This window comes from Ovis aries, chromosome 12 (assembly GCF_016772045.2).
Source record: "Ovis aries strain OAR_USU_Benz2616 breed Rambouillet chromosome 12, ARS-UI_Ramb_v3.0, whole genome shotgun sequence".
Taxonomy (NCBI): Eukaryota; Metazoa; Chordata; class Mammalia; order Artiodactyla; family Bovidae; genus Ovis; species Ovis aries.
Window position 1 is genome coordinate 58,730,643 of NC_056065.1, and position 144,179 is coordinate 58,874,821.

Genomic DNA, 144,179 nt, shown 5'->3' on the forward strand with positions numbered 1-144,179 from the left:
TCCATCCAGGCAGCACTTGGAGCAAGGCAACTTAGAAATGGGCTTTCCTTTCTAGAAGCATTTAGATGATTCTCCTGACACACACAGCTCCTTTGGCCTGGCTCCCGTCCCCACCTCCCCCCTTCTGCCCCTCCTCCCAACTCCATGCTGTATTTGCATGCAAGAATGCAAAAACAAGCCCCCGGGTCAGGATGTTGCCACGTCTAGAGAATGTGTTTCCTAGCAGTGCCAAGAGTAGGGGTGGGGTCTTAGAACTGCAAATGTAGCGTTAAGGTAAAGCCCTTAGTATAAAATTTGACCTAATTAAGACACTAGCAGAGCAAAGCATTCCAACAGCAATTACACAGGTTGTAAAGGGGGTGAAGTGCCTTCTAAAACCAAAAAATGCTTCTGCCAGAAATAAGCACCCCTGAGGGTCAAATGAGGAGCTGTCACTGCAGAATACCACTCGCCTTGACCTCAAGCAGGTACCTCCCTTCCATCAGCTGCCATGAAGGCTGTCTACTGGGAATCTCTGCAAGGAGCCTGGGCTCCCCCTCCCAGCGATTTCTATCACCTCTTCCATGGACAGTTTCCCAAAAGTTGTGATACTTCTGATTTGCACCCCTTGCCTCCCTTACTAAGCTATCACTTATTTATGGATTTTTTTTTAGTGTTTCCTATGTACTGAGACCTGTCTCAACTCCTAAAGATCCAGTGAGTGTTAGTTGCTCAGTCGTGTCCAGCTCTTTGGACCCTACGGACTGTAGCCTGCCAGGCTCCTCTTTTTGTGGGATTCTCCAGGAAAGAGCACTGGTGTGGGTAGCCTTTCTCTTCTCCAGGGGATCTTCCTGGAGATGGATCAAATTCTAACAATAGGATGATTCTTCATGGCAACCTCTAGGCCAGAAATAATTTGTAAATAATTTCTTACAGTTTTCAAGTACTCATAATGAGGAAATATTCATTCAGGTCTACTTTGAATACTGAACCCTTATTAGACATAGGCACTGTGAAAGGTTCTGGAAATATAAAGGTAAGTTGTATTAGCCCTGTCCCTGTGAAGTCACAAGTCTAAGGGAAAAAACAGACATATGCCTAAACACTTAAGATCATGAGTAGTGTTCCTCAGTTACAGATGGAAAACAGAGGAACAGAGATTCACCCTAGATGAGACAGAAGTGTCAGACTGGGGATAACGTTCAGTCGTCCTGCTCAAGTTTGCAGGACAGTCAATCACTTTAAACTAAGTGAACAGAAGGTAAGGGTCTAGGCTCTGGGGCCAGACTGCATAGGTTCAAATCCCAGCTCCCCACCTCAAAATACTGTGTGATCTTGGCAAAGATACCTAAACTCTCTGTGCCTGCATTTTCTCAATTGTGACGTGAGGCTGAATAAAGCCACCTGCTTTGAGTTATCTTAATGATTAAATAAGACAACATACACGAAGCACCCAGCACCTAGCTTTCCGAGCTCCATCGTTAGCTGTGCTGTGCTGTCCAAGTTATTTGAACTCCATGTTTAATTTCTTCCAAATACCTGCTTCATTTATGTTAGGAAAATTTAATGAATGTAAACATGTAAACTCAAGTAACAACACCTAGCACAAAATCTTAGTTATTATTATCGACGTTTTTATTACTACAGACACACTCTCGATGTACTAATAAAACAGCTTTATATTTTAAATTATGTTCTCATAGTCAAAGGAAAAGACCATCAGCCTGGAAATCAAAACTTTAATTAAGGGCTTCCCAGGTGGTGCTAGCAGTAAAGCATCCGCCTGCCAACACAGGTGATGCGAGTTCAATCACTGGAGGAGAAAGTGGCAACCCCACTCCAGCACTCTTGCCTGGAAAATTCCATGGACGGAGGAGCATGATGGGCCACAGTCCATGGGGTCGCAAAGAGTCGAGCATGACCGAGTGACTGAACACTACACACAGGAAAATTGACTAACCTCTCCCATCCACGGTCTTTTCATCAATAGTTACTCCCTCGAGAACCTTCCAGTCTCCTCCTTCCCTGGCAGGCAGTATCAGGGCCCTCTGCAGCACATTGCTAGCTCCTGGAGCAATCGCTATCTTGAAATATACTTGTTTACTTGGTTTCCCATCCCGTCCGTGAGCTCTTTGAGCTAGTCCTTTTTTTCACCTATCCATTTCATAAGTGTAAGTAAGTAAGTGTTAGTCACCCAGTCATGCCCAACTCTTTGCAACCTGAAGGACTGCAGCCCACCGGGCTCTTCTGTCCATGAGATTTTCCAGGCAAGGATACTGGAGTGGGTTGCCATTTCCTTCTCCAGGGGACCTTCTAGGGATCCCAACCCAGGGATCAAACCCGGGTCTCCTGCACTACAGGCAGATTATTTACCGACTGAGCTACAAGGGAAGCCCATCCATTCCATGAGAGGTCCTAATTTATTTGTTGAATAACCAAATCCAAGTCTTTAGCTGAGAAGTTTGAGGACACTGAGAGATTCAATTAATTTACTTAAAATCACCAGTTTAGCTAGTGGGAGATATGAGCCTAGAACTGGAAGTCTTCTCTTACTGTGGTATCTTCCCCCAAGTCCACAAAGTCAGCCTCTATAAACTGAGTGATTCATTTGAAGTGAACATTTTCTTTGCAAACCATTTTTTTATTTTAGGGTTTTAACATCAATTACCTTCAAATAGCAAGCCACTCCAGTACATTTAAAAACTAATTTGATTTAGCAAACATCAATGTATCTACAGCTTGTTGTTCAAGTACCTGGTGCACAAAGCAAGTAAGCGTAGCTGGATCCCGACTTGAGATATTAACTGAGGTGCATTATCAGGATGACTAACACCATCTGTGAGGTTGGGGCTGGTATGTTGTTGTCTTCAAGGAGAAGCAGCTGAAAAATTACATAAAGAAGTCACGAGTGTAAGGCTGTGATTTGTCCTCAATTCATGAGTATTCATCCAAATATTCAGAGAAGTATTGGAAATAAATTCTTATGGCCCCCAACTCAGATTATGTCTACTCCAGAACAATGAGATCTTGTGATCTCAAATCATGATTGTAGAAAACAAGGACAGTGAAAAATAAACCGTGATCATCATCCTCTATCTTCCAAAATGGACTTTTAGAACTCAGAGACAAGTTTTTTAAAAGTCCAGATTTCTAAGAAGCCAGACTGGGGGAACATAACATCCTAGCTACAGTTTTCTAGCCCTAAGTCTGGATTTATTGACCTAGGATCTGTCATACCCTATTCTGGTAAATAGGACTCCATGAATAGCTACATACTATCAGCCACTTGGAAGATGCTTAAAGGAGGGGCTATCTTCCAGATAGGCAGCAACTATGACAAGGAAATAAAAGTCTAGAAAAAAAGGTAAAAAGAGACACACACACAAATCACATGCACTCCTCACCTTGGACCCTTCCCTGAGAGAGTTCCAATGCAATAGTCAGTCTGTTTCAGCCTCAAGATCCTGGAAAAGGCAGGAAGAAGTAAGCAGGTATTCTGTGATGGCAGTCTGGCACATCTAAACCAGGCCATCCTCCTTTCCGATGCCACTGGTCCCTGCCCTTGTCATCACAGTGCACCACGACCCTTGTTCCTTCAGGCTTCATGCTCGCCCCCTGCAGCTTAATGCCGCTTTACACTTGAGCCCAGAAGTTTGAATTTGCTATTCTACCTACTAGCAATAAACTTCACCCTGATCTTAACCAACAATAGATGGTACCATTTGAACAGTTACATATTATATTAGCTCTTAAATTATATAAATAGATGAAACTCCTTATTATTAAAGATATCAAGGTAATTAAGTACTTTGAATATATTTTTAAGCACAACTGTTCTGACATTAAGCAGTAATTTCTGTGTTCATGTGTCTGTCTCCCTCACTAGACTGAGTATTTTTAGAGAAAAGATCTTCTTGATGGAAAAGCAGCGCAATGTCTGACACATCATTCAATTAATATTTGATGAAAAAGTGAACAAATAAATGTACATATGTCCAGGGACAATGTAGCTCAAAGCCCAGATTCTGAGGCCAGACTGCTACTGCTGCTGCTAAGTTGCTTCAGTCGTGTCTGACTCTGTGCGACCCCATAGACGGCAGCCCACCAGGCTCCTCCTTCCCTGAGATTCTCCAGGCAAGAACACTGGAGTGGGTTGCCATTTCCTTCTCCAATGCATGAAAGTGAAAAGTGGAAGTGAAGTTGCTCAGTCGTGCCTGACTCCTAGCGACCCCATGGACTGTAGCCTACCAGGGATTTTCCAGGCAAGAGTACTAGAGTGGGTTGCCATTGCCTTCTCTGCTGAGGCCAGACTACCTGGAGTCTAATCCCAGCTCCATCCTTACAAGCCAAGTGACCTTGGACAAATTCCTTTAACTCTCTCTTGAGCTTTCAGATTCCCCGTTAATAAAGTGTTGCAGTACTAGTATACAGGGCATGACTAAGCACATACTTACACACACACAGAGTATATGGCATAGTGTCTGACACAAAGTGTTATCAAATGCAAGTAACTGTGCCCAACCCACAGTGAGGCCAAACAATATCAAAATGTTAGGGTTTGAGGTCCAGGCCCTAGCTACAAGGAGAGGTCCCTGCATGGGCCGGTTATCCACCCAGGAGAGTTCATCCAGCCCCAGTCTTGGTTCTCCCACCAGTGCCCAGGCCTGGCTGAAGAAGAGTGGTGAACTGGCAGCACCCTCAGGGCCAGGTCCCCAGACCCTGCCCAGCCGCCATCACTGCAGGAGCCAGATGCCCAGGGCCCAGCTGGCACCTCAGGCTTTTCATCTGAACTGGAGAGAATCCTTTGTTAGAACCAATAGGAATACACATTGTAGCAAATACCACTCAGGTTAATCCCCAGCTCACAACAATGGCCCCTCTTTGAGAACAGCCCCAACCACAGAGATACTCTGAAGTACAATGTCCTTGCAACTTAACCCTGACCTCTGGCCACTTCCTAGGTGACAACTGATCTAAGCTGGACCAACTTTTGAAACTTGGAGAGAAACTGGTTAAAGCTGTTACCTTTAAGGCCGTGTCCGTACACTCCAGTTGCTGAGGCCTCCATGGACTGTGGGTTTGCAGGAAAGGTTCGCTGCTGCTTCCAGGCCTGTGCCCGGCCATGGTGAGGACTCTGGAGCTCTTCAGGACCCAGCCCTCAGCCTGTCCTCAGGCTGCCCAGCTCATCCACCGGCCCAGAGGCTGGAAGGCCTAGAAGGCCCCGGGGAGAAGGCCTTAATCTGCACTCTCTGCCGCAAGGACCACTGGGAGGCTGACTGTTGGCCACACTCAAGGTCTCCTGATAACAATTACAGACTAACGGCTGCATGTTCGTGCCACTCCTGTTACATAAGTACTCAATAAACACATATCTATTGTTATTGCAATGCAGAATGTCTGGTCATCATAGCTACCAAAAGATTCCAAACATTTAGCTGATTTAATCCCCAACTCTGGTCAAGAAAACCCCTTTTTGTAAGCCTTCATTTCACAAGCTGAGACATGATTTAATGGGCTTCCAAAACATGGAAGACTTCCAAGCACAGGTGGTGGTGAGCAGCTGTTTTCCATCTCGCTGAGGACCAGCTGAGAGTCTTAAAGAGCCACATGAGCAATTTGGGTATAAAGTACTAGGAATACCTTCCTAATGTTTGAGAGTGTGAAACTCTACACTGAAACCTCAAGAGAAGCCATGGAATCCTCCTCTCTAGAGATTCTTTAAAAATGGGACACTGAATCGGCTCTAAGTTGGATAAAGACCAGAAAGGCATCTCACATTCAAATAACAAGCAGTTTGCATGGGTCAGTCAAGTTTGAGTTACACTGCTATTGACCTAGTTCCCTTGAAGTACCATTACCTAGAGATATATATAAAAAAGAAAGAGTACGGCAAGCAGATTCGTCTACTAAGTGAGACTGCAATGAAAACTGTTGAACATGCTCTAAATCCTCATCCAAAATAATTTTAAATCTCATTAAGAAATCATTTCTGAAGGATCTGAATGAATGGTACCTGGTATAAGTACTTCATGAGAGAAGGCAGTGTTGGGGGTCTTGTTTGAGGCAAACTCAGGAAAGTACCTAACATCCTATTATATTCAGGCCATACCATATGCAATTTCCAGCTTAAGATGGCAAAAACAAGAGGGGAAAAGGCACTTCCATTTCACTCTCTTGGCTGAGAAAGTGACAGAAAAACCCCTGTGAGTGGAGAGACCCAAATTACACACCTATTATTCTTTCCAAGATCAGGAGTGTTTTACATATTTCCTCTTGGGAAGAAAATATTCTGATTTTAGTGAAGAGGTGGAGGCAGTCTTGCTATTCTTGGTGGCTCAGAGGAAGAAACCAAAAAGAAAGGTGATTTCTAGGGTAAAAAAAAAAAAAAAAGCTAGCAGAGGCTTTGATCCTGAGCAACCTGAAGCTTGAGTTAGGACCGAAAGAGGAGGCTGTATAGGTGACTGAGGAAGCAAGGCTTGTTTGCAGTTTTATAGCCACATAAGTGGATTAGACAGAAGGCAGGAATGGTGATATGTGATAAAGACACTTAAATGGAATTTAACGGTTTATTCTCTTCCAAATTACTGAACATTAGGTTTAAATGTTTCCATATAAATATTAAATTATATGTATATAGCAGGATTACAAATTTGCACATTACCACTCTGTTTTTTAAGGAAAATGTAGCTTCTTTATTTCCTATAACTATTCTTCCTGTAAGTTCACACCCTATTGAGGAGTGTGGGGCAAAAACAAACTTGCCAATTAACAATATCTCAGTCTCTTCCCTTTTAAAGAGTGTCTTTGGGTAAGTCTCTTTTTAAAGAGAGAAAGATCTGTTTATTTCTTCTCTCCAAAATGAGAAAGAAGGTCTGTGGCTGACACAGCCAGCCCCTCTCCTTGCAGGTGGCTGGTCTGATTCAGTCCTGACTTGGCATCTGCTGGGGCACAACAGGTCCCTTGTGACCTTTGGTGCACAATCATTGCCTGCCAGAGTCCCATGTGCACCAGGTTGCAGGGACCCAGAGGCTCTGCCTCAGACCATGGTCATCCCCAAGGCCAGGATGCTACAGCTCCCAAGCCAAAGCCAGCTTCTCCTGGGCCTGCAGAGGCCTGCAGCCCCCCAGGAGCTGTAGATGAGGAAACAGGCCACAAGCCCCAGTGTTCTCAGGCTCCCTGTTCCTGGCAGCATATTTCTAGCACAGCCTGTTCTATATCCCCAAGCTTTTACCTATATAGGAGGGAAAAAATATCTTGTTCTTACAGCTGCATTTGCTTTGTTTCACCAAAACTGGTTTTAACCACTAGAGCTCTAAAACAATCATGACCTTTAGCAACCTCACCACCATCACCACCACTAATAAAAGCTGATAAACGACTATGACCTCCGAGTGACCCCAGTTCATCAGACCCTTACTGCACTCAACTGAGGGTTCCTTCCTGACCAATGAACAGCAGGACTTGTTTTAACCAACCACACACCAATGAATGGATGCATTCTGACTTCGCTGGAGTACAAGCTTCCAAACATGAAGCAGCATAAGTGCCGCAGCCTTTCCACTGCATAAAACCCTCTGATCTTCCCCTCAGAAAACGTGTCCGCTGCTCCACGCACTACTTCCTTTGCCTGGAAAGTAACCAAGCTCAAGGCCTACTTTGTTGACACTGTAGTCACTGGTTTTCCATGAATAATCCCAACAGGAGGCGGAAGTGAGAAAACACAGGCATCTTTACCTTCCTCTTAGGTCCTCACTCTCTTCCTCTAAAGTGCTTCTTTTTATGAGATAGGACTTCCCCTATGTCATTGTTCCTGAGGGCACTAAGCCACATGGCCTAACACTGGTGGCAGCTGGGATGCATGGAGAGAAACCAGCTTAGTCATAAGATCACTTATCGAAAAGTAATTTTAATTTATTCTTTCCATTACATACCTGCATCAAGAAGGAAAAATCTCATACAGATGGCACATGAAAAGATTCTCAACATCACTAATTATCAAAGAAATGCAAATCAAAACTACAGTGAGGTATCATCCTCGTATAGGTCACCCATTATGAGGGTGACCACCATTACACGTCACCATACAGGTCACAGCCACGATTAAAAATCCTACAAACAACCAAAACTAGAGAGGGTGTGGAGAAAAGGGAAGCAACCTATACTGTTATGGGAATGTAAGCTGATGCAACCACTACGGAAAACAGTATAGAGGTTCCTCAAAAAACTAAAAATAGAGTTGCCATGTGATCCTGCAATCCTGGGCATATATCCAAAGAAGACCATAATTCAAAAAGATTCCTACACCCCAGTGTTCACTATTTACAATAGCCAAGACATAGAAACACGTACATGAATGAATAAGGAAGACGTGGTACATATATACAATGGAATATGCTTCAGCCATAAAAAGGAACAAAATAATGCCACTTGGAACAACACAGATGGACCTAGAGATTATCATACTAAGTGAAGTAAATCAGAAAAAGAAATACCATAGGATATCACTTATACGTGGAATTTAAAATATAACACAAATGAACTTATCTGTGAAAGAGAAACAGACTCACAAACATAGAGGACAGACTCGTGATTGCCAAGGGGGACGTGGGTAGGGGAGAAATGGATTCAAAGTTTGGGATTAGCAGATGCAAGCTATTATACAGAGAATGGGTAAACAACACAGGGAATTCAATATCCTGTGATAAACTATACAGAAAAGAATATGAAAAAGAATGAGTGTGTGTAAACACACACACATATATATAACTGAATCACTCTGCTGTACACTAGAAATTAACACAACATTGTAAATCAACTATTCAGTTCAGTTCAGTCGCTCAGTCGTGTCCAACTCTTTGCGACCCCATGAATTGCAGCACGCCAGGCCTCCCTGTCCATCACCATCTCCCGGAGTTCACTCAGACTCACGTCCATCGAGTCTGTGATGCCATCCAGCCATCTCATCCTCTGTCGTCCCCTTCTCCTCCTGCCCCCAATCCCTCCCAGCATCAGAGTCTTTTCCAATGCGTCAACTCTTCGCATCAGGTGGCCAAAGTACTGGAGTTTCAGCTTTAGCATCCTTCCTTCCAAAGAAATCCCAGGGTTGATCTCCTTCAGAATGGACTGGTTGGATCTCCTTGCAGTCCAAGGGACTCTAAAGAGTCTTCTCCAACACCACAGTTCAAAAGCATCAGTTCTTCAGTGCTCAGCCTTCTTCACAGTCCAACTCTCACATCCATACATGACTACTGGAAAAACCATAGCCTTGACTAGACGGACCTTAGTTGGCAAAGTAATGTCTCTGCTTTTGAATATACTATCTAGGTTGGTCATAAGTTTTCTTTCAAGGAGTAAGCGTCTTTTAATTTCATGGCTCAGTGGCCACAGGACTGGAAAAGGTCAGTTTTCATTACAGTTCCAAAGAAAGGCAATGCCAAAGAATGCTCAAACTACCGCACAATTGCACTCATCTCACATGCTAGTAAAGTAATGCTCAAAATTCTCCAAGCCAGACTTCAGCGATACATGAACCATGAACTCCCTGATGTTCAAGCTGGTTTTAGAGAAGGCAGAGGAACCAGAGATCAAATTGCCAACATCCACTGGATCATGGAAAAAGCAAGAGAGTTTCAGAAAAACATCTATTTCTGCTTTATTGACTATGCCAAAGCCTTTGACTGTATGGATCACAATAAACTGTGGAAAATTCTGAAAGAGATGGGAATACCAGACCACCTAACCTGCCTCTTGAGAAATCTGTATGCAGGTCAGGAAGCAACAGTTAGAACTGGACATGGAACAACAGACTGGTTCCAAATAGGAAAAGGAGTACGTCAAGGCTGTATATTGTCACCCTGCTTATTTAACTTCTATGCAGAGTACATCATGAGGAACGCTGGACTGGAAGAAGCACAAGCTGGAATCAAGATTGCTTGGAGAAATATCAATAACCTCAGATACACAGATGACACCACCCTTATGGCAGAAAGTGAAGAGGAGCTAAAAAGTCTCTTAATGAAAGTGAAAGAGGAGAGCAAAAAAGTTGGCTTAAAGCTCAACATTCAGAAAATGAAGATCATGGCATCTGGTCCCATCACTTCATGGGAAATAGATGGGGAAACACTAGAAACAGTGTCAGACTTTATTTTTGGGGGCTTCAAAATCACTGCAGATGGTGACTGCAGCCATGAAATCAACTATACCTCAATAAAATTTTTAAGTGAATAAAAATCCAGTTAAGTCTGGTAGGCAACAAGATTAACGCGATTTTACTTATCAGATTGCACACTAATAATTGTTTAGAAATACACATATAAAATGTGTAGCATGTACTAGGTACTTTTTCAAGAGTACTCAATCCTCGCACTGCCATATGTGATGCCTCTTGTGCTGAGTCATGTCCAGCTCTTTGCGACCCCATGGACTGCAGCTTCTCAGGCTCCTCTCCTGGAGCCTGGAGTCCATGGAGATTCTCCAAGCAAGAATACTGGAGTGGGTTGCCATGCCCTCCTCCAGGGTCCTATGTGGTAGTACTATTATAATTACTATTGTAATTATAATAATTGCAATAGTCATTATTATCCTCATTTTATAGAAGAGGGAATTGAAGACAAGAACAATTAGATAACCCTGTCCAAGATTACAAGGTGAACTGCGGGTGAGCCAGGATTCAAGTCTAAACAATTTGGTACCTCTGAAACTCACACTCCTGACACTGTGCCGCCACTGGGTGTCAGCACACCAAACTGAAGGGGCTGCAGTCTTCAGGAAGACGAGGAACAGCACTCACCGAGGGCCTTCTAGATGCAAAACACTTACACGTACATTTCCTAATTTAATCTGAGAGATGAATAAACTTCTTAGAGGACAGAATGTGCAACATTTAGTTAATGGAGTAACTAATTTTCATGAGAGGCAGGTTTGTTCTTTTTTTTTTTTTTTTTAATTGTAAAAATAACGGTAGACAAGTTAAGAGGATCAGTCCCTAGATTCTTCATTAATTAAGGGCTTTTTCCAGCTGTCTGCACCTTATCACCCAATGAAACCATTATTAGAAAGACCTCAGGGAAGAGACTGAGTACGCAGTCTCAGTACGCAGTGTGTACTCTCTCTCTGCAAAAATCAGCCATAGACAAGCATCTGCTATAAAATTATTTGCTTTAATCGCTATCAACATCAGAACTACAGTACATTAAAGTACAAAACCTGTATGTACAATTACACATACAAAGAAATGTTCTTTGTGAGGAGCAATTTTCAACAAATCTGACAAACAGCAAGAGTCATTCCTACTGGGGGTTTGAAAGGAGAAATGGAAATTTCCGAGATGGCCCCCTCCTCCCTTGGGCTCCTCTGACCCTCTGAACATCAATTTGCAAAGGCCTGAGGGAGGAAGGGAAGTATTAACAATCTCAGACACTCAATTCTCCTCTTATGGAAGGGGTGAATTTTTAGGGAACATTTTCCGTCCTTTATTACACTGATGTTTCATCCATTTGCATCATTAGGTTCAGTAGTTACCATGACAATATGATGCCTACAGCAATCTAACTTGATAGCCAGATGCCAGAATGTGAAAAAATAGGACCAGCTAAGAAAGTGAGAGAAATATAATTAATCTGAACCACATTAAAAAAAAAATGTGCACAAACCAAAACCAAGAAGGAAACTGCCGAAATGTCACCCAAGAGAATGATGACAGGAAACAACGATCGAGTTTCCAAGATTCAAAAATCCTTCGCTAACGAGAGCCATGAATTGGTCTGTAACTAAGGCTGTGGAAGGAGTCAAGTTAATCTAGAATATTGCTCTGAGTGCCTCTCCCCCAGTAACTGCTGCTGCGGAGTCCAGTGCTGTTATCTTTGATTCCCGCAGAGGAATTCTTAAGCCCTGATTTTTCCAAGGATCTAGAGCCGCATCCTTAATGCTGCCATCATGGTATTCCACTCCCCTCCAGACTGATGATATACCCAGCTTTTCCACCTGAAGAAGTCATTTCCACCATCACTGTGAAGCTAATCTTAAGAGATTGAACTGAGCTGTGTCCTGGGAGACCCTGTCCCCTTGCTTTCTCCATACCCAGTGGAAGCAACTGGCTAGCACAACCCTCTTTGGGGCCCAAATATGGCAGAGGGGCTGGGAAATTAAGAAACAAGAGCAACATAACAGTTGTGCTTCAGGGAGACCAGCCTGGGATGGGTGGTCCTTCTCATCATGACTGGGTTGGATAGCGGCGCTGAGCTAGGCGATTTGCCCGGTTCAGGCTGGTAACCGTGGAGAGCTGGAAAAAGACAAGCACAGCACGAGGTTATAACCCCAAGCATGACTCCGCCGAGGGCTGACTGGCTGTATTGAGCTTATGCATCCTCAAAGTCTAGAATGCTTCAGGAGCATTCGGCTTCCCATGTGGTATTCTCATTATTCTCTTTCACACAGCACCTTTACCTCTTAAATAAGGAGAAAGAAACTTGATTTTATAAAGAAGAGAAGTCAATAACACATCCAAGCAAGCAGTCTGCCTCAGATCATGCAGAAGCAGGGAGTTTAGTTTCAACCAAAGTTTGCATTGAACCCCTCACCCTCAGGACACTGCTCTGGTGCAGCCACACAATTAACACCAACACAAATTGTCTCTCTTGAGTCTTGAGGCTTATGAAAGCTCAAGAGCAATATTAATAATAGTGACACTGACTGAGCATTTTCAGGCTGCCTGATTTAATCCTCACAACTATCCGGTAAGGTAGTTACTACTAACCCCATTTTACAGATGCAGAAACTGAGGCTTACAGAGGTTAGTCATTGCTGAAGAACTCGGGCATAGTAAGTTGTTATCAGTAAGTTATAAACCAGGGTCTCCTTCACTCAGAACGCATGCTCCGAACCCCTCTCCCTCAGGACCTCCTTACCTGGGGAACCTGAGATGGGTTGTAGAGAGGAACACTCCCTTTCACAGGGGGTGGGGGAGGCAGAACACCAGCGTTGAAGTAGAGCTCAGTGGAAACACCCTGTGATGGAAAATAATAGAAAATCCTCTTAGTCACCGCTTCCTGGATTCTAGACTGTAAGGGGCTTCCCTGAGAATCAACTTTGGTCAAGCGACGCAGTCCCTGGTGATGCAGTGGATGGGAACCCGCCTGCCAATGCAGGGGACGCAGATTCCATCCCTGCTCCAGGGAGATGTCACATGCAACTAAGCCTGGGCGCCACATCGACTGAGCCTACATGCCTAGAGCGTGTGCTCTGTGAGAAGAGAAGCCACTGCAACCAGAGAAGGGACCCACTCACTGCAACCAGAGAAAGCCCACATAGTAGCAAAGACCCAGCGGAAATAAACAAAATAATAAATAAAGTTTAAAATTTTTAAAGAAAGATGCAAATGTGATAGAGCTCAGGGAATCCTGAGCAAACAAACAGTTCCAGTGGGCACAGCCACCCCAGGGGCCTGGGGGAGCTTTGCAGAGGCTCAGGTGCTGCTGTGAGAAGAAAACGCCACAAAAAATGTACTAATAGCATCATAAAAAGTAACCTCATATTCCTTGAAAAGCCTAAAATACTACAAGAGTGCCATAACCAGGCCCCAAGAAATAAAATTGTTTTCCTAGCAATTGGCATGAAATCCATACTGGACAATTTGTTAAGGCTTTATCACAATCCTTGCAAGGGATACTGGTGAACTCTAGTTCCTACTGGGGACAGAGAAAGAGGACATTCCCTTTTTTCATTTCTTTTCTTTTTTTTTTTTTTTTTTTTTTGGCTGTGCCTTGTGACATGTGGGACCTGGGTTCCTCAACCAGGGATTGAACCTATGCCCCTACACTGGAAGCACAGAGTCTTAACCACTGGACTCCCAGGGAAGTCCCAAGGCCACTCTCTAGACATCACGTAAGGAAGCAGTGGTGGGCTAACTCATGTTCCTGCCCCAGACTTCTTGTCTTGAAGTCCTAACCCAGAGACTCAGAATGTATTCAGAGACAGGGTCTTTAAAGAGGTGATTAACTACTGCACAGCTCAGGGAACTGTATTTGGTGCTCCATGGTGACCTAAATGGGAAGGAAATCCAAAAAAAGAGCAGATATATGTATACTTATGGCTGATTCACACTGCTGTACAGCAGAAACCAGCACAACACTATAAAGCTATCCAGGCAAGAATAATGGAATGGCTGGCCATTCCCTTCTCCAGGGGATCTTCCTGACCCAGGGACCAAACCCTCATTTCCTGCATTACAGGCAGATTCTTTACAATCTGAGCCATGAGAGAAGCCCCATACTCAATAAAATTAATTCTTTTAAAGTGATTAGAGTGGGCCCTAACCCATTATGACCGGTGTTCTTGTAAGAAGGGGAAATTTGGACATAGACACACACCAGGGAAAGATCCCATAAAGACGCAGGGAGAACATGGCCATCTACAAGCCTGGGAGAAACCTCCTCTGCAGACACCTCCATCTCAGCTCTCCAGCCTCCAGAACTGCGAGGAGATACTCTGGTGTTTAAACGGCACAGTCTATGACACCCTGTTCTGGCAGCCCTAGCAAACTACTACAGAGGCTTTCTCCATACTCTCAGGCCCTCGAGGGGCAGCACCTCCAGCCCCCACGAAAGTTCAGTTCACACACAGGTGGGCTGCTCACCTCAGGTCCCGACAAGCCTCCACTCCCCGGGCCCTCAGCTGTCCCCGCACCAGACGCTGACCCTCGGCCTTCATCTCCACCTAGGAAGCAATGCATCGGGGGTGTTCCAGCTTCCCAGGACAGAGGACGCCCCACTCCCAGAAGGCTCCCCCATCCCCCCTGGAACATGTGGAGAAGACCACAGGGGGCCCAGAGGACAGGAGGCTGGCATACCTGTGTCCCTGGAGAAGGCACTGGCACCCAGCAGAGACTGGGGATCTGGGGGAGGTGTCAGTGAGAGGCTTGGGCTGGGCTGAGGTGGAGACGCTGCCCTGGGCATCTCCTGCTTAGTGGAGAAAGGAGGGTGGCGCTGATGGTCCACACGTCCGTGCCACCTGCTTGCATTCCTGCAGCACCCACATGGTGGCCTCCACCCTCAACCAGGGCTGGCCTCCTCTCCAGCACACTCCACTCTCTTCATACCACTGCTCTGCTCAATGAGCCAAGTCACTGCCGGCTCTCGAAAGTTAAAATTCTACATCCTAACTTTTAAGGCCTTTCGTCATCTGCCTCTCCCCTCACTGGACCAATCTGTCTCCCACAACCTCCCATCACAAGACCAGTTTCATCCAGACCAGGGTGGAGAGGCCACCTCCAGGCCCTCCTGGAGCTGAGGAAACTTCCTCAGAAGGGGCCACAGGAGAGGGAGCTTCCCTGCCCAGCCCCCCGCAACCTTCCACCCAAGGTTACCTCAGAATCCGAGCTGTCGGACAAGTCTTCGTCTCCAGAGGGGGATACGTTGTGGGTGGGCTTCGTGCGGAACCAGCTGAACCAGCCAAACCTTGAGCTCTGGAAGAGAGATGGGGAGTTCTGTGGTCTGCAGGGTGGAGATTAACCCCCCCTCACTGTGACGGTGGTGAGACAGGAGAGGAGGGAACCTCACAAGAGCCCAGCTCCCCAGCTCTGCACCACCATCCGGGAAGAAAAACATCCCTCCACCTTTGCGTTCTCCTTCATGTTTCCAAGCTTTTCTCTCTGGACGGTATTTTGGGAAGATTTTTTATCTGCCTCCTGGGAGGACTCCTCCCCATCCTCCTTGACTGATACAGTGGGACTCTCGGAAATACTTCGAGCTCTGGGAATCAGTGGCACCTGGAATTAGAGAAAAGAGAAGTAACATCTTTATAGCACTTGACAGGTTACAAAGGCACATTTACATGAATTCCCTCACCTGACCTTGCTCGATAGATCAGCGGGATAGCCTTACAGGATCTAACATGACTGATGGGGAACCACGATTTAGCCACAAGGAATAACTTGCTGAAGGCCTCAGGACAAGGGCAGAGCCCAGTCTCAATCTTCAGATCATCCTTAATCCTACAGGGTTTTGGCCACTGTGCTACCAGTCCCCAGGAGCATCAGGTTTCCAGAGCTATGCCAAGGCCTGGAGCAGGGGTATGGAATGCTTCCACTGGAGATGAAGAGAGCCAGGAAACACCCTTCAGGGAACCCCTAAATGCAAAGATCAGGGAAGGTTGACAACCACCGAATCGAACTCATCCCAGACCTTACTTCCTAGCTGACTTGCTCAAGATGACCTGTGAGCAGCTGTACTGGGGGAAGTAAAATACACCCACATCCCTGTGTATTAATTTTTTGTGTGTGGTAGAATATATCGGGTTGCCCAAAAAGTTCGCTCAGGTTTGTCTGTAACACCTTACGGAAAAATCCAAATAAACTTTTTGGCCAACCCAATACATTTCCTACAGTTTACCCATTTAACCACTTAAAGTATACAGTTCAGTGTATTAGAATATTCGTGATGTTGCATAACCATCACCGCTTTCCATTTTCAGAAATTTTCATTAACCTCAACAGAAACTCTGTTCCCATTAAAACTAACTCCCCATTTTTCCTTCTTCCCTCTGGCCCCTGAGAACCTCTACGCTTTCTGTCTCTATGAGTTTGCCTATTCTAGACGGCTTGTATAAGTGGAACCATACAGTATTTGTCCTTTTGTGCTGTATTTACAATTTGTACTCTCAGAAAAAGATAATTGGTATAACCTTTAGAAAAAACACTTTTGCAAATACAGAAAAAGTTTCATTTTTTATTCTAATGAGTATAGAACTTACTGTGTACCAAGTAGTATTCTGAGCATTTTATATACAGTGAGTCATCTAATCCTTACAACTATCCTGTTAGGTAGGTACTGTTATTATCATCCCATTTAACATACGAGAAAACTAACACACAGAAAAGCAACCTGTATAAGGTCACACAGCTAGTTAAGGGCAGAGCAAGGATTCAAACCCAAGCTGTCTGACTTTCCTTCTAGGAATTTCTCTCCTAATTGAGTAATTCAAGAAATACACAAGGGCTTATATATTAGAATGTCCATCACTTGCGTTTTACATATGAAGGGAAGGGAAGGGAGGAGTAAGGAGAAAGAGTAGAAAAGAAAAGGAAGAGAGAGACACTTGAAGTGCTTAACAAAGTAGTAAAGACGAATTAAAATCCGAGCTCCTTCCAGGGCCTACCAGGCCCTCTATGATCCTGCCTTTCTCTGTCTCTCTAGTCTGGCTTCTTAGCCCTCTCCTCAATTTTTTCTTTTTTTTTGTTTTTACTTTTTTGACCACACTGAACAGCTTGCAGGATCTTAGTTCCTCAACCAGGGACTGACCCCAAGCCCTCAGTAATGAAAGCACAAGCAAAAGTCCTAACCACTGGACCATCACAGAGTTCCCTTGTCCCCTCTCTCTAGATACAGCCCATACTCTCCCTCAGTTGTGCCAGGTCATCTTATTACAGGGTCTTTGCTCTTGCTATGCCCTCTGCCTCGAACACTTGTTCCCTGAATACTCACCTGGCTCATGTCCACCCTCCATGCTGAGCACTGCCTCCCACACCATCTAAAGGAACATCCCTCAAGTGTACAGTGGTTTATTTGCAGTCGCCTCTACTGAACAGAAGCCCCATCAAGGTAGGCTTTGTCTAGTTCCCTATGTATCCCCAGCCTCGATAAGAGGACCAGGGACACTGCAGGATCTCTGTATTTGTGAATGAATAAACACATGAGCAATGATGTTTCCATACAGTGAATTTATCACACCAATACTAAAAATCATATTTAAGAATGACATGGAAAATATCATTTTATAGTGTTAAAAACAGAAAATAAAGCTTCATCTACGTATGTTTTCAACCATTTAAAAACACATGTATAACAGGCTTCCCTGGTGGCTCAGATGGTAAAGTGTCTGCCTGCAATGTGGGAGACCTGGGTTCGATTCCTGAGTCAGGAAGATACCCTGGAGAAGGAAATGGCAATCCACTCCAGCACTCTTGCCTGGAAAATCCCATGGATGGAGGAGCCTGATAGGCTATAGTCCATGGGGTCGGAAAGACATGTATGTGTATATATATACACATTTATGCATGTGGGCTAAGTCGTTTCAGTCATGTCTGAATTTTTGCAACCCTATGGACTGTAGCCTGCCAGGCTCCTCTGTCCACTGAATTTTCCAGGCAAGAATACTGGAGTGGGTTGCCGTGCCCTCCTCCAGGCATTTTCCCAACCCGGGAATCTTCCCAAGCCAGTGATCAAACACGCATTGCTTAAGTCTCCTGCATTGGCAGGCGCGTTCTTTAGCACAAGCACCACTGGGAAGCCCATACACACATCTATATATATACCCATATGGACGGCCTCCTTCACTCTTTGAAAGTTTGTATCATACAACTTTGCTTTTACCAAAGACTGACATTAGTACCTATTTTCACTAACAAACAAACAAACAAAAACCCAAAGAGGACTTTCACTTTTACCAAAAAAGTCAGAAAGCAAAAAAAGCATTCAGCGTTTGTTTTGTAGAAGCCATTTTAGAGGCAGCTCGTACTGCAATCAGTGAGACTGGCCCCACTAAGCTCCTTTATCGGAAACTGCACTCAGCATCTCACGTGGGTTTGGACCGTATCTGTGAGCATCTGTGCTTCATCTCGATTCATTTTGTGCATTGTGAGCAAGATGTGTACTGAGGTAATTGCTTCTTCCCTTCACTTCATTTAGACTTACAAAAGGTTTCATAGGAAGGCTCTGCTTTCAGATAGCATGAGAAATGTGTACATAGAAAAAATTTAAGAAGAAAATAAACTATTTGGCTATGAGATTCTGAGTGATGGCTGTTTGACACTTTATATGACATTCTCTGTTTTTCAGATTTTGTATAACAATAAAGCACTAGTTTAGGGGGAAAAACATGTTTTAAGGTCTGTAGCTTAGTTACTACTCAAGATAGTTCTATGACATCACTTCCAACCAGGCAAAGCTAGAGAGTATCTTAAATTTGGACCAGCAATGCCTGTTACTAGTGGAGGGATTCTTTCACTCAACAGCTGAATAGACGATTAACTAGACATGGTTACCTCCAAGACCTGAAGAGAAGAGACACAGCTGCCATAGGTCCTTCTCAGAAATAGAGCAAGGTAAAAATGTTAAAGATAGAAATATCAAGAGTCTTCCCTGATGGCGCAGAGCACAGCAAGTGTTCAGTGCATCAGTAAGATGAGGGCATAGGAGGGGGCTGATGTGCGAGACCAGAGGCAAACCCAGTCCTGCCCCCACGGACACAGGTTGGCAGGAGTGAAATGAACAAGAACAAGCCTCCTCTCCACCTCTTGCGAGCCGGTGTAGAAAGAAGCAAGGGGCAGTGTGGAAGGAAGGGCTGGTGCAGGGCACAGGAAGGTGCCTGCATGTGGCTCAGCAACTGGGGCAGCTGGAGGGAATCCACAGCTCAGAGTGGGTGCTGTCTTCTGGGGACTCTGTCCTCTCACCTGGGGTCTAGAAACAGCCTTCTGCCCACCAGGATGCTGGAGGGTTTCTGGAGACACTGTGTTCTCTCCTATGGCATAAAACACAACAGAAATCAGGATGCGAAGTTGGGTCTTTCCCTTCTCTCCTGAAGAAGGGTAATGGGAACACAGCCAGCTTTCCTAATTGCCAAGTGGCCGGAGCTCTGGGCACATAGCCCCCAGTGGATCAGAATAAATATGAGGTCCATTTGCACAAGCCTCTCAATTCTGGCCACCCCAGAACATGCCACTCACCCAACCTCCACCCCAAACCAAGGTCATTCCATGGGAACCCTGAAATGAGAGCCAAGTCAGGCTGGGTCACAGGGATCCTCCCAGGCTTCCCCTCCATGTGAGCCTCCCATCTTGGATGGGCCCTTGTCTTGGAACATCTAAGATCTGGCCCTTCCACTTGGCTTCCTGCACTTCCCTGGCATCACTCGGCACTGCTCACCCACACTCGGCACCTGTTGTCCAAGACCTGATGGGACGAGACAGAAGCATGCGCCTCTGCCTGCAGCCCCTGACACGGATGACGTCAGAAAGAGGCCTTGGCCTAAACTGCAGCTGGAGGCACAAGTGGCCCTGTCTTGCCTTCTACGCCTCTCTCCTGGAAACTACGGAATCCAAAAGGAGGGCCGGAGCGGCTGCTGGAGGCTGTGCTGTGTTTGTCCCAGCAGAGAGCGGGGCTGGAATGGGAGAGAGCCGTCTCCCTCGGATGAACGCGAAGCTACCAGCCCAGGTCTGACACCCAGAAGCCCTCAATCACGTGCACATCCACCACCCAGGGCTTCACAAGCTCCCACCGCACATCCCACACTGGCCCCCTGCACCGCCCTCCTCTGCTTGCTCCCCTCCACACCTCCCCACCCAAGGCTCGCTGCCTTGCTGGCAGCTCTTACCAGGGGCCAGGTGTATCTGCTGGGCTTCCTCCCAGGCTGTTCCTCCGGGAGCCCCTGTCACTGCCACGCTGCCAACGGGCCCCAGCAGATGGGTCTCAGGAACCGAGGAGAGAGGCACTGGGACCCCCACCTGCCCAGAACCGCCACCTGTTGGGTAGGAGCCGGGCTGCTGTGGGCTGAGCTGGGCCGGGCCCGACTGCTCCGGAGTTGGCCACAGAGCTGAGTGGTCACCATAGGCTTCTGAGTTGCCTTGAGGTCCAGAAAGATCCTGATAGAAAGTGTTCTCTAAGGACACAGGACAAAGAAGAAGAGGTGAGACCTGTAATGTGGCCTTTGTGTGGACTAGCCAGGATATAAGCCTGCTCTTTGGAAAGCAGTGACGAGGACAGGCCAGTTGACGTGGCCACCATCAATGGGACAAGTATAACACAGCAGCGATTATAACACCTTCCACCGCTTATGACTTAAGAGTTTTCAAAACCATCTTCCTCACAGCCTGTATGATCTCTGAGCCTTTTAAACCAGGGGGTTGGGATGGCAGAAATGACCATTTAGTCTAACTCCACACTTTTTAGCTTTTGGATAAACTTTTTTTTATGGATTTACTAATGGACTGGGGTACTTGACATTTAGAAAGTTTCAATGTAAAACCCAAATCAGACTACAGAAATGATGGCTTTGTTTTGAAAGATAAGAGCTTTGGCCCAGGAAGGGTACTCGGTGACATTCTTTCTGGCTCCGGCTGTGTTGCTGACAAGACAGACCAAGGCGTGGACTGTGGACGTGGACAATGGTTGGCCCAAATTATGGGAACAATGAGGTCGGCTGACCTACCCGCTTGATAGGGCAGCAGGAGACATGGCTGTTTCCCAGGGGAAGTGACCACTCAGGAGCACCCAGCCTGCTTTCCTACATCCCTCTCCCCTCACCGATTCCGGGGCACAGCAGCAAAGTTGGGATGCAGAGACCAAGGCCTGCCCATCCTTGCTATCCCCTTAATCATCCCTAAAGGAGGTACAAAAGGCTGGGAACCAGCCAGAAGCAAAGCTGTGAGACCCCTGTCCTCACCCCACCAGTGAGTGCTATTTGGGGAAACAGCATGGAGTTAACTGGGATAATAATGTCTGCCCAGCGCAACAACTGAAGCATCCTAAGGGAAAAGGAGGGATCTGCTGAAAACACTTTGAAGCCTATTTCACGTATGCGGCAACTGATGCTCAAACAGCATAGGCACTTCCGATGTACCCCCCCCCGCTAACGTGAAATACAGGTGATCCACCACTTCGGGCACCAAGAAATGCATCCACCCGGGAGCTGGTACTGACACAAGCGAGGCAACTATGTAACGACTCAGCAACAACAAGATTAAAGCCTGAGTGTGAAACAAAACCTCTAGCAATGCAGAAACAGAAGTGCCAGGGAAGGTTGTGGCCGGCGGGGCTGTGTAGAGAGAAGCCTGGACCACAGGTCAGACTGACACAGGCGAGGAAGGCACTCCAGGCAAGGACGGGGGAAAGTTTTTTGTTAGGTTATCTCCTATAATCAGATCCCAAGAGTCGATTATTTACACACTCAGTTCATTAGTTTAGGTACCTGGAGTTTTTCCGGCTTCTGAAATAACCACTTGAGCAGACTGAGGACCCCCAACATCTCCTGCTTCCTTTTGCTATTAAGATAAAGTAAAATCCTCTTAGGTGACACAAAGGAAAACAAAAATAGGAAACATGATTTGAAATGAAGTCAAGACACTTCGGCAGTGACGAGGTAAGGGAGCCTCAGGTGAATGTGGGGGCTGTGAGGGGTTGGGGGTGGGGGGCCCACGGGTCTTCCTACCTCCCAGCTCTGCTCGGAGACAGCAGGCAGAGGCCAGGGCATCCTCCTCTCCCAGAGGAAGGGGCAAGAAGAGGGAACTAAACCACGGGGCCCCAGGGCCCAAAGCACACGGGGGAAGCAAGGGCCACGTGTGTCTAAAAAAAAAAATCCACCTGCCCCTTTCTCAGAGACAGAGGAAGAAAGGAGATGGAGGAGGCCTTGTTCCAATTACTGTGACAATTACTACCAGCCGCTTTTGCAATTGTCAGAACAAAAAAAAAAAAAAAGGAAAGGTCCGGAAGTCTTTTAAGCATTTGCTCTACATTACATGAAAGTGGCACCAGGCCACCGTGAGCCACTGTTCCTCACAGAGAGAGACGGAAGCTTTGATGGTCATTCAGAGAAGGGTGGCTGGGTGACTCGGGAGAGGGTCCCACTGTCTCACAGGGGAACACAGGAAAATGTCTCCCCCCGGGGGGGGAGAGCGTTAGCGGAAGCTGAGTGCTACGCCTTCCCCCACCAGGCTGTGCTGCCTTGGGGACAGAGGACACCACAGCCCTCCATGGTTTGGGGGACTTGCTGAGGTCAGTGCCTGCCTACGCTGTGTCTAGAGGACCATCCCCCCCTCACCTGCAGCTCCCTGTGGTGCCCCCGAAGGTGCACCAGCCAGTCCGGCTCCAGGTCCCTGTCTCCTCGGTGGCGGTGGCGTTCTAAAACCAGAGGATCTGACAGCTTCAGTCTCTCTGCCAGCTGTGCCCGGTTTCCAGATGGTAAGAGAGAGAAAAGGAGGGAGAGAAGTAGGAGAAATGGCAGTAAGAAAAAAGGAAGCCTTTGCTCACTTGTAAATCAGATTACAAAGAACTGCCAAATAGCAAATTCAGCAGATACCTTCCTCAAATCGCAACATAAACAGTTAAACCATCCTGGTGTTAGATACTAAATAAAATATGAGGAGAAACTGCTACTCTGCTCTACGTCTCTGCAAAGCTGTTCTCAGGAGCAGTGCTTCTCAAACTTCAGAGCTGGTAGGAACCACCCAGGATTTTGTTAAAATGCTAATTCCGATCCCAGAAGTCTGTGGGGCCTGAGATCAGGCATTGCTAACAAGCCCCCCACGAGGTGATGCCCATGTTGCCGGTCAAAGGACTGCTTATGTTGCAAGATTATTCAGTCATTGCTTTTCTGGTGGCTCAGCAGTAAAGAATCTGCCTGCCAATGCAGGAGGCACAGGTTTGATCCCTGGGTCAGGAAGATCCCCTGGAGGGGAGAATGGCAACCCACTCCAGTATCCTTGCCTGGGAAATCGCATGGACAGAGGAGCCTTGATGGGGTCACAAAGAGTAGGACACAACTCAGTGACTAAAAACAACAATAACATCCCATCGTAAAGTCCCCAAACTTTGTGACTCCTCCCTTCTGTCTCCTGAGCTGCCTACAACCATCATCCTGTTGGCAGGAATTTGCCATTAAGGGCACTCAGTAGCACAGATTTTACTGGCTACAGAATCCAACACTTGGGCCTCATTTAAAGCAAAGCAAAAAGTGATGGTAGGCTGCCTTTTTACTCTCAGCTAATGGATTTTTCTTCAATTAATTGGAACAACTATTTGCCTGATTGTTTTCTTTCCCAGGAACTAAAAGTTGATGTTTTTGTTTTCTCTTTTTTGAATGTATCTCACACGTGATAAAATATTCCATGCATTTAAAAGCATTTTAATAAGGATCATTTCCCATTTTAATCACTAAAATATATTTTCTTAGCCCAGCTTTTATAATTAGAATGGTTTGCCATAACATGCATTTTTACTGTACCAAAAAAGCAGATGCAAGAATGACTTCCTTGCACAGCACACGCCTGGTTTCCAGTCCCCCTATTTCAAACCGACGCCCGCCCCCCGCCCCTCCCACCCATAGCATCCTTCTTTATGCAGTGTCAGGCCTCTGCTTATCACATTTGGGCATGCATATGTGGTCAAAGACAGCCAGGGGCTCCAATTTTATAGCATGTTCAAAGAAGATGAAATGGGGCTCTGAGCCGCTTTACAATAGCTTTCTCTGAACACTGAAGATAACACACCTGCAGAGAACCCTTTGAGAAGCTCACCTTGATGAGTTCCACTAATAGCACAGGGTGGCTGCTCTCTCCGTGGCTCAGGAGGGCTGTGCCAATGGCTTCGCAGTAATGCAAGGCCTGGGACGTGAGGCCATAATCTGCCAGACGGGAAGCATAAAGGAGCTTATACACCTGCGAAGAGGAGCAGGGCCAGAAAGAGAGAAGTGGAGATAAGACTTCTTGGAAGTCAGTGGACTGCCAACTTCTCTAACTCTGGGTCCAAATATTAAAGAGGGCCTTGCAACATTTAGGGCATTCTATCTATGGATAGGCACAGTTCCAAACCCAGCCTGCAGTTCCATCATTGCAGAGAATGGGGTGGAAGGCACATCCGCTGAGTCTCCCTAGGCGCTGGTCACCATGGAAATGCACCAGCCTCTCCACTTCTTATCAGGCAGCCTGTATCTCTGGGAAGCCTGGTGTCTGGCAGAGGACCAGGCGCCAGGGGCACAGGTAAAAGAAGAAAAAAAATGCCTCTGGTGGAAGGGGCTTCAAGCCTAAGAGGGAGAGTACAGGCAGATACAGGTAAGGGTTCAGAGACACATGAGGGACAGAGCCAGATGGAGAACAGAGGGGCTGAGAATCAGACAGACCCAAGTTCAAACCCCAGCTCTATGCTGATATGGAGCATGAAACAGTTCACCCACCTCCTCTCTGCACCTTGGTTTCCTTGCTCTAATATGGGGATGATACTACGATCTCCTCCTTGGTGGTTTCAAAGATTCAATGAGATAATCCATGTAAAGTCCCTAGAGCAAATGGTACCCAGGAGATGTGAGCCAATAGCATGTAACTCCTTGGAACTTCTTTTATGAAAAGAGGATAATCATGCCTGCCTCACAGAATTAGAGATCACTCAGTTAGAGGATCATAGCACAGTGCCAGGTGTGCAAAACTCATTCCCTAAAAACAGCGAATCTCACTGCTATCAGCCCAAAGACAGCTGAGAGGTGGGATGAGTACAGAAGAGACAGACTGAAGACCTGCGCGGACACAGAGGAGCCCGCTGGGCAGGGCTGCGCTGGGAAAGGCGGGCCTCCGGTCAGACCCTCACAGAAGATACCGACCAGGTCACGGCCCTATGCACAGTAATCCACTCATCTCCAGGCTTTGCTTTGTGTTTGGTGGTGGGGTGTGTGTGTGTGTGTGTGTGTGTGTGTGTGTGTGAAAACCTTACAGAAGATACTAACTGGGTCATGGCCCTATAGACAGTAATCCATTCATCTCCAAGGCTTTGTTTTGTGTTTGGTGGTGGTCTGCATGTCTGTGTGTGTGTGTTGCCACCGGATACACTCTCACTACAATCACTGAAGAAGTCTCTGGGGATCAAAGGGGACCAGGGCATCCAGTAGAGAGGCTGACAGGTTAGAACCTGGACATGGATGCTGCCCACACACGTGCAGCCCTGAGAGGAAAAAGGAAGGACAGGGGCCAAAGGACAGAGCAGGGAGGCATTCCAGAGTTAAAGATGGAGGCATCCGAGAGAGATGGGAGCAGCAGGTCAGAGGAGAGTAGGAACGTGAACAGCCGGGGGCCGCTCCGGGCAGGATGGCCGAGGAGCCAAGGAGAAGACGGAGCCATCTGGAGACAGAATAGCGGAAGGAGCTGCAGACAAGAGCGGGGCCCAGGGGCGCCTGCCTGATTCCCCTTTGTCAGGAGGGAGGCAGGAGCCCTCCGCACAGAGGCTGCTGCCATGTTTTGCTTTCCTGTCTTAAAACGCAGACCTTGAGGGGACCTAGAAAGAAATCCTAACCCTTCCCACACTCCAGCTCATGAGGAAAAGTCCAGTGGATGACTTAGCCCAGCCACCGCCTGCCAGAGAGCAAGGCTGAGAATCCAGCCGCCCACAGCCATCAGATGCTGATAGGGCCTCGTGAGCATTCAGTTACCTGGAAAGAAGGGATGAAGGATCGGGGACGGCCCAGCATCTGACAGTACTCGAAGATTTCTGTCCTCTGGATAGCCTCAGTTGTTGCAAATTTCAAAAACTCTTGACTAAAACCAGGGAATAACAATAAAAGAGTTTGAGGTTGGGGCGGATGGGGGACGGATTTCACTCATAGATAGCCAAACACCAGCTGCATCCATTCAAGGCAGAGTTTCTGTCCTGGGCTGATCCCTGGGGCAACTCCAAGAGAAGAAGGAGAATCTGTGCCCCCAAAGGCTCTGGGGGAAGGCGGGGCCAAGCGGGGGGGTTGGTGGGGGCTTCAGGGAGTGGGGGTGGTTCCTGCCATCTTTCCTGAGGGTCACTTAAGGCAAGATGCTCTCATGCTCAGCTCAGGGGGCACTGCATCCCCCCTGTAAGCATGCTGAGCACCAGCCTGAGTGCCCTGAGAGCCCAGAGGGGGTGTCTGGGAAAGGTCACCCCAGCCTGAGCAGAAGAGCAGGAAAGAGGGAGCCGTGTGATGTTCCGAGAGCACTGAAGACAAAGGCCCTGCAGAGAGAGGGTAGCACCGCAAAGCCCAAAGTCAAATGACGGACCCTACGTTGCACGCTCATTCCAGTGAGAAAGCAGATTGAGTGAACGTGATCTGGGGTCCCTCAGAGTCCCCACGGGCCCCAAAACAGCTGCCGTGGGGGCTGAAACCATAATCACCAGGGCTTCCCCTGGGGTCAGGGCTGGATCTCCAGAAACATCCTCATACAGTACACAGGAGGGGGACACCTTAACCCAGGGGTCTCCAACCTCCAGGATCTAATGATCTGAGGTGGAGCTGATGCAATAATAACAGAAATAAAGTACACAATAAATGTAATGCACTTAAATCAAACCGAAACCATACGAGGATTTTTTCCCCCCACCAATCCAAATCCGTGGAAAAACTGTCTTCCACAAAACCAATCCCTGGTGCCAAAAGGGTTGGGGACACTACATAACCCATTTCACTTATTTGTCACATCTGGCCGAGACAGGCTTCTTTGACAACTTAACTATGTGCTATCGGAGACCATGACCTTGACAGACAGGTCATGAGACAATGCATTTCTACGAAGAAAAGCCTGACAGTCTGGATTCCAAGTCCAACCTGACTGCACTTTAGCTGTACAATCTTAGACCTGTTACTCCACCTCTCTGTGCCTCAGTTTCCCTCCTCTACAAAGCGAAGCTTAAAAATACACTTTCTTCACAGGGTCCATGTGTAATGATTAAAGGAAACGGTGCAAATGAAACACGTGGTACAATGTAAGAGCTTAGGAAATCTTAACTATCAACAGAGAGAGAGAAAGAAAGATCCAGAATGTGGAGGGTGGCTAAGGAGCAACCTGGTCTTTTCATCCATTTATCCACTGTCTAGGGGCTTATCAAGGTCCTTCTCTGTGAGAAGTCTCATGTTATGCCCAGCGGGGAACAAGTGACAGGCCTAACTTTTGAGTAGCTTGTGTGTCAAGTCAGTGTAAGCTGTGGGGGCGAAACACAAACTTCTTCTTCCACTTGCAGGCTTTGCCCAAGGCCAGTTCTGAGAATAGGTCCAGGGCTGCCTAACGCAGAGCCTCAAGCCACCGCGCTATTAGCATTTTCTGAGTCAATCTCTGGTCATGGAGCCAGGGCGCCACCGAGTGGCCAGAGGGGCACACTACAACCCACGGGCACCAGCTCGCAGCTTCCGGGAGCAAGGCCTGGGCCTGAGGACCCCTGGCGGTGTGATGGGGCACGCTTCCCGGCGGCTCTCAGCCCAGAGCCCACCTGTGCTGAAAAACCGTCAGCAGCAGCTGAACATTCACAAACGACAATGGAAAAATGAAGCCACGCCACCCAGCTGGGGCTAACCCAATCCCCTGGAAGACGTCCTCCCCACTCTCTGCCCCCCAGAAGACTGGCATACCTGTGGCTGCTGCCCAGCAAGGCCAAGTAGTCTGTCTTCACGGTGTAGTAGCCGAAGGGCACGTGAGCCATGAGGTAGCAGAAGTGAGCAGCCTCCACCAGCCCCTTCCCAGCTGTAGGCGGAGAACAAGCCTGGGTCAGGGAACACGCCCGCCAAGGGAGGGACCCACCATCCTGGCGGGAGGGGAGAGGGTTAGAGAGCGGCTCTGAGGTCAGAGCAGACAGCTTCACGGGATAAAACAACAAGCTCTCCAAGACACGAGCTACAGACTCCACACCTTACTCCCTCTCCCACCCCATTTTTGCCCTCTGACACTACACTTCACTTCTCTTCAGCCAGAAGAAGGCACTATTTCACATTCCCCTCAATGGACTTTTGATGAGGACGTTTCTACGCATTTTAGTCCTTCTGGAAGGGGAGAAATCGGTAAGAAATGCCTACACCTGAGCAGAGAAGCAGACTGTTGGAAGCAGCGGTTTTTAAACTCGGCTTCTTGGGGCATTCATGCCTCCCCCGCCAAAATCAAACAATAGACTTTTCCCAGTGCTCATAAAAATCACATTCATTACCAAATTGTTCCCAGTTTTTAAATGTTCTCCCATACCTTTTTCATTACTTCAACACTGAGTTAATTCAGGTAGGCAAAGTAATTAGCTTGGCACCCAAGAAGTTTCAACAAAAGTTAGTTCTTTCTACTCAGGTGCTGAATAACTTGTCATTTGACTGGGCACTTTACCTGCAGCTATTTTAAGTTTAGCAGAGCAGTATTTCACGAAGTGCCACAAAGCAATGATTTTCTAAATATTCTGTCCCTTGACCCAGTCTGAGAACCACTGATCCGCAACATCCAACAGCCCCTAAGTGTTTAAAAGGCCACATTCACAAAGAGATGATAGCAATAAAGACTACACAGTTCCCCAGGGTAGCTCAGGCGAAAATAGAATTTCCTATCTGGTCGGGCTGGGTCACTGGGGGACTAACAACAACAATAGGGGAGATGCTCCAGGTGTTAACTCCATCCGCCAGGGACTCTGACCCGGCACAGGAATCAACCACTCAGGGCAGCCTCCTGCAGCGGCGGGACCCCGGAGTCTCAGGGGCCTGGCCTGCACTCGCTCGCAGCAGAAATCTGGGAAACGGAAAGGCAAGAAGGACACTCCTCTCTCTGGATTTTCTGTCCCCAAAACACTGAGGCTCCTGGGTCAAAGGAATGCCTGAGGCATAGACTCAGGCCCAACACGGAGCCTAAGTCTAAGCACAGGGTGTTTAAAGCCGGCCTGGGGACAGAGGCGAGGAGGGGACGGAGCTGGTCTCTGCTTACCCAGGGTGTCCCCCATGGTGACAATCGTGCGCTGGTACAGCTCCGGGTCCCCACCCTGATTCGATAGAATCACTGCCAAGTGTGGCCTCCAGTCTCCCCACTGCTTGTCCCCACAACACTGAAAAGCAGCAGAAACATGGAACATTGGCTGAGTAATACAGCCCCAGCCAGAACATAGGTTAAGGAAGGCTGTTGTCTATTTTCTGATTTGCCAGGAATCCCTATTTGGCTGCCTGCAGTGCGGCCACTCACTGATTCTGAGTTTTCTCTTTTTAAAAAGCAAAACTCTTAGAAGGATGGGTAGGCAGACACATTACATACACACATACACAGGAATATTGGGAGGTGGCCGTTGGTGGTTGAGTCACTAAGTCATGTCTGACTCTTGCGACCCATGGACTGCAGCCCACCAGGCTCCTCTGTCCCTGGGATTCTCCTGGCAAGAATACTGGAGTGGGTTGCCATTTCCTTCTCCAATGCATGAAAGTGAAAAGTGAAAGTGAAGTTGCTCAGTCGTGTCCAACTCAGCGACCCCATGGACTGCAGCCCACCAGTCTCCTCCGTCCATGAGATTCTCCTGACAAGAATACTGGAGTGGGGTGCCATTTCCTTCTCCAATATTGGGAGGCAGATAAAAATAAAATCACACTACTAGTCACTAATTTTCAAATTTCATCCTGGTGCCCCTAATCGCGATAGCTGGGGACAAATTTTTTTTTTTTAATTGATATTTCCATGGAAGAAGGAGGATCACAAAACCTTGGTTCATGAGAAGAGTCCATATTAACCTGTAAGAAAACAGGGGAACACTGGGCTCCTTAGTATTTTACCAAATGGCTAATGTCTTCTGTTTTTACAGAGTCATCTTCTACACATGACCTTCTTTAATCTTCGCACAACTCTGTGAAATCTAATTCCTACCGCCTCCTGAGGAGTGAGAAAACAGGCCCAAGGCGCCCAGGCAGCACTAGTCGCTAGTGAGACGCAGGGGCAGCAGAGCTCCACGAGGGGGCGGTAGAGGGTAGTCAGAGAAGTGGACGCGGGTGGAAGCCCCATGGGACCGGATAGGCGGTCCTTCTCCTGAAGGACGGGGAATTTCAGGGCAGAGGAAATAGCAATAAACAAACCAATGTCACAGGCTCTGGATTCAACAGGGGCCCTGCCTCTGGAGCAAGTTTCTTAATGCCTTTGAAGCTTTGTTTCTTCATTTCTTAAATCGAGATCATAATGTCTACCTGACTGGATTACTGTTGATGATAAAACAAGATTGGTAAAGCCCATAGCATAGTGCCTTGCACGTGGTTTGCACTTTAGAAATTACATGTAGGTGTAAATACACACACACATGGAAGCACAGCAGAGGAAAGGAGGTGATTTGCAGACCAGTCTGTCCTCCAATTTGTTACACAGAATGGACAGAACAGGAGATTGACGGTAATAGCTAAGATCTGGAGGTCAAAACAATTCACAATTATTTGGTATTGTATTTGTAATTATCCCTCAGAACAAAAGATGCTTTATCCAGCTCCATTTTAAAGATACTCTTTGTTTATCTGGGCAAAGCAGTGTGAATGAGAGGAATGATGATAATAAATCACAAAAATAATAGCAGTTCTCACTTATTGCACTCTGACCCTGGGCCATAGCCTGTGCTAAGCATTTCTCCTATGAACAATCACATGCATTAAGTACTATTATTATCCCCATTTTAACGTGTGAGCCAGGCTCTTTCTGGCTGGAACTAAGGGAACCAGCAACAGAAAAGCTCTTGCTAAAAGAACAAAAACTTAGAAGCAATTCTTCTGTCTCCTCCCCAGGTGATTTGGGGGTGGAGGGCGGAAATCTCTGTAAAGCAGGTCTATGGAGGTGGGGAGAGAAAGAACACTTATTAACTAACTTCAATGGGCCAAGTATGGTCATTAATACATTCAGATATTCTCTCTCCTTTAATTTTTACAATAACTCTGTTAGGCATCAAATGCCCACAAAGATGAAAAGCTGAGACTCTGAGACTAAGTAACAAGACCCATTCACACAGCTAGACTCTGAGGAGCAGAGACTAGGTTAAGCCTGTGACAGAAGCCCACATCTCTGTTTTCCAATCACCATGCTTCATCCACTACACCTCTTATTCTAAGTACCAAAGTCTAGCCTTTTACTGGCTTCTATGATGCTAGGAAACTCTCCAACACGGGTGTCAAATACCACATTGCCATATCACTTCTGGCTCCTTGGTTTTCTCACCCAGAAGCAGGGATCATTTAGCAAACTCTATCAGTGCAATGAGACCCAATGGACCATATGTTGATTACATCACTCCCTGCATTTAGCATTTTTGTGACATGGTAGGATTTCACTGCAGGGCATAGGCATTCGGCAGAACTGTGAGGTGCATCCCATGTTCTAATATAGCCAGCTCCTTTGACAAAGGGGCATGAAAGTCAGCATTTCTCTTTTCTTTTCTTTTCTTGAAATTGTCCACAAGCAATAAGAAGGACAAAAAAGCAAAAGTGTGAGTGTGTTTTCATTAAAACTAAATGTCAACAAAAACCCAAGCCTCTAAATACAAGAAAAGGCTTCCAAAAGAGATTAAGCAGAGGTGGGTTCGGGAGGCAGAGAGAGGAGATCCCACAGCCATCTCCACTGGCTGGGGAGAAGCAAAGATGCTCACAGAAAATACCAGGTTGTGTGGAAATGCCAGCTGGCCTGGAACATGGCCCTGGCATCTCCCCAGCTCAAACCTCCTATAAATAACTGGTCCAAGGAAAGCTTGAAGCCTGTGAAGGAACAAATACAGAATTTGTACAAATATACCATCAAGATAAAAGGAGGGAAGAAGGTAGAGAGAACATTCACCAAAAAAAAAAAAATGATACCACAAAACAAAAATGGTCACCAAATATTTCATCATGAATGTAAGTAAAATAATGAAACAATTTCTTTTATGAAGCAAGGGCCTAGAGCTAAGTTATAGGAGCAGAGGAAAGAGATGGTGGAGAACAGGAGGAGGCAAATGTGACCACAAAGCTCAGGAGAGAAGTGGCAGGAAAATCAAAGAAATAAAGACAAAAATGGAGGGGACTTCCCTGGTGGTCCAGTGGTTAAGAATCTGCCTTCCAATGCAGGGAATGTGGGTTCTATACCTGGTCAGGGAACCAAGACCCCACATGCTATGGGGCAAATAAGCCCGGACACCGCAATTACTGAGCCTACGTGCTCTGGAGCCCACACTCCCACAGCAAAGAACCCAAGCACCACAACTAAGGCCAGAAATAGTCGAATAAATAAATAATTTTTTTTTCATGACAAAATTTCAAAGAGCACAGCAAGAAAAAGACAGTGATGAAAACATAGTAAGGGACACACAGGAGGGACACAGCAAAAAAGAAGAAAAGAAAGAATTAATCATATATGTATATACTATTATATTTTGTATATGGAGGGAGTTCCTGAAAAGAAAACCAATATAAGAGAACAAAACAAATCCTGAAGGATATAATTCAAGAATTTTTTCCTGAACTGTAAGAGATGGATGCACATATTAAAAGAGCTTGCTCTATCCCCCCCCAAAATCGACACAGACAGTCAACAACAAGATATATCTTACTAAAATTACTGGACTTCGAGGATAAGGAAGGAATACCTTGGGACAGAAAGATCAAGTCTCTTATAATGGGAAAACTAACAAGATGGCCTCAGGGTTCTCTTGAACCACATCTCACACTGATGACCTGTAGAATCTAAAGTGAGATGTTATGGGGAGGGAGGTGGGAGGGGGGTTCATGTTTGGGAACGCATGTAAGAATTAAAGATATAAAAAATAAAATAAAATAAAATAGAAAAATAAATAAATAAATAAATAAAGTGTCCCTCTTTGAAGGGTCCCATGCAGTGGTGGGAAAGAAAGGAAGCCTGGTGTGGTAAGCGGGGAGAGCAGCCTCAGCTTCACTTGCTAGTCTTCACTCAGCAGGTAGCTGTGGATTTGTAGAAAGAGCAAGATCTTTGGAATCAGACAGACCTGGACCGATCTTGACTCCTCTGCCCCTAGCTCTGTGATCTTGGGTCATTTTAAACTTTTGCATCTCAGATTTCATGACTGAAAAACCGAGATAATAATTCCCACCTCCACGTACTAAATGAAATAATATACATCACATTACTTAGCATAGGGCCAGGCACATGGGAGGTGATTAAGGGGCAGTTGTTATTTTATTTGTCTTCTCTAAAGCCATCACTTCGTCCCTGAGCAGTCCCCACCCACTCAACCCTTCGGATGCTGGGCTCCTGTTATGAAGGGTACCGTGGCTGCCTGTGGGGTCCTCCCCGACATGAGCTGGAAGAGAGTCTGCAGTGGATCGTTGAGCGCCAGCGTGCTGGTGAAGCTGCAGAGAGAGGGACCAACCATCAGTGGGGGCCCAATCAAGAGCACCTTTAACCCATTGCCTTGTGATGGCTTCTGTTGAAACTTGAGTTTCTCTCTGCCTTTCGGTTATGGCTCAGCTCCATCCCACTTTCGGACACCTATCCCACACACCCCAAACAGACTTTACCACCCGGGGAGACCTGCACTTCAGCACTGACACCCTAACTCTTGAGCAAACCATTTTTATAGACTTTCGTCTATCACGGAGATGAGCCACGCATAAGTCAATGAACCCTGAGAGCCCAACGGTAAACCTGAACCTCTTCTTTCCAGACCCCTCCTCCCCAGCCACCCTCGAGACCCACTGTCCCGAGGCAGTCCTCCTCCAGGCCAGGCCTACAGTTCTCAGTGCTGTTTTTTGGGGGCTTCTCGCTAACCTGGTCTCTTGTGCCTTTGCTCACAAGTACTAAATAGTCATTTTCAGTAACTGAAGAGGCGTAGAGCAGGGACCAGAAATGATCCTGCTGATGACAAACCGTGGGATCTGCTTAACAAGGATATAATAAGCTCTATGGCTGATTTGAGATTTAAGCATACTCAGTAAGAGAGATATTTCACGATTCACTGGGCCCCATCAAACATCAATGGCCCAAGGCGGAAATCTGTAGCAGAGATGTACGCTACAGCTCAGGGTTGTGGGATGCTCGCTTCCAAAACCTAAAGGAAGTTTATCCCTCAGAATGCTGTCTTTAAAAGCATCCTTCCTCCAGAGCTGGGAGTGCTTCTCCTCATAGAAGTCCAGTGCTCCTCACTATTCTGGCCCAGGAACATAATGAAGAACATGGTGGTCACTATTTACTGGGAAGACTGGGGGTCGGAGTAATAAAGAGACTCAGCAGGGGCCATGGTGAAGAATAGACTCCCAGGCACTGGGACAGATGTGAGCCCCACAGACCCAACTTAAAGTGGGGGTGTCCATCTTCTTATCCAACTCTGCCCAGCAGGATTTACGGCCAATTTAAATATAAGATGGCTTCCCTGGTGGCTCAGATGGTAAAGAGTCAACCTGCAGTTCAGGGGACCCAGGTTCAATCCCTGGGTTGGGAAGATCCCCTGGAGAAGGAAATGGCAACAAACTCCAGTATTCTTGCCTGAAAAATCCCATGGATAGAGGAGCCTGGTAGGTTACGATCCATGGGGTCACAAAGCGTTGGACACAACTGAGCAACTTCACTTCACTTAAATATAAGATAAAGCTTCCCTGATGGCTCAGCAGTAAAGAATCTGCCTGCCAAATGCAAGAGACTCAGGTTCAATCCCTGTGTCGGAAGACCCCCTGGAGAAGGAAATGGCAACCCACCCCAGTATTCTTGCCTGAGAATACCATGGACAGAGGAGTCTGGGGGGCTACAGTCCACAGGGTTGCAAAGAGTCAGACATGACTGAGCGACTAAAACAACGAGCTGAGAAGGTAGCTTCAAGGCTTTAACCAACACAAGAAGATAAATTTTGAGTTAACATCCTTCTCACTGTCTGACCCAAGCCTGCTCCTTATGGGAGGTGCCCCCCCGACCCCACACCACCCCACCTCACCCCACACCAATCCTGCCACACATCTGTCCCCAACCACCCGCGGATGCTAACTGCAGCCTGAAGGGCTGACCCCAGCACCCGCTACACCCACCACCTCCATTTGATCCTGAGTCTCCTCAACTGTTTCATTGCCCCTGTTCTAAACTCCTGGCTAGGTACTCACACCTCCATTCCTATCCCACTCTGGTTTGAGCCTTCTTCCCAGTGCCCCCTGGCACCCAGGTTCTGGTATGCCAGTGCAAACTATGACCGAGGGCATCCCTTCAGTCTTGACATCTCCCATTAGAGGAAGTCTTCCATATCTAATCTCCAGCCCGATAAACCCCTTTCTCCCACAGCTCACAGTCCTGCTACTCTGGATCCCTCCCTACTTCTCAGCACCCACAGCCCGCTGCAGGACTAAGCAGTGAGTTACTACCTCTCAGTCCTAACGCTCTGTCAGCCACCTTTAAGTGATCCACCCCTCACTGATGGAACTCTCTAGAGTTCTAGGAACTTCTCTCTTCCAATGAGAGAAGGCTACTGCAATGCAGAATCCTGTTTAATCTTTGGAAGCTCTGACCCTGAGAAAATGTCACTAAAATGTTTTGTTCAACTCAGCAGCTAAAAAGAATGTATCTGCACCTAGGTTATAAGGATCTGGAGAAGAGAAATACTACGCCCGACTTAGAATTGGAAAGACGCTTGGAGGGTTGGGCTCTTCCTTGCGTCTTGTATTTCTCCCTACCCTCATCCCCACGTTTGGAGGGGAGGTCCCTCCGCTCCATTGGGCTCTTCCTGTGCAAGTCCCCGACTCACCCACTCATGACCCAGCTGTGGGTCCTTGGGTCCATCTTGCTGGAGAGGAATAAAGCATGGCCCCACAAATGGTTCTTCATGGCCCACTCCAAGGCTTCCTGAAATACAGACATCACCTTCAGTACCTCTGCTCACCTTCCTCCAACACAACCAGCAACTGCGCTTGGGCGCCGCTGCCCCCTGAGCAGGTAGAGGCCAGGCTTCCAGGAAGACTCGCAGAGCCTCCCATGTGAATCTGAGAAAGAAAGAGTAGGGAACCAGCTTCAGCTGGCAGGTATTTCTCTCTCCAGTGTCCCTTTCTCGAACCTTCATGTTATCAGAACCTATTACATGATTTCATTAGCTCCCCACCAACATGGTTACCAGTTACCTTTATCTCCTGAGAAAATGTCATGAGCCTAAGCACCAAGAATGAGAGAGGCATTTCACACCAAGGACTGAGTCTCTAAAGATGAGTTGTAAGATGGTGCTCACAGGGCACAGTAGAGGAACTGTTCATTAACAACTGTGGCAGAGACACCTAGTTCCTCACCCAAATCCATGCTCTCCTTCCTGGGCCAAGAGCTTGACCATATTTCCCACCTCCCTAGCACTGAGATGTGGCTGAGTTCTAGGGTATCAGATGGAAATGGAAGCAATGCTTGCAGCCTCTGGGTCTGGCCCATAGGACTCCCCATGCTCAATCCTCCATGGCCTTTTCCCCATCTGGCTGGAATGCAGATGACACCCAGGAGCCTTAGAGACTCTGTGTTGAAGATGGTAGAGCCTCACACAGCTGAGTCCTTGGGTTGCTTATGGAGGAGGGCTGCCCCATCTTCTCTTCACCTGCCCAGTACTGTCACATGAAGAGAAAAAGGCTGCTATTATGTTTAAGCCAGTATACATAGCCATTATCCTACCCCACCTAACACTATAACTAACTGCTTACTAAATATTAAGTGCTTATTAGTTAACTAGTCAGCTTCATATGTCAAAGTAATCACACCCATTAATTTGGTGACATGGATCAAAAGCTGCAAATTTTAAAACATACACATACATATATTTATCTCTTCATTTAATTTTTAAAACTATTCAGTAAGAGTTTAATTTATATGTGAGGTTGAATAGTAAAGAAGCCACCTGCCAATGCAGGAGACCCAGGAGACGCAGGTTTGATCCCTGAGTCAGGAAGATCCCCTGGAGGACGAAATGGCAAACCACTCTAGTATTCTTGCCTGGAAAAATCCCATGGACAGGGGGAGCCTGGTGGGCTACTATAGTCCATGGGGTCACAAAAGAGTCAGACACAACTTTGTAACTGACCACGCAATTTCCTTACTGTCCCCAAAATAATTTGATTTTTGGACAGGAGATTACTAATGAGGTATTTCCACCTCCAAATGAAAATGTATTTGATTATCCCAACATCTCCCACATTATCATATTTGAAGAGAGAATAAATTTAAACAATCACAGGAAATTCAGCCTCATAGTCAGTAGAAGTAAAAATGACATTAAGATTGCTCCTTTTGAAACAAGTTCCTACTGGATAGCACCAGGAACTATATTCAAAATCCTGTAATATAATAGAAAACAATATTTAGAAAAAGTATATCTATAACTGCATCACTCTGCTGTACAACAAAAATTAACACAACATTATATATCAACTATACTTCCATTTAAAAGAAAAGAAACCCAGGTGAAATCTTAAAAAAAAAAAAAAAGAAAGAAATGTTCTTTTTAGGGAAAAGAAGATTGATATTTTTGTACATTAAACTATTTCATAGTAGTATTTTTTAGAAGGATTTACTGAAGACTGGTAAGCTTTCTTATCTCTCCTTGATATTCTTTGGAAGTCTGTATTTAGTTGGGTGTATCTTTCCCTTTCTCCTTTGCCTTTTGCTTCTCTACTTTTCTAAGCTCTTTGTAAGGCCTCCTCCGACAACCACTGTGATTGGTGGGAAATTACTACTTTAGTCAAAAATCTGCATCCCCAAAAATATAATTTAAGAATAAGTGATGAATTGAGAAATCATATAGAGGATATCAAGCTTGCACAATGCCAGAATTAAGACCCTAGTCAAGTGTTACTATAAGATTTTAAAAGTATTGTGGAGTCCAGCTCCGCACAGATCACCCTGAACTCCCACAGGGCTCTATCTGCCCTTGCTACCTTTGGGTCGTAGTATGACAGATGATGTGGTGGGTGGTTACAAGCCCAAGATCAGGTACCACCAGGCTTCCTAAATCTAACTCTTGCTTTATTACTAACTTTCCTCATTTATAAATACATAGAATAAGAATAGAACCTAAACTAGAGGGTTTCTATGAAGATAAATGAGATCATGCATATAAGCTGATAGGTGAGTATCTGGTACATAGAAAGTATTTTTCAAATATTTTCCTTTATTATTGTTGTTGTTATGGTCATTACTTATTCTTAAGAAAGAGATTATCACCGATTTATCTCTGTATCCCCCTGCTGGGTTTGATACCTTAGAAGTGGCTGCTACATAAATGTTTATTGAGTAAGTGAATCACTGGTGAAATAGCACTCCCTACTATATAGTGAATATATATATTAAATATATAATGACTATATACACACACATATATGCTACAAGTTGATCCCATTTTCACTAAGTATCATGTCTATCTCTCGTTTAAAAGATAACATCACATACAAAGACACACACACAATTAAAGATTTAAGGGTAAAGGTGAAGTCACAAAAGTATTTCAACTTTATTTTCATAAATTAATTTTGAAGCGGAAAAGCCTTTCTATATATCACCCCAAAAAAGTGATTTCAGACAGAAAATCCTAAAAAAGTAAAGAGCTCCTACAAATCAATATGTGGGTATCAAAACTCCACAGAAAAATGTGGAAAATCCATGACAAAAATATTCACAGATTAAAGGATATCCAGCGTCATTTATAATAAGAAAAGTGCAAATAACTACTATACATTTTTTTCACCTCTCACATTGGCACATATCAAAAAGAAACACACTGGGTTGGTGAGAGTAGGGGGAAGCAAGCACTCTCGTATATTGGTAAAGTAATCAGTACAACCTCTAAAAAGTCAGTTTGTAAATATCTATCAAAATTACAAACCATATACCCTTTGATCCAAAGCTTCCACTTCTACAAACTTTCCTTCCGTATATTCTCTCCAGAGGGCAAAATGACAATGTTATTCATTGAAGCATTATTTGTAATTGCGAAAGACTAGAAATGACCTAAGTGTCAATCTACAGAAGTTCAATTGAATTGATTATAATTAACTTATAGAAACCTATGTAGCTGTAAGTAATAATGAGGAAGGTATTTGTATATAATAAGAAACAAGGGTCACCAAAATGTGGCCCGAAGACCCAGTTCAACCCACTGCCTGTTTTGGTACAGCCTACAAGCTACAAAGTTTTTACACTTTTAAATGATTGAAAAGAGATTAAAAAAAAAAGAATAATGCTTCATTACACATGAAAGTGATATATTCATATTTCTATGTCCATAAATAAAGTTTTATTGAAACACAGCCACACCCATTTATTAACAGATTATCCATGGCTGTTTTCACACAATAACAGCAGAACTAAGTAGAGCAAAGCCTGCAAAGCCTAAAATATTTACTATCTGTTCCTTTATGGAAAAAAATTTACCAATGCTAATATTGAGTGTTTCCTATAAGATCTTGTTAAATGACAAAAGGAAGGTGAAGACATGATATGTAATACACTATAAGGGCAAAGAGGGAGGAAATAATTATATATGGAGGAAATACCTCCATATATTTCAGAGAGGAAAAATCTTGTGGCTGGGAGGGAGCAGGGAACAGCATTATTTCTCCTGTTATATCCCTTTTATCTTTTTATTCTTAAATGATTCAAATTGATTTCAACCATTTATGCAAATATTTAAGTTTACCAAATGCAACTCAATGCAGTATTCTTGCCTGGGAAATCCCATGGATAGAGGAGCCTGGTGGGTTACAGTCCATGGAGGGTAGCAAAGAGTCGGACACAACTGAGTGACTTTCACTTCACTTCACTTCAGACTTTTGTAAAATGTGAGCTCAACTTCAAAATTAGGGTATAAAATAATAGGGACATATATGAGGTGATGTATATGTTAATCACTCAGTGAGGGGAATCCTTTCACACCATGTATGAAATCACATTGTATACTTTATCTTGCCATTTCATTTGTCAAATATACTTCTATTTAAAATTGACTAAATAATATAAAAATGTCCAAGTCTAACTTACATATCAAAAAATACAGAAGACATCACTCCATCAGTGGAATTAAAGTATTCAGTATTGACATGTATATCTTAGATATAGTTGATGGAGGTATTCATTTGTAAACAAACTTCCTGGAAACTAATTTAGTGTATATATGAAGAGCCTTTTAAAAGTACATACTCTTTAACCCAGTAGTTCCACTTCTAGGAATCTATCTTAAAAAATAATAAAAAGACCATCCAAAGATTTATATAACAAGACTTTTGAATTGTATAATTATGGTGGTTGTGGTTTAGTGGATAAGTCATGTCTGGCTCTTGCAGCCCCATGGACTGTAGCCCACCAGGATCCTCTGTCCATGGGATTTTCCAGGCAAGAATACTAGAGTGGGTTGCCATTTCCTTCTTTGGAGGATCTTCCCCCGCCCAGGAGTGAAAACCTGGTCTCCTGCATTTCAGGTGGATTCTCTACCCACTGAGTTACCAGAGAATGGCAAAAGTGTACATGGCCTATATAGTCAACAACAGTGAATTGTGCATAAAATATGATACATTCATATAATGGAATATAGTCTAGATTTTAGTGGCACAGTTTAATGCCATGAGAGGGTTTCACCATATAGTCTTAAGGGGAAAAAGGAAAAAAATTGTATATATAATTTAATTTAACTTTTAATATTGATACATATGCATAGAAAATATTAGAAGTAAATATATCAAAATGTTAACAGGTATTATCTTTTAGTGGTAGGACTTTGGGTTTTGTTTTTTTTTTTTTCCTTTGTACCTTTCTGAACTTACTGTTATAAAATGAGTAGATGTCACTCATACCATTGGGGGAGGGGTGAGCTATATGGCTGCCCGGACTATTTTAAGCAGGGGTGGGCGCGGCACTTGCCTTCTTCCTTCCATGGTAGAGCAGCTTGGTGAATTTCTCCACGATCTGCGCAGGCGTCTCCACGCTGGGAGGAATCTCCCCGGTGAGCAGGTCCCGGGTGCCCGAGCTCAGCACTGGCCAGTCCTCGTCCGTCAGGTTGATGAGGTTGGCGACAGGCGGCTGCCGCTTGTACTTCTCCAGCTTCTTGCAGTCCTGCATCAGCAGCTCGGCGATGTCAGACCCCACCATGGACTGCAAGGCAAAAAGAATCCCATTCGTCGCCATGCTGGTACCCCAGGCTGCAGAAGCTGGTACGCCCGCTTCAGGAGGAGACCCACAGGTAAACACAAGACAGTCCTTTTTGCATTGTGGTAGTTGAAACTCCACCTTCATTCTCATGCCTATTTTCTGCCTGTCAGGAGCCACAATGACCAGAAATATGCACACTCTTATAGGTGTATTATCTGCTTGGTGAGGTAACCCAAGAACTGAGCAATAACCAAAGGCTAGTGGAGAAGGGCAGGGAAAAGTTAGCGTTTGCACTCTGGCATTGACCTCAGCAGTTTCTTTTCTTGAGGCCATTTGTTGCTTCTTTAATGTTACCTTTTATAATTTTGCCCCAAGACGAATCTTCTCTCTCCCAGGAAAACTTAAATTTCAGTCCAGCCTGCACCTGCCCATCCTCCGGCCGCGGTGATACTGACCCCATTCTGCCGACAAAGGAGAACCAACAGCTGCCAGAGTAGAGCCGAGTCTCTGCTCCCCGGTGTCTCAGATTTGCGGCTCTGTGCTGCCTTCTGCTGGCAAAACGTCATGATGTCCACCTTGTGCACATCTTCCCTGGGAGAGATTTCAAGGAGCAAAGAGTGAGGGGCAGACTCCTCTCCCAGGCAGGACCACAAGCCCCTCCTACAGCGTGAGGGCCCTGCCTGGGCTGGAACTGAGACAGTAATAGAAACAGGACAACCCAGGATGAAGGCACTGGCGCCGCACTCCAGTACTCTTGCCTGGAAATCCCATGGACGGAGGAGCCTGGCAGGCTGCAGTCCATGGGGTCGCTAAGAGTCGGACAGGACTGAGCGACTTCACTTTCACTTTTCACTTTTCACTTTCCACTTTCATGCATTGGAGAAGGCAATGGCAACCCACTCCAGTACTCTTGCCTGGAAATCCCATGGACGGAGGAGCCTGGCAGGCTGCAGTCCATGGGGTCGCACAGAGTCGGACACGACTGAAGCGACTTAGCAGCAGCAGTAGCAGCAACCCAGGATGGGGACAGTGAGTCTGAGTCTGTAGTTACAGGACCGTTGTTTCCATATAGAACAGGAAAGGACCTCAGAGATTCTCTCATACACTGTCTCCATTTTACAGAGGAAGAAACTGAGGCCCAGAGACCTGAAATGACTATTTATTTGGGTGGCAGGTCAGAGCACAGACTTTGAGATCAGACAACCCTAGCCTAAACTTCTCAGTCTACACAAGCTGCTTATCGCCTCTGAGCCTCTGCTCTTTTTGATAAAACAGGGGTGATTAAAATGTCTACCTCCAGGGCTTCCCTGGTGGTACAGTGGATGAGAATCTACCTGCAAGGGACACAGGTTCAAGCCCTGGTCTGGTAAGATTCCACATGCTGTGGAGCAACTAACTCATGTGCCGTAACTACTGATTCTTGGCACTGCAACTACTGAGCGTGTGTGCCACAGCTACTGAAGCCTGCATGCCTAGAGCCTGTGCTCCACAACAAGAGAGGCCACCGCAGTGAGAAGCCAGGGCACTGTGACGAAGAATAGCCCCCGCTTGCCACAGCTAGAGAAAGGCCGCGTGGAGCAATGAAGACCTGGTGCAGCTAAAATAAATAAACAAAATAAAATGTCTTTAAAAGTCTACCTGCAACTCAATGTCTTATAATAACCTATAATGGAAGAGAATCTGAAAAGGAACAGATTTATATATAACTGAATCACTTTGCTGTAATATGAAACTAACACAGCATTGTAAATCAACTATACTTCTATTAAAACACTGTTTTAAAGTCTACCTCATACAAAAAGGAATTAGCCAATTGTGTAGCATATATAAAGTATGCAATAAACAGGAATTATTATTTGCTTGAGATTATTTAATGAAGTCAGTCAAATGGAGATCCGTACCCTAGGTGTCCAAACACCCAACTCGGTACTCTAGGCCACACTGCTACTACACCTATGTGCAAAAATGGAGACAATTCATTTTTACTTGAAGGAACTGTCAAAATACCCTGGGGATTTTCCTGGAGGGGGAAGCTTCAGGATAAGGACACATCTGTATAGCTGTGACGATATTTAAAGGGCTTCAGAATATATTATCTCACCTCTGACACCAGCCTGAATTCTTTTCTCCACAACAAAGAACATCCTCAGTATTTATCAGAAACATGACTAGGAATTGAAAAGCAGTTCTAGCTCAATCCTGCAGAGGGCAGACTTGCACACTGTCTAGTAACATGCTGACTGGGTTATACATCTCTCCAGAAAAATGTTTTCCATATGAGCAACTTGCCTATGATTTCCCAGGCTGTGCTCCACTTTTTTACCAGTTTAAGTATTATTAAGTACCCAGAACATTAAAACCTCCTACCACATAGCCTTTGTAAAATAGAACTGATTTCAGATTTTTAAACTTTTTCTGTCTTTCAACACTCAAATTGCTTGTCAAAATGGCTCAGGCCACATCCGGCTCCAACTTATAGCACAAAGATTCCATTCCAATGGGGACAGATATTTTCTTTCAAGGAAGCCAAGCCCAAAGCCCCAAATGCTGACTTGGGCAGGAAGATTTTATAGGTTTCAAAAGCCCTTATTTGGCAACTTTTATGGTGATTTACCTGATCAGCGGTCCTGAGAAAGTCCTCATCTCTTCTTGTTCCTCAGAATCATTAAGAATAACCTGGAACAAAAAACTCAAGTTTGGTCTTCAAGACTATGTGCCCCCAGTGTCCCATTCCTCAGCTGAGTCCATATCAGAACCCAGAGCTGTGGTCCTAGGATGGGGCCCAATGCCTCATGGAGAAAGCAGGAAGACAAAAACGAGCTCTCTAGTTTCTGGATATGAGCCAACAGCATCACAGGTAAAACATCAGTCTAGCATTACTTCTTTCAGAGAAGAGCCCCACGCATGCCTTCACACACACACACACACACACACACACACACACACCAATCCACAGGGTACATGGCTCAGACCCCTCCAAGAGCACTCTATTCCTGGAGATGCCAGGGCTCAGGCAAAGGCAAGCAGGGAGTAACGTGCTGACATTCAGGGAACACAGAATCTTGTTTACCTCCATGCTGTGCAGTTCAACAAGGGCTGTCTGTCCATCACTGGGAGAGCTGGGACTCACACACACCAGCTGACCTCCTGGCCCAAAACTCACAGGCATGTGAGGGACATAGAACTTCATGGGTTCCTTGGGACCAGCTGCTGAGATGTCCTCTGACCAACCAAAACAGGTGGACACTGTTAGCATTACTACCACTGCTTTGCTTTATGTAAGAAATATTCCACAGACGTATTTCTTTCCAAATTTCACCTGGGACCCAGATAAGATTCTGGGTGGGTTACATAATTAGAAGAAATACATGCTCTAAGTCAGATTTAGGCCTTTAAGAATATGTCAGACTATAATGCCTAATCCAACAACATATTACAAGGATTATGCACCATGATCAAGTGGGATTTATCCCAGGGATGCAAGGATTCTTCAGTATATGCAAATCAATCAATGTGATGTACCATATTAACAAATTAAAGAATAAAAACCATACAATCATCTCAATAGATGCAGAAAACACTTTTGACAAAATTCAACACCCATTTATGATTTTTAAAAAAATTCTCGAGAAAGTCGGCATAGAGGGAACCTACTTCAACATCATAAAGGCCATACATGACAAACCCACAGCAAACATCATTCTCTATGATGAAAAACTGAAATCATTTCCTCTAAAATCAGGAACAAGACTAGGATGCCTGTGCTCATCACTATCATTCAACATAGTTTTAGAAATCCTAGCCATGGCAAAAAGAGAAGAAAAAGAAATAAAAGGAATCCAGATTGGAAAAGAAGTAAAAATATCCTGTTTGCAAATGACATGATACCAAACATAAACAATCCTAAAGAGGCCACCAGAAAACTACTGGTGCTAATCAATGAATTTGGTAAAGTTGCAGTATACAAAATTAATGCACAGAAATGCCTTGCATTCCTGTACAATAACAACTGAAGATCAGAAAGAGAATTTAAGGAAACAATTCTATTTACCATTGCAACAAAAAGAATAAATACCTAGGAATAAACCTTCCTAAAGAGGCAAAAGACCTGTACTCATAAAACTATAAGATACTGATGAAAGATTTCAAAGACAACACAAAGAGATGGAGAGAGATGCCATGTTCTTGGGCTGGAAGAATCAATACTGTGAAAATGACTATACTACCCAAAGCAATCTACATATTCAATGCAATCCCTATCAAACAACCAATGGCATTTTTCACAGAATTAGAACAGAAGATTTTATAATTTGTGTGGAAGCACAAAAGACCCTGAATAGCCAAAACAGTCTTGAGAAAGAAAAGCAGAGCTGGAAGAATCAGGCTTCCTAACTTTAGACTATACTACAAAGCTACAGTAATAAGACAGCACGGTACTGGCACAAGAAAAGAAATATAGATCAATGGAATGGGATAAAAAGCCCAGCGATAAACCCACATACCTATGGTTACCCAATATTTGATAATGGAGAAAAGAATCTCTTCAATAGTGATGCTTGGAAAACTGAACAACCCATGTAAAAGAATGAAATTAGAACACTCCCTAACACTATATATGCAAAAATAAACAGAAAATGGGTTAAAGACCTAAATGTAAGGCTGACACTATAAAACTCTTAGATGAAAACAGGCAGAACACTCTGACATAAATCACAGCAAGATCTTCTTTTGACCCATCTCCTAGACTAATGAAAATAAAAACAAAAGTAAACAAGTAGGACCTAATTAAACTTAAAAGTTTTTGCACGGTGAAGGAAACCATAAACAAGACAAAATAATAACACTTAGAATGGGAGAAAACATTTGCAAACAAAGCAACACACAAGGGACTAATCTCCAAAATATATAAACAGCTCATGTAGCTCAATATCAAAATAACAAACAATCCAATAAAAAAAATGAACAAAAGACCTAAATAGACATTTCTCCAAAGAAAACATACAGATGGCCAAGAGGCACGTGAAAAAATACTCAACATCACTAATTACTAGAAAAATGCAGATCAAAACTACAATGAGATATCACCTCACACTGGTCTGAATGGCCATCATCAAAAAATCTACAAACAAAAAGTGCTGGAGAGAGTATGGAGAAATGGGAACCCTCTTATAATGTTTGTAGGAAAGTGGATTGGTTCAGTCACTATGGAGAACAGTGTAGAGGTTTCTTAAAAAACTAAAAATAGAACTACCATATGACCCAGCAATCCCAGTCATGGGCATATACCTAGAGAAAACCATAATTCCAAAAGATACATGCACCCTGATGTTTACTGCAGCACTATTTACAATAGCCCAGACATGGAAACAACCTAAATGTTCATTGATAGAGGAATGGATAAAGAAGATAAGGCACATATACACAATGGAATATTACTCAGCCGTAAAAAGGAACAAAATTGTGCCATTTGCAGAGATGTGGACGGACCTAGAGACTTTCTTGCAGAGTGAAATAAGTCAGAAAGAGAAAAACAAACATCATATATGTAGAATCTAGGAAAATGGTACAGATGAACCTATTTGCAAAGCAGAAAGAGAGAGACAGACATAGTATGGACACCAAGGGGGGAAAGGAGCATGGGATAAATCGATAGATTGGGGTTTACATATATACACTATCAGGTATAAAATAGAAAACTAAGAGAAACCATTGTAGAGCACAGGAAACTCATCTCAGTGCTCTATGGCGACCTAAATGGGAAGGAAATCCAAAAAAGCGGGGCTATATGTATATATATGGCTGATTCACTTTGCTGTACAGTGGAAAATGACAACATTGTAAAGCAACTATACTCCAATAAAAAAATAATTTTAAAAAGAAAAAAGAAGAATATAATGCAAGGAATTGATGGTTTAGTACAAATGATAATGTACCAGGCCTAGACTCTCATGAGGGTGACAGGTTGGGGATTGGCTCTCATAGCCCCAATACTCAGGACAAACCTCCTACATCCAGACCTTTGTGACCTGCTTTGACTTTCCCAAACTGACTCTGGTCTTTACTTTCTTCCCTCGTTACCTACAGTACCTCTGAGGGCCTCCTCTCCCAACCTGATGATGGCCATGGGCCATGTTCCTTTCCAAGAATCAGCTATGATGCATTCTTCAGTACAAAAGAAAAGACAGGGAATGGAGCCAAAGCTGGCCACTCTGCCCAGGGGACCTACATATACAAATGAGGCAGACAAGGGATCTACTCTTGGAAATACTGGGTAAAGTTGACCTTCCAAGAGCTGTGCCACCCAGCCCTCTTCTCATCAGACTCAGCCAACTCCTTTAATCACGTCAGTACCCACCAGCCTGAACTGGGCTCCAGGCTGCTGAAGTCCTGGGGTCATAGAGCTCGGAAGCATCTGCCATGTACTGACTGAGCTCATAGCTGCTGGAGGTGAGACCAGACTCATGCTGCCAGAGAAGGTTGGACTCCTCCATCAGTGATGGCTGGAAGTTAAAAATGACAAGAACACATGGGAAGAATCAGAGACACTTTCAGAGAGACAGTCCTCTGAAGTGTTTCTTCAAAGCAACAAAATTCAAACTTTCAAATAAATCTAATGAATGTGGACATATTGAAAGCAAAAGAAGGGATCATTCAACTGACAGTTCTCGCTAAAGGATTCATCTAGGCCCCATGGGTAGAGTGCAGGTCCTGGGGTCAGGGGGTTTTAATTCAAATCCCAGCTTTGTTAATACCAGGCTCTGTAACCTTGAACAAGTGACGTAGACGCTCTAAGCTCAGTACCTTCATTTGTAATGTAGATAATCATACCTACCCTATAAAGTTCAAGTACTTACCTTTTGCATTCATTCACCAACTATCTAATGAGCACTTACTATGCTCCAGGTGCAATGCTTTCCCTAAGGATATGGGTACAAAAGGACTTCCCTGGTGGTTCAGGGGCTAAGACTCTGTGCTCCCAATACAGGGGGCACAGGTTTGATCCCTGGTCAGGGAACTAGATCCCACATGATACAGCTAAAAATTTGCACACCACAACTAAAAGATTCCACATGCTGCAACTAAAAAAAATCCTGCACGTTTCAATGAAGATGCATGCCAACTAAGACCCGGTACAGCCAAAAAAATAAATATTTTTTAAAAAAGAAATTCACAGAGCTTATATTCTGGGAGGATTGTAAAGCAGATGCAAACAATGGATACAAAAGCTCTTTGTCCACACTGTAAAGTACTGTACTCATATATGACTGCTGTTATTGTGTTGTTACTGTTAGTCCTAATAGGTGCCCGGCCCTGTTAAGTATTAGGTATACAGAAGAAACCGTTCCCCCAAATTATACAAATCTAATCAGGGATAGAAGATTAATACGAGACTGTCAAAAATTAAGACCTTGCCTCTTGTAACTTTTCCATAAATCTAAAGTTATTCCAAAATTGAAAGTTTAAAAAATTCAAGAGCTCCATTTCATAGCCCAACTGGTACACACAGTAAGATTTCAGAAGAGAGAAATGGAAGAGTCAAGAAAGGTTTTAAATTCTGCTTTTCATACCCAAATTAAAAGATGCTAGCAACTTCCCACTTCCTAAGTAAACCAAATTGCTAGTTCACCGGAGTACCAGAAACACTTCTTTTCTTTCCCACCTTGGAGTGACTTGGGTGATACTTCCTGACAGCTAACTTGGCAAAAAAAAAAATGCAAAAGGGCTCAATAAGGGCCCCAGACCCAGAAGATTGAAACAGGAATCAGGGAAAGGAGGACGTAGGCATGAAGGCTCTGCCAAGAGGGGAGGAATGGTACCCCTTAGACTGCTGGCACTAGGGACCCCCACCCCCAGGGCCCTGCCCTGCCACTGCTGATGATGTCAGCTCTGATGCACTGTCACAGATCACCAGCCCTGTGTCACTTCAGGTTACCTTGTTTTTCTGTGCCCCAGTTAGCGGACTCTCCATGAACAGGTCCCCGGGCCTCTCCTGTCCAGAGTTAGAAGCAGGGCTGTCTTTATAAGGATTCCGACTCTTAGATCTGTAGCAAAGTGACAGGAGCATGTGAGAGGGGATCCAGGGCAGACCAGCAAGGCTGAGCTGCCCTGTACTAGAGGCTGCTCTGCCGCAAAGTGTGGGCAGGTGTCGGGTTGGCACATGTGCCACAGGGAAAAGCCTTGTCCTCCCTTGTGCTGCCACGGTCTATTAAACCAGAAAAACAGGAACGGAGTTCATAGTACAGTTACTAGAAGTGGCCCCAAACTCTGCAGAGAAGGCTGGATCTCTGTGGTCTGACATCCCAGAATGACTTTAATCAGAGCAGGCAGGTTGGTGAGTTTCAGGCAGGGGAAAGGCCTAAGGGTACCAGACAGGTACATGTACAAAATGCTCCTCCCTGCTCTTCTCGTCCCAGGGGAGAGACCATTGTTAGGGCACAGGACCGGGCAGAGGAGAAGCACCCCATCCCCAGGCAGGATGCAATCATGAGAACTTCTGCAAGGCCTCATCTGTTCCAAGGCCAACATAGAATTAAGGCCCTCCTTCAGCATGGACCTCAAGTAACCTCACAGGTTTGGGGACTTGGGCAGGTTTGGGGAACTGCCACTCAGAATTAAGAACCCCTCCTTCCAGGGTCCATGCGAACAGCTGGCTCGGGCCAGCCTGAGCTCCATCCTTGTGGCCAGAACAAAAGCAGACGGGCTTCTGAAGATGAAGGACCAGTACCAGATGACATCAATTTTGCCAAACGTAGTCTGAGTTTGGCTGAATCATGTTGAACCAGCCTCTCCTTTCGCACTTACTGGAACTGGGTCTCCCTATTTGTTCCAAATGGACTATTCTGGTTTTCATGTTGATGCTCACTGAGGTACTTTTGATCTCGATGATCTTCCTGCCAGATATAAGGACTCCCTTGCCTTGGCACTGCACCCTCAGAGAAAACAAAACAAAGACAGGTCACTTCCTATTCCTAAAAGTTCAGAGATTCTAGCAAGTTGTGAAGCTGGGTTACTGGAGCAAGGCAGGTATAAAGACATACAGTCATCCTTCTGTATGCTTTAGGGGATTGGTTTCAGGACCTGAGAAAGTTAAAGTCCCTTATATATTAATAAAATGGTGTAATATTTGCATATAATCTGTGCACATCCTCCACAAACTTTAAATCATCTCTAGATGACTTCTAAAACTAATAATACCATATAAATGCTATGCAAATAGCTGTAAATACAACATAGGTGCTATGTAAATAGTTGCCAACAAGCAACAAATTCAAGTTTTAAGTTTTGGAATTTTCCTTTTTTCAAATATTTTCAATCACCAGTTGGAGACAGACCTGCAGATTCGGAGGGCTAACTGTATTTGCCAAATTGAATAAAGTTGGTAAGTGAAAGCCAACAGTGAAAGTCTGTAAGATGAATCTCAGTCTTCTCTGAACCAATCAGCATGACTGTACAGGACAGTACAACAGTGGGGATCCTGTGTGTGTGTGTATGTGTTTTCAGTACTGAAACAGATTTTTCTCTTTACTAGCAGGTCAGAAGTTGCCATTAACACATACCTAAATCCTTACTATTGGTATAGGGTATAAATTCCTTTTTGTGCAAATCTGCCACTCTGTGATGGTCAGACTCATAACAGCCCACCCACACACTTGATGACTTCACTGTTAAGAACTGACTTCACTGTTACTTGATCAGGGAGAGACTATAATCTTGGTTATAAGGAGTAGAAAAAAAAAATGGATGAAGTACAAACTCTCCATAACACTCATAATAATAGTTTCAGTCCCATCAACTACACCTACATGTACAAAGAAAAATGACTGTTTTCTATGTCTTCTCAAGACGGCTAGCAGCAGTGTGTTTGCTGTGGCCTCATCTGACCAAGCGGAGAAGGCAATGGCAACCCACTCCAGTACTCTTGCCTGGAGAATCCCAGGGACGGGGGAGCCTGGTGGGCTGCTATCTATGGGGTCGCACAGAGTCAGAGATGACTGAAGCCACCTAGCAACAGCAACATCTGACCAAGAAAGAAGCAGGTGGGGGTGGAGGCCTAGGATGAGGCTCTGAGCATGGCCCTTTTGGCCTCTGCCCTGTCAGACCAGTGGTACCATCCCAAAGGCTTCTTGGAGATTATTCCATACCTCTTTCTTCCTGAAGCTGCTGTGGGTATCCATGGTAGTAATAACTTCCATAAGCATATTCTTCCCTTAGGGCTGGAGAGTAATAGCTCTGATAGAGATCCTCAATGCTCCACCTAAAGAATCAAAAAAAGGCCACTCATTCAAGGATGAGCATAGCAAAGAGAAAAACCAATGGAGAGCAACTTTCCTGGTGGTCCAGTGGCTAAGACTTCATGATCCTAATGCAGGGAACCTGGGTTTGATCCGGGTCAGTGAACTAGATCCCACATGCTCCAACTAAAGATTCCACATACCACAACGAAGATCAGATATCCTGAGTGCCACAACTAAGACCCAGCACAGCCAAATAAACGATTGATTTTTTAAAAAAAGAAACACAATGAAGGACTTGACAAACAAAACAACTTCAGAGGACAAAACTGTGATACCTATCCAGAATCTGCTCTAAAGCTATGGTTCATCCTACAACCAAAAATCTAGAATCGGAGCAGGAATAGGATCATTGTGTCAGAACAAGGCTGCAATTTTTACAGTAAAACCACAGCCAAGTGTCTCTTCTCCTTCCTCATGATCCCTTTTACTCCTCAAATATACACATCCAACAACACAAAATATTATCTAAGAAAACCCTGCCCTGATATCACCTTAGGAAACCCCTTCCCAAGATAATTGTGTAAAGTACCCAATACACCACTGTAATTCCCATGCATACTATAGACGGAAATGAGACAGAAAAGTCAAATTGGACCATTTTAAATCTGCTTGCTGTTATTGTCTCTACCCTTAACAGACCTTCCTTCAAGAATTCAACACTATTTTTATCAATTAATAATTCTTTACTATTTCATAGGGGCAGCATTCTTTACAATAGCTGTCATAATTTCAACGTTAAACCTAGATGCAGGAAAATATCATCTCACCTGAAAAAGCTAAAGTAAAACAATAGATGGCTTGCAACATTCCATAAAATATGAAGGCCAGAAGTAGAAACTCCAGATTCTCCCAGCATTACCTCACAGAGACCTTTTCATTCTGAGCTTGGAGACTCCAGGCTTCTATCTGCTCTCTGATTTGTTTAAGTTCCCAGTCATTCACTCAATGTATATGTTTTCTGTGTAGGCATCACACTGTAGGTGCTGATCTAGGCACTAGGACTCTTATGTTGCTGGTGGGTTTAGTGCTAACCCTGGGTTAGAGTTATCAACGAGGGTAAGGAACTTTTTATAGACATCCACAGGAAAAGCTTTCCATAGTCCACAAATCCTGCCTTTTGTGATCCCAGAGTAAGAGGGTCTCATCTGCCGTCTTGAATTTCACCATTCTTTCTACCCTCTCCTCTGCCCCCAACACCCAATCTCGTTGTGATGGCTTCTTAAGAAGCTCCCCTAGGGATTAACAAAAGGAAATAAACTATATTTTCAGTCACCAAAATCCAGCCTGGGAGAGGAAAGGGTTTAGCTAAGTCAGTGGAGGAGGAGGAGGAAAAGGAAGAAGAGAAATAAAAGGAAAAGGAAGACGGAAAAGAACGATCTGTTCATAAGCATTTAGGAGAGCTGGGTCAAGTCCAAGCTCTAAACTCATACCTTGAATACAACTGACTGGGATAACCACCTTCATAATAGTCAACCCCGGGCACAGGTGGATGCCATTCCCCAGATCTGGCTGCATAGTGAGGCTCCTGGTGGTCTGCTCTGGGGTCCTGCTGTGGCTGGGGGCTCCTGCCCATGTCTTGCCTTTGATGGACCCTCTCTCCATTGTGCCAAGAGTGAGGGATAGGCTGATAGTATCTATCTCTCCGAAGCCCTCGGTCTGGATCCTTTGATGGTGCTGGGGGCCTCCCCGATGGCTGAGGCAGCCTCTGGGGAATCCAAGGTTCCATCCTAGATCTTCTGAATTTCTCTAGTGTTTTGAGTCAGCTGTGTAGTTATTTTATCTTCCTGCCAGACCAAAAAAAAAAAAAGAATTATCATTTTAGGCCTATATCCAAGCATGATGTTTAATTGGGTTTTGTGAAAGAAGCACCCATGGTCCTCAAAAATCTTCTTTAAAAAAAAAATTTATTTATTTATTTTAATTGGAGGCTAATTACTTTACAATATTGTATTGGTTTTGCCATACATCAACATGAATCCGCCACAGGTGTACACGTGTTCCCCATCCTGAACCCCCCTCCCACCTCCCTCCCCATACCATCCCTCTGGGTCATCCCAGTGCACCAGCCCCAAGCATCCTGTATCCTGCATCGAACCTGGACTGGCAATTCTATCTAAAACAAACCACACAGGCACTGAGACAGAGACACCTGAAAAAAATCGCAAGCAGATACTTGAAATAAATAACAGGCTAGACAATTATATTGAGGTTGTTATGAAAATTTTAAAGTATATTGGGAGCAACAATAGATGTGGGAGGCCTGGGAGAGAGAACAACAATATATAAAGCTCCAAAACACAGTCAAAGTATTCCAATTAAGACGTGTGCTCACCTATTCCACCAACAAACAGTTATTCAGGAGGCCCTGTGCTGTCATAGAAATACAGTGGGCTTTAGACAGAGCTAGACCCAGATCAGATCCTAACTCTGAACTTCAATGGAGGTAAAGTGGATAAGAATCTGCCTGCCAGTGCTGGAAACTAAAGAGACATGGATTCAATCCCTGGGTCGAGAAGACCCCCTGGAGAAGGGCATGGCAATCCATGCCAGTATTCTTGCCTGGGAAATCCTATGGACAGAGGAACCTGGCGGGCGACAGCCCAGTGGATCACAAAGAGTTGGACACAACTGAAGTTAACTAGGCACACCAGGAAGATCTCGCATGCCAAGGAGTAGCTAAAGCCTGTGAGCCACAACTACTGAGCCTTGTTCTCTAGGGCCCGAGAGCCACAGCTACTGAAGCACATGAGCCTTAGGGCCCACATATTGGAGCTACTAAAGCATGTACACCTATAGCCTGTGCTCCGCAACAGGGGAAGCCACCACAATGAGAAGCCCATGGGTGAGAAACACTCCCAAACTAGAGAAAGCCTGCATGCAGCAACAAAGACCCAGCACGACCAAAAATAAATAAATAAATACATTATTTTCTAATAAAAAAAAATCTTGACTTTGCCACTTATTAGCGAGTTAAATTTTTCCAGCCTTAATTTCCTTACCCATAAAATAAGGACTGTACTCATTAGCTGACAGGGTCACTCTCAGTGTTAGGGATACTTATGTAAAGTGCTGAACACCATGCCTGGTATACAGTAGTGGTTCAATAAATAACAGTGTTATCAGAGATAGAGATTAGCGTAGGGTGAGTAGCTGAAAAGATTTCCTAGATAAAAAGAAGCTTAGGGACTTCCCTGGTGGTCCAGTGGTGAAGAATCCAGGTTTGATCCCTGGTCCAGAAAGAACCCACATGCCTCGGGGCAACTAAGCCTACATCCCACAGCTACTGAAGCCTGCTTGTTCTGGAGCCCACACCTACAACAAAGATCCCACTGCCACAGCTAAGACCCAGCATGGCCAAATCAACAGATGTTTAAAAAGAAGAAGAAGCAGCTTAAAGTGACTTCAAGAGACATCTTTTCTAAATCCTTGAAGTCTTAGAGAACTATGCTCTATAACTTGCCCATGCCTGCCCCTCCTCCAGGAGAAGTGAGGAGACACAGGGTTTGGGATTGCTTCTGCGACAAACTAGAGAGCTGTGTCTCCTGCCTGGAGATTTTAAAACCTGGAAGTCTCCCCAGGATCAAACTGGTTTTCCCCACTTATTCTTCATACTGGGATATAGCTCCCAATGACGAGTTACCTTCCAAGCTTCTCTGCTTGTATCACAGAGCAGCACTGGCACCCAGCTGCCTTCAAAGAAAAGCACCCATCACCCCTTACAGCTGCTCCGGAGTCTCCTGGGTCAGGAGGATACATGGCTCCATCAGACCCCATGTTCCTTCTCCCTTGGGAACTACGTTAGGTTGAAAAGTTCTGATCAGATCCACAACTTGCTCCCACTCCTGAAACTCCCAGCTCAATATAATAATAAATATCAGAAGCAAAGGTCAAAGGGTGTATGTGTTGAAATCAAGACATCACTCTGCTCCAATGCCGCGGAGCCAGGGTCCACAGCTATGAGCAGAAAGCTGTGAGCAGAATGCTCCAGAAGAACAAGGGGCAGAAATGCCTTCTACCTCCAGAACAATCACAGCTCAGGAAAACTTGCATCTTCCTTCCCATGTCAGCTTACTTCCTTGAAAGAGTCAGGTGTAACGAGAGCCTTCTCCAGCAAATCCCAGCAAAGGCCAAATGCCCCAGACACAGTGAAAGGCTACCTGAGTCCTTCCTGAGGCCTATGGGATTTGAAAGCATTTGGACACAAGGAAGCTCAACAAGAAGAAAGCCTCAGGATTTCCCTGGTGGTCCAGTGGTTAAGACTTCACTTTCCAATGCAGGGGGTGTGGGTTCAATCCCTGGTCAGGAAGCTAAGATCCCACATGCCTTATGGCAAAAAAAAAACAAAACAAAACAAAACAAAACATAAAACAGGAACCAACACTGAAACAAATTTATAAATAGAAACTTTAAAAATGGTCCACAGCGAAAAAAAAAAAACCTATTAAAAAAAAAAAGAAGAAGACGAAAGCCTCTTCCACCTCATCCCCAGATATTTTCACTAGACAGCCCTTCTCTGACTGCAAAGACACATTACCCACTCCCTTCACCAAAGTCAACTCCAGTTGATTTCTGTTGCCAAGATATCAATACCAGCTTGTTAGGGCTCAGGTTACAATTAAGGACCCCAAATGAAAAGCACTTAAGATACTCCAAATAAAGGCATTGCATGCACAGGGACAAGTCATACTCACACATCCACATAAATGACCTTTCCTGGCCCCACTGAGGTCAATATTGCCTTTCCTAATTTGACAGCACAGCAAGCACAGCCAAGACAAAGCCTACAAGGGTGCCCGAGTCCCCACACACCTGCTCTGACAGCCGCCACCTTCCCTTCGCACGCTCCAGGAGTGTCTTCTCCCCTTCTAGACACTGTCAAAGTCCAGGTGCCACATCTACCCAGACTTACCTGGCTCTCAGATCTACAGCCTGTCAGCTACCTTTGCAACTGCCCAGCCTCCATGGGCTGATTCACGAGGGCAAAGTACAGCCCAGTCCCTCCTTCGTCCAGACCCAGCTTGGCGTGTTTGCCCAGAACCCAGTCAGAGGCTGCTGCTCCTGTTTGCCTGGTAGTGGGCTGAGCCAGGTTCCTGCACATGTGAAAGAATCCAAACCTGCACAGCAAACAAAGAACAGAGACCCGAAGGAGAGGAAGTGCAGAAAGCCCGGAGGCAGCCTGGCCTGGGGAGAAGAGTGCCACCTATGCGTTGTTAACTCCTGTCTGGGCCACGGGAGGCTCTATTGCTCAACCTCTGTTTCTTCTCTGAAAGAGGAATAACAAGGTGGGTTTTCCCAGATGGCTCAGTGGTAAGGAATCCACCTGTCAATGCAAGAGACTCAGGAGACATGCGTCTGAACCCTGGGTCAGGAAGATCCCCTGAAAGAGAAATAACAACACTTAACTTAGAAGGGTCATCATGAGGACCACAGGCTGACTTCAGAGATATTGCAAGTTCAGTTCCAGACCACTGAAATACAGTGAGTCATAGGAATCTGTTGGTTTCCCAGTGCATGTAAAAGTTACGTTGTACATGATATGTAGTCTATTGTGTGCAATAGCTGTATGTCTAAAAAAATACAAAAAATGAAAGACTTCCATGGTGGTCCAGTGGTTGGGAATCCACCTGCCAATGCAGGGGACACAGGTTTGATCCCTGGTCTGGAAGATTCTACAGGCCATGGGACAACTAAGCCCATGCCCCACAACCACTGACCCTGCACTCTAGAGCCCATGCTCTGCAACAAGAGAAGCCACTGCAATGAGAAGCCTGCTCGCTGCAACTAGAGAAAGCCCTACGTGCAGCAAAAGAGACCCAGTGCAGCCAAACGTAAATAAAGAACACAAGGTTTTTTAATGTATATCCCTTAATTTTAAAATCCTTGGGGACTTCTCTGGTGACCCAGTAGTTAAGAATCTGCCTTCCAATGCAGGGGACACAGGTTTGATCCCTGGTTGGGGAACTAAGATCCCACATGCCACAGGGCAATTAAACCCACAACTACTGAGCCCTCGAGCCACAACTAGGTGCTGACACAGCCAAACACAAATAAATAAATATAAAATACTCTACTGCTAAAAATTGCCAAAGCAATTATAATAGTAATGTCAAACATCACTGATCACAGATAACCACAACAAATATGATCACAATGGAAAAATCTAAAATACTGCCAGTGTACAAAATGAAACAGAAAACAGAGAAATATTGCCAGAATTACCAAAATGTGATGTGGAGACACAAAGTGAGCAAGTGCTTGTGGGAAAGTGGTGCCATGAGACTTGCTCAACGCAGCTTTGCCCCAAGACTTCAGGCTGTAAAACAGCACAATAAAGTGAAGCGAAGGCATACCTCATTTTATAAATGAGGTATGCCTTTAAATGTTGGTAATGATATATAATTATGTATGCTTTATAAATAAGTATTTATTTTCGTCTCAAAGGAGATAATCTAATTCTACTGGCTGAGGTAGGCAGAGTACACACTGTGTGTGTTATTTGCTCACTCGTGTGCGACTCTTTGTGACTCCATGGACTGTAGCCCACCCAGCCCCTCTGTCCATGGGATTCTCCAGGCAAGAATACTGGAGTGGGTTGCCATTTCCTTCTCCATGGGATCTTCCCAACCCAGGAATCAAACCCAGGTCTCCTGCATTGCAGGCAAATTCTTTACCGTCTGAGCCACCGGAGAAGCCCAGAGTATTCACTGGTGGGTAGTAAATGGCTGGTTTATGTTTTTCTCATTCGAATTTCTTACCATTGGATTCTGACTGTGCATCAGTTGTATTATCCAGATGGAAGGCAAATTTAAATGCTCAATACTGAATTGAAGGCACTGAGAAGTTTCTATTACAACAAGAAAATAATTTCTCTTGTTTGAAAAATAAATTTCTTCAGGTGAACACAAAGAAGCTCATGTCTACCTTTGAATTAATGTTTTAAAATTTAGCAAATCATCATGCTGTCTACCTTAAATGTGTACAATGTTATACATCAATTACATCTCAATAGAGCTGGGAGAAAATACAAATCAAATTCAGAATTTGTTCTAAAAAGGCTCAGATGTTTATCCTTTCTTTCAACAAACACCTACTGAGTCCTTATTATGTGTTAGGATTTGACACACATAAATATGAAGGGCACAGTCCTTGTCATCAAAAATCTTTGAGCAAATTAACCTGTCATGCTGTTTATTAGTCCAGGGAAGGCCTGGACTAACAGTCCACGGTTGATCTCATGACCAGATAGGCTAAGGTAATCTAAGCTATCAGATTATGACACAGAGAACTTCCATGGTGGTCCAATGGTTAAGAAGCCATCTTGCAAGCCAGGGAACAAGGGTTCAATTTCTGGTTAGGGAACTAAGATCCCACAGGTCATGGAGCAATCTGGACCTGAGTGCCACAACTAGGGAGTCCGTGAACCACAAGGAAGATCCTACATGCTGAAATTAAGACCTGAAAGAGCCTAATTAATTAATTAATGTTTTAAGAAAAAGCTTTGCCACAGCCCTTCAACTGATTCCGAGGTCATGACAGCTGAATGTAGAATTCTCTGACTCTGGGTCGTGGTTTCTAACCCCACTGGTGGGCTCTGAGGCTTGGCTCACTAATAACCTGTCATTTTTAATCCTCCATGGAAGAGGTATTGGAAAAGGACACACACACACAATGACCACAGGAATCAGAACATGGTTGATTACAACACAGTCTCAGATGTCAAATTATGTGTCCCAATATCTCACAATAACATTCATGAAAATCTGATATAACTCTTTTGGCTTATAACATGATGTTAGCCTCGCCTCAAGGGCTCCCCTGGTAGCTCAGCTGGTAAAGCATCTGCCTGCAATGCAGGAGACCCCAGTTCAATTCCCGGGTCAAGAAGATCCTCTGCAGAAGGGCCAGGCTACCCACTTCAGTATTCTTGGGCTTCCCTAGTGGCTCAGACTGTAAAGAATCCTCCTGCAATGCAGGAGACCTGGGTTAGATCACTGGATTGGGAAGATTCCCTGGAGGAGGGCATGGCAACCCACTCGAGTATTCTTGTCTGGAGAATCCCCAAGGACAGAGGTGGCCTGAAGGGCTACATCCATGGGGTCGCAAAGAGTCAGACATGACTGAGCGCCTAAGCACAGCACAGCCCAGCCCTGCCCTATAACACCGCTGTGTCACTGAAATGTTAGCTTTGGAAGACCTTACAGGTTATTTTAGCAACTTCATTTGGTTGGTGATAAAACCAGATCCAGAGAGATAAAGTGATTTAGTCAACATCACAAAGCTAGCTAGAAGCTCAGTTAAGATGATCTAGATGTACGGGACTTGTCTTGCATTGGGCTTACCAAAGTGTGATTATGAATTATTCAAGAATTATGGGAGCCAACAGTAAAACTGTTGATAATTTGAAGTCCACCACAGTGGGGGTATTTACAGCACAGAAACTGGCAAGTGTTGTAAAACCAGGTTGTTGTTGTTTTCAGATAATCACTTTCCCGGCACAATGGTTACAACTCCTAACTCCTAGTCCAGTGTTCTTTCAACCACAGAATTGTCATTCTATTTCTAGCTTTCATCTCACACGTCTGGGTTAAACATCTAGCCCCATTATTGCAAATGCTCCTTTTGTGACGTCCCAAAGCCTCTCCAGTCATCTCAAGAGTTATTATGAAACTCTTCATATACTCACCAACCAAAATTAATTTTAATTAGCTTTAATTATTTTATGTAGACATATGGCATACCACAGTTATATGGGTCATGAAATGAAACAGATTGTATGGGGTTTCAGCACTCCAAAAGGTTTGGGATTTATCAGTCCCTGCCTTCCCTAGCCCCATAAATCAACAGTTACTAAGTCTTTCAACCTGGCGGCTCAAGTCTTCCTGGTTTCTAACAAAATTCACTCAGTTTGACAGTACATTAGCAGCTCATCCCCGACAGGAGTTGGGCTAAAATTGGTCTTGTCACCTCAAGTCCTGACTGCAGGGCCCTCACATGAGCCCATAGGCTCTCATATGCTGAAACAGTTATAGTCTTAACATTTTTCCCTTCCCCAAGTGTCCTGTCCTCTTGCCCAATTTCTATTCTGTATGCCAACTGTCCACTGGAACTGGAAAGAAAAGTAAAAGTGAATTCGCTCAGTCATGTCCAACTCTTTGTGACCCCATGAACTGTAGCCTATCAGGCTCTTCTGTCCATGGGATTTTCCAGGCAAGAGTACTGGAGTGGGTTGCCATTTCCTTCTCCAAAGGATATTCCTGACCCAGGGATCGAACCCAGGTCTCCCACATTATAGGCAGATGATTTGCCATCTGAGTCACCAGGGAAGTCGAACCCTGGAACTGGAGCCCTGGTCAATTACTAATTGTTGTGAATTTCCTTTCTCTGCCTTCCTCTCCAGATACCAGACCACTAAGAGGATCTTGCTTCAACCAGGTGCAAATGTCCTAGTTTGACATCTATCTAATAAAAGCATCATCGCTGCTAATACTGCAGCTAATCTCTTCCCACCATAATAGTGCTGCTAGATGTGAACACCCACCTAGATCCAGGTCAGGTTTGCCATGAATCCCTGAGCACTAGGATTTAATGACTGGTGAGCCTTATAAAGGCCAGCTCATTAGCTGAGATACTCTCCAGGCTTGACCCCATTTCTTTTCTGAAAGTAAAAATTTAGGAAACGAACTGAGAGGCCTTATGCCAACAGATGACCAGTAATTATTTGTCTGGGTAATGGGTCTATGGATGATTTTATTTTTTTCTTCTAGCTGTTCAAGTTTTCTAACTTTTCTACAATAAACTTGTTTTCAAAGACAAAGTCAACTAACATGGTTTTTAGTCAATACTATATCCAAATGTGGTCCTGTCATAGCAGTAATTAATTATTTACCCAATTTGCTAAAACAGAGCAGTGAGTCCCCAAAGCTTCCAAGATTGGTTGGCTGCGCACAATCTGCTCTTCTGGAAAGATGATTCTGGAAGTCATACATTCACGAAACAAATCTTTATTGAACACCCACTCCATGCCCAGCATTGTCACTTGCACTGGGGACACTGAGATTAATAACATAATCCTTTCCCTAAAGAAATTTTCAGTTCATTGAAGCAGTAGATACTGAAAAGCTGGACACAGAAAGAGGAGCCTGTGAAAGACAATAATGAAGGTGGGCCGAAAGCCAGGAGAGAATGGTGTCCCAGAAGCCAAGGAAGGGGATGGCTTCGGAAATGGGAGAGTCGTCGACAATGCCAAATGCAGGAGAGACACTGAAAGAGGCAACAGTGAAAGTATTCTCCCTACACTGGTTTTGCCAATAAGGAGGTTTGATGATCACGACACAAACAACTTCCTTGGAAATACAGTCAATGGTGTGAGGAATTAGACACAGAAATCACTTGTGCTGCAAATGGAAAGTAAGTAAAAGGAGACAGTAAGAATTATTCTTTTGAGAAGCCTGGGTATGAAGAAGAGGGGACAATAGCCAGGACTACTATGAAGCACTCAGGATTGAAGAACTGGCTTCGTGTGGACAAGATGGAAAAGGTTAAATGCTGATTCATGTGGAGATTGGAGATACAGAAACAAAATTACTGAAGGACTAAATCTCAAAAGAGGCTGATCATACGGAAGTATAGATGTAACAGTTAAGCCTAGCTTAAAGAAAGGGCATTTTTTCCTCCTAGAAAGAGATAAAGGCGGCGAAGATAGGCTTGGATGGAGACAAGTCTGTTCAAAAAGGGACTGGGTACTTACTGAGACTTCTCTGCAGAATAGACTGCTAGAGATCAAAGTGAACTTATGTTGATAAACTTGAGAAATATGGTGATGGTTTGGATTGGCCAATGTGGAAAACAGGAGTGGGCTTTAACAGGAACATGTCCTCAGAGGAAGCAGTAGGCAGGAAAGGCAGCTGTGACTGGTCCCTTGGATGGATCTGAAGGTCCATGAGGATATTGAGCATCTGGGGTTTTGTCCATGCTATGACCACTGGGCCTAGCACGGCATCTGGTGTGTGACAAAGCACAATAAAGACTTCATCCATAGATGAATGGACCTCTGAAATGTATAGCAACAGTCTCGGCTGCAGATTGTATCCAGTAGTTTTCCCAGCCTGAGTATAGAATTAAACTCTGACAGAGAGTTCCTAGGGAAAGTAAAAGGCAATGTTAAGGCAGTGAGTTAAGGGGACTGACTGAAGACTGGTGGAAGGGGCGCCACATAGGGCATAAATGAGACAGAAACACAAATTCTGTGCATACCTTGTTTAAGGGAGGTGCCTAGAAATACATAAGAGGCCTCTCCAATAAGACAGCAAAAGAAAAACATTCAATCATGATTCAAAATGTAAAACTTCAGTTAAAGGGGAATGACTGGATAATGGCGACCCCAGACTTTCCAAAAACATCTGATACAATGAAGTGCTTTTTAGTCAGCTAGCATCTCATAGTGCTGGCTCCAGGAAGCAGTCAGGGGCGGGGCGGGGAGCAGAAGGTTTAGCACAGAGCAGCCTGTAGATTCCAGCAAATCCAGCCCCTGGAGTCTGCCTTGGAGATATGGAGTTCATGGCCTCAGCCAGGGATTGGCAACCAAGGGTTAAACCTCCTTCTTCAGGAGGGTTGGGTGGCAGGTGACAGGCATAGCAGCACATGCCTGTCAGCAGTTCCATTATCAGCAAGGACATGTGCCAGGAAAACCTGGTATAAGGGCCAGAGACAATTAACCTGGCACAGGCAGCATGAGCTACCCATGCCAATCCTGGGACTGTCGCTCTTACCCTAGAAGTGAAGGAGATGGGGCCTCAGTCTCTCCTCTTCTCACCCTTCCCTTTTTATCGATGCTCCCTGAACCTGGATGAGTGGGATGGCAGATGGATACTGCTCTGACTTTTAACCCCACATCAAGCTTCCATCAGGCAAAGATGACTCACGCACCTGCTAAATGAAATAAAAGGCTATAAATGCTGGGAGAGTCCTCCAAGCCCCCAAAGCCAACTGGAAATAGACAGAATAAAGCTGAGTGTGAATTTCAGCTCCACTATCTGCTAGCTGTGTGAACTTGGGCAAGTTATTCTATATCTCCTTTTCTTGCTCTATAAGATGGGAATGATAATAACAGAACCTTTCTCAGAGAGCTATAATTTAAGGGTACATTTTTAGATTAAAAAACTATAAATGTGATGTATACTAAATGCTCAGTAAATGTTAACTGTTACCATTTCCCTGAAAATGCTATAAAGTGCTCAGGAAGCATTCAGTACAAGTCATCAGTCAGGAATTAATTGGTTATCCATTACTGCTCTGAAATCCACAGCTCCTCCTCTACATTTAACCCAGTGTCCCCACTGAACCATGAGATCAGGGAAAAATTGAGAGACTATGTCACACAACTACGTATGACATAAAACGATGGGTTAAGGTAAGAACTTCAGAATTAGAAACTTCCTGACAACGCAGTCCTATGCTTCTCACACTGGACAACTTGTAGCCACTGTCAGGATGCCACAGGATCAGCACTAATTTTATTTTATAAGCAAATTAAAATATTACCTTAATTTTTAACAAACAAAAATATTATAATATGGAATATAATGGAATAAAACTCAAATCTGTATTACTTTTTACAACAAAACATGAAAAACTTCAAAAAAATTTCATACTTTCACCGAAACAGGTACACACACATCCCACACAGACACATGTTCACATACACATACCTTGCATCCCCAGGAGTCACTCCCTGCCATTTGATGGAAAGGTTTGAGAGACACATTTGAACAAGAGCAGACATTTGGACACATAATTGATGAGCTGGGAAGAATCTCTGGAAGGAATCCATCCATGCAGGTGATGTCTAAGTGTCTAAGCCAGAGAGACTCAGGCCAAGGCATACAGCTCTTTGATTTCCAGACCTGTAGCACTCCAAGCTTTCCACTGCTGGATAAAAATTCTCTCTTACATAAGACTCTATAGAGTACCTAGGTGGCCAATGACTCTCTTGCTTTACCTGGGGCAGGAAGTGTTTGTTCTCCAGCTGGTAAGTCCTCAGACTCCTTATAGAAACACACCTCAATATTTTAGAGTTAAATTATTCTCCCTTTGGGCTTCTTGGTGGTCCCGTGGTTAAAAATCTGCCTTCCAATGCAGGGGACATGGGTTCAATCTCTGGTTGGGGAACTAAGATCCTACATGCCACAGGGCAACTAAGGCCACAATCTGCAACTCCTGAGCCTGTGCAACTAAGAGCTGATGCAGCCAAATAAATAAATATTTTCAAAAATGAAGATACTCTTCCTTGATGGTAACACACATACATGACTCAAACTCACTTAAACTCCTCAAATAGAGGGAAATGTCATGCCGCTTAGCCTTCTTCTCTCTAGGTTTCACAGCCCCAACCCATTTATGTTTCCTTGTGCAATTTCCTTCCCTCAAGCACTTTGGGAAGGAGCAAAGGCACAGGAGAAGGGAAATAGGAATTGAAATCTGGATTTAGTTTTAACATCGCCACTTCTCAGCCATGTGCCTTTGGAAAACCGTCATTCCAACCTTATCAGTCCCAGTCTCCTCATTTTTAAAATAAAGTCTAAAAAGTACCAAAGAAAGGCAATGTCAAAAGAATGCTCAAACTAACGCACAATTGCATTCATCTCACATGCTAGTAAAATAATGCTCAAAGTTCTCCAAGCCAGGCTTCAGCAGTATGTGAACCGTGAACTTCCAGATGTTCAAGCTGGTTTCAGAAAAGGCAGAGGAATCAGAGATCAAATTGCCAACATCTGCTAGATCATCAAAAAAGCAAGAGAGTTCCAGAAAAACATCTATTTCTGCTTTATTGACTATGCCAAAGCCTTTGACTTTGTGTGGATCACAATAAACTCTGGAAAATTCTGAAAGAGATGGGAATACCAGACCACCTGAACTGCCTCCTGAGAAACCTATATGGAGGCCAGGAAGCAACAGTTAGAACTGGACATGGAGCAACAGACTGGTTCCAAATAGGGAAAGGAGTACGTCAAAGCTGAATATTGTCACCCTGTTTATTTAACTTATATACAGAGTACATCATGAGAAACACTGGGCTGGATGAAGCACAAGATAAATCAATCAAGCTGGAATTGCCAGGAGAAATATCAATCACCTCGGATATGCAACTGATACCACCCTTATGGCAGAAAGCAAAGAACTAAAGAGCTTCTTGATGAAAGTGAAAAAGCTAGCTTAAAACTCAACATTCAGAAAACTAAGATCATGGCATCTGGTCCCATCACTTCATGGTAAGTGGATGGGGAAACAGTGGAAACAGCAACAGACTTTATTTTGGGGGGCTCCAAAATCACTGCAGATGGTGACTGCAGCCATGAAATTAAAAGACACTTGCTCCTTGGAAGAAAAGCTATGACCAACCTAGATAGCATAATAAAAAGCAGAGACATTACTTTGCCAAAAAATGTCCATCTAGTTAAGGCTATGGTTTTTCCAGTAGTCATGTCTGGATGTGAGAGTTGGACTATAAAGAAAGCTGAGCACCGAAGAATTGATGCTTTTGAACTGTGGTGTTGGAGAAGACTCTTGAGCATCCCTTGGACTGCAAAGAGATCCAACCAGTCCATCCTAAAGGAAATCAGTTCAGTTCAGTTCAGTTGCTCAGTCTTGTCCAACTCTTTGTGACCCCATGAACCACAGCATGCCAGGCCTCCCTGTCCATCAGTCCTGAATATTCATTGGAAGGTCTGATTTTGAAGCTGAAACTCCAATACTTTGGCCACCTGATGCAAAGTGACTCATTCGAAAAGACCCTGATGCTGGGGAAGATTGAAGGCGAGAGGAGAAGGGGACAACAGAGGATGAGATGGTTGGATGGCATCACCGACTCAATGGACATGAGTTTGAATAAACTCTGGGAGTTGGTGATGGATAGGGAGGCCTGGCGTGCAGAAGGAAATGGGGTCACAAAGAGTCAGACACGACTGAGCGACTGGACTGAACTGCACTGAAAAAGTACCTCACAGGGCTGTGATGCAGATAGACTGAAATCATTTATGGCAAAACACCACAGTGCCTGTTAAATAGAGGTTTGCCATAAACCTCTGCCTCTCTGTATTCCAGGTTCCTTCAGTTCAGTTCAGTCACTCAGTCGTGTCTGACTCCTTGCAACCTCATGAACTGCAGCATGCCAACACTATTTCCACTGTTTCCCCATCTATTTCCCACAAAGTGACGGGACCGGATGCCATGATCTTCGTTTTCTTAATGTTGAGCTTTAAGCCAACTTTTTCACTCACCTCTTTCACTTTCATCAAGAGGCTTTTCAGTTCCTCTTCACTTTCTGCCATAAGGGTGGTGTCATCTGCATATCTGAGGTTATTGATATTTCTCCCAGCAATCTTGATTCCAGCTTGTGTTTCTTCCAGTCCAGCGTTTCTCATGATGTACTCTGCATAGAAGTTAAATAAGCGGGGTGACCATATACAGCCTTGACGTACTCGTTTTCCTATTTGGAAGCAGTCTGTTGTTCCATGTCCAGTTCTAACTGTTTCTTCCTGACCTCCATATAGATTTCTCAGGAGGCAGGTCAGGTGGTCTGGTATTCCCATCTCTTTCAGAATTTTCCAGAGTTTATTGTGATCCACACAAAGTCAAAGGCTTTGGCATAGTCAATAAAGCAGAAATAGATGTTTTCTGGAACTCTCTTGCTTTTTTGATGATCTAGCGGATGTTGGCAATTTGATCTCTGGTTCTTCTGCCTTTTCTAAAACCAGCTTGAACATCTGGAAGTTCACGGTTCACGTACTGCTGAAGCCTGGCTTGGAGAATTTTCAGCATTATTTTACTAGCATGTGAGATGAGTGCAATTGTGCAGTAGTTTGAGCATTCTTTGGCATTGCCTTTCTTTAGGATTGGAATGAAAACTGACCTTTTCCAGTCCTGTGGCCAGCGCTGAGTTTTCCAAATTTGCTGACATATTGAGTGCAGCACTTTCACAGCATCATCTTCCAGGTTCCTTACCTGCTGTTAAAGGTGTGACAATCTAAACTGTAGGCAAAGCTCATGAGTACGATACAATACAATGGTTAAGGGCTCAGGCTTTGCAGTGTGAATGGGATTGGAGTCCCAGAGCCTCCCCTGACTAACTGTAAGACTTCAAGTAGGTTACTTAACTTGAGTGTTCTGATTTGTTAAGTGATTGCATAATAATAGATATTTTCACAAGGCTGTTGTTGGGTGAGTAAGACAATGTACTGTTCACGGCATGTAGGAGGTGCTCAGTGAATATCTGATGCCAGATGAATGCACGAGCTAGGAAAAGCACTTGGCATGGTGCCTGCACATAGGAAGTGTTCGCCAGTGCTTGTTGCCAGTGTCGTTGTGTAAAAGATCATAGCAGGAGCATTCCCTTCTGGGCTGTTCAGAGTGTAAGTTCTTAGGTTCTCTTATCATAGTAGTTCGTAGCCTTTATCTTAGCTAGCCTTTATCATTGGCTTCAAATCTAATCTTGGGTTATTGCTTTTAATTTTTCTCCTGCTCTCTCTCTCTCATCATCACAATCCACTGCATTCATAGCTTGTCTTCCCCCGAGACAGGCATCCTTGGTTCTTTATTTATATCACCCAGGGGTATTGGCAGAGTTTGTCCATTTAGGGGCAATGACAGTGAGTCCAGAAAAGGTAAGAGATTTCACCAAACTCATGCAGTGTCAGTATCAGTCATCAAGTGGCAAAAAAAATCAATTACAGGACCTCTACTCAAGGCTTTGTTCAGAAAAGCATACTGGTTAGTAAAAACCATGTGAAATATTTAATACCGGGCTTCCCAGGTGGTGTTAGTGGTAACGAATCCACCTGCCAACGAAGGAGATATGAGACACAGGTGTGATCCCTGAGTCGGGAGGAGGACATGGCAATCCACTCTAGTATTCTTGCCTAGAGAATCCCATGGACAGAGGAGTCTGGCGGGCTACAGTCTGTGGGGTGGCAAAGAGTCAGACACGACTGAAGCAATTTAGCACACATGCAAGCATATTTAATACAAAATTGCAATTATTTAAATACCCATTCCATACTTCAAAGTTATCAGTCACTGTAAATAGGCTCATTGAACTTGACATACATATGGGAATATATATTCATAAAAATAGAAACTCAAAGATTAGCTTCTGTGTTTCCTCCTTGTCTCATTTGTCAGTCAGTAAAGGTGCATACCATTTTGCTGGTTCTACTCCTCTGCCCGCTGTTGCACATACAGAAATAGCCCATGTGTGCACAGCATGAGTACGTACACGCATTTTAGCGGCACTCACATTCTTGTTCTCTCGGCCTGGAATAAGTGACTACAGATAAAGCCAAGATCCCCAGGAGTGCTGTTCTAATGCTGAATTTAGCACACCAGGACAACTTCCATAGGAGCCGCTTATGATGCCAAAAAACAAAGCTCAGATTTCAGTTTCTGGAGGACACTGAAGGACACGACAAGCTGATGGAGAAGTTTCTTTTCTAAGAATAAATGTCTGTAGTCATAGAAAGGGAGATGGCCAAAGTTCATTATTTTCTGGGAGCTGTCCATATATGGATGTTATAGATTCTCTGCATGCTGAGAAAATACTTACTGCCTTGCTCAACATTGCTTCTGCGACATAGCTTCTGTACAAACCTCCTGAGAATACTTCCTTTTCCACTAAGGATGAATACTCTCTATGGTCCATGACATCGTGACACTGCGACACCATGTCCTAGCGCTGGTCCAAATGACATTCATTAGAGGGATAATGTCACTGAATGAACCTGACTAGGGTATACAGCCTCACCCCGGGAGAATTTTTAAAAATTATTTCCTTCATTCAGTAAATAATATTTTAAACACATATGATTCATTATTCACTGTAATAAGAATATTTTCTCCTGTACAAGCTGACTCTCCACGGTTTCTCTAATAAAGCTGCTAAGTCCCAGGACTATGTAGAAGAAACCCCCAAAAGTCCCAATTCCTGTTTAACAACCAAGAAATGGGTGAGAAGCTGAGTACTTCATTTACCATGTATTTACTGAGTGCCTACTATGTGCCATGCACTGTCTTAGGTGTTAAGTGCAGGCCACAGGAAGTGACCGAGGTGAGTTTGTTCCTTATCTTCCTGGAGTTGACTACAGACAAGCTAACAGGCAACTCCAGTGATCAGTGCTAGGAAAGGATGGCAGTAAGAGACAGATGAAGCACAGCTCAGAGGTGCCAAACCTAGGCAGAGGAGTCTTCCCAGCAAAGAAAGACGTCTCAGTGAAGATCACATGAAGGAAGGCTCACACCCAGGAAGGATGCGAGTCTGTTTATCTGGAAGAAGGGAAGGGATAGCAAGAGAGCAGGTGTTCCAGCAGGAGGATGGATATGATAAGGGCTCCGAGGTGAAGGAGGACCTGCGCATTAGCACATCATCAGTAGGTTTTACGTTCGTGTGGCTGGAGCCTAGAATGCAAAAAAGAGTTGCTAAGGCTGAATTTTTGTATCCCTCCAAAATTCATATGTTGAAACCTAATCCCCAGACTGATGTATTTGTGGAGACTTTGGAGGAGGGGTGATTAGGTCAGGAAAGCAGAGTCCTCATAAATGGAATTAGTGTCCTTATAAACCACCACCCCCCCCCAGAAAAAAAGACCCCAGAGAGATCCCATGCACCTTGTGAAGACACAGGTGAGAAGATATGAGAAGTGAGAAGATATGAGAAGTGAGAAGATGGCTATCTATGAACCAGGAAGCAGGCCCTCCCCATACACTGAACCTGCCAGCACCTTGGCCTTCAGCTTGACAGCCTCCAAAACCATAAGAAATAAACTGCTGCAGTCTGTAAGCTAGCCAGTCTATGGTATCACATCATAGCAGCTTGAGTGGATAAAGACAGCAGTGATGAGGGCTGAGACTGAAGAGACTGTCCTAGCTGTCTCCGCCAGCATGCAGAGCAGAGCGTAGCCCTAGCTGTCCCTAGCATCCAGATTGTTTGCACACAATGTGGCAGACATGTGCTACTACTGCCTGCCTGCCTCCTTTCCTCCAGCTTCTGGTAATAAATCATTTGTTTTTCTATGATGAGCTTCCCTGCCCTCTCTCAGTTTATATAGCATGGATAGGACTGACCCCATCCCTGTTCTAAGAATGGGCACCAAATTCATACATGACAGACTCCTGCAGCTCCCTGCCTGAAGTGATTCATTTGGCAGTTAGCACATGTCCAGGGACATGTCTACAAAGCACGCTCCCCGAGCTTATGCTTGAACTGCTGGGAAATAAGTTTTCCCACTGGATTGACTGAGATGATAGAATAGCAACCTGGAGCTGCAGGCAGCCATTGGTCCACCATTCATTCAATCTATAATAGTTTCTTGGATAACTAGTATGTACCTCATGCTGTTGTAGACATTAGGGACACAGGAATAAGAATATAATTCTGCTTTTTAGGTTTTCACTATCAGCTGGAAAGGCAAACAAAATAATCACCTTAGATAAAAGTGATAAAAGTTACATAGCTTCTTATATGATCACAGAAGGGCAACCAACTCAAGCAAATCTTCCTAGGAGGAAGGAAAAAACGCATTAAACCTTATTGGATAATTAGGACTTAATCAGGTGAATTGAAGCATGGGGGTGGTTCCAGAAGAGGAATCAGTAAGTTCAAAGGCATGGAGGGGAAGCCCAGCTGGACAGGCTCTGGTGACGCACCATATTCAATTAGAGAGGAAGATAATGCCCTTTCAGGGGAGTATATATACCAATATACTTGTCTCGGACAGTGAATATGAGTCACGAGCTCCTGAGAAAAGTCTGCAGGGACGCAAATGTGTGGTGGGTGGTATTTATTTGTTTATATGTTGCTTCTTTCCTGAAGATTTGTATATGTTTTGATTTACGTGTTATCAGCACACAAGTCATAATGAAAGTCACGGACATGAATGACATTGTCAAGGAACAGCACAGACTTTAAAATAACAAATAAGATGAAGAATTAAAGGTAAAAGGCAAAGAAAGAGAAGTTCATGAAGACTAAGAGGGCAGAGTTGGAACAGCATCAAGGAAACCAAGGCATCAAGACATAGGAAGAGGCAAAGAGAATAAAACCAGTAAGAGATCCAGTTACATAGGAACTTGAAAGTATCCGCGGGATTCCATAGGGTTCGTGGAATGGTGAGAAAGGGGGTAGAACATTAAAGAGGGTTGTTTATTGGCTGGCTGCTTGGTTGGTATAAAACGGGAGACACTTGAATATGTTTTTCCCTATGGTGGAGTGGAAAGCCGTGTAAAAGAGAAGCTAAAGAGATGGGGGAACAAGGGAAATGAGTGATGGGTGTGGTCCCTTAGGAGGCCATAGAGCTCATAGCCCAGGAGAAGGGATTACTTGGGTCAGGAAGTACACTTCTGCCACTGAGAAGGGCTGGAGGCAACAAGGGACATATAAATGCCCAGGTGGGTGCTAGGCAAGGCTGATGGGGGAAATATGCATACTAATTATGTTAAAGAAATTGATCTTATCCTTCAGATTCTATTAAAACATGTTAATGAGACGCCCACAATTTCCAAAGCTAAAAATGACTGAGCTGATGGTGCTGGGTTTCAGAAAGCTGAGGACGTAACACACAGTCACTTGTGGTAGGTTTTTTTTTTTTTTTCCTATTCTATTGGAAGCACAGCCTGACTTATTCTTGATTCAATTTAATTTCTGTCAAGCTGTAGCCTGTGGGTCACACCTATTTTAAGAAATTTCATTTTCCTTAGTGCCAGGCTCTTGTGTCTTTGCTCCTCAAAAATCGGCAGCAGTTAGAAAAGTTCCAATCGATAACCATTTGGAAATAGATATTTAAGATGAATCTGTGTGGAATCGCTACCTTAAAGATACCTTTTTCAGAAACAATCTTTCCTCCTACCAATATCATACTATATGTGCACCCATCCAAAAAGGATCCTTCAAGTTTAGGTCACAGAAAATCACATTTTGGGTTTCCCTAGTGGCTCAGTGGTAAAGAAGTCGCCTGCCAATGCAGGAAACACGGGTTTGATCCCTGATCCAGGAAGATGTCACGTGCTGCAGAACAACTAAGCCTGTGTGCCCCAGCTGTTGAGTCTCTGCTCTAGAGCCCAGGAGCCACAACCTCTAAGCCGGCACATCCTAGGGCCTCTGCTCCGCAGCAAGAGAAGGCACCACCGTGAGAAGCCGATACATCACAACTGGAGAGTAGCCCCCGCTTGCTGCAGCTAGAGAAAGCCCACGCAGCAAAGAAGACCCAGTACAGCCAAAAAATAAATAAATAAAATTATTTTAAAAAATAAAATCACAATTTGATAAAGCCTAGTTGATGACATGTGAAATTTATTTCATAAATAAAGTACTCATTCCCAAATAAGACATGGAGCAAATTCAATGCTGGGTAAAAAGCTGTTCAGCAAGGGGAAAACTCACAGTAGATAAGGAATCAATTACTGACAGTTATCCCTCCCACCCATTCATTTTATAGCACAGAAACTGCAGCCCAGAGTGCCATATGGTTTGCCCAGAATTCAGGTCTCCTGACTCCCCACCCACTGTTCATGCCTCTTCTCATAACATCTGCTTTTCCTGCTGGGCAGCAAACATTATTGGACCAGAGACCTCTTTCATCTTGTTCACTTAGGCACCCCCAGCATAGAGGTAACCATCAGAAATACCTGTTAGTAAGTTAACCACACTTAGGGTGGACCACTGCTGATCCTTTGTGAGGCTTTATAAAGAGCTAAACATCAGAGTAAAAGATCTCAACAGGGAAAAAAAAATCACCAACACATAAACATATGGTTTAGAAACTCTGAAAATACCAGAAACTCCAGACATGATTTCCAGGGTGGCAGTCTCAGGAACAGCAGCTCAAGGTAAGGATCCGTGCCAGGGCTTCATTTGTCATTGGGTTGGCAGGCCCCATGCCCCTGGTCACCTATATAGCTTGAGAATAGAAGTTTCTACCGCTGCCTCTAAGTTAGTTTTCACCAGTTTGAATCCACCTTAAATATTTAGCAGGCTCTCTCCCTCCCTCAAACACTCTATGTGCTAAGCCTCCTTTGATCTTCCCATAACCAAACCTGCCTAAAATTTTTATCTTTGCTGAAATCACATGTCCTTTTTGCACATTAGCGATGCACTCTATCCCACAGGGGACAGCCCCTGCCAGAGTATGCAGGTCCTTGGAGGAGTTAAGACTTGAAAGGGGCGTTAGCCACAGTTAAAGCTTGTTTTTTTTCAAACAAGACCCTGTGAGTTTCCCCTTCTGCTGAAAACCATGTGCCAGCTTGAAAACTTTCTACTCTGGTTAAGACCAAATGTTTCTCAAATGAATCTTCTAAAGGGTCTCTAGTGGGAACTGAATTCCCTCTTAGCCTTCTTCAGTTTGAGTTTGCTTTGTGTTAATTGGTTAATGGTCAAAGTAAGTACTTACATCTTTTGCCCCTAAATCAGGAGTTGCTGCTGCTGCTTCTGCTATATCCCAACATGACAGCCTGCTGTTCCTCACAACTGGCAGACACTGTAAGCTGTGTTGCCACGTCAGCTGCCCAGAACCTTTCTGCTTCAGCAACAGTTTCCTGACGGAATGATTTGTATGTAGATCCTGAGGCTGGAAACATGATCTGACCACCATATTGAGAAGGTCTGGGTAAAAGAGGTCACTACCTCTTTTATAACAGAATTACAGAAAGAAATCGCAGACCCTTTCATGTATCTAAAAGAGAATTCCAAAAGAAACCTAAATATTATGATGACTTTCTAAACAATCATGATAGCAAGTTAATAACTGACCAAAAAATTCAAGTGAAGAAAGTAAAATTTAGACTTGTAGACAGCATCATAGATTTTAGGAAGTTAAAAAATTATGAGCCTGAGCTGAAAAAAATTAGGAGCTTGGAATGGCAGAAAACTGAAAAAGTAAATGCTCATAAATAGAGAGTTTTTTTTAATGGATTATGAGACATTTAAGTTGTGGAATATTCAGGTATCTAATGACAATGAATTAGAGATATAATTTGAAGGGGTTTGAAGGGGTTGATTTGAAGGGGTTTCTATGAAACATCAATGAGCCAAAATAAAAAAGGTATAATGTTATTCTGTTTGGGGTTTCTATGACATATAATTGAGTGAAAAGTATAATATCCCATATGCTATAATATATGCATATATATTATAATATGTGGTTATATATAACTATGTATCTATATAGATAAAAGTATATAAAAGATATATATACCCAGCAGTTAATAATATTTGCTTTGTTTGAGGGGGAGGCGATACAAGGACAACGACCAGGGATGGATGTGATTTTTTTAAAGGCTTCACAATAAACAGCATTTATTACATCCCATGTATATAAAAGTATCTGTATGTGAATGTCATGTATACTTGAGAAGTGTATGGAAGTTAACAAGTGTTAATTAGATATCTTACCGTGGTGGGCTTCCAGATGATTTTTATTTTATTCTCTATAATTTTATATGTATTTCAATCTGTCTCAAAGAAAATTTTTCTTTATATAATCAGAACAAGCAATAAAACTGCTTCTGTTATGTAAAAATTATTGACAAGTGGTAACTTGCCTGAGCTCTTCTGTTTCTGAGGCCCTCTGCTGAATCTTAAATAGATTTGGGTTTTTTCCTTCACGTTCCAAATACACTCAAGAATTCTGAAGATGTTCTTGCACTTATCTGGAGCAGACAAGCCATGCCAAAGAGAAATGTAAAACACTATTGTAGCCCAGACCTCACATGGCCCTCCTCTCCTTTGAGACGGACAGCAGAGGGGGGTCATATCTTCACACCTTCCCACGATGTGTGGTGCAGTGAGGGGGGCTCTATGGCATGTCCACACACAGAGCTGTGACAGAGCTGTAACCCATACTGCCTCAGATTATTCCTCTATGGGTGACTCAGGAATCATTTGGGAAAATGCCACCTGAGGAAAAGGGAGCTGGAATTGTTGGACCCGTCAATCCCTGCTTTTAGCAACAAAGCCAGAAATTGAGAAATAAGCTCTTATTGATCAGTGACCAAACAACCAACATATTTTACATAATTAAACTACAGGCAAGGTCACTACGTATTCACTGGCCACATTTTCTGAATTAAAATGAAATGAGGTATATGAATGTACTTGGATGTAAAATTACTTATATGGAAACACCACAGAATTTTTTTTTAATTGGTACAATCAGAAAATTCAAGATGTCCCATCACCATAAAGACTGTATTAAGTAGATGTGTGTATGAATCAGAAAGCATATATTGTGTGTATATATATTCACTACTCTGGAATGGGTGAAGCTCTCAATTTTAAACTTAAATGAGAAAAAGACCTGATTTAGATAAAATAGTTTAATTATAGAAATATTTTGAAAATAACTTTAAAAAAATAAATGTTGTTCCTTACTTTCAATTACAAAAATAATCCAAAGTAGAGGCCAAAAAACTTTAACCTAAGATGATCTTGAATTCACCTCATCATTTTAGGTAGAAATAATTAGAGATGAGAGAGGTTAAATAACTTGCCCAAGGTCACACGGTGGAACTTAGGGCTCTGGCTCTCAGAGATCATCTCACAACACTGTGCTGCAAATATTAAGAATAGATCATACATAACCTGATTTGTCATAACTAGAGAAGACACCCATAATTACCATTTTCTTGCTTTATATGCAAAGAACACCTCCTTAGATTTATGCAAAGAATACTTAAATATGACCTGCATTTGCCATCTCGTCTTATGATTAGTTTAAGCTCTGTTATCTTGTTAATATTCACTCACCTAGACAAATGAAGGATACAAACAGAAATCTGTAAAAAGCAGATGTAAATAAATGCCATATGGGTAATGTCAGCTACAAGAGATGAGAGGAAAATAAACCTAAGGCAATTTCAAGGATGAGAAGAAAAGGAATCGATGCAAAAAGAGATAGGCAAGAATATTCAAAATACGAGGTTTCCTGTTTGAGAACACATCTACTGCTCAGGCTATTATGGACGATACTGGGCCTTAGTTTACATGGGACTTGTGACCCTGATCCAAAGACAATCTGCCAATCTAACTTTCCACACACTTCCCTCACTTAAAAAGAGACACATTAGGAAAAGATGCAAAAAGTATACCCATATTTTCACAAACTAGCATTTTCCTTGGTTCAGACATCTCCAGTAAATTGAAAAGGTATAGACCTGTGTATATGTAACTGAACAACTGAATAAAAAGGAGAAAATGCAATGACTGCTATGTTCCCAAATACATGCTTTCTTATAGGCACCTACTTCACAGTTTCACCAGCAGATTCAAGGAATTAACTCAGATGTCGGTGAACCACAGCAGACAGCAGACCACAATATGCACAAATGTTTCCTCTTGAAAGGATTTTAAGCTCCATCCCTTAAATTAAATTACGTCTAATGACAGTCCAGTCTCAGCGTTTACCCACCATAAGGCTAAGTTGCTGTTGTTCAGTCGCTAAGTCATGTCCGAGTCTTCAGAACCCCATGAACTACAGCCCACCAGGCTCTCCTGTCCTTCACTATCTCCTGGAGTTTGCTCAAACTCATGTGCAAGCCTAAGTTATGAGAAGGGAAAACATCTTAAACTTCCCAGGAGAGAAAAAGCAAAGGGTTTTTGAGCAGAGGTAGTATACAATATGTGTGGGCTCTAAAGCCGTACTACCAAGCTGAGGTCCTGGCTCTGCCACTCTCTAGCCCCATTGATATCAGGTAAGTCATTGAATAGCTCTGGGTCTCAGTTTTCTTATCTGTAAAACGGGGTTAATAGTAACTCCCTCAGGGGTTGTTGTGAATAGATATTAAATTATTACAGCTAAAAGCATTTAGACTAATTTTACACAATCCATGCAGCTGCCTTAAGGAGTAATTCCTATTATTGCTCTTTCTTTTTCTTTTTTTTTTTTTTTTGCCCATTTTAAGCTTTATTTTTTTCTTTTTATTATTGATTCATAGGAGTTCTACTTCTGGATCTGAGTCCTTTGTTAGAGATATTTATTAGGAATATTTTCTCCCAGTCTATGGCTTGCCTTTTCATTTAACTGTCTTTTTTTTTTAAGGTCTTTTTATATCGAAGTATAGTTGATTTACTATGTTGTATATGTACTATGTATTTATTTTATGACCAACCTAGATAACATATTCAAAAGCAGAGACATTACTTTGCCGACTAAGGTCTGTCTAGTCAAGGCTATGGTTTTTCCAGTAGTCATGTATGGATGTGAGAGTTGAACTGTGAGCTGAGCGCTGAAGAATTGATGCTTTTGAACTGTGGCGTTGGAGAAGACTCTTGAGAGTCCCTTGGACTGCAAGGAGATCCAACCAGTCCATTCTGAAGGAGATCAACCCTGGGATTTCTTTGGAAGGAGTGATGCTGAAGCTGAAACTCCAGTACTTTGGCCACCTGATGCAAAGAGTTGACTCATTGGGAAAGACCCTGATGCTGGGAGGGATTGGGGACAGGAGAAGGGGACAACCGAGGATGAGATGGCTGGATGGCATCACTGACTCAATGGATGTGAGTCTGAGTGAACTCAGGGAGTTCGTGATGGATAGGGAGGCCTGGCGTGCTGCGATTCATGGGGTCGCAAAGAGTCGGACATGACTGAGTGACTGAACTGAACTGAACTGATTTACTATGTTATGATTTATTATGTTTATTTCTTATGTTGTGTTAGTTTCTGGTATACACCTAAGTGATTCAGATATATACAAATATATATAATTCCAAGCTCCTAATTTATCCCTCCTCCCTCTTAGCTGTCTTTTAATAAGAAGAAACTTTTAGTTGTGATAAAGTCCAATTTATCAGTTCTTCTTTCTTTTAAAGTTAGTGCTTTGGGGATCTCATGAAAGAAATCTTTGCCTGCCCCAAAGTTATGAATATATTCTCCAATGTTTTCTTCTAGAAGCTCCACAGTTTCAGTTTTCACAGTTAGGTCCATGATCTACCTTGATTTTGAGGGGGAAGGGGGTGAACTTGGTAATAGCCAGATAGGAGAGACACACAGAACGAGGTATATAGGAAGGCACAGGCAGCTCCCATGCCTCTCCCAGCGTGCCACTCTCCCCATATACCCATGTCTCCGTGTGTCACTGACGGAGAAGTTCTGCTCCTTTCTTTACAAATGAGAAAACTGAAACTCACAGAGAATGAGCAGTTTGCTCAAAAGTCCCACAGCCAGCAAGGATAACCCAGACTTTGAATCCAGGCCTACAAATGTTTCATCATTGTTTATACTGTCTCCCAAGGCAGCAGTTCAAAAACACACAACACAGAGATGGAGAAAATAAACATAGTTACCAGGCGATAGGGGTAGGGGGGCGGGGGGGGGGGGGGGGGGGGAGGGTAAATTGGGAGGTTGGGATTGCCATGTATACACTACTATGTATAAAATAGATAAATAATAAGAACCTATTGTATAACACAGGGAACTGTATGCAATATTCATACAGTTGTAATGACCTATATGGGAAAAGAATCTAAAAACGAGTGATATGGGTATATGTGTAACTGATTCACTTTGCTGTACACCTGAAACTAACACATTGTTAACCAAATATACTCCAATAAAAATTTTTCAAAATAAAAAAACAGACAACATAGATCCTTTTGTTGTTATTGTTCGTTCATTCATTCATGTCTTCAGTCACTGGAGAGCTTAGTGGGTGCCAGGCTCTGTCCCCGGTGTTGGGGGTCTAGCCATGACCTAGGCAAACCAGAAGCAAACTGTCTTCATGAAGCCTCCAGGCTGATAAGGGAGGCAGACAAGCAAACAAAATCAGTCCATCATGTGATAAAACAGACAGCAGTCAGCGCCCTAAGGAAAATGAGAAAGTGATGGAGACTAGAGAGTGTCAGGGCTGAGATGGGCTCCTTTAGGTAGAAGAGTTAGAGAACACTTCGCTGAGGAGAGGCAGTTCAGTGAGGGGTGCTCCAGGCAAGATCTGGAGAAAGAATGGAAACAGCGTGAACTGTAATTGACACGTCATGAGGCAGGAACAAGACTGACCTGTTGGAGGTGTGAAAAGGCTCCTGCCGTGAGCTGGTCTGGAGAGGGAAGGTGTAAAAGAGCTTCTCAAAGAAAAGGGAAATGAATGAACTAAGGAAACGAGGTAGCACTGCCAAATCCACTTGAGTGCTGTGTTCGTGAAATTAAGACCAGTCAGGGGCTGTGTGTTTTCGCTCAGTCACTTTCTGAGAGCTGGTGCTTGGATGCAGACATGAACAGGTGAGTAGAGGGCTATCAGATCCTGGGGTCTGCCAGGTGCGGGCAGCAGAAGGGTGGAGAGGCAGCGGAGTTGAGCTGGGCCATGGACTCACATTGGTGAGGTGGAAGGCAAGGCCAGGGGGCATAACAGACAAGAGGAAAGAGGTAGAGATGATGGCCTGCTGGACCTGGCGAGGTCAGGGAATGGTTGGAATTGGGGTTCTAAAAGGAGCGAGCTGGAAGTGAAGAAGGGGCAGTCACAGTGAAATGCCAGAAACCAACAGTTTTAAGTGGGGACAGGTACTAGTAATGACAAACACCAGTGTTACTGAGTGGGTGTCTGAGAGGGGAAAAAGGATTGTTGAAAGTAAGGAAGTTTAAGGATCCAAGAAGCCAGAATAATACTTGGATCACCTCTACTGATGGTCTCAAACCTTCACATAGTAGAATGACTGGGAGCTCTTAAAAACTACGCAGACCTCCAACCCCCAAAGATTCCAGTTCAATCGACCGGGAGGAGGGGGAGTGGTGCCTGTGCTTTTTTTTTTAAGCTTCTTGAATAATTTTAGAGTGCAGTCAGCACTGGGGCTGACTGATCTAAGCGGTCCATCCACCAAGAGTGAGGACAGATGAGGGTGGAAGTGAGCCAGCAGGGGTTGAAGCATCACTGGATGAGGGGGTGACGGCATGTTGGTAGAGGACTACAATGCGGAGGTTTCTGGAGATTCAAGGGCCCATCTTTCAAATAGGTCTGGGAGTGGCCATGAGGAGCAAAGCAGACACCAATCCCATAATCAGGTCCTGGGACACCTGAGGGGTGTCTTCTCATCCCCAAGAGTGAGCCAGGTATCCAAGCAAAAAAGGTGATAGGACATTCAGAGAAGAGGCTGAGGACATAGGAGATGGTTTGGGAGTCAGGAGGATGGGAGTCAAATAAGGAGATGTACAAAGATGTGTAAGGAAGGGGGCCTGGGAGTCTTGCATTGAAGTAATGACAAGGGAAGGCATGATGGATTAGTACCAACGCCTTTCAGGGAAGATGGGTAATCGATTCTAATTAGAACCTCTCTTTTGCATTTTCTTTAGACTCTCAGGCAGTGGATTCATTTCCTAGGGCTGCCATAACAAATTACTACAAATAACAGAACCTTATTCTCCCATGGGAGCTGGAAGTCGAAAATCAGCAGAACCATGCTCCCTCTGAAGGCCCCACCGGGGGAATCCTTCCTGCCTCGTCCTTGCTTCTGATGACTCCAAGCGATCCTTGGCATCCCTTGGCTTACAGCTGCATTACCCCAATGTTTGACTCCATCTTTACATGACTGTCTTCCTTCTGTGTGTGTCCAAGTCCTTCCTACTTATAAAGACATCAGTCACTGGGGAATTTGCCGGTGGTTCTGTGGTTAGGTTAGGTGCTTTCACTGCCAAGAGCCCAGGTTCAATCCCCAGTTGGAAAACAAGCCACACAGCAGGGCGAAAAACAAAGAAAAATTATTTCTAAATAAATAAATTAAAAGATACTAGTCACTGGATCAGAGTCCACTGTAATCAGTATGGGCTTCCCAGGTGGCACTAGTGGTAAAGAACCCGCCTGCCAGGGCAGGATACATAAGAGATGAGGGTTCGATCCCTGGGTCTGGAAGATCCCCCTGGAGGAGGGCACAGCAACCCACTCCAGTATTCTTGCCTGGAGAATTCCATGGACACAGGAGCCTGGTGGGCCATAGTCCATGGAGTCACAAAGAGTCAGACAGGACTGAAGCGTCTTAGCACACATGCGCTAATCCAGTATGACCTCATCTTGATTATATCTATATCTAGAAGATTATATCTATGACAGACTTTATTTTCTTGAGCTCCAAATCACTGCAGATGGTGACTGCAGCCATGAAATTAAAAGATGCTTGCTCCTTGGAAGAAAAGCTTTGACAAATCTAGACAGCCTATTGAAAAACAGAAACATTACTTTGCCAGCAAAGGTCCATCTAATCAAAGCTATGGTTTTTCCAGTAGTCATGTATGGATGTGAGAGCTGGACTATAAAGAAAGCTGAGCACCAAAGAATTGATGCTTTTGAACTGTAGTGCTGGAGAAGACACTTGACAGTCCCTTGGACTGAAAGAGGATCAAACCAGTCAATCCTAAAGGAAATCAGTTCTGAATATTCATCTATATTCACTGATGCTGAAGCTGAAGTTCCAGTACTTTGGCCACCTTATGCAAAAAACTGACTCATTGGAAAAGACCCTGATGCTGGGAAAGATTGAAGGTGGGAGGAGAAAGGGAAGACAGAAGATGAGATGGTTGAATGGCATCACTGACTCGATGAACATGAGTTTAAGCAAGCTCCAGGAGTTGGTGATGGACAGGGAAGCCTGGCGTGCTGCAGTTCACGGGGTCACAAAGAGTCAGGCACAATTGAGCAACTGAACTGAACTGATGAAGACTCTATTTCCATTTAAGGTCTAGGGTTTCAACATGTCTTTTGGGGAGAGGAGAAGGACACAGTTCAACCCATAAGAGGCAATCCATGGAGGTAATGTTACAGCTGGAATAGTGTTCTTATCCAAAGAGCACAGGCTCTTGGGGCTTCTATTAAATTCACTGCTCGCACCTCAGGGTCAGAATGGGCTGCCCAGGGGAATGGGCAGCCTCACCAGGCACACATCCAGCTCCATGGACCCTCCTTAACCCTGCCTAAGTGTGAAAACAAAGGCGATTCGGGGAAAACCCATCCTCCTAGTGGATAAACAATTCAGTTTTGTGTTCAAGGCAAGTCAGCAGTATCTTTGAATATACATAGAGCATATATTTGATGAGAAGCTACAAAGTGACAAGATAATGAAAGCCTCAAAGACTTCCAGCTACCTCACTATTAGCAGCAAGCAGTGAAGGAGCGATAAAGATGAGGAAAATAACCTGCGTTGTGCTAAGAACCGAAATTTAGTTGAAAAAGTAATGTACTCCATCAGTCAGTGATCAAGGATTAAGTGCCTATTATTGTAACAATGACACAAGAGGAAAACAATGCATGGCGCAGCTCTGCAAAGAACCTATCCATCCACCAACTGGGAATGTGAAGAAACTAGAGCCACGTTTTAAAGTCAATGTTAGTTAACTGTTAACTTGTATGGTGCAGACAGATAGACTCAATAACACAGAAACCCAAAAATAGGAGGGATTAATGATTCAGGATTACTCAAATGGGGCTTTCTGAAGTTTGGTAAGTATTCCTTTGGAGGCTGTTCTGTGTACCCCAGTCACCAGGCCAGACCCTAAGCCCCCTGATTCTCACTCCATGAGAGATGATCAATGTTTCTGTTTCACAGGCAAGAAAACCAAGGTTCCCAGACATGTCATGACTCACCCAAGGTCAGACAGTTTGTAACTTTCAAGTCAGGAGTTGACCAAATCTTTTATCCTCAAGTCCGTGGCTTTTTCTACAAGACACTGAAGAATGAATAGGGTTGGATAGGTACAGGGAAAAAAGGAGAGGATTGTATGTGTCGGAAACAGGATTAATATTTTATTATTACATTTCGCTAATTGGCTCTTTGAGAGCCAGCCCATATCCCCGGATGAGATGCTGCAGTCAGTCCTCCAGCACTGAAAATATCTAGGTCAGTGAGAAGAGGATCACAAGGTCTCCTTGTGCTTATTTTTAACTTAAAAATATAACCTTTAAAGAAAAGAACAGGATAAAAAAAATGAATAAAAAATGATAAGAAATGTTACAAGCTCAAGTCAAAAGGGAACTATTCAACAGGTTATTGAATAGTTATTCAATAGGTTATTGATGCTGACTTGCAGGGAGGGGTCCATGTGGGTCACAGTGGTCCCTGGCTCCATGAGAACTGAGAAGGGTGCCCTGGAATCTACATCAGAAAGTGGACTTGGAGACTGGAGCAGAAACTAACAGCAGGAGGCATCCAGGTGTGGGTGTCACTTCCCCATGCCTGCTCTCCCTTCAAAAAGACACGACCCTTGACCTTTCTTCAGAGAAGAAAGGGAGAGAGAAACTCAGTGGACCTGGTTCCCAGATTCTACCACTGGCTTTTGCAGTTTCAGAACAAAAGGAAAAGAAGGGGAATGTTTTAAGCTATCACCTTATGTTACAAAAGTGGCTCCAACTGATATGTGAATGCTGGTCTTATGAGAAAGACATTCTGAATGCTGCTTTGTGTTTTTTGAGACAAATCAGCAAAAATATAACATCCTTTGCACAGCTGTCCCTTCAACTCAAAGAAACCAGGAATGAGGAAGCTCTAAGTGCCACAGACTCTGTTTCCCAGGACCTCAGAATGAGAGGTTTCTGCAAAGCATCCCACCGTGTCATGTGTCAAAAGGAGCACCTAAGGACAGTTTCCCTCAGGTCTGCGATACCATGATCACTTTCCACCCCTGGGTCCCATGCAGGGGAAAGAGTATCAGAGGCAGGTTCTGAGTCTAAGGAATTTACTCCCAGGCTGGGTCTCTAACCCCCTAAATGCTGAACATCCCTGAAAGATAACACTACCACATACAATACAACAGGGGCATGCTTGCTCAGTCATGTCCAGCTCTTTGCGATCCCTTGGACTATAGCCCACCAGGTTCCTCTGTCCATGGGATTTTCCAGGCAAGAATACCAGAATGGGTTGCCATGCCCTCCTCTAGGGGATCTTCCCAACATAGGGATCGAATCCACAACTCTTGTGCCTCTGGCAGTGGCAGGTGGATTCTTTACCCCGAGCCACCTGGCAACAAGGCAACTGTGCAAATCCTTGGCTACCTGAGAGCTGAATTATGTGCCATGGGAGGTACCAGGGGGCAAGGTCAATATAAGCTGGTTTCACTGAGCAAACAAGACTTCAGCTGAGCTCAGAATGGGCACAGCTTGCACTGAAGGGAATGACAGTCTCTTGGAGTGAAAAGATGTGTTTCTTCGGGCACTGTGTGTGCACCACAGACGCAACAGTGAGCAAACTGCATCCTGGCCCCTGCTTTCACACAGCTGCAGTCTCCAGCGATTGCTTTCCTTAGAGTCCAGGGTACTGGATAGTGACAGAAGTTGACATTGATTTAAGGACTATGATACTCCAGGCACCATGCTAAGTGCTCCACAAATATAATCTCACTTGCTCCTCACTGCAACTTAGAGATAAGTGGAGTTTCTATTATCACCGTTTTATGAATTGGAGACTAAGGCACACTCAGATAATTCGTGGTGAAGTCAAAACTCAAATCTAGGGCTGCCTGACTCATGGGCCATTCCCTTCCCACTATACCTCATGGGAAATGAGGTCAGGGGAGGGTGGATGGTGGAGTGCTTGGAAGCCTGGTGAAGCAGTCCCGATTTGCCATGAAGGAGGTAAGTTATTTGTTATCAGTGTATCTTCCTGCTGTTGCCTTACCTGCTTTAAGTCAGATTCCCAAGGGACACACCCAAAATTCAGATGACCCTCCAGACAAGACGTGCTCTCTCCCTCCAGATGTCCATCAGCTTTCCGGCCATAGTGAACTGCAATGACCATCTTTAAAGGAAATTTGAGTCCTAATTTTTCTCTCTCCGTCAAATCCTAAACCTACAGGAAACCATGAGAAACCAGTCCCTGTGGTTTTTCTCATCTGGCCCCTATATTGGCCTTTTGTAGTTTTCCCAAGATTCAGAAGAACCCTCAAAGCTATCCAGAGACTGGCTTTTTAGGTGACATTTTATCACTCAAAACATATAAAGGAGAAGAGATGCTTGCAAATTTCTCCTTAGCTTTTACTTTCACATCTTCCCAGGGAGGAAAGGGGGATGAGAGAAGATATATCTGCATTCTCTCCACCTCCCAAGAGGATCCGGGATTGTTCCCAGCCCTCAGTCCTTTCCTTTGCTCTGAACTGAGAAATACTGCTCCCCAAGGAGGCCAACCAGGATCAGGCAAGGCAAGATGAAGGTCAACCCACCCAGTGGACAGAAAACTAGAAACGCTACAATAAAAGCAGACGTTCTTAAGTTGATATAGATAACATCTGCTTATCAATTATAAACCACTTCCAGGGACCTCCCTAGTGGTCCAGTGGTTAAGAATCCACCTTGCAATGCAGGAGATGCAGGTTTGATCCCAGGTCAAGGAACTAAGATCCCACATGCTGCAGAGCAACTGAGCCCACGCACGCACCACAACTATTGAGCCTGCACACACTAGAACCAAGTTGCCCCAGAACCGTCATGCCACAGCTAGAGAGCCCACATGTCCAAACTAGAGAGTCCATGGACCACAAAGAAGATTCTGCATACTGTGGCTAAGACCTGAAACAGTCAAATAGATACATATTTTATAATAAATAAACAAACACTTCCAAAAAAAGGCCTTCATTTGAATCTCTCACAATAGTTAGGTAGGTTTTAGTGCTGATATTACCGTTTTTCCCCCACTTGGGGAAACCGGGGTATGTTATAAAGAAGTAAGTCCCTAAGATCAAGGAGGTAAAACTTGTAGCCATGCCCTCTGAACTCAGTCTGTGCTCTGTCCTTTCTGGCATATTCCCTCAGGAACCCTGATTTGGACCAAATGCCAGACAGGGACAGGAAAGCTTAATGGTCAGTCTCCATGTTGTCATCCTCCAAGATTAGAAAGATTTACCCAATGGTTTTAATTTCACTTTATAATCTCCTATGACTCTACCCTCCAATAATATGTCTTTCTCTTATACTAGTTGGTTTGGTCCTGGCCAACCTTTAGAGTATGAAGTTCCATATACTCACTATTTCTGTGGAAGGAAGTGCTATTTTTACTTCGCCCTAAAATTATTTCTTTAAAATGATAAAGTTGCCCCTACTTCTTGTGCTCTGGGATTTCATAAGTTCATATTTTTATCCTATGATTTTCATTATTTTATAAACTTCAATTATATTCCCCTCTCAGCCTGGGTCTTCCCAGGATGAAAAGCCCTAATTCTTTTATCATCCCTCACAAAGGATTCTCCTGACCCCCTGGATCAGTTTAGGTGTCCTCTGGATCCTGTCTGGCTCTGTATGTCTTTGAGGTATATCAGATCATCGGGCCCTCATCACTTTGTCCATTGTTCCATACAAAAGAGCACAATGGCTTCAGATAAAATCAAATGTTGAAATATTTGAGAGATACTCTTTAAAAATTAAGCAATTCATCCAACTGTCTAGCATGGGGAACTATATTCAATACCCTGTGACAAATCATAATGGAAAAGAATACGAAAAAGAATGTGTGTGTATGTATATCTGTATGTATATATATATATGTATATATATGTGTGGGCTTCCCTGGTGGCTCAGAGGTTAAAGCATCTGCCTCCAATGCGGGAGACCTAGGTTCGATCCCTGGGTCGGGAAGATCCCCTGGAGAAGGAAATGGCAACCCACTCCAGTATTCTTGCCTGGAGAATCCCATGGATGGAGGAGCCTGGTAGGCTACAGTCCACGGGGTCGCAAAGAGTCGGGCACGACTGAGAGACTTCACCTTCACCTTCATATATGTATGTATGTATGTATGTATGCATGTATGTATGCATGTATGTATGTATAACTGAGTCACTTTGCTGTACAGTAGTAATTAACACATAATTCAAAAATACCTCAATAAAAAATTTTTTAAAATCAAGCAATTCTTTTGCTTCAAGTCAGCCCAAGATGTGTGCTAAGTCACTTCAGTCATGTCCGACTCTGTGCAACCCTATGGACTGCAGCCTGCCAGGCTTCTCTATACATGGGATTTTCCAGGCAAGAATACTGGAGTGGGTTGCCATGCCCTCCTCCAGGGGTTCTTCCAGACCCAGGGATCGAACCCAAGTCTCTTACTTCTTCTGCAGTGGCAGGCAGGTTCTTTACCACTAGTGCCACCCGGGAAGCCCCAGCCCAACACAGGCTGAAAAAATATAAATTTTGCTTCAAGGCTGAAATGAATTTGAACACATTGCTATTAGGCAACCTTGTAATCTATTATGGAAATGACAATTTGCAAAGCACTTTCATATACATTATCTCACTTGACCCTCACGTGAACTACACACCATGCACAGTAGGAAAAAAAACCCACAACATTATCCTCATTTTTTTACATGAGAAAAGGAAAAAGATTAGTCTAGCCTCTAGTCAAACAGCTGGAACTGGAGTCCTAGACACAAGCCCTCCATCAAGAGAATGGTGTTTTATCCACTGTGCAATACAGCCTTCCTTATAAACACTTGTGATTTATATTAAAGCACCAAACTACCTCTAAGTCTATGTTAGTGGTCAAAGCATAGTCACAAAATAGTCTATACTTCTATTGAAAGGAAGGGTTTTTAAGGTCAATCTAAACTCTTCCTTTCTCTCTTCCCTGGTAGCTTCCCTGGTAGCTCAGTTGGAAAAGAATCAGCCAGCAATGCAGCAGATCCCAGTTCGATTCCTGGGTCGGGAAGACCTGCTGGAGAAGGGATAGGCTACCCACTCCAGTATTCTCGGGCTTCCCTGGTGGCTCAGCTGGTAAAGAATCCACCTGCAATGCAGGAAACCTGAGTTCAATCCCTGGGTTGGGAAGATCCCCTGGAGAAGGGAAAGGCTACCCACTCCAGTATTGTGGCCTGGAGAATTCCATGGACTGTATAGTCCATGGAGTCGCAAAGAGTCGGATACAACTGAGCGACTTTCACAAACTCTCTTCCCTTCTTTCTCTACATGCTCTACAGGCACAGTCTCAGCAACACCTCAGGCATCATGATCACCTCCAGGCAAGTAACTTCCAAATCTCTATCTCTAGGCCACACCTCCCCTCTGAGCACCAGAAAAGTATAAAACTGCATACCTGACATCCTTTGCTTGTCTGAATATGCAGAAAAGTTAATCTTCTGTCCCAGTCACATTCCCTTCCACTGCCAAAACCCAGTTCTCTTTTAATATATTTTTTATTGAAGGATAATTGTTTTACAGAATTTTGTTGCTTTCTGTCAAACCTCAACATGAATCAACCATAGGTATACATATATCCCCTCTCTTTTGAACATCCCTCCCATCTGCCTCCCCATTCCACCCCTCTGGGATGATCCAGAGCCCCTGTCTGAGTTTCCTGAGCTATACAGCAAATTCTCTCTGGCTATCTATTTTATCTATTACATATGGTAATGTAAGTTTCCGTGTTACTCTTTCCATATATCTCACCCTCTGCTCCCCTCTCCCCATGTCCATAAGTCTATTCTCTATGTCTGTTTCTTCATTGCTGCTCTATAAATAAATTCTTCAGGACCATTTTTCTAGAATCCGTATATATGCATTAGAATACGGTATTTATTTTTCTCTTTCTGACTCACTTCACTGTGTATAATAGGTGCTAGATTCATCCACCTCATTATAACTGACTCAAATGCATTCCTTTTTTTGGCTGAGTAATATTCTATTGTGTATATGTACCACAACTTCTTTATCCATTCATCTGTCAATGGACATCTAGGCGGCTTCCATGTTCCATCTATTGTAAATAGTGCTGCAATGAACAATGGGGTACATGTGCCTTCTTCAGTTTTTATTTCCTCAGGGTATATGCATAGGAGTGGGATTGCTGGGTCATATATTCAAAAGCAGAGACATTACTTTGCCAACAAAGGTCCGTCTAGTCAAGGCTCTGGTTTTTCCTGTGGTCATGTATGGATGTGAGAGTTGGACTGTGAAGAAGGCTGAGCGCCGAAGAATTGATGCTTTTGAACTGTGGTGTTGGAGAAGACTCTTGAGAGTCCCTTGGACTGCAAGGAGATCCAACCAGTCCATTCTGAAGGAGATCAGCCCTGGGATTTCTTTGGAAGGAACGATGCTAAAGCTGAAACTCCAGTAATTTGGCCACCTCATGCGAAGAGTTGACTCATTGGAAAAGACTCTGATGCTGGGAGGGATTGAGGGCAGGAGGAGAAGGGGACAACAGAGGATGAGGTGGCTGGATGGCATAACCAACTCGATGGACATGAGTCTGAGTGAACTCCGGGAGTTGGTGATGGACAGGGAGGCCTGGCGTGCTGCGATTCATGGGGTCACAAAGAGTCGGACATGACTGAGTGACTGAACTGAACTGAACTGAACTGATGGTGGTGTTATTCCTAGTTTTTTAAGGGATCTCCAAACCGTCTTCCATAGTGGCTGTATCAGTTTACATTCCCACAAACAGTGCAAGAGCATTCCCTCTTCTCTGCACCCTCTCCAGCATTTATTGTTTGTAGACTTTTTGATGATGGCCATTCTGACCGGCATGAAGTGATCTCTCTTTATAGTTTTGATTTACATTTCTCTAATAATGAGTGATATTGAGCATCTTTTCATGTGTTTGTTAGCCATCTGTATGTCTTCCTAGGATAAATGTCTGTTTAGGTCTTTTTCCCAGTTTTTGATTGTGTTGTTTGTTTCTCTGGCATTGAGTTGTATGAGCTGCTTGTATATTTTGGAAATTAATTCTCTGTCAGTTGTTTCATTTGCTATTATTTTCTCTCACTCTGAGGGTTGTCTTCTCACCTTGCTTGTAGCTTCCCTTGCTGTGAAAAAGATTTTAGGTTTAATCACGTCCCACTTGTTTACTTTTGTTTTTATTTCTGTTACTCTAGGAGGTGAGTCATAGAGGATTTTGCTTTATGTCAAATGTTCTGCCTATGTTTTCCTCTAAGAGTTTTATAATTTCCAGTCTTACATTCAGGTCTTTAATCCATTTTGAGTTTATTCCTGTGTATAGTATTAGGAAGTGTTCTAATTTCATTCTTTTATATGTAATTGTCCAGTTTTCCCAGTACCATTTATCGAAGAGGCTGTCTTTGCCCCATTGTATATTCTTGCCTCCTTTGTCAAAAATAAGGTAACCATAGGTGCATGGGTTTATCTCTGGGCTTTCTATCTTGTTCCGTTGGTCTACATTTCTGTTTTTGTGCCAGTACCATACTGTCTTGATGATTGGCAGCTTTGTAGTATGATCTGAAGTCAGGAAGGTTGATTCCTCCAGCTCCATTCTTCTTTCTCAGAACTGCTCTGGCTATTCTGGGTCTTTTGTGTTTCCATATGAATTGTGAAATTTTTTGTTCTAGTTCTGTGAAAAATGCTACTAGTAATTTGATAGGGATTGCATTGAATTTGTAGGCTACATTTGGTAGTATAGTCATTTTCACAATATTGATTCTTCCTGCCCAGGAGCGTGGAATATCTCTCCATCTGTTTATGTTGTCTTTGATTTCTTTCATTAGTGTCTTATAATTTTCTGTGTACAGTACTTTTGTCTCCTTAGGTAAGTTTATTCCTTAATATTTAATTCTTTTTGTTACAATGGTAAATGGGATTGATTCCTTAATTTCGCTGTCTGATTTTTCATTGTTAGTATATAGAAGTGCAAGAGATTTCTGTGTATTGATTTTCCTGCAACTTTGCTAAATTCACTGATTAGCTCTAGTAATTTTCTGATACTATCTTTAGGGTTTTCTATGTACAGTATCACATCATCTGCAAACAGTGAGAGCTTTACTTCTTTTCTGATCTGGATTCCTTTTATTTCTTTTTCTTCTCTGATTGTTGTAGCTAGGACTTACAGAACTATGTTGAATAATAATGGTGAAAGTGGACACCCTTGTCTTTTTCCTAATCTTAGGGGGAATGCTTTCACTTTTTCACCATTGAGAATAATGTTTGCTGTAGGCTTATCATATATGGCCTTCACTATGTTGAGGCAGGTTCCTTCTATGCCCATTTTTTGAAGAGTTTTAATCATAAATTGGTGCTGAATTTGTCAAAGGCTTTATCTGCATCTATTGAGATTATCACATAGTTTTTATCTTTCAATTTGTTAATATGGTATATCACATTGGTTGATTTGTGTATATTGAAGAATCCTTGCATCCCTGGAATAAACCCAACTTGACCACAGAGTATGAGCTTTTTGATATGTTGCTGAATTCTGTTTGGTAAAATTTTGTTGAGGACTTTTGTTATCTATGTTCATCAGTGATATTGGCCTTTAGTTTTCTTTTTGTGTATTGTCTTTGTCTGCTTTTGGTATCAGGGTGAGGGTGGCATTGTAGAATGAGTTTGGAAGTGTTCCTTCCTCTGCAAATTTTTGGAAGCATTTTAGAAGGATAGGCAATAGCTCTTCTCTAAATGTTTGATAGAATTCTCCTGTGAAGCCATCCAATCCTGGGCTTTTGTTTTTGGGAGGTTTTTGATCACAGCTTCAATTTCAGTACTTGTAATTGGGTTGTTCATAATTTCTATTTCTTCCTGGTTCAGTCTTGGAAGATTGGACTTTTTAAGAATCCATCTGTTTTCTTCCAGGTAATCCATTTTATTGTCATATAGTTATTCATAATAGTCTCTTTTAATCCTTTGAATTTCTTCATTGTCTGTTGTAACGTCTCCTTTTTTATTTCTAATTTTGTTGACTTGATTCTTCTCTCTTTTTTTCTTGATGAGTCTGGTTAAAGGTTTGTCAATTTTGTTTACCTTCTCAAAGAACGAGTTTTTTGTTTTATTATTTATTTGGGGGGGCTCCAAAATCACTGCAGATGGTGATTGCAGCCATGAAATTAAAAGATGCTTACTCCTTGGAAGAAAAGTTATGACCAACCTAGATAGCATATTCAAAAGCAGAGACATTACTTTGCCAACAAAGGTCCGTCTAGTCAAGGCTCTGGTTTTTCCTGTGGCCATGTATGGATGTGACAGTTGGACTGTGAAGAAGACTGAGCGCTGAAGAACTGATGCTTTTTAACTGTGGCATTGGACAAGACTCTTGAGAGTCCCTTGGACTGCAAGGAGATCCAATCAGTCCATTCTGAAGGAGATCAGCCCTGGGATTTCTTTGGAGGGAATGATGCTAAAGCTGAAACTCCAGTACTTTGGCCACCTCATGTGAAGAGTTGACTCATTGGAAAAGACCCTGATGCTGGGAAAAATTGGGGGCAGGAGAAGGGGACGACAGAGGATGAGATGGCTGGATGGCATCACCAACTCGATGAACCTGAGTCTGAGTGAACTCCGGGAGTTGGTGATGGACAGGGAGGCCTGGCGTGCTGCGATTCATGGGGTCGCAAAGAGTTGGACACGACTGAGCGACTAAACTGAACTGAATCTTTACTATTGTTTCTTTCATTTCTTTTCATTTATTTCTGCTCAGATCTTTAAGATTTCTTTCCTTCTACTAATTTTGGGTGTGGTTTGTTCTTCTTTTTCCTGTTGTCTTAGGTGTAAAGTTAGGTTGGCTGTTCGATGCTTTTCTTGTTTCTCGAGGTAGGATTGTATTGCTATAATCTCCCCTTAGAACTGCTTTTGCCACATCCCATAGGTTTTGAGTTGTCGTGTTTTCATAGTCATTTGTTTCTAGAAATTTGTTAATTTCCCTTTTGATTTCTTCAATAACCTGTTGGTTATTTAGAAATGTGTTGTTTAATCTCCATGTGTTTGTGTTTCTTACAGTTTTTTTCTTGTAACTGATAGTCTCACAGTGTTGTAGTCAGAGAAGATGCTTGATATGATTTCAATTTTCTTACATTTACTGAGGTTTGATTTGTGACCCAAGATGAGGTCTATCTGGAGAATGCTCCAAGTGCACTTGAGAAGGAGGTGTATTCTGCATTTGGATGGAATGTCCTAAAGATATCAATGAGATCCATCTCCTCTAATGTATCATTTAAGACTTGTGTTTCCTTATTAATTTTCTGTTTTGATGATCTGTCCATTGGTGTGAGTGGGGTGTTAAAGTCTCCTACTATTATTCTGTAAATTTCTCCAATTTCTCCTTTTAAGTCTGTTAGTGTTTGTCTTATGTATTGAGGTGCTCCTATGTTGGGTGCATAGATATTTACAATTGTTATGTTTTCCTCTTGGATTGATCCCTTGATCATTATGTATTGTCCTTCTTTATCTCTTGTAATCTTCTTTAAGGTCTATTTTGTCTGATATGAGGACTGCTACTCCAGCTTTCGTTTCCCATTTGCATGGAATATATTTTTCAATTCTCTCACTTTCATTCTATATATGTCTTTAGGTCTCAAGTGGGTTTCTTGTAGAGAGCATATATATGGGTCTTGTTTTTGTATCCATTCAACAAGTCTGTGTCTTTTGGTTGGAGCATTTAATCCATTTACATTTAAAGTTATCATTGATACATATGTTCCTGTTGCCATTTTCTTAATTGTTTGGGGTTGAATTTGTAGATCTTTTTCTTCTCTTGTATTTCTTGACTATATACGTCCCTTTAACATTTGTTGTAAAGCTGGTTTGACACTACTGAATTCTCTTAACTTTTGCTTGTCTGAAAATCTTTTTATTCTTCCATCAATTTTGAATGAGATCCTTTCTGGGTACAGTAATCTTGGCTGTAAGTTTTTCTCTTTCAGTACTTTAAATATATCCTGCCATTCCCTTCTGGCCTGCAGAGTTTCTGCTGAAAGATCAGCTGTTAAGCATATGGGGTTTCCCTTGTATGTTACTTGTTACTTCTCCCTTGCTGCTTTTAATATTCTTTCTGCTTAGTCTTTGTTAGTTTGATTACTATGTGTCTTGGCATGTTTCTCCTTGGGTTTATCCTGTATGGGACTCTTTGTGCCTCTTAGACTTGATTGACTATTTCCTTTTCCATGTTGGGGAAATTTTCAACTATAATCTCTTCATAAATTTTCTCATACATTTCCTTTTTCTCTTCTTCTTTTGGGACCCCTATCATTCAAATGTTGGTATGTTTGATACTGTCCCAGAGGTCTCTGAGACTATCCTCAGTTCTTTTCATTCTTTTTACTTTATTCTGCTCTTCAGAAGTTATTTCTACCATTTTATCTTCCAGCTCACTAATTCATTCTTCTGCTTCAGATACTCTGCTATTGATTCCTTCTAGAGTATTTTTAATTTTAGTAACTGTGCTGTTTGTCCCTGTAAGTTTATTCTTTAATTCTTCTAGGTCTTTGTTAATTGATTCTTGCATTTTCTCCATTTTGTTGCAAGGTTTTTGATCATCTTTACTATCATTATTCTGAATTCTTTTTCAAGTAGTTTGCCTATTTCCTCTTCATTAATTTGGACTTCTGTGTTTCTAGTTTGTTCCTTATTTGTGTTGTATTTCTCTGCCTTTTCATTTTATATATATATATATATATATATATATATATATATATATATATATATATGATTTATTGTGTTTGAGGTATCCTTTTCCTAGGCTTCAAGGTTGAATTCTTTATTCCTTTTGGTTTCTGCCTCCTAAGGTTGGTCCAGTGGTTTGTATAAGCTTGGTATAGGGTGAGACTTGTGCTGAGCTTTTTTATTTGTTTTTCCTGGGCAAGGCTGAGTGAGGTCGTAATCCTGTCTGCTGATGATTAGGTTTGTATTTATGTTTTCTTTGTTATTTAGTTGAGGCATCCAGCACAGGGTGCTACTGGTGGTTGGGTGATGCCGGGTCTTGTATTCAAGTGGTTTCCTTTGTGTGAGTTCTCACTATTTGATACTCCCTAGGGTTTAGTTCTTCACAGTCCAACACTCACATCCATACACGACCACTGGAAAAACCATAGCCTTGACTAGATGGACCTTTGTTGACAAAGTAATGTCTCTGCCTTTTAATATGCTATCTAGGTTTGTCATAACTTTGAAACTCCAATACTTTGGCCACCTCATGTGAAAAGTTGACTCATTGGAAAAGACGCTGATGCTGGGATTGGGGGCAGGAGGAGAAGGGGATGACAGAACATGAGATGGCTGGATGGTATCACTGACTCGATGGACATGAGTTTGGGTAAACTTTGGGAGTTGGTGATGGACAGGGGAGGCCTGGCGGGCTGCAGTTTGTGGGGTCACAAAGAGTCAGACACGACTGAGCGACTGAAGTGAACTAAGGGTTAGTTCTCTGGCAGCCTAGGGTCTTGGAGTCAGTGTTCCCACTCCAAAGGCTCAGGGTTTGATCTCTGGTCAGGAACGAAGATTCCATACGTGGTTTGTTATAGCATTAAGTGAGATTAAAACAAATACCCCAAAACAAGTAACCAAAGATGAACCCCAGACAAATGGCAGTTACAAAATCAGGCAAATAATAATTAAAATAATGGAATATATACATATACATATATACCTATGAGCAAAGTCAAAACAGTCCAACAAAAATAAAGTGCAACAGATTGACCTGGGGAACAAAGGAAATCAAAAATTATACTTACCAGTTAGGAACAAAACTAAAGCACAAACTGGAAAACAAAATTAAAGCAAGGTGCCAGCAGGGAATAAAGAAATGAAAACAAAACTAACACATATGTTGAGAGGAAAGGAAAAAAAGAAAAGAAAGAAAGAATAGACATGCAAAGTTAAATAGAGGTAGATGAAGAAGATTTATATACATTAAAGATTAACTGCAAGGGGTAAAGAACAGTCTGAAAGGCAAAAAGGGAATAAATGTAGAAAAAATATAATAGGTTTAAAAAAAATTAAAATTATAAAAAAGAGAAAAGAAAGAAAACAAAAACAGAAGAAGAAAGAAAAAGGGGGAAGAAAAGGAAAACTCCAGAGAACTGCAAAAGCCCAGTGTAGAGGCAGAGGTTTATAACAACAATAAAAATTGTGACTGAATATACATATATGTACCCTTAAGCAAAATCAAAACAGCCCAACAGAAATAAAGTACAGTAGATTAACCCAGCGAACAAAGGAAACCGAAATTGTATCTATCAGAACAAAACTAATTAAAGCACAAACTGGAAAACAAAACTAAAGCAAGGTTCCAAATAGGGAATAAAGTAATGAAAATAAAACTAACAAATGTGTTGAGAGGAAAGGAAAGAAAGATAGATATGCAAAGTTAAATAGAGGTAGAAGAAGATTTATATACATTAAAGATTAACTGCAAGGGGCAAATACCGTAGGAAAAGCAAACAAAGGAATAAATGTAGAAAAGATAATAATAGGTTTAAAAAATTAAAATTAAAAAAAGAAAAGAAAAAATAAATAAATAAAGGAAAACTCCACAGAACTACAAAAGCCCAGCACAGAGGCAGAGGTTTATAACAACAATAAAAAATGTGACCAAGAAAAAAAAAAGCTCAAAATCTTAATTAGATTTCATAGTGCCAATAAAATTGATAACTACAATTGGCGGGGGGTGGGGGTGGGCGCGGAATCCAAAAGAATCCAGAGAACAAGTCAAAATGTAATAATAATAAAAGTTTTTCTTGAGTCGTTGCTGTCAGAGTCCTTTCCCTCGCTGGGAGTCACAGTCCACCTTACCTCCCTAGGATGCCCTCCAGTACTGTGCTGATCTCTGGACCTGCTGTGGGAGCAGCTCAGATTCTAATCTGGTCCTACTCCTGTGTGTTCCTGCCTCCAGTGTCCACAGCTATCAGAACTACTGCGTTTTCTTCTGTAGGAGTTTTCAATGATCTTTTATCTATTCCATAGACGCAGAGTCTGCCTAGTTGATCATGTGGATTTAATCTGCAGCTTGTACAGCGGTGGGAAGGTTTGGGGCCTTCTTCCTTAGCCACACTACCCCTGGGTTTCAACTGTGGTCTTATTTCCACCTATACGTGTGAGTCCTCCACTGAGGTTTGCTCCTGAGGCTGCCCTGGAGGACTTGGGTTTGCCCCTGTGAGGGCCAGGTGTTCAGGTGGTACAGCTGCTTGAGTGGCAGGGTTCTTGCAGCACCAGGTATTCAGGGGAGTTGGCGGCTAGGGCAGCAGGAAATATAGCGCTCTAGAAGGGTATGGCAACCAGTATTGGCCAATACGCTCCAGTGTTCTTGCCTGGAGAACGGCCGCCCCACCACCACCACCACCACCACCTCTCTGACAGAGACGTCTGGCAGACCACAGTCTACAGGGTCCAAAATGTCCGGACATGACAGAAGAGACCCTGCACACACAGACACGCCTCTTTTTGTGTGACTGTGGCAGCTCTGCCCCAGTGAGAGCTGAGTGTGAATATGGCACAGCTGCTTGGTTTGCGGGGACCCTGGCAGCGCCAAGTGTGAAGGGACACAGACTCCGTCTGCCGCATGAGTTATGGCCCTGTCAGAGTCTCTTTTTGAGACTCTTGTAGGTGGCAATCAGAAGGCCTCTTTGGTCAATCTTTCTCTGTAGCTCCACCCGTTCAGGCACTTAGAGGGCTCCCTTGGCTGGGGTCCTTCTCTGTTGTTCAGCACATCAGGCACATAGAGGGGCACCCCTGGCTGGGGCCCTACTCTGTAGTTCAGTGCATCAGGCCTTTGATGGGCCAGCCTCTCTATTGTTCAGCTGCTGGAAGCTGGTGTGTGGGGAGAGAGAGGCTTTGGTGATAGCTCCACCCCCTACATGTGACTCAGTAGTATCGCCTTGCTTCCATGGCTGCCTGGCTTTCCTCCACAGGCCTTTCCCACCACAGTCTCCTCCTTCTTATCCTCTTGATCCATCTCTCTGTAGTCAACAGCAGCCCTCGACCTGGGATTGCTCCACAATCCCTAAACTCCAGCTCCCAGCCGCTGCACCTTCCAAGGAACTTGCATACCTGTCCAGGGTATGCATGGCTGCAGCAAGGACTGTCTGATTCTCAGTCCATTTAGGCTGCCACAGATCAGTTGTTTCACTCTCAGCCTTAAATATTTCTCCTCTGACTCAGACAATTGCCCTGATGTGGGGCTCGGACACCTGCTTCAGCTCCCCCACCCACCGAGGGCAGGTCCAGCTCTACTAACACTCCTGTTTCCCCTCCTAGTTCTTTCATCCTACCAAGTTTTGCATGGTTCTATATATTCTTTTCTGCTGGTCAGGTACTGCTGGCTGTTCTCAGCTGTTGTTCTGCATGTACTTCTGTGTCTGAAGGTATATTCCTGACGTATCCTTGGAGAGAGATGTTCTCCATGTCCGCCTACTCCTCCGCCATCTTGCTCTCCCCAGTTCTCATTTGATGTCCCTCCTCTCAAAAAAACCTATCAGGAAACTAGGAGTCATCTCAACATTTCTCTTTTCTTCCTGCACAGCTCTCATCCTTTCCTTTCTCTCCTTCCCCATCATCACCACCATAGTTCAAGGTTACCATCCTATCTCATTGGGACTTTCACAGACTCCTAGTTGATCTCCTCCTCTCCAATCCTTCCTGCCCATTATAGACGATGCCATTCTGGTCATTCCATCCCTTCCCAGCCCTTGCTTAGAACCCTTCAATGGAATCCCACTGGCTGTAGTGTAAAGGCAAAACACCCAGCACTGACCCACCAGCACTGCCTAACCTGGTCCCCCCTGAAGCCTCATCCTAAACACTCGCCTTCATTTCTTAGGCTCCAGCACCACTAGCCTTTGTCCAACCCCTTTTACTCACCATGCTTTCTTTTGCCACCGGGTCCTAACATATTCTTGTCTTCCCTGATTTTTCTCATTATTGACTTATTTGACTGCACCAGGTCTTAGTTGCAGCACTCACCAACTTCAACTTGCCGAGCTGATCTTCAGCTTGGCACATGGAATCTTCAGTTGCAGCATGTGAGATCTAGTTCCCTGACCAGAGATTGAACTCAAGCCCCCTGCACTTGGAGCATGGAGTCTTAGCCACAAGATCATCAGGGAAGTCCCTGTCTCATTCTTTTCAATAACTGCTACCAGTCAATCCTAAAGGAAATCATCCCTGAATATCCATTAGAAGGACTGTTGCTGAAGCTCCAATAGTTTGGCCACCTCATTCGAAGAGCCGACTCACTGGAAAAGACCTTGATAGTGGGAAAGATTGAAGGGGAAAGGAGACTGGAGCAGCAGAGGATGAAATGGTTAAATAGCATCACTGACTCAGTGGACATGAATGTGAGTAAATTCCAGGAGATAGTGAAGGACAGAGGAGCCTAGCATGCTACAGTCCATGAGGTCCCAAAGAGTTGACCATGACTTAGCAATTGAACAAGTGCTAAGTGAGGATGGGCATCATATACAACCATTTCCTTTCCTCACATGATCTGTATAAATAGTAAACATTTTGAAAAATCACTGGTCTTGATCCAGTTATACAATCTTGGAAGGCAAATAAGAGAAAGAAATAATAATGTGAATTTTACTTAGTTTCCTTAGTTTGGCTTTTAAATAGAAGTGATTTTGTGTAAATACTATTATTTTCCTTTACTTGCCAATGAACAAATCTTTTGTTGTCTTTACCATAGTTCCAGCATCAGTTCTTCAGTGCTCAGCCGTCTTTATGGTCCAAAGAATTCCTAAAGGAATTCTGAATATTCATTGGAAGGACTGATGCTGAGGCTGAAGCTCTAATACTTTGGCCACCTGATGCTAAGAGCCAACTCATAGGAAAAGATCCTGATGCTGTGAAGGATTGAGGGCAGGAGGAGAAGGGGGTGACAGACGATGAGATGGTTGGATGGCATCACTGACTCGAAGGACATGAGTTTGAGCAAGCTCCAGGAGATAGTGAAGGTCAGGGAAACCTAGTGTACTGCAGTCCCTGCGGTCCCAAGGAGTCAGACATGACTTAGCAACTGAACAACAACAACCACAGCTCCAACAGGAAAGATAGCTTTCTATAGCCGTGCAGACTGCAGAGGAAGGAGCAGGGACAAATATGCGGGTGATATGCAGACAGGATTATCCCACAGCTAACAGCACAAAATCCCACTTCTGCTGTCGAAAGAAGTGTGTGCAGGTGGATAGACCCACAGTTAGAGAAAAAGAAGAGGGAACTGTGTGGGAGTGATTTCTTCAGCAGCCAGCCTACAATGGGGAGCTGGGAAAAGTCTGTGAATATAGAATAAATGCTGTCACTTGGAGCTGCACTGATTCTTTTTTCAGACTAACTAATGGCTCAGATGGTGGAACAACCAAACGATGACTAAAATGTGAGTCAAATGCTTTCAAATCAAATCATTCCAATGAAGGAGGAACACAGACAAGCAGAGAACAGGTCATTAGGGGTTCTAACCAATACTTGTTAAACCTAAAGAAGCTCACTCTCCTTAATAACTGCCTCTTTCAATCTAAGTCATTTTGACATTAGTGAGCTGGGGACAATCGATCTTTATTACTAGTGACATCCACTGATCAGCTCTGAACAGTGGGAAAGGGAGCTCCCTTGGGAAGGGGGAGAGGTTGTACACTTTTCTCAATCTTGATTTGTCTTCCTTTTCTCCTGGGGTCTATCCAGCATGTCTTTCAATTATCCCAAGAGGTAGCAGAAAAATTCTAAAATTGGTATCTTGATATTTTTGAAAACTAACTTTCATTTAAATACAAAATCAGCTCACGTTAAGAAGTGAGTATGGGGAGAATGCAGGCAAAGACAGGCTTGTCATTCAATGGAACCACAGGGCATGCAGCCCCCGGAGACTAAAATGGGCAGCCAGGCATGGAAGAAGTTTGAGCTCTGGCTCTCATGGCAGCTCCACGCGGGCCCACAACAGACGCATGGTGGTCCCTGCTCTCATCCCCCTCCCCCTTCCTTCTGCTAATTTCTTGGTTTTAAATTCTCTCCCTAAATGTTCACTTTATATTTCATAATGCAATTTTTCCAAAAGCTTTTTGGTGAGGAAACCCTGAGAAGATGGGTGTTTTTGAATGGTCTGGATATTTATCATAAAACAAAGCCTCTTTCCAATTTTCTGTCTCTTGTGCTGAATTTCTTATTTTACATCTTTCAAGCAATTTGTCTATTTTATCTAGCTGTCAATTCACTGCTTGGTTTAATGATCGTACCATACCTGCTTGTAAGCATACTTCAACAGCGTCTTATATGGCTTTATGGGTGTTTTTTTTTTTTTTTTAACTTCTGACAAATGGTTAGAAAAAGAAACCCGGGACTTCCCTGGTGGTCCAGCGGCTAAGACTCTGAGCTCCCAGTGCAGGGGCCCCAGGTTTGACCCCTGGTCAGGGAGCTAGATCTCACATGCTACAACTAAGACCCAGAGCAGCCAAATACATAAATAAAATTTTTAAAAAAGAAAAAGAAAACAAAGCTTCTTACCATGTTTATCGGAACTGGAGCTCATCAAGAACAAGTAGAAGTACCTCCATTCTGATGGCATCAGGTGTGTTTTTGCCCCCATCTTACTCTCCCCCCTTTTGAGTGGTGATAAAGAGGACTGGAGAACAATGTTTATAACCAAAAAAGAAAGAACCTCTCCCCACAGACCAGGACTCAGGCAGAGACAGGAGCATCCTTCAGCCTAAGCTAGTCACTCTCTTTACTCTCTGCTCTCTTCTCTGAATAAAGTCACTTAGATGTGAGGGTAATATATTCTTCTATTTTTTATTTTGGTAAAATATATACAATATGAAATTTGCCCTTTTAGCCATTTTTAAGTGTACAGGTCAGTGGCATTAACTATGTTTACACTGTTTTACAGCCATCACCACTGTTCATCTCCGAAACTTTCTCCTCTTCCCAAACTGGAACTTTAGACCCATTAAACAATAACTCCCCATTTCCTCCCCCACCCCAGGCCCTGGCAAGCAGAATTCTACTTTCTGTTTCAAGGAATCTGACATTTCTAGGTACTTCACATAAATGGAATTAAATGGTATTTGGCCTCTTGGGACTGGCTTACTTCAATTTGCACAATATTCTCAAGGTTCATCCATGTTCTGAAAGTGTCAGAATTTCCTTCTTTTTCAAGTTGAATAGTACTCCATTGTAAGTATATCCATTGGTCTGTTGGTGAACATGTGGGCTGTTCCCAAGGTAACATGTTCTTAACTTAATCCCACAACTGAAGACTTTTAGACCATTCAAATTCAATTCAGTTGAAGGGTAACTCACTGTACTAGGTGTGTGTGTGGTACAAAGGTGACTCAGACATGGTACCTGCTCTCTAGGAACTTACGCTACCTTGGGAAAGGAAGAAAGAAAGAAGTAAAAGTAAGTAGCAAGTGCTAATCACCTACTGTGTGCCGGTGCTTTGCCCAATCACTGAAGGTATTGCTCAGAATAACTTCGTGAGGTGGAGACTATAACATCCACTTTTCAGGGTTCCCTAGTGGCTCAGAGGGTAAAGCGTCTGCCTGCAATGCAGGAGACCTGGGTTCGATCCCTGGGTCAGGAAGATCCCCTGGAGAAGGAAATGGCAACCCACTCCAGTACTCTTGCCTGGAAAATCCCATGGACGGAGGAGCCTGGTAGACTACAGTCTATGGGATCGCAAAGAGTCGGACACGACTGAGCGACTTCACTTCACTTTCAGGAGAAAATGAAAGCTTGAAGACCTTAAGTAACCACCTCCAACGTGCTGAGACTGAGACTCAAACCCACCTCTGGAATTCAGAATCCTGTATTCATTCCTTTAGACATGCCACTCCTGCTGGTACAAGGCAGAATGTGACACAGCCTGAGGGAGGTGCTATAAGAAAGTAGAGAAGAGATGGCCACCCACCTGAGGAGGAAAGCTCGTGGCAGAGGTAGGTCTCAGAGGCCAGGACAGCTTATGTTTAACAAAGATAAGGGAGAAGAGAAACAGCTTGAGAAGAGGAAGGTGGAGGAGACAAGCAATCTCAGTGTACACTGAGAGACCAATGCTGCTGTCCAATATGGGCTGGTAAGCAGAGAGAGGCAAAATCCTGGTCATGGTGAAACGCTCACTCAAGGAGTCCGAACACCACCATGGAGACAATGGTGAGCCGTTGTAGGGTTCTGAGACAACACGCAATTGTAGCTGCACTTTGGGAAGGTCAACAAGGCAATAACATAACAAGAATGGAGACGGAGGGGGTAGATTAAAGGTAGGAAAGTTAGTTAGGAGGTCACTGAAATTAGCAGATATGACATTATTAGTCAGAATGGAAAAGAGGATGTGGTGCGTAAGACTTCTTGGAGGTGGAGATGACAGAACTTGGTCATGGATGCATTATGAATAGGTGATCATACACCTTGGGACACCTGTTCTCCTGGTGTAATTACTAATAACATCCTTTCACTCTCAACTGTGTCCAAGTTTGGACAATAAAGTACATGATCACACTATCTAGGAATAAGAAAACAGAATAAAAGATGACTCTAAAAGATCTTGAAACTGGATTAATAAGGAAGGTGGTAATATGGGGGAAAAAAAAAACATGGAAGGGAACTCAGGTTTCTTTTTTTTTTTAACATCATTTTTTTGTGTGTGTGTAGTTTTGTTTTATTTATTTTTTTTTTAGTTTTTTATTTTTTAAATTTTAAAATCTTTAATTCTTACATGCATTCCCAAACATGAACCCCCCCACCCACCTCCCTCCCCATAACATCTTTCTGGGTCATCCCCATGCACCAGCCCCAAGCATGCTGCATCCTGCGTCAGACATAGACTGGCGATTCAATTCACATGATAGTATACATGTTAGAATGTCATTCTCCCAAATCATCCCACCCTCTCCCTCTCCCTCTGAGTCCAAAAGTCCGTTATACACATCTGTCTCAGGTTTCTTTGGAAAGATGATGAGTTTGGATTTAGACATGCTGAGTTTGCTGAAGTGAAAATTTATTTAAGGGAGAGAAGCACCTTGCCTGTGGATTTACGCTGTGTGACACGAAGGAAGGCATCATTGACCTAAAAAGAAAATCCAAAAATATGTGGTCAGACTTGCAACGATGCATATTTCAACAAAGATTTGTTACTCGACTTGCTCAGTTCTTAAAACAGCTAAAGTATTAAGATGTCTCCAACCAAATGCATGTAACTATCTAATGTAATATTAACTAACTGATCACCACAAACTCAAAGGAAAACAATAAGGTTAATCTAACCTCTGAATTTTTCTGTCTAAACTATAATCTTTAACATTATCAGATAAATAACATCAGGTTAAAAGTCTCCAGGCCTGCCCATACTCTACTGTAATATTTCTGAATATTCTAGCTTTTGAAAAGAATGGGGCCACTGCCAGAAGGATCAATAATGTAATTTTCTACAATTTTTTTCTTTTTATTTAAATTACCTTGTTTCCAGCGTAACTGAAATTACAGTCTCTCTGAAATCCTTTTTTAGAAGTACAAAGGTATAAAACATGAATTAAAAGTTAGCCACAGTAATCAAGATTGCGGCAGTGGTGAAAGAATAGACAAACAGGTCAATGGAACTATTGCAGAACCCAAAAATAGACCCACACAAACACAGTCAGCTGATCTTTGACAAAGAAGCAAAAGCAATTCAATGGAGAAAGAATTCTCTTTAAAAAAAAAGGTGCTAGAACAACTGAACATCCAATGCAAAAAAAATTAGTCAAGACACTGTCCTTATATCTTTCATCAAATTAACTCACATTAACTCTTACATATAAATGTAAAAAGCAAAACTATAAAACTTCCAGAAGAAAACAAGAAAAAAATAATCTAAGGCACCTTATGCTTGGCAATGAGTTTTTTAATATAACATCAAAGCATAATCTAGGAAAATAAAAATTGGTGGGACTGCCCTGATGGTACAGTGGATAAGAACCTGCCTGCCCATGCAGGAGATTACAGGTTTAATCCCTGGTCTGGGGAGATTCCACATGCCAGGCAGCAGCTAAGCCTGTGTGCCACAGCTACTGAGCCCAAGCTCTAGAGTCCGTCAGCTCCAACGGGAGCTGCTAGAGCCCATGCTCTAGGGAAGCCACCCCGATGAGAAGTCCCTGCTCTGCAACTCGAGAGCAGCCCTCCTACCCTCTACAACCAGAGAAAGCCCTCAAACAGCAACAGCAACCAATAAATAAATAAAACGAATTCCGTCTTTAAAAACTGGCAAGTTGGACATCATTAAAACTAAAAGCTGCTGTCTGCAAAAGACACTTCAAAGAATAAAAATATAAAACACAGTCTGAGAAAAAAGTATTTGCAAAATATATATCTGATAAAGTACTTTTACCTAAAATCCACGAAGAATTCTTAAACCTCAACAATAAGAAAACAACCCCATTTAAGAGTGTGCAAAAGGTCTAGGCAGACATTTTACTAAAGAAGACATACAGACAGTAAATGAGCCTAGGAAAGATGGTCATCATATGTCATTAGAGAACTAAAACAACAGTGAGGTACTACTACACACCTGTTGGAATGTCTAAAATTCAAAACTGCTGCTGCTGCTGCTGCTGCTAAGTCCAGCATCAAATGCTGATAACGATGCGAAGCAATGGCAACTTTCATTCATTACTGGTGGGAATGCAAAATGATACAACTACTTTGGAAGATAGTTCAGCAGTTTCTTATAAAACTAAACATATTTTTACCATATGGTCCAGTGATTGTGTTCCTAAGTATTTACCCAAATGAGTTGAAAACTTATATCTACACAAAAACTTACACAAGAGTGTTTATAGCAGCTTTGTTTATATTTGCCAAAACTTGAGAGCAACCAAGATGTCCCTCTGAAGGGGAATGGGCAAACAAGTTGTAGTATATCCATACCACGTAATATTATTCAGTGATAAAAAGAAATGAGCTATCAAGTCATGAAAAGACATGGAGGAAACTTACAAGATATAAGATCAACTTACAAAAATTATTAATATTTCTCTATATCAAAAATAATCAACTGAAAAACATAACAGAAAATATTGTTCTCAAGAGCAACAAAAACAAAAAGTACTTGTAATTAACATAACTCAGGCAATCCAGAAGATTTTAAGGAGAAAAACTTTAAATTCTATTTAAAAACAGGAACGATCTGAATAAATAGCAAAATATCCCTGTTTACAAATTAGAAAGCTTGAAACTGTAAAACTATCACTACTCCCCCGAATTAATCTCTAAAGTCAACACAATTCCATTCAAAAGTTCAGCTAGAATTTTGAGGAACTTAAGAAATTTATTTCAAAATTATTCTAAAAGGATAAAGATTCACAAATATCTAAGTCATATTTGAAAAAGAAGAACAGGTAGAAGAGTCACTCTTCCAGATACTGAAACATACTTCAAAGCTATAAATAAAAAACAGTGCAATACTATTACAGGAATAAACATGTGAACCAAGGAAACAGAATACAAAGCAGAGTGCAGACACACACATGTGTACCTGGGAACTGAAAATAAGACAAAGGCAGTATCACAAATCAATAGAAACAATGAGCTACTGAGTCTGAGAAAGCAAGCTCATTATAAGGAGAAAAATTGAAATTGATTACCTAATTTATGCCTAACACAAAGGTAACTTCAGATGGATTTAAATCCTTAAATGTGAAATGAAAAGTACAAAGTTAAAAAAGAAAAATAGAGAAGAAAATCACTGTGAACCAGGGATGACAAAGGACTTATTAAATAACTCCCAAATAGCTCTAACCACAAGGCAAAACATTGATGTGTTTGATTACATTAAATGCAAACAAAGGTGACATACACTTGACAACTTTGGAAGGACAGACTTTCTCAAAGCCTCAGACTAGCGTTGTTTTAGTCAATTCTTTTGCAACTCCAGGGACTGTAGCCCGCCAGGCTCCTTTGTCCATGGGATTTCCCAGGCAAGAAAACTGGAGTGGGTTGCTACTTCCTCCTCCAGGGGATCTTCCTGACCCAGGAATTGAACCCACATCTCCTGCTTGGTAGGTGGATTCTTAACCAATGAGCCACCTGGGAAGCCCCCAAACTAACACATAGAACCTTGTAAATCACATTGTGGTTCTGGACCACAGGCTTCTGCATCATCTGGGAGCTTATTAGAAATGCACAGCCTTAAGCTCCATCCCACTCTTACTGAATTATAATGTGTATCTTAACATGATTCCTGTGCACGTTAAAGTTTGAGAACCACAGGTTATATAGGAACTTTTGCAAGTTAATAAGAAAGAGAAACCCCCCATAGAAAACTTCCAAAGGGCTAAATTACAGTTCAAAGAATTGAAGACCTGAACAGCTAGCAAATATACAAAGAGATGCTAAAAATAATTAGAAACCAAGGAAATGCAAATTAAAATGGTAAAATACCACTTTATGCTTATAAATTTGAATAAGCAATCAGAAAGCTGGAAAGAAAGTGAAAGTGAAAGTTGCTCAGTCATGTTCAACTCTTCACAACCCCATGGACTATACAGTCCATGGAATTCTCCAGGCCATAATACTGGAGTGGGTAGCCATTCTCTTCTCCAGCGGATCTTCCCAACCCAGGGATCGAAATCAAGTTCTCCCGCATTGTGGGCAGATTCTTTACCAGCTGAGCCACCATGCTATATGCCAACAGGTGGTAAATAAATAAAAATATTCTCATGCATTGCTGGTAGAGGTGTAGACACGGCAAGTCATTCTGGAGAACAGTCGGCAGTCAGATAAAATAGGCATACATCCTATGACCCAACTACCTTGTTCCTGGGAAAATACTCCCATAGCAACACTTGCACAAATCCTAACAGGTGACCATGAGACTGTTCATCATAGCACCAATCACAGGGGCAGGCAATCACATCAATTTTCTCTTTAGGGAAGGGATCTGTAAACCATGGTAGATGCAGAGACTACTATGCAACAGTGAAGGGTAACGAACTGGACATAGGAACAGCAATGTGAGGGGATCTTAAAAAGACAGCACTGGGACTTCCCTGGTGGGCCAGTGGCTAAGACTACACTTCCCAATGCAGGAGGCCCAGATTCAGTCTCTGGTTAGGAAACTACAGCCCACACGCTGCAAGAAGATCAAAGATCCCAAGGGCCACATTTAAGACCTGGAGCAGCCAAATAAATCAATATTTTTTTAAAAAGATGGCACTGCATGAAAAAATAAAAAACAGAATAAGATCTACCGCACATTTACATCACTTGAAAATAAATTAGCACACAAAATGATTCTGTGTGTTTTACAGAGGAATATAAATCCGAAGATAAGCATCAAATACATTATAAAGACTGACTCTAAGGGGAGGAAAGGAAGATAAGGGAGTAAGTAAATAGAGACAGCCATAAATGTACAGACATAAAAGCCAAAGAGGGGCCTTGTGTGGTCCAACAATGAAAATGTGCTTTGAAAGAGGATTTTGATTAACCAAGCCTTTCCCCTTGAAATCCTCCCCAAAAAGCATAAGAAAAATAACTAAATAAAAATAAGCACAGAAGCAAATCTATTGTGGCAATCTCCCCACAGCATGAAATCCCTGGTTTCTCAGGAACATCTGTCTTTCAGGGTTTTTTGTGCCTTACAGAGACCTTCCCAATCTATGCAGATTTAGATGCACTCAGAGGAGGTGGGAGACGTCTAAGACAGATGTCTGAAATGCTCATCTTCACCCTGTCGATAACTCAAAGGTACATCTCCAGGTGACTCACAGCTGCATTACTCTCCCTGTCAGTTAGAAGTTGCTTGTTCTAGGAGACCTGTCACAGGCCAACAACAGAAAATAGGTGGGGAAACAAACATAACTGGAGAGAGTGGTATTTCTCTTTACCTGGCATCCTAGAGACATGAGGAATCCTCTGCAAATGAATGTTAACATAAAAAGAGAGCTGTCCCTTCAAATGTTAAAACTTATTTTGAATCAGTCTGCATATAAATCTTCATAAAAATGTAGCACAGTTATCTAACTTCTTTAAAAGATAATATGGGGGATGGAAGGAAATAGAACCTTTTTGTTCCATGACTTGGGAATCTCATAATTCTGAATATCCATTATTCTGCCTTGTGTTTTTTAGATGCTCTGTTAACTCTATGTCCAGATGCTACCTCTGTTGTGACAGCTGCTTCTAAAAATAACCCAGCTCTGTCCCTTTCTACCTTTTGATTTCTATCTGGGCTGGGAAAACAGATAACTGGTGGTGTTGAAACTAGATATTTAATGAGTGATAAGACTCTCAGTCAGAGACCAGGAAGTGAAGCACATGGCTTTAGACCAGAGTCTTTTGATAGATAATTCAAATAGCTGGGGACATCCCTGCCCTCCCCCACCTCTTCTGTATCCTACAGGCTGTGTCACAGGGAGAGAGGCTGCTCCATACTGATGCCTAGATAGATACACAGACTGTACCCAGAACCCTGGTTCTCTGCCCTGCAGTGGCTGAAGTCAATTACATTTGTCTGGAGATAAGCAGCCTGGAATGTAGGGGCAGGGTGAGAACCTTAGGTTCTGCTGTTGGAATTTTTCGGAGAAGGCAATGGCACCCCACTCCAGTACTCTTGCCTGGAAAATCCCATGGACGGAGGAGCCTGGTAGGCTGCAGTCCATGGGGTTGCGAAGAGTCAGACACGACTGAGTGACTTCATTTTCACTTCTCACTTTCATGCATTGGAGAAGGAAACGGCAACCCACTCCAGTGTTCTTGTCTGGAGAATCCCAAGGACAGGGGAGCCTGGTGGGCTGCGGTCTATGGGGTCGCACAGAGTCAGACATGACTGAAGTAACTTAGCAGCAGCAGTAGCAGTAGTCGGAATTTTTAATTAGCTCATCAGACAGGAGTAATCATAGTAACCTGTGTGCGTGTGTTTGTGCTAAGTCACTTCAGTTGTGTACAACTCTGTGTGACCCTATGGACTGTAGCGTGCCAGGCTTCTCTGTCCATAGGATTCTCCAGGCAAGAATACTGGAGTGGGCGGCCATGCCTTCCTTCAGGGGATCTTCCTGACTCAGGGATGGAACCCAGGGCTCTTAAGTCTCCTGCACTGACAGGCGAGTTCTTTACCACTAGCACCACCTGGGAAGCCCCAATCAGCGTAACTTACAGTTCCCTAAATATATTATGCTGATTCATGTTTCCCATTAGAAAGCAGCTGTTCCTCCTAACACAGCACTGTCCTGAGACTGTCCCAACTAAAAAAAAAAATTCCTTAAGTATTACAGAATGTACCCAGTGAACGTTTGATGAATAAAACAAACTCACGAATGAATAAGTATATCGGGGACTGAGTGGGATTGTTTTTAAAAGGTAGAAATGTTTAGTCAGTGATACACTGTCATAGTTGAATTATATTTATCAGACCACTCTGATAGAAGCGAATCTGAATCTTCTTTTACAAGTCAGTCAGTGCATTTCACCAGAAAAGATACAGCTGGCAAAGGAGCATATGAAAAGATACTCAGGATCACTATTCATTAGAGAAATGCAAATTAAACCCAGAATCAAATACCACTACACACCTACTGAATGGCTAGAATTAAAGACAACAGCTGACAACACTAAGTTCTGGCAGGTGCAAAGCAACGTTCCTACATTGTTGGGGGACATGCAAAATGTTACAACCACTTGGATAAACAGTTTGATAGTTATTAAAAGGTAAACATATAGTATCAGACCAGTACAATGCTTATTCTGAAATGTTCTCACAGACAGTTGTTGCCATTTCCTTCTCCAGGGGATCTTCCCAATCCAGGAATTGAATCCAAGTCTCCTGCATTGACAGGCGGATTCTCTACCACTGAGCCACCTGGGAAGGCCGTAGTGAAGTACCAGTTTTTAATCCAGAATATACCAAAAGAAAGAAAATATTTGTACTATGGGCTTTGAAAGAAATGCAATAATAGCAACCTTGCCTTCAAAATCATGGGCTGTAGAGTCTGTAACAGAATTGCTTCTCAGCAGCTGAGGTATAGAGAGCAAACTACTGATTTGTCTAGCTTGCCCTTCCTTGAGGAGCATAAACACCTGTTATACTTAGAATTCTGCATAGATTGCTTTTAAACTGATGTTCTTTTATTTTTTGAGATATAGTTGACTTACAACATGTTAGTTTCTGATATACAGCAAATTGACTCAGTTATGCATGCGGCTAAGTCGCTTCAGTCATGTCTGATTCTTTACAACCCTGTGGACTATACAGCTCACAAGTCTCCTCTGTCCATGGGATTCTCCAGGCAAGAATACTGGAGTGGGTTGCCACTTCCTTCTCCAGGGGATCTTCCCGACCCAGGGTCAAACCTGTGTCACTTATGTCTCCTGCATTGGCAGCCGGGTTCTATTAACACTACCACCACCTGGGAAGCCCCCATCCAGTTAAAGATATATATTTTTTCATATTCTTTTCCATTATGGTTTATTACAGAATATTGAATGCAGTTACCTGTCCTCTCTCTATATATACACACACACACATATATATCAGAACCTTGTCGTTTATCCATTCTATATATAACAGTTTGCATCTCCTAATCTCAAACTCCCAATCCATTCCTCCTCACCTTCCCCAAATGGGGGGATGTTCTGTTCTCTGTCAGAGAGTCTTAAATTGGTATTGCTATCTAATGATGTTATCTAGCCACCACTGTAGACTGGGGAGGGGCAGGTGGGGGATCTGCTGCTCAATAAATAAAGCCAATTAAATGTGTAAATTAAAAAAAAAAAGGTTAAGCATAACACTTACCACATGACCTAGAAATCTCAGTCGTAAATAAAAATGTTCAGTTCAGTTCAGTTGTGTCTGACTCTTTGCGACCCCATGGACTGCAACATGCCAGGCCTCCCTGTCCATCCCCAACTCCCAGAGTTTACTCAAACTCTGTCCATCAAGTCAGTGATGCCATCCAACCTTCTCATCCTCTGTCGTCCCCTTCTCCTCCACCTTCAATCTTTCCCAGCACCAGGGTCTTTTCAAATGAGTCAGTTCTTTGTATCAAGTGACCAAAGTATTAGAGCTTCAGCTTCAGCATCAGTCCTTCCAATGAATATTCAGGACCGATTTCCTTTAGGATGGACTGGGTGGATCTCCTTGCTATCCAAGGGACTCTCAAGAGTCTTCTCCAACACCACAGTTCAAAAGCATCAATTCTTCAGCACTCAGCTTTCTTTACAATCCAACTCTCGCATCCATTCATAACTACTGGAAAAACCATAGCTTTGACTAGATGGACCTTTGTATGCAAACAATATACATGAATATTTATTTTTTAAAAACTTATTCATAATCACCAAAAATTGAAAATAATCAAACATCTACTATCTGGTGAAAGAAAAAACTACTGACTTAGGCAAAAACATGGATGAACCTCATTTTGCAAAGCTGAAGACACCAAACTCAAAAGGCTGTTGTAGTATATGATTCCATTAATGCAAACTTCTGCAAAAGACAAAACTATAGGGAGAGAAGGCAGATCAATGGTTTCTAGGTGATGCAGGGATAGGAGGAGGGCACTGATGACAAAGGAGCACAAGGGAACTTTTTGGAGTGACGGACATGATCTGCATTTTGACTGCAGGGTGGTGCTTACACGACTATGTATGTTTGTCAAAGTTAGAACAAGTTTTACTATATGCTTCCCTGGTGGCTCAGCCGGTAAAAGAACCCGCCTGCAATGAGGGAAACCTGGGTTCGATCCCTGGGTTGGGAAGATCCCCTGCAGAAGGAAGATCCCCACTCCAGTATTCTGGCCTGGAGAATTCCATGGACTGTACAGTCCATGGGATCAAAAAGAGTCAAACGTGACTGAACGACTTTCACTACTATACGCAATTCAGTTCGGTCACTCAGTCATGTCCGACTCTTTGAGACCCCAGCATACCAGACTTCCCTGTCCATCACCAACTCCCAGAGCTTGCTCAAACTCATGTCCATCTAGTCGGTGATGCCATCCAACCATCTCATCCTCTGTCATCCCCTTCTTCTCCCACCTTCAATCTTTTCCAGCATCAGGGTCTTTTCAAATGAGTCAGTTCTTTGCATCAGGTGACCAAAGTATTGGAGCTTCAGCTTCAGCATCAGTCCTTCCAATGAATATTTAGGACTGATTTCCTTTAAGATGGACTGGTTGGATCTCCTTGCAGTCCAAGGGACTCTCAAGAGTCTTCTCCAGCACCACAGTTCAAAAGCATCAATTCTTCAGCACTCAGCTTTCTTTAGAGTCCAACTCTCACATCTATACATGACTACCGGAAAAACCATAGCTTTGATGAGATGGACCTTTGTTGGCAAAGTAATGTCTCTGATTTTTAATATGCTGTCTAGGTTGGTCATAGCTTTTCTTCCAAGGAGCAAGCATCTTTTAATTTCATGGCTGCAGTCACCATCTGCAGTTATTTTGGAGCCCAGAAAAGTAAAATCTCTGATTGTTACCATTGTTTCCCCATCTACTCGCCATGAAGTGATGGGACCAGATGCCATGATCTTAATTTTTTGAATGTTGAGTTTTAAGCTAGCTTTTTCACTCTCCTCTTTCATCAAGAGACTGTTTAGTTTTCACTTTCTGCCATGAGGGTGATATCATCTGCTATCTGAGGTTACTGATATTTCTCCCGGCAATCTTGATTCCACCTTGTGCTTCATCCAGCCCGTTATTTCGCATGATATACTCTGCATGTAAGTTAAATAAGCAAGGTGACAATATACAGCCTTGACGTGCTTCTTTCCCAATTTGGAATCAGTCCATTGTTCCATGTATGGTTCTAACTGTTGCTTCTTGACCTGCATACAGATTTCTCAGGCAGCAGTTAAGGTGGTCTGGTATTCCTATCTCTTTCAGAATTTTCAGTTTGTTGTGATCTACATAGTCAAAGGCTTTGGCGTAGTCAATAAAGCAGAAGTAGATGTTTTTATGGAACTCTCTTGCTTTTTCGATGATCCAACAGATGTTGGCAATTTGATCTCTGGTTGCTCTGCCTTTTCTAAAACCAGCTTGAACATCTGGAAGTTCATGGTTCACATACTGTTGAAGCCTGACTTGGAGAATTTTGAATACTCAATTTTGGATTTTGAATATGCAACTATACCTCAATAAACCTGACTTTAAAAAAAAAAAGTCAAGCCATATATTATTAAACACAAAAATAAATAAATTTTCAATACTAAGTGTCAGCCTGGGTTCCCTAGAAAATACAGCCTGATCAAAACATATGTTCTAATGCTACACTGCAGTGCTAGCGGGGAAGGATGAGGGAAACTGGGGTGAATCAAGGAAGGAGGAAGAGGAAACACAAGATGAGTGTTACCAATCCTGAAGTGCTCACAGCTTCAGGGACAGATGCAGCTGGTTGTTGTCCACATGGGGCCTCTCCGGAGAGGCAGTATAGGACCCAAGGCACATAGAAAAAGAGGAAAGGCAAGCGATTTATCTCCAGTCTCACTTGTCCCAGCTTGTCCAGTTGCAGAGGAGTTCCCCCACACTTCTGGACAGTGTTACCCAGAGCCCCGCATCCAGTTTCTGGAGAAGCTAGAGCTTCAGCAGCTCCCTGATGAACAAAGCAGTGACCTTGCCTAAGATCAGCCCTATACTTAGGGAAAGTATGAAACAGTCAACAGCGTCAGGAGACGGACCCTAGGGGTAGGCCCTGGGCTGCATCGTTGCGGGGACAAGAGAAGTGTGGTAAGTGGCCAAGGCCTAGGGCAGGTGGGCTGGCTGATGTGAGGGGCCCATAAACTGGGTCTAGATCAATGGACTAAAATAATACACATTCTATCAAAACAGAGTAATTTAACTCTTTAGAATATTCCACAGATACACTGAGGAAACCTCAGTTTCTACCCATTAAACCTGTTCATGGGGTGATGTCACCCAGCCTTCACACAACAAGTTCAGCTCTGTGAGGTGTAAGTATTGCGTCACACTGAGATGTGTGTGGGCGGCTCCCTACAGAAAAGAAACCCAGCACGTCCAAATAATGCCACCCTCTGAGCAGATCACAGTGCTAATTCTTGATCCACCCATCATGGTACAGACATAACAGTTCAGAAAACTAAAAATTCAAAACCTGGAGACTGTGTCTCTAATCCTGTCCTCTAAAGTGTCAACAGGCTTCCCAGGTGGTGCTAGTGGTAAAGAACCTGCCTGCCAGTGCAGGAGACAAATAAGAGATGCTGGTTTGATCCCTGGGTTGGGAAGGTCCCCTGGAGAAGAGCATGGCAGTGTTCTTGCCTGGAGAATCCCATGGACCAGAGGGGCTGGAGTCCTACAGTCCACAGGGTCACAAAGAGTCCGACGCAACTGAAGCGACTTATCACGCACAAAGTGTCAATGCAAAATGTTACAGTTCAGGGACTGAAAAAGCTCAACTCTGTTATTTCATAATGACTACTCATTTTCCTTTAAACATGTTTGCTATGTGCTTCTATGTGTGTTATCTTCTTTAATTGTCAACTCTGGAAGACTGTGTCAGGGGAAACTGACTGCAACCACCCACCCTGGCCAGGTGGTGCCAGATGTGGTAACCATTTGTGTGAGTTATTTTACAACAGGAAGTCCTGGTAAGGAATTCGGAACTAACAAGCCACCACCCACCGGAAGAGTCCGGGAAAGGTCAAAAGGAGACTCCACGTGTCCTACGACCTCCCAGAATCCTCCTCCCTGACATCCATCGTGGCTGAGCAATGTGTGCATCACCAGGAAGGACCCTGAGTCAGAATGATTGGCCCCAGGTAACCAGGAAATGAAGCCCATCACCAAAAAACCCAAGACTGCAAGTCACATGGCAGAGCAGCTCTTCTGGGTTCCCTTATCCTCCTGCTCTCCATCTAAGCACCCTTTCCCAATCAAGTCTCTTGTTTTGTCAGCACCTGTATCTCCTCAGACAATTAGTTTCTGAGTGTTAGGCAACAGCCCACTTTCGGGCCCTGGAAGGGGCCCCCTTCCTGCAACAACAATTGGGTATGTAACTGCCCTCCCAACAGATGAGGGAACTAAATCACAAAGATGTAAGTCACACAGCCAGTAAAGTTGAAGCGCCAGGGTGTGAGTTCTGGTGGTCTGATCCTAGAGCCCCTTACTCTCAATCATTCACCTGACAGATAACTGTGTACCTGGCAGAATCCGGAGACACACAGGTGCGGCAGCACATGGTCCCTGCCTCCATGGAGTTTATAGACTATGGGAAACTACGACAAACATGGAACCAGTAATTACAAGTAGATAAAGGAGAAGTACACAGGGTTACAGAAGTTCATACCTCACGCCTACTAAAAAGGCTATGATACAAAATATGTGATCATGTTGAAACAGACTAGAAGCTGGGACCCTTTGCTGTGGTGCTTACACCTGGACAATTGTCCCCTCGAGCAACAGAACACAAAGAAACTGGAAGGGACTAAAAATAACTACAGGGGAGCTTCCCTGGTGCTCTGGTGGTTAAGACTCCATGCTCCCAGTGCAGGGGGTTCAGGTTCAATTCCTGGTCAAGGAACTAGATCTCACATACTGCAACTTAAAGATCCTGCATGCTTCGACTAAGAATTTGCATATCACAGTAAGAGTTCACATGCTGTAACTAAAGAACCTGCATGCCGCAACAAAGACTGAAGATCCTGCGTGACACAACTAAGACACAGAGCAGGCAAATATTCTTTTAAAAGCTAAAATAACTGCACACGTGTGCAGTTGGGGCAAATTATGAACAACATGATACAGAAAGACAAAAAACCTACCTGCCACTTCTGAGGTGTTAGGGGCAAAAGCAGGGGGCTGTGGCATGATCTTTGCAAACAGTACCACCAAGGGGGTGGGCAGACCACTAAGCCCCTCTCCAGGCTGACCCTACCCTCACCCCATTTGAGGAACCAGTTTGCCCCACTTCAGGGAGTGAGCAAGGGAAACTACTCCTTTTTTTTTTTTTTGCTGTCTCTGCGAAGCCTTGCCTGATTTCTTCCTCTGGCCTCTTATCAACTTCTATTGATTAAGGAGTACAAGAACTCTGGTCAGGAACAAATTAATATCAACTATCAAGGTCAAACCAATATTCTACATATTCAGGAGAAAATATAAGTTGGGAAGCACTGATATCTCTGGTATTATAGAAATACAAGTACAACGGTCATTTTCCAAGCCCAAGCAGGTTCTGACAAATGTGTCCAATATGTTAACTGATTTACATGAAAAAAATATTATTACCCAGGCTTTAAAGTTTAGTGAAAAAAAAAAAAAGAAAAAAAATGAAAAAAAATAAATAAATAAAGTTTAGTGAAATTAATTATAATTTCATTTAATCTTCATTTTAAAAATTCACGACTCCTGGTCACTTTAACAATAAATTTGTTCGCATAGATGTCTCCATGACAGATGGATCAACTTCATGCTCTAGGAAACGGTTTCTAAGAAGAAATTTTCTGATTTGTTTAAGGACAGAGTCTGACCTTACCTTAAGGAGCTCTGATTCCAGAGTCAGAGACATACCTGAACTAGATTCCAGGTCTGTCATTACTACATGTCATTGGACAGGTTTCTTACCATTTACAAGTTTTGATTTCTTCATCTGTAACATGTGATAAAAGATTGTTCATATTTCAAAGGTTTGTTGTGAAGATTGATTACAAAATGCCTGTAAAGCGCTTAGCACAGTTCTTGACCCATAATAAACACCTACTGTCTGTGAGCTGCCATTATTACTATTATTCTAAATAGCTTGCATACTGAAAGAAGAAGAAAGGGACGGAATAGTAAATGGACAGAGTGTGAATGAGATGCTTGAAATGTGTTAGGGAACATGGCCTCAGACAACAGTTAATAACAGAAAAGTCAGCAGAGTGGGAAGATCTAGAAAAATCCTACGTGCAGAGTCCTCATTGCAGAGGTAGGCAAATGGAAGCTGAGAACTGTTAATAATTAGGTAATCTGTGTTTAAGAGAAGAGAGAACTTCAATGTGGGTAATTAAAAGAATAATTACCTCTAGCTTTCTTTTATGCCTGAGCAGTACCTAGAACACGTCAAAGCAGAGAAGAAACAGCTCAAACTAGCACATGTTTCCACTTGGCTACTGCCTAACTGTTCTTATCCTCTATCAGCAGGTGTATATGAGCCTCAGGTAAAGCAAACCTCAGTTTACGAGTCACATAATAAAAGAGGAAAGGGACGCAGAAATTCCCTAAACTGATGGTTTTCATGTTTTTAAGCCACAAAACCTTTTCCGAAAAGAAAAGCATGAACACAAGAAATAAAACGTGCAGTACTGAGGTCTCAGGGCTTCCCTGATAGCTCAGTGGATAAAGAATCTGCGTGCAATACAGGAGAATTTGATCCCTGGGTTGGGAAGATCCCCTTGAGAAGGGAAAGGCTACCCACTCCAGTATTCTGGCCTGGAGAACTCCATGGACTGTATGGGGTCGCAAAGAGCTGGACACGACTGAGCGACTTTCACTTTCACTTCACTTCGCTGAGGTCCCAGCAGAGATGGAGCCGCAGAGCCAAGCAGCTCACTCTCATTCAGAATGTGGTTCGGAAGAATAAACTGCAAGCCTCAGCATTTTTTTGGCCATGACATGTGGCTCATGGGATCTTAGTTCCCCCACCAGGGACTGAACCTGGGCCCCAGCAGGGAAAGCACCGAATCCTAACCACTGGACCACAAGGGAATACCTACTCCTCAACTTTACAGATGTGGAAAGTGAAGATCAGAAAGGTGAGGGGACTTCCAAGAAATTGCAAATAGATGGGGACAAAGCTGGAAACAGAATCTACTCAGTTTTCTGATGGCCAATAAGGTTCTCTTTTTACCACTGAACATTACCTTCTTGACTAACATACCAAAAAGATGAGGAAGAAAGTAAATCATGTTTAAGAAGAATGTGTCTCATCTCATCATAGGAAAAACATAAAAATGGAAGGCTGGAGAGAATGAAACCTGGCACCTTGGGCTCCACTAATCTGCATATGAAGAAAACATCGCCTCCACCAGTGGCTGACTAGAGTTACCAAAACAGTCTTTTGAAGAGTAAAACATATTAAAAAAAAAAAAAAAACCAACTCCATGAACCCCCTGGTAGTCCAGTAGCTCAGCACTTTCACTGTCAGGGCCCAGGCTTGACCCCTGGCTGGGGAGCTAACGTTCCACAAGTCATGCAGCACTGTCCAAAAAAAAAAAAAAAACACCCTTCACAGGGAATGGCTAACAGATTTGCATTTGCAACTACATTGCATATGCATGCACATAATTACACTTTGGAGGACGTTTAAGCCACATTAATGGGACTGTAAAGGAGTGAAAAAAAGGGCCTGAATAGCCAACAAAATTAACTACAGTGACTAATGGATGAATTATAGTCATATGATACCGAGCATGATTTGCTGTTCTGTTCACAGAACTCCAGCTTAGATCATCTGGTTGTACTTTAAAAGAGTCTGTATTCTAAAACCAAAGGTCAAATGAAGGGCTTCCTTTTTAAACTTGTATGCTGTGCAGTTCAGAGTTCATATCAACACCAGTAAATCATTTTCTAAAGTACTATCACAACCCTCTGTTTAAGACACCAGTGTAGACAAGAGCCCTCAAAATCCAGCTTCTTCATGGCCTTCACAGTTTCAGTTTCCTCTGACTTACTAAGCCTGAGTATATAACTATACAACCTACAAGACAGAGAGAAATCCTATGACCCTGCAGCCTGTGAGACCCCATTGTTTTCACCCTTTAATTCCATATAAGGAAGATTTATAGTATCTAGAGAGAAATTGGGGCTTCCCAAGTGGCTCAGGTGGTAAAGAATCTGCCTGCAATGCAGAAGACCGGGGTTCAATCCCTCAGTTGGGAATATCCACCCCCTGGAGGAGGGCACAGCAACCCACTGCAGTATTCTTGCCTGGAGAATCCCATGGACAGAGGAGCCCGGTGGGCTACAGTCCATAGGGTTGCAAAGAGTCGGACACAACTGAAGTGATTTAGCACACACACATGCAGAAAGAAATCATTCCATAGTTTGACACATTATTTCCTGGCCTTAGCTATATTACTGGGAAAAAGGAGGAGAAGGAGACGACAGAGGATGAGATGGCTGGATGGTAACACCGACTTGATGGACATACGTTTGAGCAAGCTCTGCGAGTCGGTGATGGACAGGGAAGCCTGGCGTGCTGCAGTCCATGGAGTTGCAAACAGTCGGACATGACTGAGCAACTGAACTGACTGACTAGCTATATCATACCCCTTAAGAGTGTCTCCGGGGTTTCCCAGGTGGCGCAATGGTAAAGAATCGCCTGCCAATGCAGGAGACACAAGAGATGTGGGTTCAACTGCTGCATCAGGAAGATCCCCTGGAGGAGGAAATGGCACCCTATACCAGTATTCTTGCCTGGAAAATTTCATGGACAGAAGAGCCTGGTGGGCTACAGTCCAAGGGGGTCGCAAAGTCAAACATGGCTGAACGACTGAACCCAAGAGCATCTCACCTCTTCCAGTTTAAAAACCTCTCCAATGTATGGCTGGATGTGCCCTTCTTGGCAGTACTGGAGTGCTGAGGATAGGCTTCTGGAGAAGATGGGAAAGTTCTGGTGCCGGTATCTGCTCCAGTAGAGCCCCATGGCAGTAACATTCTTCAGCAGCAGAAGATTGGCTGGTACAGAAGCAATGGTTCCTCCAGTGAAACCTACCACCACGATCCTGCCCTCATATGCCAGGCTGAGGGGAAAAGGAGGAAAAAACAAAGATTATAAAAGACAATGCACATTCACAGCCACCAGGATGGCTACTATTAAAAATAAAATAGAAAATAAATGTTAGCAAGGATCTAGAGAAATGGACCCCTCAGGGAACATTGGTGAGAATGTAAAATGGTGCAAATGTTATGGAAAACAGCATGGAGGTTCCTCAAAAACTAAAATTAGAACTACCATATAACCCAGCAATCTCACTTCTGAGTCTATATCCAAAAGAACTGAAAGCAGAGTCTTGAAGAGGTATTTGAAGAGCCAAGTTCACAGTAGCACTATCTATAAAAGCCAAGAGGTGGAAACAATCCAAATGTCCATCCACTGATGGATTGGTAAACAGAAGGCGTTATATACAAACAGTAGAGTATTATATAGCCTTAAAAAGGAAGGACATTCTGTCCCATGTTAAGACACGGATGAGCCTTAAGGTCATTACGGTAAGTGAAACAAGCCACTTACAGAAAGATGAACATTGTATTATTCTGCTTATTTGGGGTATCTAAAATAGTCAAATTCATAGAAACAGAGTAGAATAGTGATTACTAAGGGCTGGGGAGAAGGGGAGAAGAGAGTTATTTAATGGGTACAGAATTTTAGGTTTGCAAGAAGAAAATCATGAAGACCTGTTTCACAATGTAGATATATTTAATACCACTGAACTCTACATTTTACAGCAGTTAATACAGCAAGCTTTTGGTTATATGCTTTTTACCACAATAAAAAACAGAATGAGGGAAGAAAAAGCAATGGACAGTAATTAAGAAAGGCAGAAAATAGAATAGAGCTTATGGGAGTTGGCAGGCAGTTGTTTAATGGGTACAGAGTTTGTATTGGAGATGGTTACACAATATTGGAGATGGTGAACAAGTTTAACTGTACACTTAAAACAGTTAAAATGTTAAATACTAGGTTACCTGTATTTTACCACCATTAACAACAACAAAAAAAGGCAACATGCATTAAATCCCCAGTTGGGAATTCTTCCTGACCTTGCAAACTAGCAGGGGGGAACCATTCTGCACCAGTTTGGATTTCTCAGTAGGAAAAGATAAAAATAAGCCATAAGCAAGAAAGACAGTAAGGAGCAGAGGAACTAACCAGTCTTGTAAGGGGACCACAGGGATCCCTTCTGTGGGCAAGCTGCTCTCTCTGCTTCTTCTCCTTAAACTAAGATGAAGCACAAAACTATGCTTGCCAGGATGACATGAGAAATGAAGCTAATACTATCAGAGCACTGCAGCCTTCCTGGTTGAAACAGAATGAGAATTAGTATAGATTCCACAGTCCCATGAAATCTCCAGTGATTTTTTTTAAAAAATAAAACAAGTCAAGAAGACATCTACACTGGTGGTAGCTTCGGAAACCAGTAAGATCAAAAGAGACTCTCCCTTGGTGCATAGTGAACTGGGGGTCTGCCTCCCCAGTAATTCTAACATCCAAACAATGATCTCCTCAAGAATTACCCACAGAGGAGAGTTTGGGGGAGAATGAATACATGTATATATATGGCTGAGTTCCTTTGCCATCCACCTGAAACTATCACATTGCTAATCAGCTATACTCCAGTGCAAAATAAAAAGTTTAATTAAAAAAAAAAAAGAATTACCCATACCATGTATATAAAGTAGCTAGTGGGTACAGGCAGAGCTGAATATAACACATGTATAATTTCTAAAGCATTTGATATTGCCAACTAGAGAGTCTGCGGTTTTTTCTTTTTCTTTTTGGATATTTTCCAGTTGGCTATTTTGTTTTTGCTATATTTAAGCATTTCCTGATTTTCCCTCTGCTTCTATTCCTTTTCACCCACCCACTCAGCTGTTCCCGTTGATGCCAGTACCTACAGGAAAAGTGAGCAGCAAAAACAAGAAAGCAGCAAGGCCAGAAGGAAGCCAGAGGTCTGACAAGGTTTCAGCAGAGCCCCCGGTCTAGCCCACCCAGGAGGACCACTTCACCTACCTGCGGAGAGCCTCCAGGAAGACGTCTCCTCCCACCATGTCAATGACCACGTTCACCCCACCAGCGCCGACCAGCTTCCCCACGGCCTCCTTAAGGCTGCCCCGACTGTAGTTCACACTGGACTGTGCCCCCCTCTGCATCGCCAGCTGACACTTTTCATCACTTCCAGCTGCAGCTATTACCTACATGAAGAACACAACACTTCAGATGGTCCAGCATACGTAGCAAGAGGGGCTCACCCGACCCACCCAGCCTCCAAACAAAGGGTGCTGATCAAGGAAACCAATGTGACCTCTGTCTTAGCACCAGCCTCAATCCAACACACAGGCCCATCACACAGCATCAATGCACTGGCCTCTCCATGCCCCACTGACAACCGGGTCCACATTTCCAGGAACCTTGGAAGCTCAGTGGGTCTAGCTAAGAAATAATTCAGGAGACAAAACGTTTCTCCAAATGAAAATTAAAACCACTATTGCTGTGCTTAGTTGCTCAGTCATGTCTGACTCTCTGCAATGCCATGGGCTGTAGCCCACCAGGCTCTTCTGTCCATGGGAATTCTCCAGGCAAGGATACTGGAGTGGGCCGCCATGCCTCCTCCAGAGGATCTTCCCAACCCAGGGATCAAACCCAGGTCTCCCACATTGCAGGTGGATTCTTTACCATCTGAGCCACCAGGGGAAGCCCATCATTTACTGAGTACCCACTGTGAGTCAAGTAGTAAGGATACAACCTAAATACCAAGCTCAGAGCCAAGAAAGCATGACCCAGCAGTATGATGGGGGCAGCACAGAGGGCTCCGAACTGCAAGCTAGAGGCACCTAGCCTAGAGCTAGAAGATCAAGAAGGCTTCTCAGGGGGTAAAACATGATTCAGTGGAAAGAGCTTAAAGTCGGGCAGACCTGAGTTCAAATCCTGACTCTGTTACTAACTAGCTGTGTTACTTAAGGCAAATTACTTAGTAAGATCTAACATTTACATAGTGCTTACTCTGTGCCAGACACTATTCTAAATGCCTTACATATATTAATAGCTCATTTCACTTTAATAGCCCAATAATATACACACTATTATCATCCCCATTTTGAAGATGAAGAGACAGGCCAAAGAAGTCGAGTATCTTGCCCAAGGTCACACAGCTCATGGGAGGCAGAACTGGGATCCAAACTCAGGTAATTCATCTCTAGAGGTTATGCTTTTAACATCTGTCTGTATTGCCTGCCAACTTCTCTAAGTTTCAGTTACCCTCATCCATAAACTGAGATATATTTTTAAAATTAAAAGGAATAAGCACTTGGGAAACAAAGTGTTAGATAAATTGAATCTATTGTTAAACATAAGCAATTATTTATTCTATTTAAACCTCATAAGAACATTATGGGGGACTTACAGTTAGTCGCATTCTGAAGATGGAGACATTGACCCAGAGAGGTTAAGTAGTTAAGCAAGGATTATTCACATAACAGACAGTAGAACAACTATTCAAATCCAGTGCTACTGATACCGAAGCCCAGTCCTTCGAGCTGGGAGAAAGCCATGCCTACGGCCTGCCAAAGAAGACATAGATGGTTGTGGGCCATACTGTGAGGAGGTCTGAGGTTTGGAAGTCTTCAGAAAAGCTTCAGACACTGAAGCATTGCCTAGAGGTGCCTGTTCACTGGGCAGCCCCCACCACCCCAAGCACTTCGGCTTCAAGGTGACATTCAGAATGTGCATTCAAACACCCAAGAACATCTGTGCCCTTAAAAAAGTCCAGACTCACCCATAACTATTTGAAGCTAAAAGTTACCCTCAAATGCTCCCCAATGGAACCCTCAAATGGCTGCACTGCCCAGCAAAACCCATACAGAGTGCTACAGTGGGCACACACCAGACTAGGGTTGGGCACCCGACTCCAACTCCAGGATTCCTTGTAAGTCCCAGAGAGGCGTGCTGTGAATAATTTTCTTTCCAGGTGCCTCACTTTCTTTATCTGTGAAATAGGGATAACAAACACTTCCATTCCCCATCTCCCATGGGTTCTGCGAGGACCAAGGGTAAGATAATTGCTGTGCAGGCAATGTGAAAGCAACCTGAGACGCTGTGAATGGAAGGTGTTATCAAAATGACATGTTCTGAGCAGTGACATAATGACATTATTCGTTTGTTTGCTTTTGCTTAAAACCATTATTCCTGCTAAAGAAAATACATGTGTGTGTGCTCAATCACTAAGTCGAGTCTGACTGTTTTGCAACCCCATGGACTGTAGCCCACCAAGCTCATCTGTCCATGGGATTTTCCAGGCAAGAATACTGGAGTGGGTTGCCATTTCCTCCTCCAGGGGATCTTCCTGACCCAGAGATCGAATCCACGTCTCCTGGGATTAAATATTGGAATTCAAGCAAATTTTTCTCTCTACTTAATTTCTTGTATCTATTTAAAACAAACAGTACAGTCTTGTCTTCCCAGAAATGTTAAATAGTCAGTGTTTCTAAACAATGAGACTAATTTTGGTCTCCCCCTTAAGAGAGGTGATATAAGCCCTTATTTTGAGTGTGAATGTGTTAATATCCCATGAGGAGCCTCCTGGTATCTGAGGCTAGTTTCAGAACTCACATGTCCTTCCCAAAAGAGAGTCAATGTGAGAAAAGAGAGCTGCCACCTGGAGAAATTCCAGATCAGTCCAATTATCACCAAACCGGGACAGTATCTTTGTGCCTCTAGGCACCAGAGGAAGCTCACACTCAGCACATCCAAAACTGAGCTCACCACTTCCTCCTAGGATCTCAGTCTCAGCAAATGGCAAATCTCTAAGTGCATCTAGGCTGTGCCTTCCCACTCCATGTCTGATAATACCAGGATCCCTTTTTAAAGGATCCTCCCCAACACACTATGCCTCAGACTGGTACATGACACATGCGATCTCAATATTCCCACAACCATACTATGAGAAAAGCACTATTGTACAAATGAGGTGACTGAAGCTATTAAGCTAGAGACAGAGCGAGAATTTGCACCTAGGTCAGGCTAACTCCAGGGCTTCCCTGGTGGCTCAGATGGTAAAGAATCTGCCTGCAATGCAGGATCCCTGGGTTGCAAAGATCCCCTGGAGCAGGGCATGGCAACCCACTCCAGTCTTCTTGCCTGGAGAATCCCCAGGAACAGAGGAGCTTGGCAGGCTACAGTTCATGAGGTCGCAGAGTCAGACACGACTGAGCAACTAAGCACAATACAGCAGGCCAACTTCAAAGTCCTTGTTCCTTCAACTATATTAGGATGCTCTCCAGTCACCAAATTCTCTATTTTCTTCTACTTTGGTATCTTTCTGATCATCACCTCCAGTGCCCTGTTTCAAGGATCAAAACCTCTGGCCTCATTTGTTCCAAGAATCTGCCCTACTGCCTCCACACTACACCTGACCCCCTGACCTTGCCCCATCCCTCATCCCCATTGCTACCAAAGTGAACTTTGCAAAAACGCAAAGATAATCATGTCATTCCTATGTGAAATCTTCAGTAGCACCTGACAGTTTCCAAGAAATGTTCAGATTCCTCAGTGCTTCATGATCCTATCTCTCCCACCTCTCTAGAGTCACCCCCCACCATTCCCCACATCCTTTGCTCCACAGATGCTCTTTGCCATTCCCTGAAGGAATCATGTTAGTACCTATGTCTCTGTCTTCCCATGACTTAAACGGCCTTCCCTTTCCTTCTCTTCTTCTGCTAGTCAACTGTAAATGTCAGCATAAATGTCCACCTTCTCCAAGAAATGCTTTTTCTCTGACACTCACAGCCTCCAGGAAAAGCCCATATAGAGAATTGGGTCTTTCTTTCATGTATTTATTCATTCATTCAAGAAATAATTATTTAGGGAATTTTCTGGTAGTCCAGTGGCTAAGACCCCACACTCCCAAAGCAGGGGGTCCAGGTTTGATCCCTGGTCAAGGGACTAGACCCCACAAGCCACAACTAAGAGTTACGCATGTCACAACTAAAGATCCTACAGGATAAAATGAAGACTGAAGACCCAGCATAGCCAAATAAATAAATAAATTTACAAAATAATAATAATTACTGAATGCCTACGATGGTCTCAGCACCATGCTAGCTGCTGCGATTATAATAATGGATCAAACCGATACTGGTCCTGCCTTGAGGGGGATTACAGTCCAGTGGGAAGGAGACATTGATCCAACAGGGCTAACCACACTATGAAAGAGAAGTACAGGACGCTCAGAGACCACATAGAAATAGTCCCATGGAGGGGAGGGACACAGGATACTCCCCTGAAAATAACAGCATCTGAGTTTAAATTTGAAGTTCAAGGGGAGACAGTTTAGAGCTTTCCAGGTAGAAGGAATAAAATCTGCAGAGGGTGTGAGGCGAGTTGAATCTTACCAAGGTCTAATAACTGGAAGCACAAGAGACTTACTCCTCAGTGCCCTCACTAGTCTGCAAGCAAATAGATGGCAAGACCCTACTCCAGGCTACTTAACGTTCCCAGTACCTCGCACCTGATTTTTTTTATAAATAAAGGAATATATTCCATGTTTGAAAGCGGGAGGTGTGATATTCTTTAATGGAGAATCGAACTTGCAAATACCTTGGCCTGAAGAATGTTTGTCGCCACATCTATCACGGCGAGGCCTGTGGCTCCAGCCGCTGCCGTCACTAAAACAGTTTCTCTGTGCAGGGAAAGATGAGTGTTACTCAAGAAACCAAAAGTCACCCAGCAATATGATTTCATGAACATTCTGAAGATGGGACATTTTAAAACAAGAGAACTGAGAGTTCATCTAGTTTAACCCCCTCGTGTACACGTACACGTACATGAACACTCTCCAGCCTCTTGGGCCGTGTTATATATGTAGATCAGTCCTAATTTGGTCCAGTCCCGAAGAATTCCCAGGTGAGGGTCCTTAATCTCTCTAGGTAGCCTCTCCCTCATTTCAGTGGTAGCCTTCCTTTGCGCTACCACTCCAATTTCTGCTTCTTAAATTCTGTCCTAAAATCACTCCCATACTAGACACTGCCAAATTTTAGAAGCTGATGATCACCTAACAGTCGCTGTTCTTCTAAGCCCATCTCCCTGGAGCAATTCTGAGCTCTCAGAAAAGAGCAAGAAGCTGTGGGAACGCTCCCAGTTAAGTGAGAAACTCAGCACCTCTGAGCTTGAAATACCTGTTAAGTATACCCAGCCAAGCCTCAAGAGGCAAATACCACTATGTGTGTGCTGGGCTCAGTCACTCAGTGCTCAGCCCTGTCTCACTCTTTGCGACCCCATGGACTGTAGACTGCCAGGCTCCTCTGTCCATGAGACTTTTCAGAATACTGGAGTGGACTGCCATTTCCTTCTCCAAGGGATCTTCCCCCACCCAGAGATCAAACCCGTGTCCACTGCATAGGCAGGTGGGTTCTTTACCAACACACCACCTGCCTACAGCATTTGTGACCTGTGATGCCCAGCCAAGCCTCACAGAAACAAATGCCACAGGCTTCCATTAAAACCTGAGTGAAAGGAGTTGAAATAAACCAGCTCTCTAAAATGTAAGGTTTTCCAGGAAGTGATCTCCAGAGGGGTCAGACTTGAGAGAAAGATTTCTCCAAATTCATATTGGCCAAGTTCACAGTCTACCGTCCCCTCTCAGGCAAAAGGGTATCCCCACTGGCACCAGGCTCCAATCTTGGGCCACTCCCTTCCTTTGGTTTTTCCTTAGATAGCCGTGAGGTAAGGGTCAGGGAGGGCTTCCCACATGGTGCTAGTGGTAAAGAACCTGCCTGCCAATGCAGGTGATGTAAGAGACTCCGGTTTGATCCCTGGGTTGGGAAGATCCCCTAGAGGAAGGCACGGCAACCCACTCCAGTATTCTTGCCTGGCGGATCCCATGGACAGAGAAGCCTGGCGGGCTACAGCCCATAGGGTCGCAAAGAGTCGGGCATGATCAAAGGGCCTTAGAATGTACACAAGGTCAGGGAAGGGAACAGAGGGCCACGGTCTTGGTGGACATTTCTGGTGTTAGAGGAGGTGCCATCTATCCCTCTGTCGTCGACACAGTCCTCACCCAGGCTGGGTACAGGCCCGATGCTCCAGGGCGAAAATAGCAGTGCCATAGGACACAGGCAGGGCGGCAGCTTCTCGGAGGGACACCTTTTCTGGAATCTGCCACAGGTTCTATAAAAGAGATAACAGTGACTTAGAGATTAAGCACTGTACCTCTTCATACAGGCTGCTCAATACATATTATGACTTGACTTGCAAAGGGCAACACATGTCAGGAACCAAGCCCAGTGGAAGTCAAGACCAAGCAAGTGATGGTCAATTTGAAGACGTGGGCACATCAGCTTTCAAAAATCCTAAAGCTGGCATCTGGATCAGGAAGGAACCAATCTGCAGAGGATATAACACATGCCACTGCGGTATTAATATAATAAGTGAATAACATGGTACAAAAATTTTACCTTAAATAAAGAAGTTTAAAAAAAAAAAAGGTGTGTACTAGCCACCACTAGGGGGCACCATTCACATCCTGGACAACCACACCCCTACACCAGCCGGCTACCTCCCAGGAGGATTCTTTCACATGCTTGGCGCGGGGAAGAAGCTCATTACATCAAGGCTTCAAACCAGTTTTTCTACCAAAACCACCTAACTATGGTCCAGTTGTACAGCTAGTCGGTTGTTCCAGGCCTCAGAAAACAAAATGCCCTTCTTCATTAAACCACTCCACACAAACAAATCTCTATGCAATGGTTGTCACACCAAAACAAGCAAACCAACAAAAAAAAAGGGTTTAGCATTTGAAAGAAAGAAATGCTTGGCTGAGAAACAAGACATAACCTAAAGAATACAAAAAAAAAAAAAAGAAAGGAAAAGGAGGACTGAGGGATAGGTGAAAATGAAAGACAGCAGAAAAAGAATCTCCAAGGATGAATATTGAGGAGCAGGGCTACCTTGTGGTCAATGATGCATTCTTCAGCCATACCACCAAAGCCAGGCAGGCCAATGACTCGATCTCCCTGAAGGGAAAATACCATTAAGGGTATGTTCAAATGTATGCTCTTGCCATTTAACCCCTTCCCAAATTAACCCAAAAAAGAAAGAAAATTGTTCTTTCTGATCCAGTAAGACACAGGTTCCCTTAATTATCTATTCAGTGTTGCTGCTTAGTAAATAATTCAGCTGTTTTCACACAACCCCCATCAGGTGGCCAAGCCAATTTGAACACATTTTGGACGATGACTGAACCGAGAAAGGAAAAAACTGATATGAATTAGAATCCCAGTATTCATTTCTCTCACAAAATACTGAAACTTGAGAACTCTCTATCCTTTCAGTAACTAAAACCCCAGGTGCTGCCTTTCATTAGTAATAAAAAGTTTAACGAAGCCAGACCAGGCTTCCTTCCCTCAATTCAGAATTCGTTTCTCCCCGCTCCATCTCATTCTGCCTTTGGTGTCCGCTGGCAAAGTCCAGGAAAAGCAAGACCCTCTGACTACAAACTATTTCTCATAGTTATCCACACATCAGTTCCCTAGATTCAACTAATTTACCTCTTTCACCATGCTGACATCTGTGCCTGTCTCCAATACCATCCCAGAAAACTCCATTCCTAAAACAAATGTTAAAGATCAGGTTATCTGTAAAGCCCAGCACCAGAGAGATGAGAAAACTCTGATCGACAGGCTGTCCTATGAGCTTTCTGGAGCCAAAAGTGTTTGTGTTCCGCCCCCTACCCCATCCAGGAAGAAGAATAGGAGTGTTATACCCAACACACAGGAAAGTGAATTAAGATTTCATGATCACAACTTGAAAAGCTATAGCAGTCCTATTCTTACCATGACACAAATGAAAATTTCAAGAATGGGCAAAAGAATAGAGAACCATGAGTATACAAGTACTTTTGACCCTGATCTCTGGGGCCTTGGGCTCCTCCAGCACGCTCAATGATAATATTCATCATATGGTATTTATCTATTCCCAGGTATCCTCTTCTGGACTATGAGGCCCCTCAAGGACGCGAACTATATTCATGCATACAGCACTTGGTCTAGTTGGATGAACTGGTGTCTGCTCTTTCCTTCTCCACCTCCAAAATTTCTGAGTTGAATGATCATACATTTCCCACTTGAGCTGCCAGAAGAATAACTCAATTGAGTAAGACATCTTCCCCCCTAACCAGCATGTCAGCAAATACAAACAGAGGGAACCAGTTCCAACCGTTGAGGCATAACCAAATGCCCTAAGGCCAAAACACTGCAACTGTTTTGCAATCACTGTATCTTCAGTGGTGTCTATGGTGTATAAAACATACATGTACTGTATATTTACGGTATATAACTGTATATTACTTATATAGTAGATAGATACACACCAAACTATACTTATATCTCTTTCAATAAATTTCACCAACAAAAATGAGTCATTGGTCCACAGACTCGGGATCTAAATGTAATCAGATTGAGTATAATGCAAGTCAGAGAGCAGCCTACTAAGAAATGGATAAACTCTGTATCTTCTTTCTGATCCTTTGGTATCAGGTTTCTTGGGGAATGTATTTGTGAGGACTGAGAGTCATAGCTGCAACCAGATGTTTATGATCCTTCCGTGAAAAAGTAAAATTGAGGAACCGTCAAGGAATGAAAGAGAATGACTATGACCACTGATGATTCTGATCAGGATTCTGGTGAGCATAATAATACATCAAATTTTATTTGTTCATTTATGCCTTTTCAAAGTATTTATTGAGGGGTGGATGAAGTAAGCGAAGCAGATGAAGAGGTACAAGTCTCTAGAAAACAATAAAACCACAGAGATGTAATATAGAGCCGAAGGAAAATAGTAATATTGTGATAACTCTGTATGGGACACAGGGTTACTAGACTTACTGTGGTGTCATTTCATAATGTATGCAAATGTCACATCACTGCCTAGTACACCTGAAACTAACATAACATTGCTTGTCAACTGTATTTCAATCACTCAATCAAGTATTTATTGAGCATTTAGTATGAGCCAGATACAAGAGTACTAACGGGGCCAGGGTAGGCAGGCAGGATAATGTTGAACAAGACAGTCATAGAACCTTCCTTCACAGCTCTAGTGATTCTAATTAGCAGTAAGGCTGAGCTGTCTTTTTTGGGGGCGGGAAGGCCACACCACATAGCATGTGGGATCTTAGTTTCCCAACCAGGGATCAAACCTGCATTGGAAGCATGGAGTCTTAACCCCTGGACCACCAGGGAAGTACCGCAGCCGACATATCTGAATCACCACTGACAGCAGGCAAACACCACCATGGTACTACTCATGAGGCACATGGATCTTTTTTTTTTTTTACCAATTATGATTTTTTTGAACTTTTTGTTTTGTGGTATAGCTGATTAACAATGTTGTGATACTTTCAGGTGAACAGCAGAGCAACTTAGATATACCCACAGATGTACCCATTCTCCCCCAAACCCCACTCCCATCCAGGCTGCCACATAACATTGAGCAGAGCTCCACATGCTATAAAGTAGGTCCTTGTTGGTTATCCATTTTAAATATAGCAGTGTGCACATGTCCATCAAGCAGGTCTTTTAAAAGTCTCTATATCTTCTCTTTTTGAAGCAATCACTGGGCCCTTTCATACTCACCGGGTGTGAAGGGAAGTTGACGCCTCTCCTGATACTGACCACGACAGGCCAGAATATCAGCGAAGTTAATCCCACAGAAATGAACATTAACTCTGACCTGCAAAGGAAACAGAGCAACAAGGCAGATCAGTGCACATCTTTGGAGACAAAGTTCATTCAGTTATACGGTAATATTTACTGAATGTCCACTATATGCTAGGTACTGAACTAAGTACTGGTGCACAATCACAGGACAAAATGGACAAGGAGCTAAGAGTATAGTACAGAAGACAGACATTAACCGGATAATTAGGAGAGTTTATGGGCTAAACTACAACTCCTACACAAAATGTCAGATAGAAATATACGGTGCTATGAAAGCACATAATGGGGAGATTTGACCTTTGAGGGAAGTAAGAACTGTGAGGAGTTAACTATTCAAAAGGGAGGAGGGGAGCCTGGCACAGACAAAAGCAATGGCCTGTGCAAAGGCCCAGTGTATGCTTAGTTGCTCAGTCATGTCCAACTCTGCGGCCCCACAGACTGCAGCCCACCAGGCTCCTCTGTCCCTGGGACTTTCCAGGCAAGAATACTGGAGTGGGTTGCCATTTCCTTCTCCACGGGATCTTCCCAACCCAAGGATAGATGGAACAATGGAAGCCATTAAAAGATTTTAAGCAGAGGGTAACATGATCAGCTGTTTGGGGAATCAGGAATTCTAGAAGCGAGAACTAGACTCCCCAGCTTATGTGTTTTCATGACAGAGATAGAGCAGAGGGAGCCCTGCATCAGTTTCTGTAGCCCTTGTTAAGCAGTGGTTCTCATAGCGTGCTCCCCAGACTACCAGGTTCAGCGTCACCTGGCAACTTACTAGATGTTCAGATTCTCAACCCCTGACCTACTGACTCAGAAACTTTAGAGACCAGCAACCTGCTTTGACAAGATAAATCTGATGCAGCCTGAAGTTAAAGAACTACTGTCACATACCAACCCAACTCAAAAGGGCTTGGAATCATGGGAGGAAATGAAGGCTGAGACAGAATCGGTGACATTCATTTATCTGTTTACATTTCCCCTTTCATATAGAGGTGACCATATTGATAAGAAGATATTTTATGAACAAAATGCATTCATTCAACAATATTTTAAGCATCAGCCACATGCCAGGCACCGTTCCAGACTATGGAGATTTAATGATGGATAAACTCACATAGTCCCAGCTCTCATGAGCTAATTCCTGACACAATAGTCTGGGCAAATAACAGAACGAAGAAGCCCAGCTCTCAAGCTGTTTGTGTGCTGTCTCAATGACTGTCTCAAACATTGTGTGCTGACATGCATGCTGCTGCTGCTAAGTCGCTTCAGTCGTGTTCAACACTGTGCGACCCCATAGACGGCGGCCCGCCAGGCTCCCCCATCCCTGGGACTCTCCAGGCAAGAACACTGGAGTGGGTTGCCATTTCCTTCTCCAATGCATGAAAGTGAAAAGTGAATGTGAAGTCGCTCAGTCATGTCCGACTCCTAGCGACCCCGTGGACTGCAGCCCACCAGGCTCCTCCATCCATGGGATTTTCCAGGCAAGAGTACTGGAGTGGGGTGCCATTGCCTTCTCCATAGCACACATAAATTCCTGAAGCCGCTCCACCTTAACTCAACATGGATGTCTTTCAGCATGTGAATCCCAAGAAGCAGGCTAGCTGCTAGCCTACAGTCACCCAAATTATGCAATTAGTCCCAGAGTTCGCATTAGTGATACTTTGGGACTGCAGCCACATTTCTTCCCCTCCCAGTGGTCTCCAACCCTGAGACTCACTGCCTGTTTCGCCTTGTCAGTCTCATTCTCCACACCAGATGAGTGTCACCAGGGTGATCGAGAGGCAAAGCCTAAGTGACTACCACATTTTCCACCTCCCTAAATGTGGGTAGATGCCCACAACCCTAACATAATCCCACCCACCCCACATCACTGCAGTACACCAGAGCAGGGCACAAGGCACATTATCATGGAAATACAGGGCTGGCTGAGGGGAGGAGGGAGGGCAGATATTTAGATGCTGCAACTGAAGGAGGGGAAGCAAAGGATGGGGTCCATTTATCTGTGTTAAATCAATAACTTGCAGGCGGTTATGCAAAGTTGCGTGCGAATCAGAATTCTCCGTTTCTGAGGCAACAGCTCTGGGGCCTTCTACATTTCTATTTTGGGGAACAATCTTCCCTTTGCACTTTGGGCTTTTTGTGACCCTGGAAAGGGCCCATTTAGAAGCCTAGCAGAAAGTTGTGCTCCAGTCTCACGGGCGCCCCCTAGCTGAGCACTCGGGAACTCAGTCCGGAAGGGGAGCCAGCGGGTGGTGGGTGGTGGCCGCGGGGAAGGGGGCGTCCAGGGGCCCGGCCAGTCACCTACCTCGTGCGGCTGGACAGGGCGAGGGGACACCTCCTCAATGACCAGGGGCCGCTTCAACTCGGTGCACAGCGCGGCGCGGTAGTTTCGGCCGCAGCCCTGCCAGGCCGTTCTGCAAAGCGGAACAAGGGTCGGGTTACTGGGGCCGAAACTGGGGCCGCCCTTAGGGGTTTGGGGATGAGACAGGTCGCACCTGCAGAGCCATGCCCGAGACACGCACCGTCCCCACGCCGCCGCCATGGCCCAGAGCAAGTGTCTCCAGAGGGGAGAGGTCCGAGCCCGGCAGTAAGAGCCGGCCGCCGCCTGCCCCGCCCCGGTGACCGGAAGAGAGCAAGGGCGCCGGGTGACAGGCCCGGGGGCGTGCGACACGAACTGACCCAGGCAGGCGGCAACAGCCTGGACCGCGCCACCCGCCAGCTTCTACCGGGAGCCGGAGCCCCCTGATCCCCCGGGGACTCCCCCGGAGGTGGAGCCCGCGGCGGGGCGTGTAGGGAGGGTGGAGGGGAAAAAAAGAGTAGATAGAACTAGATTCCCGGAGATTAACTCTTGAAAGTGAAAGAGGAGAGTGAAAAAGCTGGCTTAAAGCTCAACATTCAGAAAATGAAGATCATGGCATCTGGTCCCATCACTTCATGGCAAATAGATGGGGAAACTGTGGAAACAGTGTCAGACTTTATTTTGGGGGGGATCCAAAATCACTGCAGATGGTGACTGCAGCCATGAAATTAAAAGACGCTTACTCCTTGGAAGAAAAGTTATGACCAACCTAGACAGCATATTCAAAAGCAGAGACAATACTTTGTCAACAAAGGTCCCTCTAGTCAAGGCTATGGTTTTTCCAGTGGTCATGTATGGATGTTGAGAGTTGGACAGTGAAGAAGGCTGAGCGCCGAAGACTTGATGCTTTTGAAATGTGGTGTTGGAGAAGACTCTTGAGAGTCCCTTGGACTGCAAGGAGATCCAACCAGTCCATTCTGAAGGAGACCAGCCCTGGGATTTCTTTGGAAGGAATGATGCCAAAGCTGAAACTCCAGTACTTTGGCCACCTCATGTGAAGAGTTGACTCATTGGAGAAGACTCTGATGCTGGGAGGGATTGGGGGCAGTAGGAGAAGGGGACAACAGAGGATGAGATGGTTGGATGGCATCATGGACTCGATGGACGTGAGTCTGAGTGAACTCCGGGAATTGGTGATGGTAGGGAGGCCTGGAGTGCTGCAATTCATGGGGTCACAAAGAGTCGGACACAACTGAGCAACTGAACTGAACTGAACCTTTGTTGTCATTTTTTGTAGCTAATTCGGGAGACTTTTAACCCAAACTTGGGGTTCTTGTATAAAGAACAAACTAGTGGTTAATAGTGGAAGTGAGGGGGAGGGGCAAGATAGGGGAAGCAGAATATGAGGCACAAACTACTAGGTATAAAATAAATGAGAAACAAAGATGTAATGCACAGCACAGGGAATACCACCAATTTTATAACTTTTGGGGTAATTATTGATTTTTATCAAAGTACTCTTTTCCAAGACAAAAGTGTTTTCTGTTAATAGAGTATTTCTTGACTGCTTCAAAAGGACATTTGACCCTGTTGACCTCACATCTTTTGATATAAACTCTTCCCTTAACTTCTTATAATAACTAAAAAATACTGATTATATTGTACACGTGTAACTGATATAACTTTGTAAATCCACTATACTTCAACAAAACAAGGTATAAATAAACAACTAGGGGGTGAGGGTGGACCTCACCTAAATGCGTAAAGGCTTTATGGCTGCCTCCAACATCTTACTAGGATTTGAGAGGGTAACAGGCAGGAAAGCCAGGGGTCTCCAAACGGAGGAAATAGGCTGCAAGTGTCAGACATTTTTTCTTTCTCTCTTAAGGGGCAGGAGGTAACCAACAAGTGTTAGATGTTTTCCCCTTCTCTACACAAATTTAAAAAGAGGTTTCTCTTAAAATTCTGTGTTGCCATGATGACACCTGGTTCCAACTGAACTTAAATTTTCTCAAACCTTGAGCTAACCAATGCGTTTTTCTTATGGAAATGTTTGTCTTCAGTTCAGTCGCTTAAGTTTGTCTTAAGCTATGTTAAGGAATTATGTATTTACCCTCAGTTCAGTTCAATTCAGTTGCTCAGTAATTTTCGACTCTTTGCAGCCCCATGTACTGCAGCATGCCAGGCTTCCCTGTCCAACTCCAACTCCCAGAGCTCGCTCAAACTCACGTCCATCGAGTCAGTGATGCCTCCAACCATATCATCCTTTGTCGTCTCATTCCCCTCCTGCCTTCAATTTTCCCCAGCATCAGGGTCTTTTCAAATGAGTCAGTTCTTTGCATCAGGTGGCCAAAGTATTGGAGCTTCAGCTTCCAATGAATATTCAGGACTGATTTCCTTTAGGATTGACAGGTTTAATCTCCTTGCACTCCAAGGGACTCTCAAAAGTCTTCTCCAACACCACAGTTCAAAAGCATCAATTCTTCTGCACTCAGCTTTCTTTATAGTCCAACTCTCACATCCATACATGACTACTGGAAAAACCATAGCTTTAACCAGACAGACCTTTGTTGGCAAAGTAATGTCTCTGCTTTCTAATAAGCTGTCTAGGTTGAAGTAAAGTGAAGTTGCTCAGTCGTGTCCGACTCTCTGTGACCCCTTGGACTGCAGCCTGCCAGGCTCCTCTGTCCATGGGATTTTCCAGGCAAGAATACTGGAGTGGGCTGCCATTTCCTTCTCCAGAGGATCTTCCAAACCCAGGGATCAAACCCGGGTCTCCCATGTTGTAGGCAGATGCTTTTACCGTCTGAGCCACCAGGTCATAGCTTTCCTTTTAATTTCATGGCTGCAGTCACCATCTGCAGTGATTTTGGAGCCCCCAAAAATAAAGTCTTTCACTGTTTCCATTGTTTCCCCATCTATTTGCCATGAAATCATAGGACCGGATGCCACGATCTTAGTTTTCTGAATGTTGAATTTTAAGCCAACTTTTTCACTCTCCCCTTTCACTTTCATCAAGAGGCTCTCTAGTTCTTCTTTGCTTTCTGCCATAAGGTAGGTGTCATCTGCATATCTGAGGTTATTGATATTTCTCCCAGCAATCTTGATTCCAGCTTGTGCTTCATCCAACCCAGCATTTTGCATGATGTACTCTGCATATAAGTTAAATAAGCAGGGTGACAATATATAGCTTTGATGTACTCCTTTCCCAGCTTGGAACCAGTCTGTTGTTCCATGTCCAGTTCTAACTGTTGCTTCTTGACTTGCACACAGATTTCTCAGGAGGCCAGGTAATCTGGTATTCTCATCTCTTTAAGAATTTTCTACAGCTCTTTGTAATCCACACAGTCAAAGGCTTTGGCATAGTGAATAAAGCAGAAGCAGATGTTTTTCTGGAACTCTCTTGTTTTTTCAATGATTCAGCAGATATTGGCAATTTGATCTTTGGTTCATCTGCCTTTTCTAAATCCAGCTTGAACATCTGGAAATTCACTGTTCACATACTGTTGAAGCCTGGCTTAGAGGATTTTTAGCATTACTTTGCTAGTCTGGTGAATTCCCTGGCAGTTCAAATGGTTAGGACTCTGTGCTTCTACTGCAGAGGGTCTAGATTGATCCCTGGTAGGGGAATTAATATCCTGCAAGCCTAGAAGCCAAAAAACAAAAATAAACCCCCCCAAAAGGACATCTGATCAAACAGCATATAGCCTCTGAGGTTCAAGCCCAAGTCTACCACCTATTTGTGTGGTTTTGGCAATTCTCAAGGCTGTGGAGTCCAGTTCCTCCCCCTAAAAGTGAAAGCATCAGGCAAAATAATCCCTAAATTGCTAAATTCTCTTTCTATTTGATGGAAACAATAGTCCAAGGTAGCACAGAATTATGGAATGACCAGGAATGGAATAAAGGAAAAATAGAAAGCAAAAATGAAGTAGCAATAAACTTATAAAATTATGGCCTAAAGAAAGGCTTTGGTAGGAAAAGAATTTAAGAAAAGTGAAGGTCACTGTTCTCTTAAGAGCACTGGCAAGGGGCGAGGCGGGGTTGGTGGTGAATTAGCCCCACCTCCCTCAGGGACAAACTAAGCAGAAGAGGAACAAGGGCTGGAGGGTGAGAAAGTGGAAAACATTATCTTCCACGAAATACTTTGTAAACTCTTAGTCATTGTGTACATAAATCAAACCACAAGGAGTAGAGAAATACCAACATTATCATCATCAAAATAACATTCTGGGACTTCCCTGGTGGCTCAGTGGTAAAGAATCCACCTGCCAGTGCAGGAGACACAGGCTCCATCCCTGGGTCAGGAAGATCCCACATGCCCGCAGAGCAGCTAAGCCTGTGTGCCACAACTACTGAGCCTGTGCTCTAGAGCTGACGAGCCTGCAACTACTGAAGCCCACACACCCTGGAGCTGGTGCTCTGCGACAAGAGATGTCACCACAATGAGCACCACTACGAAGAGTAGCCCCCCCATCTCCGCAACTAGAGGAAAGCTCAAGCAGCAACAAAGATCCAGCAAAACCAGAAACAAAACTATTTTTTGAGCAGTCAACACTCTGGTTACCAAATAACAGTGAGCAACAAGAAATCTCAAGTTTATGAAATGTAAAATAAGGATTGATTTGGGGATGAAATGAGTTGTTACATGTGGAAAATATTTTGGAAAATATTAACTATTTATAAAGTGAAGTAAAAGTCACTTAGTTGTGTCTGACTCTTTGCAACCCCATGGGCTGTAGCCTGCCAGGCTCTTCTGTCCATGGATTTCCCAGGCAAGAATACTACAGTGGGTTGCCATTTCCTTCTCCAGGGGACTTTCCTGACCCAGGGATCGAACCAGGTCTCCTGCCTCGGAGGCAGATTCTTTACCATCTGAGCCACCAAGGAAGTTCCTGTAAGTATTTATACAAGATAGAAAGTAAGCAATTTTTTATTGAATTATAGTTGATTTACATAAAGCAAGCAGTGTTTAATTGAGCTCCTTGAAAGAACACCTATTTCTTAATCTCCTTTATGTTTGTACTTTGCACAATGCAACTTTTAGGCACCTAATACACGCTTATCACTGAACTGTTGAGTTAGTACTCCAGTTTAGTTCAGTTGCTCAGTTGTATCTGACTCTTTGCAACCCCACAGACTGCAGCACACCAGGCTTCCCTGTCCATTAACAACTACCAGAGCTTGCTCAAACTCATGTCCGTCAAGTCAGTGATGCCATCCAACCATCCCATCCTCTGTCATCCCCTTCCCCTCCCACCTTCAACCTTTCCCAGCATCAGGGTCTTTTGAAATGAGAGTTCTTCGAATCAAGTGGCCAAAGTATTAGAGTTTCAGCTTCAACATCAATCCTTCCAGTGAATATTCAGGACTGATTTCCTTTAGGATTGACAGGTTGGTTCTCCTTGCAATCCAAGGGACTCTCAAGACTCTTCTCCAACACCACAGTTCAAAAGCATCAATTCTTCAGCGCTCAGCTTTCTTTATAGTCCAACTCTCACATCCATACAAGACTACTGGAAAAACCATAGCTTTGAATATACAGACCTTTGTTGGCAAAGTAATGTCTCTGCTTTCTAATAAGCTGTCTAGGTTGCTCATAACTTTTCTTTCAAGGAGCAAGCATCTTTTAATTTCATGGCCGCAGTCACCATCTGCAGTAATTTTGGAGCCCTCCAAAATAAAGTCTGTCACTGTTACATAGTATCAACTTTTCAGATAATTGGAAGTGTCTTTAAGCATCAGGTTTTTTAATTTTTTATTAAGTATTCTTATGGAAATTTTTCTATTGTCATTTTCATAATATCCTTGTCATCCTCAGGGAAAATGAAAATCAGTGAGTTTGAAGAAATCTATCAATACTTCATTCTACATTCATAACAGTATCTGAAAAAAATAGCAGACATCCCTTTCAGAAGAATCTTGGAAGGAAATGAAAGTATCTTAGGTAATTGAGGGGATTTTAAGCACTTATATGCAAAATAACTTTCATTTTTCCAAAGAACTTCAAAGGTAAGTGATAAGACATTTAATAGTAGTTGCTACAGTGGCAAAAGTATTTCGTTTACCCATCAATGGGCTGCCACCACACAGTACTATCTAGTTTTTGTTATCATTTTTGGTTATTTTGTTTTCTGTGGGGGTAAGTTATGAAAGTGGAGAAGGAAATGGCAAGTCACTCCAGGATTCTTGCTTGGGAAATCCCATGGACAAAGGAACCTGGTAGGCTAGTTGATGGGGTCACAAGAGTCGGACATGACTTAGCCACTAAACCGCCACCAGCAAGGTAGGAAAGAGGGGAGGGAGAATACAATTTGAGTCCTGGGGGAGAACAAGCAGCTAAATCTGGACTAATCAGTCCTCTGAGAAGAAAGAGAACGAATCTATAATTGCCCTATAAACCAGTTTGAGGGCTCATTAGGAAGTAAAAGAATAACAGATGACTCTTCCTTCTGGTACAACTCACTTAAAGAGATAATATTTAACACCCAGAAGCTGCTGGAAGGCAGAGGGTAGAGAGATGATTACACAAACAGCTATGCTTTCACAGAATAGTAGAAAAGCAATATATAAACAACATTAACACCACACAGGACTACACTGAACATGTAAAAGTAGCTCACAGGGTTAAAATGCTTTATCCAATAGTTTGACAGCATCTTGAGAATAGTCTGTGTGTCTCAGTAACCCAGTGTACCGCCACATCTAACACAAAGTAGATACTTAGTACATTAGGAAGGTAAAAAGACTGATGCCCCACAAGCTGTGTAAGAGAGCTCCTGCTGCTGCAGCTGCTGCTGCTGCAGCTGCTGCTAAGTCGCTTCAGTTGTGTCCGACTCTGTGCGACCCCAAAGATGGCAGCCTACCAGGCTCCTCCATCCCCAGGATTCTCTAGGCAAGAATACTGGAGTGGGTTGCCATTTCCTTCTCCAATGCATGAAAGTGAAAAGTGAAAGTGAAGTCGCTCAGTAGTGTCTGACCCTCAGCAATCCCGTGGACTGCAGCCTACCAGGCTCCTCCGTCCATGGGATTTTCCAGGCAAGAGTACTGGAGTGGGGTGCCAGTGCCTTCTCTGGTAAGAGAGCTACCAGCACTTTATTGTTCAAAGCCACATCCAAAAATGTTAAAGGGTCTTGCACATACTTTCCTGTTTAAGGATGCATCTGCCTGATACACATAATCTGATGCTTTTTTTCTGACCAGTGCAGTATTGCCGTTATAGATATATTATTATCCTCTACCAAAGAGATGTCTCCCAAGAGCCTTGAGCTTTGCTGTAGTTTGCCTTTTCATTGGATTCCCCCAGATTGCTCTTTCTGAATGTTGGAGTCGGGGTTAACTTTTATCAACCTCAGAGATGGACTTTGGTTATTGATATATGTTAACCTTCTAGTCTATTCCAAGAATGCTATAAGATTTGTGACATAATTTATCTGCTTCATGGAATAATAGAATTTCACAGGTGGGGTGGCTCATCAAAATGATCTAAGCAATGGGGCTTCCCTGGTGGTCTAGTGGTTGAGAATCCACCTTGCAATGCATGGCCCACGGGTTGGATCTATGGTTGAGGAAGATCCTACATGCCCCAGAGCAACTAATTCCGTGTGCCACATCTACTGAGTCTGCGCTCTGGAGCCAGAGAGCCACCACTACTGAAACCTGAGCACCGCAGAGCCCATGCTCCACAAGAGAAGTCTCTGCAGCGAGAAGCCCGCGCAAGACAAGGAAGAGTAGCCCCTGCTCACCGCAATTAGAGAAAGTCCAGTCACAGCGAGGAAGACTCAGCACAGCTAAAAATAAATAAGTTTCTTAAAAAGATGATTTTAAAAACTGCTTCATCTACAAGTGAGAAAGTGAAGGCTCAGAGAGGGACTGGCCCAAGGTCATACTGCATGTTACTGGCTAAAGTAGCATTAGAATCTGTTAGGACCTGGCTTTCCTGATTTCTTATTCAATGCCCTTTCTATCAAGCTCTTTGGATTTCACACAATACAATACACATAATAATATTTCACATTTTCATAATACTTCATAAGTTTCAAATCACTGTCATCCAAATTGCTTTATCCTGCCAGTGATCCAAGTGATAATAATGATTGCTACAACTAGCACTTACTGGTAACTTAGAACAAACCAGCCACTAAGTGCTTTTGCATTATTTTCTTAGTCCTCACAATAGTCCTATTACTATTATTTCCACTTTTTTAAAGATTGGGAATGCAGAGTAAGAAACTTGCCCAAGGCCACAGCTAGGAAAGGAGCAGTTTAGAACTCTCCTAATTGCCTGATGTCAGAGGCCGGCCACCCACTGTTTGCGTGGCAGACAAAGAGGTATTGTGCCACACATTACAGAGCCATGCTTTTTACTTGTAGTTTTAAGTTTAATTTTATAGGAATTTTACAGTAGTTCAAGCCTAGAAAATAGATGAAGTCCCTGAAGAGGAGAATAGAGAGAAACCAGCCTCCAGGGATGCCTGCAGTTAAGACACAAGAACAGGAAAAGGTAACACATAATTAGAAGTACTACCCTATTCCTTATAGCCAAGAGCTTGAAAATGTATTGATTTTATTTAAAGTATAGTAAGGTGAAAAATGTGATTATGTAAAGTAGTTTTCACACACATACACACACACACACACACACACACACACACGAAAAGATTTTAATGAAACAATGTGCTGCCTGGGTTGCCTGGTTACCAGTCATCACTTAAGCAGGTACCAGCAGGCATTTGGACTAAATTCCTGGCACCCAGAGGGACTCATTTGGAAGCAGTGGTGACCTGGGCTATGTCTGCCATGGGCCCCAAAACTAACCACCAATATTTGATGCAGGAATCTATTTTCCATCCTAAGCCATCATTATGGAATCAGTTTATAAGTTCCCAAGCAGTCTGGCAACTTTATGAAGCCTTTCCAACCCCACGTCCCCCAAAGAGGACAACTCCTTTCCTCCTATATATTTCCCCCAAGAGCTTTATAAACTTGGATTAGCTCACTAATCTCATTGTTCAGGTGGTATTTATCTGTTTATCCCAACAGTTAAACTGTGAGCACTG

The 144,179-nt window shown here is 43.6% G+C and overlaps 2 protein-coding genes across 13 annotated transcripts; both read right to left on the bottom strand.

The window, feature by feature from the left end:
- Positions 1-11,119: 11,119 nt before the first annotated feature.
- On the bottom strand, positions 11,120-74,343 carry SEC16B (SEC16 homolog B, endoplasmic reticulum export factor). Of its 11 annotated transcripts, none has more exons than XM_060396179.1 (26): positions 74,253-74,343; positions 53,253-53,606; positions 51,670-51,782; positions 50,330-50,450; positions 49,461-49,569; positions 47,883-48,027; positions 44,598-44,749; positions 44,142-44,203; positions 41,983-42,118; positions 41,300-41,530; positions 36,168-36,265; positions 33,714-33,795; positions 29,414-29,531; positions 28,093-28,204; positions 26,158-26,263; positions 24,260-24,400; positions 22,786-22,905; positions 21,937-22,009; positions 20,344-20,628; positions 19,424-19,491; positions 15,590-15,742; positions 15,341-15,439; positions 14,825-14,933; positions 14,612-14,691; positions 12,885-12,983; positions 11,120-12,259 (listed from the first exon to the last, which is right to left on the bottom strand). In XM_060396179.1, the coding sequence occupies exons 2-26, from the start codon at positions 53,546-53,548 to the stop codon at positions 12,191-12,193; spliced, it is 3,177 nt and encodes a 1,058-aa protein (XP_060252162.1). In that variant the 5' UTR covers positions 53,549-53,606; positions 74,253-74,343; the 3' UTR covers positions 11,120-12,190. The 11 variants fall into 11 exon arrangements, with proteins under 11 accessions (XP_060252162.1, XP_042085074.1, XP_060252161.1 ...); XM_042229140.1 differs by having other exon boundaries at positions 14,825-14,936; XM_060396178.1 differs by lacking the exon at positions 74,253-74,343 and adding an exon at positions 56,732-56,808.
- Positions 74,344-104,416: 30,073 nt separating this feature from the next.
- On the bottom strand, positions 104,417-135,386 carry LOC101118372 (quinone oxidoreductase-like protein 2). Of its 2 annotated transcripts, none has more exons than XM_027975899.3 (10): positions 135,347-135,386; positions 135,130-135,238; positions 132,750-132,846; positions 130,665-130,723; positions 130,065-130,130; positions 129,176-129,285; positions 127,717-127,798; positions 123,136-123,317; positions 120,916-121,144; positions 104,417-104,506 (listed from the first exon to the last, which is right to left on the bottom strand). In XM_027975899.3, exons 1-10 carry the CDS (start codon positions 135,364-135,366, stop codon positions 104,438-104,440), a joined length of 1,023 nt encoding a protein of 340 aa, XP_027831700.1. In that variant the 5' UTR covers positions 135,367-135,386; the 3' UTR covers positions 104,417-104,437. The 2 variants fall into 2 exon arrangements, with proteins under 2 accessions (XP_027831700.1, XP_027831701.1); XM_027975900.3 differs by having other exon boundaries at positions 135,320-135,386.
- Positions 135,387-144,179: the final 8,793 nt, after the last annotated feature.

Excerpts from the sequence above, each read along its gene's own strand:
- SEC16B (XM_042229140.1), bottom strand. The coding sequence starts at position 53,548 with ATGGAACCTTGGATTCCCCAGAGGCTGCCTCAGCCATCGGGGAGGCCC. Across the intron at positions 50,451-51,669 it reads GCAGCTTCAGGAAGAAAGAG|TGCCAAGGCAAGGGAGTCCT; the intron begins GTATGGAATAAT and ends CTGAGGGTGCAG. Across the intron at positions 14,692-14,824 it reads TGCCTTCTCCAGGGACACAG|GTGGAGATGAAGGCCGAGGG; the intron begins GTATGCCAGCCT and ends ATTGCTTCCTAG.
- LOC101118372 (XM_027975900.3), bottom strand. The coding sequence starts at position 135,366 with ATGGCGGCGGCGTGGGGACGGTGCGTGTCTCGGGCATGGCTCTGCAG. Across the intron at positions 130,724-132,749 it reads TCAACTTCCCTTCACACCCG|GAATGGAGTTTTCTGGGATG; the intron begins GTGAGTATGAAA and ends CATTTGTTTTAG. Across the intron at positions 123,318-127,716 it reads CAAACATTCTTCAGGCCAAG|GTAATAGCTGCAGCTGGAAG; the intron begins GTATTTGCAAGT and ends TTCTTCATGTAG.